The 130,549-nt window shown below is 42.8% G+C and overlaps 1 protein-coding gene across 1 annotated transcript; it reads right to left on the bottom strand.

The window, feature by feature from the left end:
• Positions 1-53,295: 53,295 nt before the first annotated feature.
• On the bottom strand, positions 53,296-110,631 carry CD101 (CD101 molecule). Its single transcript, XM_030204033.1, has 9 exons — positions 110,222-110,631; positions 101,787-102,170; positions 96,868-97,275; positions 93,116-93,505; positions 91,939-92,331; positions 88,977-89,372; positions 57,977-58,390; positions 55,334-55,741; positions 53,296-53,768 (listed from the first exon to the last, which is right to left on the bottom strand). The coding sequence occupies exons 1-9, from the start codon at positions 110,262-110,264 to the stop codon at positions 53,518-53,520; spliced, it is 3,087 nt and encodes a 1,028-aa protein (XP_030059893.1). The 5' UTR covers positions 110,265-110,631; the 3' UTR covers positions 53,296-53,517.
• Positions 110,632-130,549: the final 19,918 nt, after the last annotated feature.

The following is a 130,549-nucleotide window of genomic DNA, read 5'->3' on the forward strand; positions in this document are numbered from 1 at the left end:
AGGAGATGACATATAGACAGCAGGCCATTGCGGCTACTGCTTTATGGGTTTGTATCAGCGTGATTGACTGTGGTAATAACTGCACACGCCGGCAGTCTAATACAAGTCACACTCTGATAATGTAATATCTTCATTCCATTTGTCAGCACGGAGTTTCTTAATAGAGAAGAAAGCCACAGGTACCCAAACAGCAAGACAAGGCCTGGGCATGGGAGGTGTGGTTACAGCCACTAAGCTCTGCTGGTGATCTTTAGCCGGTGGCTAGAATTAGGCAGGGAGGAAGGGAGAGAGAATGTCAACAGGAGGTGAAAAGACTTTCAGTGTGGTGGAGCGTTTCTAAAAGCCACACCAATGCAGCCTTTGATACAAACTTTTTATTCCTGGAAACACAATATAACCAGTTTGGCAAGAGAGAAACAGTTTTGTTTTTGATAGGTTGAATCCAGGTTTGGATTGCAACACTTTTTTTTTTAATCTCCTCTGCCTCCTGGAAAATATTCAGATGGTGTTACTATCTATGGAATTAGAGAAATAATGAGAACAACAACAACAAAAGTCCAGTTAAAATGACCGTGATCAATCTAATGCCCAAAAAATTAATTACAAGGAAATGCAGTGAATGCTGAAACTCAGGCAAGGTATACCGTATCTTTAGAAATGACTGAAAGCAAGAAAATATAGTAACATAGTAAATGGCAGCAGATAAAGACCTGTACGGTCCATCCAGTCTGCCCAACAAGATAAACTCATTTTACATGGTATGTGATACTTTAAACTCAAGTTTGATTTGTCCTTGCCATTCTCAGGGCACAGACCTTGGAAGTCTGCCCAGCACTGTTCTTGAACTAAGTTCTGAAGCTAATGTTGAAGCCCCTTAAAATTTAAACTCCAGCCCATCCATATCTATTCAGCTCTAACTGTTCAGCTAGAGAAGCATACTCAACAGCCAGGAACCAAGGCAGTTACACTTAATTAAAGGGAACATAGGGGAACAATATCACTCTATTATCCAGAAGACATTCCTCATACAGGACAAGATCCAAGTCATGGGTTGTCAGCCTAGTCCTCAGGACACACCCTGTCAGTCAGGTTTTCAGAATATGTACAATGAATATGCATGAGATATATTTGCATGTATTACCTCCATCATATGCAAATATTTCTCATGCATATTCATAGCCTAGTATCCTGAAAACCTAACTAACTTGTTGTGTCTGAGGACTATGTTGAGAACTCCTGATCCAAGTGTAGGGTCTGAGTGCTGAAGTAAGGGCAGTCCCACTCCCTTCTGATCCTTTTTGCCAAGAATGAGAACCATGAGGGAAGAGAAGGAAGGGTTTTAACGCTATGGCATCAATATAAAGGCCATGGCCGACGTGGAAGAATTAAACCTTCTCCTGCTAAAAGTTCCCCCACCATACAAGCATAAATCTTTCCAAATGGGCATTCACTAGATCCTGCTGAAACTTGTTCACAGAAGAGCAAATGTTAGCACCCAGTTCCTTTCTTTGTAGAGAGTAGGAGAAATTGTTCTAGGGAAAAGGGATGGAATTTGCTATACTGACTTTTTGTGATTACAGTCAAAGCAGTTTACACATTATGGACTAGATTCTATATATGGCGCCTGAAAATTCCGTGCAGAAAAAAAAAATACGCCTAGGCATATTCTCTAAAGAACACCTAATTTTTATGGAATAGGCTTAAATTTCAGTGCAGTATATAGAATACAACGAGCGCCTCTCCACATGACCATTTATGCCACGTTTTACTTGGTGTAAATCCTGACACCTAAATTAGGCGCAGAGCAGATGTATTCTATAACTATGCCCATAGATTTTAGAAATGCCCATGCCCAGCCCATGACCACACCCCCTTTCAACTATGCAACTTAGAATTTATATGCACCACGCTACAGAATACGCTTAGCAAGTTCTACACGTAAATCTTAATGCTAATTAGTGCTGATAATTGCTTGTTAACATCCAATTGACAGCTCTCGTTAAACAATTAAGTTACATCCAATTGACAGCTAGTTAAACAATTAAATTATATGCATTGTTATAGAATACGCTTCCATTTCCACGCAGAAATTAAGATGTGATATGTAGAATCTGGCAGTATATACAGGTACTTGTAGAAAGTACCTGTATATCATCTGCTACCTCTAAATCCCTTTTGCTTCTAAACAATGTTGGTGGGAGGTCATCCATGAATATGAAAGAGCTTTTAAGAATAAACATCAAATATATTACTCAAAATTGATTGGTATTCATAGCATCTGTTCCAAATGTCTATTTCAGTTTGTTACTAAGCTTACAGACACATGTTATTGTCAAAATTCATCTTTACATGTGACTCCTACAACATCGCATTTAGCAATCTATCTTCAAGATAAAATAAAAGCCATCAGGGATCAGTTTGCTAATACAAAGAGTATTATTGATACTGATTGTATTCAACTCTACACTAATAATGGATTACTGGTGAATAGGTTTTGGTCTGATTTTGTTTCTCCTACTTGGCAAGAATCTAACTCATTATTTAAGAAATATGCCAAATCCTACTGCCAATTAGACAATTGTCCAGCTAATATTTTGCGACATTCACCATTAAACTTTAGAGCTCAACCTTTTGATTAGATTCTTTTATATCTTCTTTTTGGCACTTTTCCTTCAGAGCTTGTGGAGATCATTGATACACATGTACTGAAAGATATAAAAACATCTGATCAGCTATCCAGTAACTATAAACCAGCTGTATCTATTCCTCTGTTTGCAAAACATATGGAAGGATTAGTTGACGTAACATAACATTAGAATTTCTATTCCGCTTTTACCTACTCAGTTCTAAGCGGATTACATAACAAGAGAACCGGAAAATTTTACTGGGATTTACATAATGAGAAAAAGTATTTATCAACACTGTTTTATATCTAAACTGACAGATTAATTTAGAACATATTTGTGAAACAGTTTAGTATAAACTTTCCTCCTAAAATGTAAATAATTACAAGAGGCCCACAGACCCTTACTTAAAACTTTTCCCAATTTTGCTGCTTGAAAAGGCAAATAGAGATTCAAACATGTTTGTTCTCTTCTTGCTTTTAATAGAAGGAAAACTGAATGGGTTGCATATGCTTTCTCTACACGATCTATTAAAGTTAGGCAATATAAAATGTTCATACATATATGGCAGAGCTATGCCAAACAGAATTTTATAAAGAAGGCTAAGAAATGTAAATTACATTCTGACTTCAATTGGAAGTCGGTGTAAAGATATATAAAAGGAAGAAATGCTATCATATTTCTTAAGAGAGAAGATTAAATAAACTACAGCGTTTTTAATTATTTGCAACCTTTTCATTAGCTGCTTTGAAGAAGCCAAATAAACAACATTACAATAGTCTAGTTGCAATAAGACTAAAGCTTGTGCTAATAATCTAAATTGCTCCAATGTAAAAAATGTGCGTATACTGCAGAATTTTCTCACCAAGCAAAATGTTTTCCTAGTTAAGTGATTCATTTGAATATTAAATACTAAAGTTTGATCTATGAATGCTCCTAAAATCTTAATTGTTGGCAAAAGATATATGTATGATGATTGAGAACAATGTAAAATTAGAATCGGAGAAAATTGTTCTTCACCCAACGTGTAGTTAAACTCTGGAATTTGTTGCCAGAGAATGTGGTAAAGGCTGTTAGCTTAGCATGGTTTAAAAAGGGTCTGGATGGCTTCCTAAAGGAAAAGTCCATAGACTACTATTAAATTGACTTGGGGAAAGTCCACTGTTTATTTCTGGGATAAGCAGCATAAAATGTGTTGAGCTTTTTTGGGATCTTGCCAGGTATTTGTGACCTGGATTGGCCACTGTTGGAAACAGGATGCTGAGATTGATGGCCCCTTGGTCTATCCCAGCGTGGCAATACTTATGTACTTAGAATCAGGATTAGTATCAGTTAAAATAAATTTTGTTTTTTCAGTATTGAGCTTTAATGTATGTCATAGCATCCAATTTTCAATTAATAAAATGCATCTCTGAATAATATACAACCCATCGTGCAATGATGAATGAAGAGGAATTAACACCGTAATATCATCTGTGTAACTATAATTTGAATAATCCACCTGCTCTATTTAGAATCCCAGGGGATATCATTGAGGTCTCCAAAATCCTAAGTGGTGTACAACAGGTTGAAGTGAATCAATTTTTCACTCTTTGAAAAAGTACAAAGACCAGGGGACATTCAATGAAATTACATGGAAATACTTTTAAACACGTAGGAGGACATAGTTTTTTCATTCAAAGAATAGTTAAGCTGTGGAACTCGTTGCCGGAGGATGTGGTAATGGAGGTTAGCATATCTGGGTTTAAAAAAGGTTTGGACAAGTTACTGGAGGAAAAGTCCATGGTCTGCTATTGAGATGGACATGAGGAAGCCACTGCTTGCCCTGGGATTGGTAGCTGGAATGTTGCTACTATTTGGGTTTCTGTCAGGTACTTGTGACCTGAATTAACCACTATTGAATACAGGATTCTGGACTGGATTGACCATTGGTCTGACCCAGTATGGCTGTTCTTATGTTGAATGTAAAAGTATATTGGAATTCCACAAGGTTTTTTCCAAGTGTTAGAAAATGCATTATTCATTATAACTCTGTATGATCTGATTGTCAAAAACCCCCATAACCAAGCTAGAACTCATCCTGAAATCCATTTTGTTCTAAAATCTGCAACAAAATTAAATGATCCACTAAGTCAAAGGCACTTGAAAGATCGAATTGAAGAATAAGTAGTTCCTTACCTTCACTTAGAGCTAACTCTGCAATTGACAAGGTTTCTTGATCTTCATAATATTTTATATTAATTTCAATCAGGTTTTCATTCAACCTTCAGCACAGAAACTGTGATTAGCTCCATATTAGATCACGCTAGGTCAATTAATAGTAAAGGTAATAAAGCATTTTTACTTCAATTTGATCTCTTTAGTGCTTTTGACCTAATGAATCATGATATCTTATTGCAGGAATTGGAATCCCTAGGAATAGTAGGTACTATGTTAAAGTGGTTTCAGGGTTTTTTGAAGCTTAGATCTTACAGGGTTAAAATGAACAACAACCTGTCTAATGCTTGGCAAAACCCATGTGGGGTGCCCCAGGGGTCACCCCATTTCCCACATGGTTTAACGTTTTTCTGAGCTCTTTGGGTTTCAAACTGGAAAAAGTGGCTTTAAAGCCTATATATACGCCGCTATTACAGTTTTAATCCTGATAATGACCACCCCAAATGGAACCACCTAATATACAGAAAAGTGTAATGTTTATAGAATGTTGTATGAGTAATCACAAACTAAAACTCAATACAGATAAAACAAAAGTTTTTATTGATTAGTAACAAATTAGATTCACTGGACTCTATTTAGATCAATTGGATGGAATATAAACTTTCTCCAACCATTAAAATTATGGAAGTTTAGATAGATTGTACTCTATCCCTAGAGCCTCAAATCAATGCTGTAGTGAGGAAATCATTCTTATTGTTAAAAAAGCTAAGGAGGATCCGAAAATTGTTTGCAGAACATTTTCAACACTTAGTGCAGGCTTTATTGCTCTCCCAGTTGAATTACTGTAATATTAGTTATATAGGTTGTACTAAAGTTTTGTTAAATTGCAAACAACACAGAACACGGCAGTTTGACTGATCTTCACCTTAGGTAAATTCGATAGGATCTCACAATACATTACATTGGCTCCCCATAGAAGCAAGAGTTTTATTTAAACTCTCATGTATTTTACAGAAAATTTGATATGGTGAGTTACCATTCTATATGTATGAAGACTTTATTTTTGTTGATTCATCTAGGCCGAGGAGAAGGTGTTCCAATAATTCTTTTCCTTTTGTATCTTTGAAGGGTGTTAAAAGACTGCAAATAGGTGAGATGTTATTCAAGCATCTAAATTTGGGAAGGAGATCTCCAACTTTTTGTGGCAATTCCTTAATTATAATGATTTTAGAAAAATGTTGAAAACTCTGCTCTTTCAGAAGTATGTTTATGTAACTTATCCTAATTGATAGTATTGTGTATTCTCAGAATTATGTTCTGTTTTTCTTTTTTAATTTAACTGCTTGGAACTGCGAGGTTGTAACAGTATATGAAGTGGTTGTTACGTTATGTAAGGAGATGGTGGGGGAAAAGGCATTAGATCATGCTCCCAAGACATCAAAAAATTTTACACTTTACAGTTTTGTGCTTGATAGGAGGGGTTTTAACAACCTGTTATAGCAGGGATCAGAGCTCGGAAGAACTATGGAAGTGGAGGAGTAGCCGAATGGTTAGGGCAGTCGGCTGAGAATCAGGGAAGCCAGACTTCAAATTCCATTGCTGCACCTTAGGCAAGTCAATTAATCCTCAATTGTCACAGGTACAAGCTTAAAAGGCAATTCTATAAGCAGCAGAAGTGCACCTAGTGTGCAAATGTGCATGATTGGTGCCAATAATTGCCAATTAGACACAAAGGGCCAGATTCAGTAAATAGCACCTGGAAAAATCGGCGCTCAGCACTATCCTATAAAAAGTACTCTGGGATGATCACCCTTTATAGAATAGCACCTAGTGAGAATTCTCATGCCTGAGGACTTTGTCAGTTGAAATATGGTGTCTAAATAAGAACAACATTATACATAAATAACCACACAACAATAAATAGACTAGTACATAAATAACATCCACATTTTAAAAACTTATAAAAATGTGTACTTATATATTTGTAAAACATAAAAATAGACTAAGGCCTGTGAAATGGATACATTAAGGAATCAATTATGTTGTTCTTATTTAGACTCCTGAGGAAGGCCTTTTGAGCCGAAACATGGCTTGTGTTGAGTCTTTCTGTTTCCTTGAAGACATTTATTAAAGGACATTAGTGCACCATTGACTTTTTGTTATCTCCACTGTTTTCTGTTTGTTTGGCTCTGATGACAGCCACAGAGTCCTGTCAGAGGAACAGGCTGTCTGCCTCCCTGTCACATGGTAACCAGTAAAGTATTGCAGATCCAGCCTCTTCCTCTTTCAGTCTCATGCCAGAGAGAAGCTGTGGTTTACTTTAGAATGCAAAACACAACGAAGCCCCCCCCCCCCAACTGAGAGGGATAAGAAGGCAGGGTATGTTATGAGCAACAGTAGAAGCAACGCACTGCAGTACACAAATTCTTCCCCTCAGAAAGAGCAAAGAACTAGTATTAAGCAGGTATTTGCAGAATAATGCTTAAGTAGAATTTTTGCATCTTACCTGTGTAACACACATGTGCTTAGATTATATGATTGCTCTGATTGGAGCCTATTCTGTAAATGAAAGTAGGCACTTACCATATTTCCATGCATATAGGGCTAGATTCTATATATGGTGTCTGAAAAATCCACACCGAAAAAAAAATACACCTAGGGGAATTCTCTAAAGTACGCCTAAATTTTATAGAATAGGCTTAAATTTCTGCGCAGTTTATAGAATATGCCGAGTACTTCTCCACGTGACCAAATCTTGTTGTGTCCATTTAGGCCATGTTTTATTTGGCGTAAATCCCAATATCTAAATTAAGCGCAGAGTAGGTGTATTCTATAATAATGTGCATAGAATTTAGAAATGCCCCCACCCCGCCCATAGACATGCCCCCTTTTCAACTATGTGACTTATTTGCGCACACCTCATTACAGAATACACTTATAGAATTGTATGTGTAAATCTTAATGCCAATTAGTGCTGAAAATTGCTTCTTAACATCCAGTTAACAGCGCTGATTAGCCAGTTAACCAATTAAATTACTCACATTGTTATAGAATATGCTTTGATTTCCATGCAGAAATTAAGATGCAAAATATAGAATGTCATGGATAACGTGCATTTTATCCATGTTTTTACAAACTGTACCTATTCCCTGTGCACTATATACTGAGCGCACTATACCAGTGTATTTTTCTATGACGTACTAATTGCAAAATTAGTGCATCTGTTTTTTTAAGGCCTTTTCTTTTTAGCTTTTTTGCAGGTTTTATGTGCTAATAATACCTGTAAAAAATCTAAAAAGAAAAGCCGTTAAAAACAAATGTGTATTTTTGCAATTAGCATACTTTAGGAAAATAAACTGGTATTATATGAGTTTATTTTTACATAAACACACAATTTGTGTGTTTTATGCTTGAGCACATTATGGACTAGATTCTACATATGGCTTCTGAAAAATTGGTGCCGAAAATATTTCTGCCTAGGGGTATTCTCTACACTGTGTCTAGATTTAGAGGTTATGCCTAAGTTGTTAAGTGGCAATTATTGGCACTGATTGTCTTGTTAAATAATTAAATTGCAAGCGCAAATCCAGAGTACGACCAGATTTGTGTGCACACTTTTAGTCAGGCTATATAGAATCCGGGGTATATGTGTAAAGTATGGTATTGTCTTTTATGAATACTACTTGCATTATAACTGGACATATAAGTGCATATGCATAATATTCTATAAGTTATGCATGTAAGGGTGAATCCTGCCCATACTGCACTCAGATGCTGCCCTTGTGAACACCCACCTGTAAAATATGTGCTATAGAAGAGATGCTTGTACTTACGGAAAGGTGCATAGCCAGGTTTTTGGCAGTTATGTGTTTCTGTGCACATATGCATGTGTATGTGCTGATATTTTAATCACTTATGCACATATTTGCCATGTAAATGTTAGTGCCTTCCAGTGGCGTACCTACCTTGGTTGCCACCCAGGGTGGAGCAACCCCCTCCTCCAGTTGCATTCCCCACCCTCCCTTCTCTGAACAAGGGGGTGTGCTGAGCAGCTGTGTGACTGTCAGTTCTGCCGGTCCCCTGCCCTGGAACAGGAAGTTGACATCAGAGGGGACAGGGGACCGGCAGAGCCGACAGCCTCATGACTGTTCAGCGCAACCCCTTGCTGCCTGCACTCAGAGCAGATTGCCCCCACTGCACCGCCCTTGGTACGCTAGAGGTACCTTTTTTAAAAGAATCATCCCCATAATGGCTGTACGTGCATGTCTCCATAACAAATGAGGAGTTTTGTAGCAGTGAGCAGCAGGAGTGTAGCCAGACCTCACGGTGGGAGGGGGCCAGAGCCCGAGGTGGGGGAGCACATTTTAGTCTGCTGCCTCGCCGCCCTGTCACTCCCCCAATTGCTAACTGCAAGCTGCAGCAAATACCTTGGCTGGCAGGGGTCCCCAACCCCTGTCAGTTGAAGCCTTCTCTAGTGTCGGGCTCCGGCTCCGCAGCATTGCATGCCCTGCTTTCTCTTCCCCCTCACGTCCTGCATGTTCCTTTTAGTGAAACTGATTTCACTAAAAGGAGCATGCAGGATGTGAGGGGGATAAGAGAGCAGGGCAGGTAACTCAGTGGCACCAGAGACCGGTGCTGGACAAGGCTTCAGCTGGTAGGGGGTTGGGGACCCCTGCCAGCAAAACCAGGGGCCTGGAGGAAATTGGGGGGGGGGGGCAGGCCCCTGTGGCCCCAAGTAGCTACGCCACTGGTGAGCAGCAAAGTAGCAGAGGGAACAGCTGATAGGAGCTATCAAATAGTTTTATTCAAGGTTGTTTTTTGGTGTCTCCAGATCTGAACATATAACTACATTTTTGAAACAACTACATTGGCTACCTGTGAAATATCGAGTGCAGCATGAAGTTTTGAGTATAATTCATCAAGTAATTTATGGTAAAATGCCTTGTTACTTTGGCCAAGTTTTCACTCTGTCTACATCAGGAAGGTCTTTAAGATCAGACTTCTCAAAATGTCTGAATTTACAATTGGTGTTTTTAGTACATTATCGGTCTCATTTTTGAAAGAGGAGGACGCCCATCTTTCGACACAAATCGGAAGATGAACATCCTTCTCACAGAAATGGCCAAATCGGTATAATCAAAAGCCGATTTTGGACGTCCCCCACTGCACTCCGTCGCAGTGATGAGCAAAGTTCAAGGGGCGTGTTGGAGGCGTAGCGAAGGCGGGACTTGGGCATGCCTAACACTTGGACATCCTTGACCCATTATGGAAAAAAAGAAGGACGTCCCTGATGAACATTTTCACCTGGACCTGTTTTTCTTACGACTAAGGCACAAAAAGGTGCCCAAAATGACCAGATGACCACCGGAGAGAATCGGGGATGACCTCCCATTACTCCCCCCAGTGGTCATTTACCCCCTCCCACCCTCAAAAAACATCTTTCAAAATATTTTGTGCCAGCCCCTATGCCAGCCTCAGATGTGACAGCAGTATGCAAGTCCCAGGAGCAGTTTTAGTGGGTGCAGTGCACTTCAGACATGCGGACCCAGCTCCATCCCCCCCTACCTGTTGCGTTTGTGGGGAGGAAACAGCGAGCCCTCCAAAACTCACCAGAAACCCACTGAACCCACATGTAGGTGCCCCCCTTCACCCATAAGGGCTATGGTAGTTGTGTACAGTTTTGGGGAGTGGGTTTGGAGGGCTCAGCACACAAGGTAAGGAGCAATTTATGAAGTCCACTGCAGTGCCCCCTAGAGTGCCAGGTTGGTGTCCTGGCATGTCAGGGGGACCAGTGCACTACAAATGCTGGCTCTTCCCATGACCAAATGGCTTGCATTTGGTCATTTCTGAGATGGATGTCCTTGGTTTCGAAAATCGCTGAAAATCAGAAACGTCCATGTCTAGGGACGACCAAATTTAAGGATTTGGATGTCCCTGACGATATTTTTGAAATGAAAGATGGACATCCATCTTGTTTTGAAAATACGGGTTTCCCCACCCCTGGATCGGGGTGTTTTGTGAGGACGTCCAAATCAAAACTTGGACGTCCCTTTCGAAAATGCCCCTCTATGTCTTTACTCGGGTTTCTGCTTTTTCTATAGCAAGAATGTTAATGTGAAATGTCTTGCTAGGTCAGCTTCACTTAACTACTAGTTTCCAGCTATTTAAGAAATTATTTAAAAAACACGGCTTTTTGTTCAAGTATACTATTGATATAGTGCAGTTTTGGAAGTTATGACAGCAGCACCTTATGTTTTGGATTATGTTAATTGTATTTTATGTTATATTTTTGTTAATTGATAATGTTTTGTTTTACATTGGTATGTATGTTTTTATGGAAACCACCTAGTTTGTAGGCAGTTTAGAAGTGTTTAAAATAAATAAATAAATAAATAAAGGTAGCAACATCAATAAAAGCAAGTCCAAATGAAGGTGGAAATACCACAGGAAGTCCAATGGAAATGGTAATGAAACTGAGCAGATCAAATGGACGGTAAAATAACATTTATTAAAAACATGCAAAGAAACAATGCCCAAAGTGCCTGACACAGGCCGTGTTTCGCCCACACAAGGGCTGCATCATGAAGTACAGCACAAAAAGAAAACCCAGAAGACAGCAGCCTCCGTCAGAAATCTGTGCTGTGCTGTGTCTATGCACTGACATATCCGGGCATATGTGACCAGCTAACGCTTAGGTGGTTAAGTGTAATATTCAGCACTTAACAGCCTAAGGTGAACCACATAAAGATAGGACTCTGTTTTATGCAGTCCTATTTATGTGGTTACCTTATGCAGTTATGCATGCGATATCAGTTCTTAACCCCATAAGTGCTGATTCTGCTTCTGGACTGCCCACAAATTAGCCCATTTCTGCTTGAGTTAACTGCGGATATTCAATGGCAGTTTCCAGGTAAATGCCACTCAATATTCATGGTTAGCACCAGACAAGTGATTTAAACGGTCAGGAGCCTCTCCTGGCTATTTAAATTGCTTTGAATATCGATTCCCCCCCCCCCTCCGCCTCAGTTTTCAATTACTTACATGAAGAAGACATGGGAGCATAAAATTTTAATTGATAAAAAAGAAAAACAAAACAAAAAACCCAAAGGACTTTTCAGTTTTGTAAGAGGCTAGGTCTGTGCACAAAAGCATTGCTTTACCTCGAGCAATGCCTTTGAAGTTGACCTTTGCTAAATTCAAGTGTTATAACAGGAAAATTCCCACACACTAATCTGTTATTGCCCTCTGAATTTATTTAGGTCATGATACAGTGGTTACAGCATGCGGTGCAAGAATCCACCTTCCAGCAAATTATAAAAAATTGCATGAGAAAGGAAAACCTCATCACCGTTCATCACCCACAGGAGCTACCTGACAGGGGCTTCATGCGGTTAGACTGTGCATTCATCACAGTCCATGCCGTGAGACTATTATTCACCTTCAAGCCCAGCACTTGCTCAATGGTTCAGCCTTTGCATCTGTTCCTGGTCAATAATACAACAGCCCTGCTTACCCCACACTGTGCCAGAAAGCTGATAGGGATGCTAGATGAAAGTGAAAGTAACCAGCATTCTGGATTTTGGGGTTATACCGCTCTCTTGGTTTTCAAATCTAGCCTGCAGTCTACATGTGAGGATCAGACCACTTAGTGGGCCCTGGTGCTTGGTGAAAAGCAACTACCCCAATGCCCTCATAGCAAAAACATACCTTTTTCCACTCCTCTCCAAAATCGCAAGTACACAGGTTGTGTGTTTTAAAATCCCCCCTGCCCAGTGTGCAGCAGCGACAAAGAAAGCACATAGAATGTTAGGAATTATTAGGAAAGGAATGGAGAACAAATCTGAGAATAATATAATGCCTTTGTATTGCTCTATGGTGCAACTGCACCTCGAATATTGCGTGCAATTCTGGTCACACATCTCAAAAAAAGATATATCCAGTGGTGTGCTGGAGCAGGCTCTCACAGGCTCGCAAGAGCCAGTTGTTAAGTTTTTAAGAATTTTGGGAGCCGGTTGTTAAAGTAGGGCCCTCCATGGCTACTTTAACAACTGGCTCCCAAAATGTGGGCTTGGGTCCCCTGCTGAATTATCTTTTAATTTGCTGGTGGGGATGCTGAGCCCTGCCAGCCAAGTAAATAGACTACTGCTGCTCCCCGCTCCTTGTTTCCAGCTCTGGGCAACAGGCTGGGACTTCTCGAGCATGTGAGAGAAGTTCCAGCATGCTGCTCAGAGCAAGACGTTGGGAGTGGTGGCAGTCCATTTATTGGCTGCCAGCAAAGGTATGCCTAGCGTGCCCGCACGAAGGGAGGAAGGAGAGAGAGGCAAGTGTTGCTCCCCCGCTCCCCCCCCCCCCCGTGCCACCCCTGGCCCTTCCAACTGCAGAACTGGCTACGTTCAGAGAAAGAGCCTGTTGTTAAAAATTTACCAGCACACCCCTGGATATATCGGAATTAGAAAAGGTACATAGAAGGGTGATAAACATGATAAAGGAACTGAGACAAGTTCCTTTGAGGAAAGGCTAAAGCAGCTAGGGTTCTTCAGTTTGTAGAAGAGATGGCTGAGGAAAGATGTGATAGAGGTCTATAAAATACTGAGTGGAGTGAACGGGTAGATGTGAATCGCTTGTTTACTTTTTCCAAAAATATAAGGACTAGGGGACAGGCAATGAAGCTACTAAGTAGTAAATTTAAAATAAATCAGAGAAAATTTTCTTCACTCTGAATGTAATTAAACTCTGGAATTTGTTGTCAGAGAATGTGGTAAAAGCAGTTAGCTTAGCAGGGTTAATGCCAGTTTATTCTCTTTTGTTCTTGACTTGCAACTTTCCTCTTACCTTGTAGGAGATGAGTGAAAAAAAATACAACAGAGAGGGATGAGTAGAAGAGGTGATTTTGTTGCTGAAGGTAAAGTTAAGAGGGAGATGCACATATGTTAATGCATTAATGTGTAAATGGCAATATTGCAATATTCCAGCTGTGCGCTATTCTGTAAATGCACATCACTCTTCGAGGGTGCATACTTTACAGGTGGGTATTCACATGGTATTCACAAGCTTATGATGATATTTTTTCTTTAAGGCCTGGTCCATTGGCTGACACAATAATGTGACATTAGGAGGCAGAAAAAAACACTCTAATATCAGAACTTCTCAGTTCGTCCTTGTCAGGATCAGATGGTGCATTATCCATGAGAACAATTGCTTTCCTAGGCAGGTTTATCATTTTCAAGAAGTTTTCTCCTGATTGAACAAATTCCTTGAAAACCCAGTTACAGAAAATGTCTTTGTCCATTCAGGCATTCCTCTGATTCCTACAGGATGCTGGAAGTGCAGCAGGAGCCATGTTTTTAAAGGCCCTAGGATTTTTTAACTTTCCAGTGGTGGTAATTTATGTTTACCAGTTACATTGCTACAAGCCAGAATAGTCGCTCATTCTTTACTCCATTTACAGTGGCGTAGCTAGGGTAGTTGACACCCGGGGCCGGTCATTTTTTAACACCCCCCCCAAATCCAGTACTAGGCATACCGAGAATACAAAACACTCAGGACCTATATATAGAGCAATTATACCATACCATAAGCAGTAATTTGTGAAAAGATGATGAGGAAAGCAGAAACCAGAGACAACAAACTGTAAATAAAATACATATTTTTATTTTTTTGCTTTAACATGTAAATAAGATAATCTTTTTATTGGACTAATTTTAATACATTTTGACTTAATTTTCAGAGAACAAAACCCCCTTCCTCAGGTCAGGATAGGATACTGTAACAGCACTATACTGTATTGACCTGTGGAAGGAGATTTTGGCCTCTGGAAGCTAAATGTATTAGTCCAATAAAATGGTATTTTATTTTCTGTATTTGTTTTATTTCTATTTGTTAATTTGTAAAGTGGTTGGTATTTGTTAGTTTTTTCAAATTTACATCTGCTGTCTTTATATTTTGCACAGTACTAGGGGACATTTTCTGTTTCTGTGGTGTTGCATTGTATGCAGAGTCTGGCATTGGGGGTTCAGTTTAATTTTTGTCTAAATAGAAAGTTTATGATTACTTATTCTATAGTGGATTAGGTGTATCTGTGTTTGTGAAAAAGACAACTAATCTGTCTGTTTTCGTTTTACAATAGGTGAATTGATGTTCTAGTTCTCACTGTAGTGTTTAAGATGCTTTCCTTTTCCTAAATAAATTGTAATTGTATTGTAACCAAAACCTCCATGAGTTTAAGAAAAAATGGAATTGAGGCTACTGATCTATAATTTTGAGAATCTTTTGTATTTGCCATTATAGGGGTAAGAATAATTTTTCCTAGTGAAGTTGAGGAGTGTGGTAGCCGTGTTAGTCCACTCTTAAGGTTATCAATAGAAATCAAACAAAATAAAACATGGAAAAGAAAATAAGATGATACCTTTTTTATTGGACATAACTTAATACATTTCTTGATTAGCTTTCGAAGGTTGCCCTTCTTCGTCAGATCGGAAATAAGCAAATGTGCTAGCTGACAGTGTATATAAGTGAAAACATTCAAGCATTACTATGACAGTCTGACAGGGTGGGAGGATGGGGGTGGGTCGGAGGTATGCATTTCCTACACAAGCACAACCTCACCTGAAGAAACTCATACCAAACCAACCTGCTTTGGGAACATTCTACATGCTACCCAAGATCCACAAACCGGGAAACCCTGGCAGACCAATCATATCAGGTATTGGCACACTCACGGAAGAAATATCTGGATTCATAGAGGGAATTCTGAAACCTCTCATACACAAAACTAACAGCTTCATACAGGACACCACAGACTTTCTGAATAAATTGAAAAATATCAAGCAACTACCACCTAACACCCTTCTGGTCACGATGGATGTAGAATCACTATACAGCAACATTCCACATGCGGATGGCATAGCTGCATGTGGAAGACTCCTAAAAAAATCCACACTGGACCATCAATACTCACCAGAAACTATTACAAAATTAATCAAATTCATTTTAACTCACAACTACTTCGCTTTAACAATGATATCTATCTGCAAATAATGGGCACTGCGATGGGCAGCAGGAGAGCACCCCAATATGCCAACCTTTTTATGGCTGAGCTGGAAGAGACATTTCTGAATACATACCAGACCAAACCTCTAAAATACTACCGGTACATCGATGACATTTTTATGATTTGGACGGAGGGTGAAGAAACTCTGAAACAATTTCATTCTGCCTTCAATACATACCATCCTACAATCAGATTCAAAATTGACTACTCCCCAGAAAAAGTCAATTTTTTGGACACCACGGTCTCAATCAGTGATGGCTGTAGACAAATATCTATATACAAGAAACCCACAGACAGATGCAGCTACCTCCACAACTCCAGCTTCCATCCTTCACATACAAAAAGATCCATCATTTACAGCCAAGCCACAAGATACCACCGTATCTGCTCTGACCCAGGGGACAGAGACAGACACCTTAAAAGCCTGACTGCATCCTTCAAACAGAAAGGCTACAACCCCAAAATAATCTCCAAGAATATTGACTCCTCCCTCAAATCACCCAGGGAGAATCTGCTACAGTACAAGGAGAAAAAATCCACAGACAGAATTCCCCTTGTAGTGACATACAATCCAGAGCTGGAAAAACTGAGGAAAATCATAAGAGATCTACAACCTATACTCCAGGAGGATGAATTACTGAAAGAGATATTCCCATCCCCACCAGTACTGGCCTTCCGACAACCACCCAACTTAAAACACAAGCTAAACAGAAGTAAACTTCCATCACAGACTGAAAAGGAACAGAAGGGCACACGTCCCTGTAATCTATCCAGTTGCAAACTATGCCAAAATATTTCACAGGACCCCACAGTTACCCACAAAGGAAAGATATTCAACATAAAGGGATCTTTCACTTGCTCATCTTCCAATGTGGTATATATCATTCAGTGTAAAAAATGTAACGAAGGATGCTATATTGGAGAAACAGGCCAGATGCTTAAGACAAGATTCAATTTACATAGACATCACATGAACAATACTGGTGCCAGTAGGGTTCTCATGCCTGTTGGTCAACATTATACAGGACCAGGACACTGTACCAGTGACTTCACAGTGAGAATCCTGAAAGGTAACTTTAAACCATACAAGAACGTAAGACCTTTGAAGTCAGAATGATTGAACATTTTAACACCCAACAGAAAGGACTTAACAAGGATCTGGGGTTCCTAGCCCATTATAAACCATAAAGCTGTATTTCTCTGTTGATCACCCCACCCCTCAATTATCCACACCCATCCTGTTAGAATATCAATGATATGCTTTGATGTTCCCATGCATACCTCCGACCCACCCCCATCCTCCCACCCTGTCAGACTGTCATAGTAATGCTTGAATGTTTTCACTTATATACACTGTCAGCTAGCACATTTGCTTATTTCCGATCTGACGAAGAAGGGCAACCTTCGAAAGCTAATCAAGAAATGTATTAAGTTATGTCCAATAAAAAAGGTATCATCTTATTTTCTTTTCCATGTTTTATTTTGTTTGATTTCTATTGATATCCTAGTGAAGTTGGAAACCTACTAATGAGAGAGAGGTTCTTAACTGGTCTAAGACCATGACCTTAAAACTCAAGGGGGCAGTTTTCATACATTCAGTAGGACAACTATTTTACAGTATGACCTTGCAGATTTCCTAATTAACCAATTCATCTCTGTCCATTGAACAGTATGAAAATTATTCCATACCCTATGTTTGATATTGCATCATATCTAAATTTTGTGGCAATTCTATAAGATCTTTGCTTTTTGGTTTGAATTGAATCTGAATAATTTCAATTTTCTCCTTAAAATAGTTGGCCAATTGAGTAGCAGTAGGTGGAGTTTCACCAGACTTACTAAGAGGCTTATTTTCAAAGCACTTAGCCTCCCAAAGTTCCATAGAAACCTATGGAACTTAGCCTCCCAAAGTGCTTTGAAAATATGCCTCAACGTATATCTTTGGTATCGGTTAAGTATTTCACCAAGTGAAAATGTTTTTCGTATTTGGGATCTCTTTGTGTATCGATCTAGTACAAAATTTGTTTTTTTTAGTCTCTCTTAGGGCCTCTTTTACTTTTTTTTTTTTTAAATAGCCTTTTATTATTAACCAAGCATTATACAATCCAACCAAAGCAGAAACAAAATTCGCTTGTACAAGCAATCATCCACATCCCCAACTGTATAAATTCCCTCCCCCTCCCCCCTACTCCAGTGGTGGCTGATCCTGCTCTTTAGATTGTTCGTATAGCATCCATATTTTTGTGAAGGTCTGCATAGTCCCTCTTCGTATTGCCGTTAGCTTTGACATCTGGTAAAGGAAATCCACTTTCTGAGTCACCACCTGCATTTCTGGCAATTCCATCTGTTTCCATGCTCTAGCCAAGGCGATTTTAGCTGCTACAAAGTATTGGCTCGCCAGCCTATGGTGCCAACTAGGTACCGATGCCGGCCTAAAATGTAGCAGGCAGTGTTCTGCGTCCCCTGGGTATGGTTTTTGGATTACTTTATTGACCAGCTCTACCACCTTAGTCCAATATGTTTGTGCTTTCGTACATTCCCACCATATATGGATAAATGTGCCTCTATGGCCACACTCCCGCCAACATTGTCCTGACACTCCTGGGTACATTTTCTGCAATTTGGCTGGAGTATAGTAACACCAATATAGCATTTTAAACCCATTTTCATTTACAGATTGTGCTAGAGATACTTTAAGCAAATACTTATAGTTCCTCCTCCATACTTCTTTAGGATAAGAATGTTGTAACCCCCCTTCCCATCTCGCATGATATATTATCTGGGGGTCTGTGCGGCCTAACAGCGCTAAATAGATACGCGTTATACTCCCCTTACCACCCCCTCTGCACATGGCTAATTCCAGGGCTGTATCAGCTAATTCCAGTTCATCCTGTGCTCACCTCTTAATAAAGTTGCGGAGGCAACAATAATAAGCTAAGTCCCTCTCCGCTAGTCCATATTCCTCCTGTAGGTCAGCAAAGCTAGCCCACTCTCCGTTGTTCCATATTTGTCCCAATGTACACAAGCCCACTTTGGCCCAGGTGTCAAATACTCTTTCTGACCTTCCCAATGGGAATCCCGTCGCCCATCTAATTGCTGTTTGCCGATAATAGGTCCTCTCAGGGAACATAAGTTTCCTAATTTGATACCATGTCGTGAGAGGGTGTTTCAAAGCTAGAGGCATCTTTTTTAGTATATGTGCTAGCTCTTCCCCTGGTATCCATAGTAGGTCCTCAATCTCACGCCTACCCAACCACACCCGTTCCCAGTGCAACCATTTCTTTGAGGCTCCTGGGGTCCATTCCGCCAGTACCCGAAGCTGGGCCGCTTGATAATAAAGAAAAGAATTAGGGACTCCCATTCCTCCCCGCTCATAAGTTTGATACATCATCGTTCGGCGCACCCTCAGTGGGCGTTTCCTCCATATGTATGCAAACATTTTGCGATTTAATGTTCCAAAAAAGGAGGTCGGGATTGGGATAGGCAGCGCTAGGAAGAGATAGAGTACCTTAGAAAGCATCATCATCTTGATAGCATGGATGCGTCCCTTCCAAGATATATTAAGACCTTCCCAGCCATCAAGCTCCTTAAAAAGCTCTTCTATTTTATGAGGAAAATTTGTGAGAAAAAGGTCTTCTACCTTTGGTGTGATCTGTATGCCCAGGTATCTAATAGATTTCTGTGCCCAGACAAACGAGAAGGCTGCTCTGAGGCCCGGCAGGTCTCCTGATGTTACAGTCAGATTAAGAAACACTGATTTAGTTAAATTAGGTTTAAACCCAGACAATTGCCCATAGTGTGTCATATGTTTCTTAGGATCTCTTTTACAAAGACACGTGAGCAATTCCTGTGCGGTAAATGAGAGGAGAAGCCCATTCAATTCCTGTGGGCTTCCTCTCATTTGCCACGTGGGAATCGCTAGCACGGCTTTGTAAAAGAGGCCTTTAGTCTTAATTTATATTCAATTATGGTTCTCCTGCAAGAGTTTCTATTATAGTCATTTATATTATTTTGCTAGCTTCTTTCTAATCTTCTACAAGTTTGTTTTAATAACAATAACTCGGTATGAAACCATTTATTACTCGTTCTGTTCAATTTCCCTTTTTTATATTTTGGGGCTAACACATCTAAGATCTGTTCATTAACTTTCAGTTATCCATCCAAGTTAGAGAGTCTTGTAATTCAGCATTAAAATGTGTTTCCACTCTCTTCCAAAACTAGGTTTGATCTAATTTATCTTTAGTAAAATAGTTATTTATTTATTGGTTCTTACATCTCATGTTATCCAAAAACAATTTCAGTTCAATGTGGCTTACATACATTACAAAAGCTGAATTACAATGATTAAGATTTGAAGATTTCAAAGCGAGAGAACAATGTTACAACCAGTGCAGTGTTATTATGGTCAGTGGAAATACTGAAATTAATTAGTTTCTTAAGATAAAAACTTTATGAACAGGAAAGATTTTAGGGATTTGCAGAAGGGCAGGTAGTTATCATTATGTCTTATTTCTCTTGGAAGAGAGTTCCACCATTTCCCCCCCAGATTCTATATAGTCCGCTTAGAGATCTGTGCCAAAATCCAAGCAGATTCTATAACAATGCATATAACTTAACAAGATTAACAAGCTAATGAGCGCTGATAATAGTACTTAAGCAATAATAAGCACTAATGAGCACTGAGTGGAGGAGTGGCTTAGTGGTTGGAGCACTGGTCTTGCAATCCAGAGGTGGCCAGTTCAAATCCCACTGCTGCTCCTTGTGATCTTGGGCAAGTCACTTAACCCTCCATTGCCTCAGGTACAAACTTAGATTGTGAGCCCTCCTGGGACAGAGAAATATCCAGTGTACCTGAATGTAACTCGCCTTGAACTACTACTGAAAAAGTGTGAGCAAAATCTAAATAAATAAGATAATTGACACTAATTAGACTTTACATACACAACTTGCTAAATGTATTCTTTAACGAAGTGTGCCAAACTTTTAATGTGCAAGGGCGTGGAAATGGGCATTTCGTGGGCATTCTGAAATGTACATGCGTAGTTATAGAATATGGCCCAGTGCACATAAATCTACAAGCAGGGATTTACACCATGTTTTTATTGGTGTAAATGGATGCACGTCATGTTAGGTGCTGAGTTAGCAACTAAGTGTTTTCGATATAGCACAACTAAATTTAGGCACTGATTATAGAATACATTTAGTCGGCACTGATTTCAATGCCGATTTTTTTTAGGCACCATATTTAGAATCTCCCCTTTTGTGCCTAAATATGAAAATATAAATATTGCACTTTAGTTATATTTTTATTTCTAGTTTCCTGTTTAAGCGACATAGAATGTTTCCAATTGAGTTAGAATTCTAACAAGTAATGATCGGATCATAGTGTAGGAGTCCAAACAACATCTGCAATATTTAAACCATGTGGATAACTATCCATGAAAGCAATTAAATCTAGTTGATGGCCTTTGTTATGAGTTATGTGAGAAGGAAACAGATGAAAATCTAGTCATTATAAAAGCATAAAAATCAACTACTATAGGATCAGTATATAATTTTAAATGTAGATTTATAACTCCTAACAATAGGATATAAGATGAATTCAGTGTGTTCGTTGATAAAAACTCAGTTTTGAAACCGAGCATGCGCAAAGTGAGAGAAAAAGCAGTCGCAGGGGCAGGGCAGGCCATGCGGCGGATTGAAGAACAGCGCTGGAGGAAGACTTCTTCTGCTGGCGGGGCCTTGGGATCCCCACTACCCAAGGTATTTGGAGTTCGGCCGGGGGGGGGGCAGCGGCGGAGATCCTGGGGGGCAGTGGCCCTGTCCTGGGTCCAGTGGCGGTCCTGCCCCCCCAGGCCCAGTGGCGGCCCTGCCCCGGGCCCAGCTTAGTCTCGGCCCTGGGCCCAGCTCAGTCTCTTAGCAGCCCTGACCTGTGGCACCCAAAATGTTGGGAAATATTCTTGTATCTTTCTGCCACATTTTCTTGGTCTCAGATTGCATTTCTTGGTGCTTGAGGGTCTTCTCTTGCCACACGATTCACTTTGTAATCGCTTGGGACCAACACCTCTATAATTATCAATGCTGTTTTTGGTGGTTTTTTTTCTTTTCACTCTATATCTGTTTTTTTTAAATCATTTTTATCTAGTTTTCAAGAAAATTTAAACCAACATAACATACAACAACAAAACCAAATGCATTACATATAGACAAATCTGACAATATAAGTATAAATATAAAAATTTAATCTCTAGGAGATGCTGATGTTTTGATGTAATGATCAAAAGGAGCCCAATGCTTCTTAAAAGTAGGCAATTGATGAAATTTAAAAGCTGCAGATTCTTCATAGTTTCTAATAGTACAAAGATGACTCCACCATTCACAAAAGTTCAAATGCAAATTATTTTTCCAATTAAATACTATAAGATGCGTGGCTACAGCCATCATTATATCAAAACGTTTTTGATAATGATCCTCAAGTGTAAGTTTAGGGGTTGAAGAACGAAGTATTATCACATCATATGTCAAACCAACAGGCGAGGAGAAAGGAATTATTGAACATATTCTTTTCCATAGTAATTTCCAGTAGGTGGACACATGGGAACATTCAAAGAGTAGATGTTCAGGTGACCGACAGGAGCAGAACAAGACCAACAGTTTGGAGGAGATGTTGATCTGGTTAGTTTAGATACTTTGAAAGGAGTCCAATAAGCTCTATGAAGAACAAAAAAATGATGATTGTGTTATACCAGCAGAGAGAGTGGGTCTATTGGATTTAGCCCAAAAGGTTAGCCAATCAATTTCATCATGACAGAACAATTCCAACTCCCATCTATGTTGGAGCTCAAGACAGGGGTTTGTGAAAGAGTCATGTATACATTTGTATATTCTCGATGCTTTCCTATTACCCATTAGCATAGTACAACAAAAGGTAGTAAGATTAGCAGCATCTGACTGATCCCCCGTGGCTTGCAACAAAGTTTGATAGACATTAGAGAGGGAACGCCAAGAATCAGCATCAAGTGTAGTTAAATTACATTGTAGACAAGCAGATTCAGCAGAAGTCACATCATTACATACAGTAATTTGAGATAATGACCACATACCTTTTTCCTGCCACAGTGACCAGTTTAAAGTAGAATTACTTAATTTAATGGATGAATTAAACCAAATACTAATATCAGAAAAAGGAACATACATTTTAAATATTTTTCTCATAGTGGTGATGAGCTTCGCAGTAGCTTTAATTAAACGCATACCAGTGGGATATGGAAATGCATCCTTCCAAGGAAGAAGATGACGAGGAAAAGGGGAACTTAAATGCTTCTCAAAGTCAAGCCATCTAGGGAGGTTATGATGATTATCCTCATGAAACCAATATATAGTCTCTGACAATCTGAATGCCAGATGATAAGATTTAAAATCTGGGAAGTTGATACTACCATTAGACTTATACAATTTAAGTTTTTGAAGAGCAATTCTAGGGGGTTTACGTTGCCATAAAAACCTAGAAACTTTACTTTCTATTTTCTTATATAGCGAAGAAGGGAATAGAAAAGGTACCATGCTGAAGACATAATTTAAATTTGGAGAAAGAACCAATTTTATTGCCTCAGCCCTACCCCACCACGAAAGATATAATGGATTTCATCTATCTAGAGTAGAGTCTACTATAGATAGTAGAGCTTCAGAATTTAATTGTAAAGAGTGATCTACAGTTTTACCATACCAAATTCCCAGATATTTTATCCTATTAGGCTCCCATTTAAAAGGAAAGGAAGAAATATGATGCTTCTGAACAGAAGGAGATAAGGACAAAACCGCTGATTTATTCCAGTTTATCTTATAACCAGACAGTAAAGAGAAGGATTCTATAGAAATAAGAAGAGTAGGTAGGGATTTTAATGTTGTATACAGAAGGATATCGTCAGCATATAATGATAGTTTAAATTCATCAATACCAATATGTGCACCCAAAATTTCAGAATTATGCCTAATTGCCATTGCCAAAGGTTCTAAAGCAATGTTAAAAAGAAGTGGTGAGAGAGGGCAACCTTGTTTGGTTCCCCTTTTTAGGGGAAATGGTTTAGATACATTGCCATTGACCACTATAGTAGCCAGTGGATTATCATAAAAAAATATTAAGCATGTTTATAAATCTTTCACCAATACCAAACCATCTCGTGGTTAAATCTCATGGTATAAAACAGATAATGCCACTCAATTCTGTCAAATGCTTTTTCTGCATCTAAGGAGACTGTAATTAAAGAGTCATCAAAATGATGAGCATTTGACAAGATATTCCAAAAAAAGTCGAGAATTATAATTTGAGAGACGTTGGAGAGTAAATCCATTTTGATCTTTATGAATAATAATATGGAGAATTTTTTGGAGCCTAGAGGCAAGAATCTTAGCAAATATTTTATTATCAGTGTTAATAAGAGATATGGGCCTATAATTTTCCACTTTATTGTGATCTTTATAAGGTTTAGGAATTACTATAATTGTAGATTCTAGAAAAGAACCTTTAGAAGAGTCTTCCGTTAGAAAAAGATTATATAACTGGAGGAGTTTGGGTACAAGAATGTCTGAAAAAGCTGAATAGAATTCAACATTAAGCCCATCATTTCCTGGAGACTTATTTTTTGGAAATGATTTCAAAGCTGAAAGTATTTCTGCTTCAGTGATATCTTGATCAAAAGAATTCAATAGGTTCTGAGGAATAGTAGGAGGGGTCAAATACTCAGTGAAACTATGAAACGAAGAGGGTGAGAAATTGATTTCAGAACTAAATAAATTCTAATAGAAACTCTGAAACTGAAAGGCTATATCAGGATCTGTGATATGTATAATACCTGATGAATCTATTATCTGAGTAATTCTAGACATATCTTGTTTAAATGTTAAATATTGAGCAAGCAGATGGCTAGATTTGTTACTCTCAGCATAGTAAAGAGATTTTTGAGAATGTATACAAGAAAAAGCTTTCTTAGCAATTAAATTATTATATTCTTTCTTAACCTTTTGGAGTTCAGAATGAAGGGATGAACAGGAGTTTAACACATATCTATCCTCCAAGTCCTTAATGTGAGATCTTTTTTCTTCTCTTTATTCTTCCCTGCTTCCCTATAACCCACTCCCTCAACCAACCAACCCAGGCCTCCTTCTCCTCTTTTCCTGATATCACCGAAGAGGAAACCGCCCATCTCCTCTCCTCGAAATCCACCACCTGTTCCTCTGACCCCATCCCCACCAACTTACTTAACACCATCTCTCCTACCGTCACCCCCCCCATCTGTCATATCCTCAACCTTTCTCTCTCCGCTGCAACTGTCTCTGACACCTTCAAGCATGCTATAGTCACACCACTCCTCAAAAAACCATTACTTGACCCTACCTGTCCCTCCAACTATCGCCCCATTTCCCTCCTACCCATCCTCTCCAAGATACTTGAACGCGCCGTTCACAGCCGTTGCCTTGATTTTCTCTCCTCTCATGCCATCCTCATCTGCTTCAATCCGGCTTTCGCCCCCTACACTCAACAGAAACAGCACTATCTAAAGTCTGTAATGACCTGTTCCTTGCCAAATCCAAAGGTCACTACTCCATCCTCATCCTCCTCGACCTATCCGCCGCTTTTGACACTGTCAATCACAATTTACTTCTTGCCACACTGTCCTCATTTGGGTTCCAGGGCTCTGTCCTCTCCTGGTTCTCCTCTTATCTCTCCCACCGTACCTTCAGAGTACACTCTCATGGTTCTTCCTCCACCCCCATCCCGCTCTCTGTTGGAGTTCCTCAGGGATCTGTTCTTGGACCTCTTCTTTTTTCAATCTACACCTCTTCCCTGGGCTCCCTGATCTCATCTCAGGGTTTCCAATATCATCTTTATGCTGATGACACCCAGCTTTACCTCTCCACACCAGACATCACTGCCGAAACCCAGGCCAAAGTATCGTCTTGCTTATCTGACATTGCTGCCTGGATGTCCAACCGCCACCTGAAACTGAACATGGCCAAGACCGAGCTTATTGTCTTTCCACCCAAACCCACTTCCCCTCTCCCTCCACTCTCTATCTCAGTTGATAACACCCTCATCGTCCCCATCTCATCTGCCCGCAACCTCGGAGTCATCTTTGACTCCTCCCTCTCCTTCTCTGCGCATATCCAGCAGATAGCCAAGACCTGTCGCTTCTTCCTCTATAACATTAGCAAAATTTGCCCTTTCCTCTCTGAGCACACCACCCGAACTCTCATCCACTCTCTCATTACCTTTCGTCTTGACTACTGCAACCTACTCCTCACTGGCCTCCCACTTAGCCATCTATCCCCCCTTCAGTCCGTTCAGAACGCGGCAGCACGTCTTATCTTCCGCCTGAACCGATATACTCATATCATCCCTCTCCTCAAGTCACTTCACTGGCTTCCGATCAGGTACCGTATACAGTTCAAGCTTCTCCTACTAACCTACAAATGCACATGATCTGCAGCCCCTCCTTACCTCTCTACCCTCATCTCCCCTTACGTTCCTACCCGTAACCTCCACTCTCAAGACAAATCCCTCCTCTCAGTACCCTTCTCCACCACCGCCAACTCCAGGCTCCGCCCTTTCTGCCTCACCTCACCCCATGCTTGGAATAAACTCCCTGAGCCCATACGCCAGGCCCCCTCCCTGCCCATCTTCAAATCCTTGCTCAAAGCCCACCTCTTCAATGTCGCCTTCGGCACCTAGCCACTACATCTCTATTCAGGAAATCTTGACTGCCCCAACTTGACATTTCGTCCTTTAGATTGTATGCTCCTGCGAGCAGGGACTGTCCTTCTTTGTTAAACTGTACAGCGCTGCGTAACCCTAGTAGCGCTCTAGAAATCTTTAGTAGTAGTAGTAGTAGTGCTGTGAAGTTGATAATAGCTCCCCGAATACTAGCTTTAAATGCACCCCACCAATAGTTAACAGCATCAGTACATGAATTATTATTAAAGTAATCAGATATAATATGTTTCATATCCTATATAATAATACACACCTCCAACGTTCTAACCTGCCTGTGACCGTGGCTCCCTTAGAGGTGGTCTGCTAGGCAGCTTAGAACGCACTGACGTCAGTGACGTCAGTGACAGTTGATTCCAAGGCAAGGGGAGGAATAGGGAAACACGGGAGCATGTTTCCCTACTCCTCCCCCTGCCTGGGAATCAGCTGTCAGTGCGCTGCTCCCTGCCACTTCGGAGCAATTGGCAGGGAGCGGGGCAACACAGATACCCCCCTCGCCGCATCACCAAACAACCCCCCCCACCCGACGAACATCAACACCCCATGTCCCCTCACGCACCTCCCACTGAGTTCCACACTCCGCCCTCCCTCCGATTTCAACACCCCCTCCCCCCCGTGTTACGGACCCCTGGACCACCCTTCCGCGACCCTGTCGACCCCCCTCTTCCTGCAGAAAACTGTCCCCTGCCGCCGTCAGGTACCTGTGCTGATGGGGGACCCCAATCCCCGGCAACCAAACTCCTGTTCTGGCCTTCGCAGCTTTCCTTCGTCAATGATCTTCTGTTCAAGTTCCTCTGTGTGTGTCTGACGTCAGACGCATGCACAGAAACTTGAACAGAAGATCACTGAGGAAACAACGCCGCGAAGGCCAGAATAGGACTTCGGCTGATGGGGGTTGGGGTCCCTCGTCAGCACAGGTACTCCACGGCGGTGGGGGACAGTTTTCGGCGAGAAGGGGGTTGACAGGGTCATGGAAGGGGGGTACAGGGGTCCGTAAAGCGGAGGGGGGGTGTTGAAAATGGAGGGAGGGCGGAGTCTGCAACGGTGGGAGGGGCGTGAGGGGGCCTTGAACTGGGTGGGTGGCAGGCCTGGGAGGGGACAGAGCGGCACAGCGAGGGAGGGTGGGGGATTGTCTTGCTAGCGCCCGTTTCCTTGCCTTAAGAAACGGGCCTTTTTTTACTAGTAATGTGTAAAGGAATCATCTTGTAAAAGAATAGTTTGAAACCTCCAGGGAGGTCTAGAAAAGTGGGTGTGAGCAGGGGTAAAATAAAGAGAGGTGGCAGAGTGATCTGAAATGACTGAGCCATGTATCTTGGTATTAATAATTTTGGGAAATAAGGAAGAGGAGATTAAAAAATAATCAATTCTAGAAAAGCTTGCATGAGCTGAAGAATAAAAAGTATATTCTCTAAGAGAGGGATTCCTTATTCTCCATGGGTCGCAAAGGCCAAATACGTTTTTAAGGTTATCAATAGCTATTTGAGACTTTGACTTTCTCAAGGGGCAATTTGATTGTCTATCCAGCACTAAATCTTGTACTTGATTAAAGTCACCTCCCAAAATAATATTTGTAGCTTGAAATTGTAAGAGGGTCTGAGATATATTCTGAAAAAATTCAGAAGAGTCAGAAGTTGGGCCATAAATATTAAATATTATATAGGAGATATTACAAATTTGCAATTCCAAAATTACCCACCTTCCAATAACATCAGCAGCTTGTTTTATGATAGTGGCTGAAAGATATTTCCTAAGCAAAACTGCAACACCATTACGTTTATTTAATGCTGGGGAATATGCTGCCAACATATACTGATTATCTTTCAGACTATTACTATCTTTATCTAGCAAATGGGTTTCCTGAATCAAAGCAATATCGGGGTTAACAAATGTAAGATACAAAAACAGCTTTTTTCTTTTAAGTGGGTTATTCAGCCCATTAACATTCAAGGACAAAATGTGCATGAATGTACATGAGAAAGAGACTAACAGTACTCATAAGAAAGGTCATAAGAATACACAGGGCTACAGAAGAACAGCGTTGAAAATGCTTATATAAAAACAGCATCATAAATATCTTAATAGAAAAATGAAAAATATGGTAATATATTTGGTAAATAAAGAAAAACATATATCTACCTGGAAAAACAATCCAGACAGAAAGCTGACAAAAAGAGTGTGGCCAGTAGAGGTCTAGGGAGAAGAACACCTGAAATTTGCCATTAGAATTGTAATAATGTGAAAATAGGCATGATGGGGTTTTTTTTTTTTTTGGCATCCAGCTTTTTATCAGTCAGAATGCAGATATCCCAGGTGATCATGACCCTAAGAGAACTGTGGAAAATGAGGAAGTTTGTTTTCTACAGTTCTCTTAGGGTCATGATCACAATGCTTATGTGACTTTGGAAAGGTTTTTATGATTTTAAATGTTTAAAATTCTAGCTATAATGTCCAACCCCTGGTACTGGCAACAGTCTACTCCTTTTACCTCTATGTCATTGGGATAAGGGTGTGACACACACTAACTCTGGCTTCTCTATCCTGCTCCCCCCCCCCCCCCCAACCCAAGCCCGTTCTCCCTGAAGTTTATAATCCATCCTTAGGCTGTGTGTGGAAAGGAGATTTGGAAGGTGGAGGAAAACAAGGAAGAGGTTGGAAGCAGAGAGAGAGAGCGAGCATGTTGGATGCATGGGTGCTAACTTTTCATAATATTTGAAGTGTTAAACACAACACAAATTACACCTCCTTGGATACCATGAAGGAGATTACTTAATATTGCAGGTGCTCAGCAGACAGCTGGCACATATTGTTGGATGTGTATGAGGAGGACTTTGTATGTTTTTGCCTCCCTCCAATCCTCAGACTCCGAGGGGAATGCTTCTCATTGCTTCCCCTCTCCTTATGTACTAAATTTTGGTGGGTGCCCAGTTACAGTTCATGGAAAAGTGGACAACCCTATTAACAGCAGGGTCTCCAGAAATGTTCTCACTGTAATGATAGTGGAACATCTCTGAGCTCTGCTACACAGTGGAGGAGTGGCCTAGTGGTTAGGGCGGTGGACTTTGGTCCTGGGGAACTGAGGAACTGAGTTTGATTCCCACTTCAGGCACAGGCAGCTCCTTGTGACTCTGGGCAAGTCACTTAACCCTCCATTGCCCCAGGTACAAATAAGTACCTGTATACAATACGTAAGCCGCATTAGGCTGCCATGAGTGGGAAAGCGCGGGGTACAAATGTAACAAAAAAAATGTAACCCCCTTGTCCTCATTGGCATAGTTCAGTGCTGTACAGACTCAGCTTTCAGTAGCTGTGCTGCTCTTCAGTGGGGAGAAGCAATAGCTTTGGGGCCCAACAGGGATGGGACCTAGACAGCACACAAGAAGGAATCTGACATCATCTGTGTTTATGGAGCAATGGCAGAGCCACGAGTGGGCCCAGGTGGGCAGTAGTCTACCCAGTGGCAGAGCGCATGGTCAGTATAGCTGGTGAAGAGTCCTCTCTGGAGTCCCCCCCTAAACTGTCTCAAACCTGGGGCAGTTGACAGCATGCCTCTAGCTGCCGACACTGAAGGCCCCCGTGCATGCTTAGTTCATGCACATGAGCTGAGTATGCAAGGGGGGGGGGGGGGCTGTCGGTGTCAGCAGCAGGAAGCTTGCTGCCAATTGCCTCAGCTTTGAGACAGTTCAAGGGGACTCCGGAGAGGATTTTTCAGCTTGTGGGGCTTCGGGTTCCCCGCCTCCCACCAGTCAAGGTATTTTTTAACCACTTCAGGGGGTGTAGTGGGCAGAGCTCAAATGAGAGGGCTGTGCTCACCCAGATCACCTCCGGGTCCACCCAGACATAGAGCTCTGACTATGCTACTGTTATGGAGACACTAAAGGACAGGGGACTTTAGGACCCCTATACACAAATAAGCCATAGTTTGAGGTTCTTTTGGACTACACAATTAGCTGTTGGTGCAGGACTCCATCACAAGTCTGTATCTTGCCCACTGGAGCCTTTGCCGGCAAGGATCACTGTTCACCTGTAAAGAGAGCAGCGAGTCTTAGCCAAGCAGAAGACAAAGCTAAGGTGCAGTTACTAACATCATAGCCTTTTAGTACCCTGCTTAGAAATTATGGGAATTTATAATCCTTGCTCAGATGTCTGTGCTAATTTAGCTTCAGGTTGTGTGCAAGTAGTACTGAGTAGGTTGGAAGCAGATATTTGGCAGCATTTAATCAGAGAGTGCCACTGAATTTCAGCTCTGACTGTTGCAGCAATCTCTGATTAGTACTGGGGTGGTCTAGGGACGGAGTCATGGTGGACCCAAAGTTATCCGAGCACTGCTGATTTTCAACACTGGAGCTCAGATAACTAATTGCATGAATAGGACCCCATAAAAAACAGTCCTAACTACACCTGGTTAGTTATCGAGGAAGTGGCATATTTAAGGTAGGTGCGTCATGGCGTATGCACCCTGTCAGACTCAGCTTCCCCCTTAACTTCCTTTTGGCATCTTTACCCAGCAGTGGCAACAGCACTCATAGAAAGTCCCAGAGCAGGCCACAGGCAGCCTATGAGTGCTGCCGCTGCTGCTGCTGGGTGAAGACGCCAAGAGGATTTTAAGGTGAAGGTGGCAGCAGCAGGGACTGGTGGTGGCTGTGGCAGCGGTGGGGGTGGCAGCATCATAGGGGGGCGGCAGGGGGAGATGTACCTCCTGTACAAAGTTCCTGCCTATGCCACTTATCGGGGTGCTGGCACTGAACATCAGCCAGACCTGGATAACTTCTGGTGGCTGTGAAAGTCCCCAGCTATTCCATGCTGGAACCCAGATTAGGCCTGGCACTTGAATATCCAGGTCTAATGCAGCCCATAGTAGTCAGCACTTTAAAAACCATTGTTGTCCATGGGCTAAATATCAACCGGTTATTTCCTGGTAGTCTTGTTGAATTCAGAAATATAGGTCCCAGAGCCAGCTATAGTTCCTTACCTAGTGAATGGAAGAATGAAAAACCTCAAAGTCCTGAATCCTGATTGGTGCAGACTGGAGGGTCTTACTGAGGCAGTAAAGCCCTTAGAATATCCCATGTTCTTCAAACCTTTGTTGTAAAATAAAGCAAGAATACTGCCTCAATGAAGAAAAACAAGAAATTTGTGTTTGTTTAGATAGTGAATGACTGCAGTGTTAACTGATCCAGTTCACTCACTGCCTTGGACCCTTTCCTTCCCGACATGACTGATGAATGGGTCTCTATGGCTTACACATCAGAGATGGAATTGCCCCTGCAAATTTGCAAAACCACACACATGACCTTCCTGGAAGGGAAAAGTCCTATTGCAGTGCCATGTCCACCTATAGGCTACTCTCTTGTGAACACAAGAATATGTAGCAGCAATAGCCCAGTAATTGATTCAGTCAAAACCCAGAAAGCATGGTGGCTGAGCTGGGCATCACTTCATCTCACATTGACTGTAAGAAAAAGCTGAATTTCCTGTCACTTTTTAAACCAAAGCACAAATGAAGAGCTGCAGAAATTCAAAGATCATCCTGAACAGTGAGAAGCCAATGTTCTTTTATGATTAGGCACAAATCAAACCATTAACCTGAACTCCACCTCCAGACTGCTGGAAAATTGTCCATTAACAGGTATGGAAGTATTGTTTTTCTTATTTGTTATTTTCAGTGCCAGAACATTTGTAGCGTATTGATGTACTAATGAGTAGAGTATAGGACAGGTGCTCTTAACCACTGGTTCCCGCACCCCCATGGAGTGTGGGAGTCAAATGGGGTGCGGAGATGGATCTTGAAATCTGAGGCAATTTATTGAAACTTTCTAGACAGAGTGAAGGCAGTTATTAGCACAGTTATTGATAGTAAAACTGTATATGACTGTAATTTTAATGACATATTAGAAGTTAGCATTGTTAACGGCATATGTAGCTCTCAGTAGTCACTAGTGGACACGTGGTTTAGGAAGGGGGAGCAAGGGTTTCATTGATCAGTTAAAGGGGTACGGGCACCAAAAAGGTTACAAACCCCGCATCTAGGACATGCATAAGCAGTGAGGTAGGCAACCTTCACAAAGCTAGCTAGTTTCTCTTTGGAAATTTGTTAAAGTTATCTGGGTGAAAATGTACCTGTATATTTTGCCCTGCTACATCTGCACATGTGGCTAGCTGGAGGAAATGATGTACTTTCAACATACATGTGTATTACTTTCTACCCTAAGGTCGATCCCTACAAGTATGCCTACATTTAGATTGGCTGTGCACAGGATCGTTTTCATGTACAGGAGGATCTAACAACCCAAAGCCTAGGCTGGGCAGCAAGATCCCTTTCAAAAACAAAAAATGTTCTAATGTCCAGCCTATTACTGAAGCAGCAGAATTTGTTAACACAGACAGTCTGATGGGTTGCAGTGACTAAAATCTGTGTATATTTTTTTTGACTGAACATAAGCGATTGACGTGAATGTGTTGGTTTGTTGGTCCATCTGGCATATACAGTTGGTTATTGTCTGACTAATGTATGTTTTTCTTATTATGTGTGTTTGTACTCTGCTCTGGATAAGAGTGGACTATAAATTATAATACAATGAAAAAATGAAATGAAAAATTGTCCCCTAAATCAGGGGTAAGCAGCTCTAGTCCTCGAGAGCCCTAGGCAGGTCAGGTTTTCAGGAAACCCACGATGAATATGCATGAGATAAATTTGTATACCAAGGAGGCAGTGCATGCAAATCTATCTCATGCATATTCATTGTGGATATCCTGAAAGCCTAACCTGACCTGCCTGGGGCTCTTAAGGACCAGAGTTGTCTACCCCTGCCCTAAATGATTACAAATGTTACTACCCCATTTCTTGGGTAAAGTGCTCCACAGAACAGCCTCAGTTATTAACTGCTGCTCATAACTGACTTGTTCAATCTGTTGTACCACAAAAACCTGACAATATGATTTTTGCATGCCTTCTATCCTGGAGACAGAGGTGGAAAACACTGATTAAAACAGATGACTAATAAGAAATGTACAACATATGAGGAAAGATAGCTACAGTACTGAACCTGTGTAGGGTACATTACTGCAGCTATCTTTCTCATATGTCGCACATATTTCCTAATGACATTTCTTAATAGTCAACCTGCTTTAATCAGTGTTTTCCACCTCTGTCCTCAAGATACACCTAACTGATGTTGTTTTCAGGAGGTCCATAATGAATGTGCATGAGATACGTTTGCATTCTGTTGTAACCGCTTGTCAGAATAGGCGGTATAACAAGTTTTCAATAAACAGTAAACTTCCTGTGTGGATTGAAAGGACCATCTTCAGGTACTGCAGAATCCAGGAAATCCAGAATATGCATGAGATATAGACAGGACACCCATATGCATGATATATATATATATATATATATATATATATATATATATATATATATATATATATATATATATATATTGTGAGAAGGAAGAGGCTGTCCTACCCTGGTTAGGCCCCTAGAGGGCGATGTTCCACTAAAATGTCCAGGGAGAAGGGCTGGGTGAGTCACTAAAGGGAGCCAGTAAAGGGGAGGTATAGCTGGAGGTCGCTAGGACCGGGGAGAGTCCTGGAGGTGGAAACAGGTGCAGCAGGTTATGGGCTGGGTCCTGTTTGGCCATTAAACACTTAATACCCCACCTGAGTGGTGAGGGAGAGGGGAGAGCTGGCTGCTGCAGAAGAGAGCTGGTAACTGAAGCAGAGGGATCCCCATGAGAAGTACTGGCTGTGCCCTTTGGACTGGGGGTAGAACTGTGTGTTCCCAAGAAGGAAGCTGGCTGGGGTAAGAAGGCCCTAGAGTATCAAGAATAAGAACTGTGTGTTCAAAGAGGTACTGTGTGTCCCCAGCTGAAAAGACTGGGTGTCTAGAACAGTGAAGAGGTACTGTGTGTCCCAGAGGAAAAGACTGTGTGTCTAGAACAGTGAAGAGGGGACTGTGTGTCCAAGATGAAGAGACTGTGTGTCTAGAGCTGTGTGCTACAAGGAGGGACTGTGTGTCCAGGGACTGAGTTAGTACTGAGCCCAAATGCCTGTGTGAGAGGGCTCAGGGGGAAGAAATCTATGGATATTGAACTGTGCAAGAAGAAATGTTTAAAATGGAAGATTGCACTGAGTAGGAAGAAATGAAAGGGTTAAGCTGGAAGAACTGTTTAAGCTTGTGAAAGTGTTTTAAGCTAAAAGAAGTGTGCCCCAGAGGCTGGAATAAAGATGTGTATGAAAATAGCCTGATTGGTGAGACCTGACTATGTTTGCCTTTTGGAGAACCAGCTCACCCTGAGTGAAAGAGGGATCTGGGATCCTGAGGTGGGAGCTTCATCATCACAATAGCCTCATCATTTTCACTATATATATATATATATTTATAACCCTCTGGCATATATATATATATATATATATATATATATATATATATATATATATATATATATATATATATATATATATATATAACCCTCTGGCAAGGGGCACCTCCCATACAAATGAAAGGACCATCTTCAGGTGCTGAGCTGCAAATCCATGAGGATAGAGAAAACTGATATATATAGATTCTGCAAGCATGATCTGGAAATGGTTAGGCATCTCATAACTGGCTGCACAGTTCTCACAGGAGAAGGTTTATATATGGAAAAGCAACGTAAGGTGGCATGTCTTATTCATGAAGTGGAGAAAGAGAAAATCTTCAAATGTCAAGCAATGCAGTCAGAGACCAAGAAAATGTAGTAGAAATAGACAAAAACACTCCCCGTTGTATTGGGTGCTACAGGCTTGATTAAGAGGAATTTTCAAGCACATCTTGAAAAGCTGCCTATACGTGTTAACATCTTCTGAATTCTAGAAGACGCTCTCTTCGGTACGATTCAAATATTACAGCGAGCATTAGCGGTGAAAGGCACACCCAATAATAGAACTGCTTTTCATGTGTTCTTCCATAGATACAACATGGAAAAGTCTTTAATAGACAGACTTCATTTAGGTAATTAAATTCTTCAAGGCTGGCAGTCCGCAAGCAAATTTAATATTTTGATCAAGCAAAAATAGAACTGTTGCAACAAACCCTATAGACAGGCAGAGCAGCTGTGACAGATTAGTTTTTTCAGTTTGCTGTGAAGCTTATTTATCACAGTGTCTGAGCTGAAGGACTAAATAGTGATTTGTTACAGCTGTCGTACCCTTCAAATAAACCCCAGCACTGTAGAACACCCTGCAAAGCCTTATATTCTGTGCGGTGCAGTAAAAAGATTCATTTTGTTTCCACTTAGTCAGAAGGTTTTACAAACATAATACTTGCTCCAGGAGCCCTGAGCATCTGTGCAAGGTAGCTGCCTCCCTTTTTTATTCTGATTTAAAATAAAAAGAGATCAGAAGTGGGGATTATCAAAGAGGCTGTTATGAAAGAGCTTTTTCTTCAGCTACTCCTGCGCAGGAGGGGAGCCCTTTTGCTAAATTGGTCTTCATCTAAGAGCAGTTACTGCCATAGCCGCCAGTCCTGCAATTTATGATGTTAAAGCAAGGCCGTAACATTTTCTACCATGGACGGCAGTCTATGAGGCCCAGATGTTCAGGAAAAGTACAACCAGATCAGCTCGGCAAAGGTACTCTCTAATGCTCATCGCTAATGAGAAGCAAGTTTAGGCCACTCATGGCGTTGAGCATTAGGGACTTCTCCAGGAGGACTGTGTCTGGACATGCACTCAAGAGCTGTGCATTAAGCATCTTGAGCGCATGTCCAGAATGCCAGAGGGGGAGGAGCAAAGGAGGAGGAAGAAGTGCATCCTGTTAAGGAGAAGTGCATCCTGGTAAGGAAGAGGATGGGAGGGAGAGCGGCCAAAGGAGGAGGAAAGGGGAAGATAGAAGGGAAGCTAGTGGGGGAGGGAAAAGAAAAGACAGCCCCCCCTTTTCTGTGACCTGGCCGAAAATGCAGGTATAATGCACTCCCATGGTAGACTGCTCTCTCCCTGCTCAAGTCCAGCAAGTCTGCCACCCTCCAGCTAAGGTCCAGTTTCTACCCTTCCCAGTCTCCCTATTCCTCCCCACGGCTCAGCACAACCCTCATACTAGTTCAGAGCTGGCATAGAGTTTGCCACGAGAGGAGCACCCTTATTTGGCGCACTGCCTGCTGAGCATTAAGGAGGAATATGGAATGACTTCCTTAGCATGCATTTGTATGCTTGTTGCACTCAGAGCCAGTGAGCTCGTTGTTTCAGATGCTCGTCAGCTCTGAACATTTGGCACCAGCACATGTGGGCACTAGACCGGCGCTAAAGGCCTCTAGCACCCGCATTTGCTTCTAAGCATCGGGGCCTGAGATAGAAGAGCACCACAGTCCCTCCATCCTCTGATACTTCTTATGAAAAGTCAGTCATTCTCTTCTCCATAATAATAAGCGCATAATAATACGTGCACCCACATCATTTAATGGTATCATTTTTCTATGTCTAGGGCTGATCTGGATGTGAACCCACTGCATCTTTGAAGCTGCAGTTCTGACCTCTCCAAGAAAGGCAGGACTGCGAGTCTGTAGCAGGTAAATCCAGGACAGGATCAGCCTTCCCCTTCCAATATTGGCCAAAATCTTACACTAGAAAACTATGCGAAAAACATAACAAAGAAAATGTTTCACTCAATGTGGAAACTCAAAAGGATAAAATCTTTTTTCCCAAGGGTAATATTCTGCAAACTGATAATCAATTGTATTAAGCCAACTAGATTACTGCAATGCAATTTATGCTGGTTGCAAAGAAGAAATTAAGAAACTCCAAACTGCACAAAACACTGCAGCCAGACTCATATTTGGCATATTCTTTGGTATGGGAGTCAAAATAATTTTGCCATTTTGAGGGGGGAATAGGCCATGAATAGGCATTACAGTTATGTTAGAGTGCAAATAGCTTATGAATAAATTAGGGGCTGATTTGAGAAGGTAACTAGGGCAGTTATTTATTTATTTGTATCCCACATTTTCCCACCTATTTGCAGGCTCAATGTGGCTTACGTGGAGGGGCATAATTGAACGAAAACGTCTATCTCCATGGGCGTTTATCTCCGAGAACGGGTCCGTGAAGGGGCGGACCGAACCGTATTTTCGAAAAAAATAGACGTCCATGTTTTATTCGACAATTTGTGAGCTGGGCGTTTTTGTTTTTCAGCGATAATGGAAAATGAAAGCGCCCAGCTCAAAAACGAATAAATCCAAGGCATTTGTTCGTGGGAGGGGCCAGGATTTGTAGTGCACTGTCCCCCCTCACATGCCAGGACACCAACCGGGCACCCTAGGGGGCACTTTTACAAAAAAAAAAAAAAAAAGGTAAAAGAGCTCCCAGGTGCATAGCACCCTTCCCTTGTGTGTTGAGCCCCCCAAATCCCCCTCAAAACCCACTGCCCACAAGTCTACACCATTACTATAGCCCTAAGGGGTGAAGGGGGGCACCTACATGTGGGTACAGTGGGTTTGGGGGGTTGGACGACTAATAAGCATTAAGCAGCACAATTGTAACAGGTAGGGGAGGGATGGGCCTGGGTCCACCTGCCTCAAGTCCACTGCACCCCCTAATAACTGCTCCAGTGACCTGCATACTGCTGCCAGGGAGGTGGGTATGACATTTGAGGGTGAAAATAAACAGTTGTGAAACGGCATATTTTGTGGTGGGAGGGGGTTTGTGACCACTGGGGGAGTCAGGGGAGGTCATCCCCGATTCCCTCCAGTGGTTATCTGGTCATTTAGGGCACTTTTGGGGGCCTTATTCGTGGAAAAACAGGGTCCAGGAAAAGTGCCCTAAATTCTCGCTAAAAACGCATATTTTTTTTCCATTATCGGCGAAAGGCGCCCATCTCTGATCGGCCGATAACCACGCCCCAGTTCCGCCTTCACCACGCCTTCGACATGCCCCCGTCAACTTTGTACGCTTCCGCGATGGAGTGCAGTTGAAAACGTCCAAGTTCGGCTTTCGATTATACCACGTTATTCGTTTTTGGGAGATAAACGCCTATCTCCCGATTTAGGTCGCAATATAGGCATTTTTGTCTTTCGATTATAAGCTGGATAGTAGCGTAAGGCGTTCGCCATGCCGGTAAGGAACAAATACAAATTGGTATTGTGGTGGAAAAAGGTTCATGTGTTCCAGACACATTTGGGAATCATGTCCATTACTAGCTTAAGTTTCCTTGTGTAGCAGGGTACAGGCATTTAAGTTGGGTCAGTAGGAAATGCCTTTTTAAATAAGTTAGTTTTTAGTGATTTCCTGAAGTTTAGGTGGTTGTATGTTGTTTTCATGGCTTTTGATAGTGCATTCCACAGTTGTGTGCTTATATAGGAGAAGCTAGTTGCATAAGTTGATTTGTATTTGAGTCCTTTGCAGCTTGGGTAGTGGAGATTTAGGTATGTTCTTGTTGAACTGATTGAATTTCTCAGTGGTAGGTCTGTGAGTTCTGTCATGTATCCCGATGCTTTGCCGTTTATGATTTTGTGGGCCATGGTGCAGATTTTGAAGGCAATACGTTCTTTGATTGGGAGCCAGTGCAGTTTTTCTTGGAGGGGTTTGGCACTTTCGAAACGCGTTTTTCCAAATATTAGCCTGGCTACCGTATTTTGTGCGGTTTGCAGTTTCTTTATGAGTTGTTCTTTACAGCCTGCATAGATGCCATTGCAGTAGTCTACATGGCTTAATACCATTGATTGTATGAGGTTATGATATATTTCTTGCAGGAAGAATGGTTTCACGCGTTTGAGTTTCCACATTGTGTGGAACATTTTCTTTGTTGTAGATTTCACTTGGCTCTCTAGGGTCAGGCTTCGGTCGATAGTAACGCCGAGGATTTTCAGGCTGTCTGAGATAGGGAGGGTGTAGTCTGGGGTGTTTATGTTTGTGGGTTTGTACGCATTGTATTGGGATGAGAGGATGAGACAGTGTTTTTTCTGTATTGAGTTTTAATTGAAATGCATTTGCCCATGAGTTCATGATATTCAGGCTTAGATTGACTTTGTTGGTGATTTCTTTTGGGTCGTGTTTATAAGGAATGTATATTGTGACATCATTGGCATAGATGAAAGGGTTAAGGCCTTGGTTGGCCAAGGCCTTGGCTAGTGGAGTTATAATTAGGTTGAAGAGGATCGGCGATAGTGGTGATCCTTGAGGTACTTGGCAGTCTGCTTTCCATGGTGAGGATCTGTTTGTATTCGATTTCACTTGGTATGTTCTGGTGGTTAAAAAGCCCTTGATCCAATTAATTATTTTTCCATCATTCCCGTAATAATCCAAGAGTCTTAGTAGTATGTTGTGGTTTACCATATCGAATGCACTAGACGTCAAATTGGAGAAGTATGTTTTTTCCTATTGCTATTTCCTGTTTGAATTTGGCTAGGAGAGTAATTAATACAGTTTCAGTGCTGTGGAGGGGGCGAAATCCTGATTGTGATTCATGCAGTATTGAGAATTTATTTATGTAATCAGTGAGTTGTTTGGTTACAATGCTTTTCATCAGCTTGACTACCAGTGGAATGGATGCTACTGGGCGGTAGTTTGAGATTTCGTTTGTTTTCTTCTTGGTGTCTTTTGGTATTGGGGTGAGTAAGATATTGCCATTTTCCTTGGGGAAGAGTCCTTGTTGAAGAATGTGGTTTAGTTGGGATGTGAGGTCGGCTGTGAAGCGTTTATGGGCGGATTTTAATAGGTAGCTGGGGCAGGTGTCTAGTTTGCAGTGAGTGTTGGAGAACCTACTAATCGCCTGGGTAACTGTTTTGTCAGTGAGGAGGGTGAAATTTGTCCAGGTTCGGTCCGCTGGGTATTCTCCAGGGGTGGGGTCAAGACCATTGATGAAGTATTCAATATTAGTGGTGTTCTGGGCTAACGTGTGGCCATTTGAGGTCCCATAGGTGGAGGAATTCCCTACATTCACGTGCATTGGTTGAGGTAGGGTCTTCTAGATGAAGATTAATATCTCCTAGTAATAGTATATTGGAGTTGGCTATGCAAGTGTTAGAAACAAAGTCCATGAAGTTTGACTGGCTTTCATTCCAGTTGCATGGTGGTCTATAAAACAGGACACAGTTCAGGTGGTCAGCTAGGGTTTTGTTGTGAATTCTTATAGAGGCGATTTCAAGTTCGTTTTTTCTTGATTCGGCAGTGGTATCAGTGGAAAATTGAGATCGGTGGATTAGTGCTATGCCTCCACCTCTTTTTTTTCTTTTCTAGTCCACTGAGTGATTTTGTATCCTGAGGGGCATTGGTCTAGGATTATGGGGTCCTTTTGATCATGGATCCAGGTTTTGGTAATGAAAAGTAGATCGAGATTGTCTGACGTGATCCAGTCTGTTGTTGTTTTATTCACTACTGATCTGGCGTTGATGTAACCCACTAGAATTGATGGAGGTCTTGGTGTTATCAAGTAAGCATTGTGATTGGCGTATTTGTTAAGAGTGCATTTGACTTGATCAGTTGTAAGTGGGTGAAAGGCTGACCAGATTCTATCTGCTTGAGAGCATAGTGATGAAGGATCATATAGATTAAGAAAATGTTAGGGAGTTATTTAGTTCTTGTCTGATTTTAGATTTTCTGCTTGAAATATGACACCAATTGATCAGCTGTTGGAGTGGGTTCATTTGTAATAGTTACAGGTTGAGTATTCAATAGCTTATTTACTAGTGTGTAAAGGTTTCATGGATTAACTGATTTTTGCCTATAAGTTTTGAATAGAAAGTAGTTTTTGCTTTGATAATCATGCTCGTATGATTTTAGGAGGTTTTTTGTTTCAATTAGTCCATTGTTCATTGGATTTGTTTTTGATCCAAATTCTTTCTTGTCTTCTACGTTTATGTTTCATTAGTAGGAGGTCTTTATTAAACCATGGAGATAACTTCTTTTTTGGTCGGAATTTATTTGTAATTGGTGCAAGATCATCTAGAACAGTTTTGCAAGTGTCGTTCCATTGTTGAATGAAATTAGTAGATGGATTAGAGGAAAGTAAGTTACCAAATTGTTCATTTGACCAAAACTTTGAGGGGTCAATTTTACCTCTGGTTTTGAAGGTATGTGATGTGTTAGTAGGCTTAGATGAATGGGTGGATTCTTTCTAGTTTAGCTTGAAAGAAAGGCTGCTATGGTATTGGGGAACATTGTGGTTCAGATATGTGAAAGTTAATAGGGTCTGTAAATTTGGTTGCTAATAAATCTAGCTGATGTCCTTTGATGTGGGAGGACATTCCATTGAAGAGAATTGCCAGACATTAAGGAAATCAAGGAATTGTTTAGTATGCAGATTAGTAGCATTTTCAAGATATAATTTGATATCGTCAATCAAAATGATATTGTCATTATTGACACATATGTTGGATATAAATTTAGTAAGTTCAGCCTCAGCCAGGTTCCAGCTATTGGGAGGAAGATACAGTAATAGGACGCAGATAGATTTGGATAGGGAATTATCTTTTATAGAGCAGGCAACAATTTCTAGGTTAGGGGATTGAAATTCAGTAATGGTTTTTACCTGGAGGAATGATTTATAAATAATAGCTAAGCCACCTCCTCTCTTTTTGGCTCTGAGGAAATGAAGAATGGAGTATCCGGGTGGATATATGTCTAGGATTGCTGGATCATCTTTTGCATGTAGCCAAGTTTCGGATATAAGGGCTAGAACGAATTGAGCTTTGGTTATCCATTCTTTAATGATTTCGGTTTTGTTGACAACCGAGTGAGCATTGGCCTATGGGTAGGGGCAGGTAGGAATGCTTATCAGTAATTAAAGGGACTTTAGTGAGTACGCGTTTGTTGTATGAGGTTTTTGAAAGTTTTTTGTTATGATACTTAGTGAGAAGTGTGATGTTTGGAGCGTATTGAGATTCTAAAGTAAAAGGATTATTTTTGTATCTGATAGGTAACCCATATGGATAATGCCTAGGGGTGTATATCACAGGGATATTATAGATGAATTTAAAAGTATTGGTGAAATGACTTGTGCATCTTGATAAAAAAAGAGTAGATAAAGTAACCATTATAACAAGATATTTAGCAAATTCATATACAGCACAAAAGATCATCCCGCACATTCCTTAACCTACACTTCCCTAACTGCAAAGATCTGAAATACAAACTAATGCACGCATCAAACTTTACCTACTTGAGCACACAGTTATGGAACGCATTGCCGCGCAACTTAAAAACGATTTACGAACTAACGAACTTTCGCAAACTACTGAAGACCCATCTCTTTAACAAGGCATACCACAAAGATCAACCAATGTGAATATACACAACTCCTCCACATATACTCAGAACTGCCCTAGTATATCTGCTTGTTATACTACTATCATGTTTTATCATTATCATGTTGCCCAAGATCCTTCTGTAACACTAAATGTCTATTTCTAATGTATTTCCACTATTCATGATTTATTGTAAGCCACATTGAGCCTGCAAAGAGGTGGGAAAATGTGGGATACAAGTGCAATAAATAAATAAATAAATTTTATTATTTATTTTTTGGTAATTGTGCATAATGTAATGTGAGGTAAAGATGGTGAAGAAACAATGTTGATTCCTAGTAGTGACAGAAGGTATCTAGCAATTTATTTTTACATTGTAAAACTAATTGTTATTCCATATATTTTACTATTTTAAACCTGCTATTCTCAGTACAGTTAGCACTGTCCCCATACAACAGAGGCCTCATTCCACCGATATTAAATAACCTTATCATAAATCAAAGGAATCTGCATCATATTCTCAAGGCAGCCATTTCAGGTACATGCACCACACATTATAATTTCTTCTGTCATAAATAGCAATTATCAAGGTAACAGTTTCTGGCATGAATAACATTCACTTTCAAGCAATTAATGGAAACCTAAAACAAATTACAGCAAAATGACTGCCTTTGAAAGAAATTAGCTCTGGAAACAAGAGAAAAAAAAAGATTATTTTTAACTGCACGTGTACGGATGATTTGTTCTCTCTTATCGCTATCAATCCTAGTTGCCAGGATCCGAGTGGTGTGAGATCCACTTTTTTGTTCTGCCCAGGGAGCAGAACCTCACTCCCTTCAGTAATGCTCAAGAATGTGAAACAGCCTGACTGCAATGACACTGCTTAGTTCATGGCAAAAGTGGTTTGGTCAGCTCCCCTACAAAAAGGGTGATATATTGACTTGTAACCTTTAAGGCAAGTACAAAGTTGAACATTGCTGCTTTGCAAGGCACAGATTTCGCTGTTTTACCATTTCATTTCGCATAGGGCTGCTACAGGCCTGAAGGATACTGTTTTGTTTCCTTCTGTTCTACAAAAGGAGGCCTGAGGATAGCAGAGGCACCTGGGTCAAAACTTATAGGCAAAAATCAGTTAATCCTTGAAACCTTTACACACTAGTAAATAAGCTATTGAATACTCAACCTACTCCAACAGTTGATCAATTGGTGTCATATTTCAAGCAGAAAATCTAAAATCAGACAAGAACTAAATAACTCACTAAAGCCCTTGCAGTTTAAGATGAAGCTTATATGACATAGAGAATGTCACAAACTTTGTCCCTGTCTCCTTCCCATCCCCGCAAGCTCTGACCCATATCTGCACAAGCCTCAAATAGTTGTGTACTACAATACCAGAGATATATAGAAAGAGATGCATTTACTCCTGTACTGTGCAAAATATAAAGATGGCACATGACAGGGATGGCATTAGGGGAGTGCAACTAGGGCAACTGCCCTTGGCCCCTGACCAGAGAGAGCCCCAAGCCTAATGAAAGCTGAAAAAAGTGCAGCCTGGTAGTGGGCTTTGGGGTCCCCTCCCAAATTTCTGCCCTGGGCTCTGACAAGATGTGCATTTCATTTTAATCACAAAATGGTAAATACATTTTTTTTCTACCTGGTCATGGTATTTTTAAAATTATGTTGGTCTCAGGCTCTGGTTTCTGCTTCCCTCTGTCTTCTCTTAACTCACTCACCAGGCTCTTCTGTCCATATGACATCTCTTCTCTCTCCATGTCCACCATCCATCTTCCATTTCTGTGTCCCTATTGTCCCCCATGTTCAGCATCTCCCTTCTGTGTCCCTATACTTCCCTGTCCAGTATCTCTCCTGTGCTCATAGCCCTGCATCCATCATCACCTCTCTATCGCCCTATCTTCTCCCCCTGCGTTGAACAACATCTTCCTTCAGTGTTTGCCATTTCTCCACTGTGTCCATATACCATTACCACACAGTATCTCCTCTTTGTGTTCCTGTCCCTGTTCCCTCCCATACACATCATTTCTCCTCTGTTTCTGTTACGTCCCTGTGTCCAACTTCTCCCCTCTCTGCCACACCAATGTGTCTCTCGAGTCTCTTCTCTCCAACCCAACCCAGCTTCTCTCCCTTTCTTCCCCCACCCATTCCAGCATCTGGCTCATCTGCCTCATCTCTTTCTTTTTCTCCTTCCTGCTGTGGGTTCAGTATTTGACTCCCTCTTTCTTCATCCCCTTGGTCCAGTATTTTTAAAATGTAGGTTGATTATGTGGATGGGAAAGAAAACTGTGGGGATGGTAAAGGGACAAAAAATAATTGACTGGGGATGGTGAGGGGATGGCAGCAATATTTACATTACATTACCCATTACACTGGGTACTTATAATCTGCACTATCCACCCAAGTTCAGTGAGGTTTACGTAGTAAAAAACCAGGCAGGCCTGGGAATTTACAAATTCAGCAAATTAACATTTAACAGTATATAAATTTCTGAAACAGAAATATCTTCAATAGTTTTTGAAATACTCTAATACAGATCTCATATATTCAGGTAAGGAATTCCACCTCCTTGCTGATTGATACGAGAATGACTTAGATAAACACGACTTCTATACAGCATTTATAATGTAGAAAAATGCAAAATCAAGTGATGTCTAGACTCAATATTACAATTCCTAGGGGATATATTAACAAATCTGACATGTATCCTGGGGCTAGACCGAGCACAGTTTAAAGAAGGAATGAGCTTCAATAGGAAGCCAGTGAAGTTTTAAATACAAAGGTGTCACTCTTTCAAACACTGAAACTCCACAAATCAAGTGTACCCAGGCAAGATCCCCCAGGCCCGGCTTTGTCGCTCAGCAGTCATGAGTGTGCCACATTATTTTGCATTGTCTGGAGCCTCCACCTGAATAAATTCTAGGCAATGTTACAGTAATCAAATTGGGGAAATGTTAATGTTTCTACATTAAGCTGAAATGTATCCAAATCAAAGTACGATCTAACTACCTGTATTTGGCCTTCAAAGGTAAGGAAGCTATCAAAATTCACACCTAAAAATCTTGAGCTGTGACTATAGTGCATAAACTATGCCATCAATTTCTAGCTTCTGCTTTACAAATGGATTAGAAGAAGCACCCAATTCCAGAAATCTGGTCATTTCTCTATTATGTTTTAACTTAAATGCTGTAGCCCAAGTATCTAAAAAATTGAGACCTGATGCAGAAAGCTACCACGGGTTACAGCGCACCCTTAATGAGCAGTTTACTTGCTCATTAATGGCTGCTGTATGCTGAAAGGGCTCCTGCGCAGCCATGGTAGACGTCAGTGTGCAGCATATTAAAATGCATGCTGAAAAGCTGATCAGCTACCCTGCTGCATGCAGAGCTGTGTGCTGTCTACTGCAGGAGCTCAAGGCCAGAAACCTACAGCCAGATCTGAGGCTGGCATTGAGTTCCTGCACCATCATTGGCCCTATCTCCTTTCTCTGCCCTACTCCAGCACTGTTCCATCCCCCCTCCCAATCACCTGATCCCGTTCTCTTCCACCCCTGCAATATCTTTTTTTAAAAATTCCCATTGCACATTCTCTCCCTCCCTCCCTCCCTCCCTCCCTCCGGAAGAAACTATTTCCATGGTGTCTAGTGGCCTGATCAGGATGGGGACTGGACTGGTCAGCCTTTCTCTCTCCCGCCCACCCAGAATTTTAAAGACATGTCCATGGTGTCTAGTAGTACCCTTTCCACCTGCCCCCCCCCCCCCCCCCGATTCGGTGCCTCTTAATGGCAGGCACCATGCCCACTGACTCCTGCCTCCAGTGCATTCATTCTGAAAATGGCAGCTCCTGCCCAGTGCATTCTGGGACACAGTTTTCAGAACTGCTGCGCTGGAGGAAAGGAGCCAGTGGGTCCCTGACATTAAGAGGAACAATGCCAAGACTTGCTTGCCTTTTTTTTTTACTGTCACCCTTCCTGTCAGTGCCTGAGCCAATCACCACATTAATCAATGAGCTGCACATTACTGCCGCAATTTTAACGTGGCAGTAATTTGCAAACACATTGATTATAGCATGCCACGGTATTTTTCTGGCAGTATTTTGAGTAGAGCTGCAGCTCTACTGCGATGCTCTCTCCCTCACTTCTTCTGTGTGTCTCCTGCTCTTGTTCTCACTATGTGTTGAAGGGGGTGAGGGGTCTCTTATCTCAGGCTGCCCTGTTCCTCCCCTTTCCCTTGAGCTCTGGCCTTTTTTTTGCTTGGAGCTACTTTGATCCCTAGCTGCCTATTCTTCTCCTAGCATGTGCCTCCACATGCCCTCGGGTTTCTGTCTGTAGCAGTCATAGGATCAAGGTGCTGGTTGATCTTCTGTGATTCCTTTTATGGTCAGTTCTTTCTATTCCTTCTCCTGGAGGCAGATCCTACCTCCTCTTACAACACATCCTGTTGCCTGAGGGGCATGAAGGTCTTCCTGTTTCCTGCTTGTGTCTGGTCTCCTGGAGTTGCTTTTCTGCTCTTCAATGGTATTGCCACTATCAGGAGGTCCTGGCTTTAGCCACTACTATTCCTGAGATGCCTTGTCTTCCCTCCTAGGGCTCCTCTTCTCTTCCCCATCATTACTGCAGCTTGCTGCTGTGGGGTGGAGGGTCTTGGCTCTGTTTCCCCTCAATCTCAGTCCCATGGTGATATTAAGGCTGCTGTTGGAGGGGAGGGCAGAGCTTAACTCCTGCAACTTTTGCAGCAGCGATGGGCCTAGTCATGTCTCTGCTGTTGCTGATGCCGCCACCTCAGCTGTTCCTTGCCAGGGGAATTCCAATCCCCCTATCACTGGTCATTCTTTGCTCCCTCCTGTAGCAGCAGGGTGGTCTATTTCTAGGTTCAGGGCCAAAAGAACCATTCAGGGAATGTGTTGCATAGCTCCTGGTGAGGTCTGAAGTGCATTGAGGGCTTTGGGATGGCTCCTTCACTTTTCCTGTTTACATGTAAATACCATTTGGCGTTTACTTCAGTGAAGGTTCTAATATCAACTGTTTTATCCAGGTTTGTCTATGTAAAGTGGAATTTGTGGAGTTATTTCCAAGGATCTCTTCAGTGTGAAGTAAAATTGTGGACACTGCGCAGATAGTTGTTTAGGAATTGGAAATAGATTCTGTCCTTCACTCCCTCCAGACCCAACAAATATAAAACTTGTGCTGTAGCCCCCCTCCCAAGAATCCACCTAGCCAATCAGGGAGGTTCAACAGGAGTGATTCTCCAACTGGTATCTAAACAGGGACCCTGAGGAGCATTAGGTGCGCCCAGTGGTGTCCTGGAGCTGGCTTGGTTGTTAAATTTTTTAACATCTTGCGACCCGGTTGTTCTGCAGGGCGAGCCGGTTCCGGTAAACAAGGTAAGCATGGCAGGAGGGCACCACAAGCCATGCTTATCCCATTTACCTCACCTCCCACCACTGCCCTTGTTTGCCTGTGCCACCCAGCGATTCTCCTCGCTCCCCTGCCCCCCCTCCAGCCACCCATACCCAGCGATTCTCCTCGCTCCCCTGATTACCTCCGTCAAAGCGGCCGCGTTATTGAAAGCCCTGCCCATCTCTAGCCTTCCCTTCAAATTTGTTCCCTCAGAGTCCCGCCTTCTGATGTCATTTCCTCTTTCCACGAGGGCAGGACTCTGAGGGAGCGAACTCAAAGGGGAGGCTAGAGACGGGCAGGGCTTTCAATGACGCGGCCACTTCGACGGAGGTAATCAGGGGAGCAAGGAGAATCGCTGGGTATGGGTGGCTGGAGGGGGGGCAAGGGAGCGAGGAGAATCACTGGGCATGGGTGGCTGGAGGGGGGGCAGGGGAGTGAGGAGAATCGCTGGGTATGGGTGGCTGGAGGGGGGCAGGGGAGAGAAGAGAATCACTGGGTATGGGTGGCTGGAGGGGGGCAGGGGAGAGAAGAGAATCGCTGGGTATGGGTGGCTGAGGGGGGGTAGGGGAGAGAAGAGAATCACTGGTTAAGGGTGGCTGGAGGGGGGCAGGGGAGAGAAGAGAATCACTGGGTATGGGTGGCTGGAGGGGGGCAGGGGAGAGAAGAGAATCACTGGGTATGGGTGGCTGGAGGGGGGCAGGGGAGAGAAGAGAATCACTGGGTATGGGTGGCTGGAGGGGGCAGGGGAGAGAAGAGAATTGCTGGGTATGGGTGGCTGGAGGGGGGCAGGGGAGAGAAGAGAATTGCTGGGTATGGGTGGCTGGAGTGGGCGGCAGGGGAGAGAACATAATTGCTGATATGGATGGAGGGGAAGGGAGGGCAGGGGAGAGGAGAGAATTGCTGGACATGGGTGGATGGAGGGGAGGGCAGGGGAGAGGAGGGTTGCTGCTGGACATGGGTGGATGGAGGGGAGGGCAGGGGGGAGAGGAGGGTTGCTGGACATGGGTGGATGGAGGGGAGGGCAGGGGGGAGAGGAGGGTTGCTGGACATGGGTGGATAGAAGGGAGGGCAGGGGGAAGAGGAGGGTTGCTGGACATGGGTGGATGGAGGGGAGGGCAGGGGGAAGAGGAGGGTTGATGGACATGGGTGGATGGAGGGGAGAGCAAGGGAGAGGAGGGTTGCTGGACATGGATGGAGGGGAGGGCAGGGGAGAGGAGGGCTGCTGGATATGGATGAAGGGAAGAGTGAGGAAGGAGGGAGGAGAAAAATTGCACATGGATGAAGAAAATAGGTAGAAGCTGGATCCACTGGACAGTCAAGTCTGCAGAGGACCCAGCTTTTACTTACGGATGTAGGGCAAGAAATGAAGAAGAAAGGCCGAAAGTAAAGAAATAAATGGAAAGGAAGCCCTGGAAATGGAGTTAAGATGACAGATAGCAGCAGAATCGGATACTGGGCCAGCATGATCAGAAAAACAAAGTCACCAGACAACAAAGGTAGAAAAAATCATTTTATTTTCATTATAGTGTTTGGAATATGTCCACTTTGAGAATCAGGTGCTCAACATTCAAAGTTTATATTTATTTACTTATTTATGGCATTTTATCCCACATTAAACATGAATTAGATTGGAACCTGGGATCATTTAAATTTTTTTCCTGGAGTAATGCATTGCCCCCCCCCCCCCAGGCTCTCTCCCCGGCTATAGCCAGCTCTGCAATTTGGGGGGGGGGGGGCGCAGAGGTGGACCGGGGAGAGAGCCTGTTGTTAAACATTTACCAGCACACCACTGGGTGCGCCTGCCCAGATACCAGATCCACATTCATGTGAAACCCACAAAGACAGTCAAAGGAAAATAAAATGTTAGTTTATTTACAAAGTCCACCGATAATTGCACCAATTTTCAAAGTGCAGGTAAGCATGTATTTCCACTATGAAAATTGTGTAACTGTAAGGGAGTCACCATTCTCTCCCTCACTGTGCAATGAGGCTCTTTCACAGGTTCTGAAAGTTGCAAAGTTATTGTGGGGGGAGAAGTTATTCATGACATTTTTTAATGGGAGGAGAAGTTTTATGAAAACTCAGCTGTGGTGTTGATGTTGGCGCTGATTCTCTGTTCTCCAATTTTGCTGGGGTGAGATGGAATTCAAGGAGAACTCAGCCACTAAGAAATGGGTCTAAAAGGGTAAGGAGGACTTGGGGAAGAGACCAGGGCTCAAGGGATAGAGAGTAACAAAAGTTGGAATTTTTTCTAATGTTTGAGGTGCTGGAGAAGAGAAGGCATCTGAAGATCTGGTCAACCGATTGGGTGTCCTAAACCAGGAGAGGAGCATCTGATATACTGGATCATTAGATATTAATCCTCAGCTAACAGGAAGAGGACTTTGTCGTCGTTCCCCCCCCCCAGCAAGAAGATCTCTGAGTTCATCCAAATTTCTAAGTTTTTATCCTTTTTGCCCCATGAGGCCAGAGTTTGAGACTCTACAATGGATAATCCTGAACTACTATTTTCCCCCTCTTTTGTTCTAAACCCATAAATTAAATTGGTAAAAACCTATTTCTTTTTAATCAATCAAATTTATGTGTTGCATAGATGTGTAGAGGACACTCAGATTCTGCTCCAATAAACTGTTCAGCAGTTACTTCTAGTGACTGTACCAGTATAAAGTATATGACCCTTTGACTTAGAATACACTCATAGCTTCTGGAACAGAGGGCAGCTATATTGACAGTGGTAGGAGGAAAACCACGATGTTCAGTGGGTGTAGCCTTGTCTTTGGCTCCTTCCCCCCAGCTACTGTACCATTTGCAAGGCGAGAGGTTTGGTGTTTGCCTCCCACACTGAAATACATCTACTGAAGGGAAAGAGGATCTCTGGTCAGCATGGCTACTGTACCTGAAGCAACATTGAGTGGAGTGCACCTAACAGAGCCTACAAAAAGCTGCTGAATCTGCACTAGGAGGGTTCTGGCACAGGAAAGGAAGAAAGAGTAACAAGATTAAGCCTGGAGAAAGAAGAGCACACCACAGGAAGTTCCCAGAAGAAACCACAGAACACAGAGCCTCAGTGGTGGGGTGTCCATCAGGAAAGGGCCCACCTAATAAGACTTTGTACTTGAAGGCTTAAAGAGCCCTGCTATCTAAAGAGACATACTGGAGCAGTTCATCCCTGGAGGAGGGGCCCAGAAAGAGTTCAGTAGTAAAGGACTTTTACCCAGAACCTCTACCAAGGCTATAAGTTCATACTGAAACCCTAAAGACTGTATTTGAAACTTACTTTATTCCACTAATGACTGTATATAGTTATTACTGAGACTATGTCCTATGTTTTTCTATATCATTCAAGTTTAAGTAAATCTCTTGTTTTAGACCTGCAATTTCTGGTCTGGATTGACAGTGTGGATTACTGTGCCTTTTGGCCTCTCAGCTCCATCTAGTCCCGGCCCTGACCTCACATCACAGTTGAAAAATTAATAAAATTAACCTGTTCTGATGCTCACTGGACTAATCAAGGGTTACACATTCAAAAATCCACAGGTGCATACGTATTTCTAAACCCCACTCCCAGGAATGCCTCCCCTACCATGGGTAGATAAAATTACGCATGCACAGAACTGGCTTTGAAAGGTACCATCAGGGTGTCTAGGCCTCTTGGCCAAAAGACTGTTCTTGCAGTGCCTAGGGCTGTTGTGAAAGACAGTGTTGTAAATGAGGGCTGTGATGGGAGATGATGGTTAGGGCGGGTTTTGTGTGTGTGTGTGTGTGTGGGGGGGGGGGGGGGGTATAACAAATAACATGCATCTATGGGAATTTGATTGGAAGGGGGTACAGAGAGAAATAATGGGTGCATATATTTGGTTTACCATAAATCAAGGCCAGTGGCACCCTAGGATGGTGGTTCTCAAAGCAGTCCTTGGGGCATAACTAGCCATTTAGATTTTCAGGATGTCCACCAATGAATATGCATGAGATAGATCTGCATACAAAGGAGGCAGTGAATGCAAATCTTTCTCATGCATATTCATTGTGGATATCTTGAAAACTCAAATAGCTGGGTGTGTCCTGAGGACCCTAACTCTTCCCCACCTGCACACTATCTTCTCCCATATAGCTAGCAGCAATGATGAAGCAGGTTCTGAGATCCTTTTACAAAGGCACGCTAGTGTTTTTAGTGCACGTTAAAAATAAGCATGCGCTAAATGTTAGAGACACCCATATATTTCTATGGGTGTCTCTAGTGTTTAGTGCGCTAATCATTAGCATGCACTAAAAATGCTAGCACGCCTTTGTAAAAGGACTCCTCTGTTTGGACTAGAAGCTCAAGAGTGGAGAGAGCCTAACCAGGCAAAGACATCCACTCAGAGAAAATAGTAATGTCCCAACAAGCGTTTAGATAGAGGACTCAAAAAAAACAACTTACTTTATTGAGAACTAGGTGTGAGTGAGTTTCCCCTTAACTGGTTTGAATCTATGACTATTTTAACTTAAATTTCTAATCACTCTCAGCTTTGATATGGTTCAATTCTGACTCAAGAGTTAATTAAAAAAAAACACAGATTCTCTAGGTTGGAATATTCTCTGTTGTAAATGCAAGTTTGTGAACAAGTACATTTGAAGAGGCTCAAAAGATCCAGACTACACAAAACATGAACTTGTAGAAGCCAGCTGCAACTGATACAGATTTATCTGAACTACTTCAAGACTTATCCTATATGGTACTTGGATTCCAATTATGTGTTCCCCTCTTCTCCCCCTCCCCCAGCTTGCCATTGCCCATTTACTCAACATTAGATTATCCATGTTTAGGATGTTTTAAGGAAGTGGCTATTCCTTTCCCATTTCTTATCTTGCTTATGATGGCTGAAGTCTAGACTGCCCTACTGAACTCCGGACAATATTCCTCTAATCATCTAGGGTAAAGGGATTTGATATACTGCCTTTCTGTGGGACAACCAAAGCAGTTTTACATTTTTTTATATGCAGGTACTTTCTCTGTCCCTAGTGGGTTCACAATCTAAGTATTGTACCTGGGACAATGTAGGATTAAGTGACTTGCCCCGAATCACAAGGAGCTGCAGTAGGAATCAAACCCAGCTCCCCAGGTTCTCAGCCCACTACACTAACCACTAGGCTACTCCTCCACACATCATCTAGAACACGAATGTGTAACTATGGGAGAGTTTCTAAGATTTACCTAACGAAGAGAGGATTCCTGGCTTTTGCCATTATTTTTAGGCACACTTCTTTGGACAGTTGACAACCACTGATTGGACATATCACAGAAGTTCTAAATGGCATTCAAATGACCTCATCCTCATCTTCTTCGTACCTACTCTTGAGATCAAACTTGGCTGAGTTGACAAGATCTGTCTTTGCCAGTTTCAAACAGTCATCATTCTTTTGATGCATCTCTTCCTTACTGCTACATCTTGACTTTATGCATACGTAAATGAGAATAGCACTCATTAGAAGGAAGATCAGAAGCGGGCAGATCAAAATGAAGTGGAAGAGTGATGGTGAAGAGCAGATTTGGCTGAGGATCGATAATTCTGCAAGAAACAAAACACAGCATCAAATATAATGGATATATATGGATATAACATTGTTCTGTTTATAGATGTTTACTGAAGAGTTTCTGAAGTCTGCTATTGAAGTGTCTATATAGTGGATGAAATACTGTACCCATGAAATAGACACAGGAAGAACGAATGTCTATCATTTTTTTCTTGAAAAATAAATAACTAAGCTGCATGATTAAACATAGAGTTCAAATGTAAATCCATTAAACTTCCTCTGTTACTTCCTAAGAGCTTCAGAGAACCCCCAGTGATAGGAATACATGCAGCTTGAATGGATTCCTAACCTGGAAAAGTAGATAAGGACAAAGTAGAAACAAATGGAATCACTAACAGATTAAGCTGCTTTTACGATGGCCAATCCAAGTATTTGTGACCTGGATTGGCCACTGTTAGAAACAGGATGCTGGGCTTGATGGACCTTTGGTCTGTCCCAGTATGGCAATACTTATGTACTTAATTTAGGTATTATTTGAAAGAATTGGGAGTGGAAGTGACCTTATGGTTAGAGAAATGAGCTCAGAACCAGGGAATCCAGGGTTCAAATTCTGCTTATGACACTAACGATCCTTGTGACCTTAGGCTCAGCAGCAAGATCCCACTGCCTCACATACCCACTTAGCTTGTAAACTGTTTGGGGCAAGATTATATTGAACCCGAGTCCTTATCACCACTATGAAGCGCAGTGTATTTACAGTAGCACTATAAAAATAAGTATTATTAGAATTTACAAAGTGAGAATACTAGAAAGTTGAAGCCCTCCATGAAATCTCACGATAGAAAATGGCAGTGCTGGTTCAAGGAGTTGTTGTCAGCTTTTGCTGTGCACCCCTGATCTGCATCAGCACTCCTCCCCCACCCATCAGCTCTACCTGCTTTATTACAGTGGTAAGAGCATGTCACTTTGCTCATCACAGTGCTCTCCTCCAGGTTCAGCCACTGAAACTGTCCCTGATATAAACACAAGAAGTACCTGCTCTCATGTTTAAATCTGTAGCAGTTCCAGTAGCTGTGCAAAGAACAGCGCACAGCAGCGAGAGCAAAACATGCTCTCTCTCCGCTGTGAAGACTGAACCAGTGAGTCGGCCTTTTGGCGCCCTGAGCCAATCCCTCAACTGGTTCATGCCTTGAGCTGGCCCTGCAACATAGTCAACAACATTCAAGACCCTCATGCCCACAAAACATCAGTACATCTCAGCCTTGCCATGGAGACACAATCTCAAGCGGAGTTCAGTTTTTTTCTCCAAATCTTAGCCTTTCCGCTTGAATACCAACATGGACAATACATGCTAGTTTTGGGGATGCAAACCACCGCCTCCTACGAAAAGACTGAGACTACCCACTTATTTTATACAGACTACGCCATAGTGATGAAATCACTTTTGATTATTGTCATTCTGGGTTAGAGTCTAATTACGGCCTTCTTTAAAAGCAAGGCTCCAGATCAAGTGGTTACTTGATGAATCACCCTAGGATCTGACATTTGCATCTGTTTTATTTATAATGAATTACTCTTTTCTTTATTTTAGTTTCTTTACCTGCTGGTGGGATTATAACGGTGATGTTTCCTGATTGTTTTTCAGCATTTTTGTATAGATCTTCTCTGGGATTTAACCATTCCTCTACATGGCAGAAATAGATGCCACTGTCAGACACCATGGGCTCCTGTATCGTCAACTGATAGTTCAGCTCTGAGGGTCTCTCGAATCTTAGCCTCCTGACCAGCTGTTTGTCCTTACTGTTCATATTCTTGTAATGGAAAACCAAATTAGGATCAGTTTTGAAGACAAGTTGATCTTCACCATAAGCTGACCTCTTCCACCAGCTGACAGAAAAGATGGAATGCTTGCTGGACTTGCTGATAATGTCACAGGCCAGGAGAAGGTGCCCTTGGTTTTCTGGTTGTACAAGAGTTAGTTCAGTGGTGTTCACCCTCAAGTTATCAGCTGAATATAAGAAACAGAAGAACAGCTGTTAATGATTGAATTGGTCTTGTCTGATTTTGGACTATACAGATCTAGCTTTGACCATGCTATTTCCCTTATTTAGACAAAAAAAAAAAAAAAAACAAGTGGCAAAAGCATACAGAGCATGGTTAATGAAATTCTTTGCAGCCCCTCCGTGTGAAAAAGAAAAAAAATAACAATTTGATAATATAAATGTGCTCAGATTTTTTTTTACTTGCCATGGTGATTTTATTTCTTTTCTGCTTTTACTTACAATAAATATTGAATGTTCTAGTATTTATTTCATATTTGCCAACATCCTCTTCTAGGTGAGAGACGGCCTTTGAGACTAAAGATATAACTGTTTCACCACTACTTCCATTCCAACCCATTTCACTCCTTCAAATTCCTTGACCCAAAAACATTTCAATGGAGCAAATCAAGAAAGCTTGGGATAAGTACAAGGGATCTCTATTTGTGAAAAGAAAGTCAGAAAATCCGCTGTGGGTTATGGAATTAACCAGGAATGAAATGGGGCAGACTAGCAGAGCCTTAAGGTCTTTATCTGCCCCCATATGCAGTGTTGCTTTATACAGAGAGGCATTTTTGATACGATGTCTAAGCCAGACTGGATGTTTTACTCAAAACCTCCAGAATCCAACTGGTGAATATAGCGATTTTCGAAACAGCAAAATGTATTTTTTTTTTTAATGGTCACTTGCTAGATGTTTTTATGCTCTGTGCTTTATCTTTTTGGTCCATTTAAAAAAAATATGGCCAAGCAAAAAACATGCAAAATCAAGCCACTGGGATGTAGGAGGAGCCAGCATTCTTAGTCAACTGGTCACACAGACATCCAAGTAGAGCAGTGGGGCAACCTAGGGGGCAATGCAATGGAGTTCACATAAAAGCTCCCAGGTACACATCTCACTGTTACCCCTTTATATACCCCTCCAAAACCTACTATAACTACCTGTACACCACTACATTAGTCCTTATGACTGCAGGTGTGACCTATATGTGAATACAGTAGGTTTTTTTTTGGGGGGGGGGGGGTTGGGGGGAGGCTCACACTTTCCACCACAAGTGTAATAGAGTGGGATATGGGCCTGGGTCCTCTTCTCTACAGTGCACTGTACGGACCTGTAGGCTGCTCCACGGACTTGTTTACTGCTCCAATAGGACTGGCTATACCATCTGAGGCTGTCATAGAGGCTGGTATGTACTGTTTCATTCACATCTTTTTTTTTTTTGGGGGGGGGGAGGTAGGGGATCAGTGACCACAGGGTGAGTAAGGGGGAGGAGGGGGGGGGGGGTCATCTGATCATTTAGGGTACCTTTTTCTGACTTAGCCATGAAAAAAACAGGTCTAGATCAAAACATTGAAATTGTAGCCCTAGACATTTTGGTTTTGTTCCATTATGGCAGAAAAATGTCCAAGTGTTACGCCCTAATCCCACCCCAACACGCCCCCTTGTGATTTGGATGCACTGCAGATGAACTGCAAAATACGTTTTTAAAATAGTGATTTGAACATTTTGTCAAGCAAAATGTCCAAATGCTGCTTTATGACACTTTTTAAACGTTTTTCTCATTCAAACATGAGCCCCATAATATTGCTGTCTGCCATACTGAGCTTTAGGTTGTTCTCTGGAAATGAATAGAAATATACAGCTTTGTTTAGTGATCCTTGCAACATGTCTGGACCCCTGTGCAGTACCTTTATAAGTTGGTGCTCTGCTTATGCAACCTGGTTTGTGGACCTTTAATTCCTCTTATGTGTTGTGCTCACTGATCTGTGTTGTGCCTATGCTCTAAGCAATGTCTGTGAAGTGTGTCTTGTATATTTATCCTGATTGTGCAGCATAAAACTCACCTTTTATTCTGAATGGTAGAGTGGAAAGCAGATAAATTATACGTTTCAGATTCCTATGTGCTTTTTCATGCTGGCTAACTCAAAAAGTTGCTTTTTTTAAGGTCCCAGGATTGTTATACTGAGGGATTCTGTGAGATTGGGCTTCAGTGCTGTTCATATTAGTTATAAAAGAGAACTGTGCAACCAAGTTCTTACACATGTGAGATACGCTTAGATACTCTTACAAATATAGGACAACATCACCTTTCCTCACATTGCACTCCTTTCACTTGGAAAATATGAGGCAACATCTCTTATCAGCATAAGAGGCCACTACCAATTAAAAATAAATCAGCGTTCCAGCAGAGACATTTTTTTACCTGAGGACTTAAATTCTATGGTGGTATTGCCAGACACCTTCTGTCTCAGTTTGTGCCATCCATCCTCCTCTGACCACATCCACTCTTCCACAGTGCAGTGATATGTCCCAAGGTCACTGTGGTCCATCTGCAGAACCCTCAGCTGATACAGTGTCTGGGAGATCCTCTCACTTTGATACTTGGCTCTTGACCCTGGAGAGGTGAAATTTTCCCCATAGGTCACCACATTATTGTAACTGGTGCTGAGGATTTTCAGTGGGTGCTCAGGATCCAAAGGCGGCAGTATATACCAAGCAACAGAAAGCTGACGGTCCTGCTCAGGCACAGCCAGAAGTTCACATCTGATCTCTGCTGCAGAATCGTCTGAACTCACCTCCATGTGCTTATTCTCTGTGCTCACTTGCAGACTGCTCTCTGTGTCAGGGATGAAGGAAAGAGATGGTTAGAGTATCACCAATGTCACTAATTCACAGAGGAGAAACAAGCTGGAAGTGACTTTTCAGAAGCACATAGAGCTGATGAAATACGTGGATGTACACACACCAGCAGTTGCAAAGGAAGTCCAAAATGTCCACAAAATCTACACAATTTTCCCTATAATCAATCTTGGGGGAAAAAATCTATACAACCCTGCCAAAGTTTACAAAATTTAGTGGAATTTCAGGGGATGTGCAGCCAAAATATATTTGTGTCATTTTTCCCCAAATGTTTTTTTTGTTTGTTTCCGAACGCATGTCATCAAGAGTGTGTACTATGTACAAAGAGGATGTCTTCTTCTTAAAGAGGGCGAACTGTTTTCCTGATAGTGTGCGCATGCACGAATCATCACACATGTACGCACTATTGGAAAAGAGTTCACACTGTTTAAAAAACGTGCAATCTAGTTGCAATTAGGGCTACATTCTGTATATGGCACCTGAAAAATCTATGTGGAAAAAAATTATACCTAGGCTTATTCTAAAGTATAAAGAAGAAAATCTGCACCAAAAAACTAAATATTCAACACGTGGATTAATTCTGAACAGGGAACCATTTGACCTGCACACACACCAAAAAGTGGAGAAAAAAAAGACCTCAGTGTTACCACTCACGCCAACCAGAGTTTAAGGCATTGAGCACAGCACACCATCACAGGTCAGAAAAAAAACTCCACTTTCTACAGTGCACACGTTGAGTGAAGAAATATTTTCTCTGATTCATTTTAAATTTACATCGGTGTTGTTAGTCCTTGATATTCAATGCTAGGCCATGTCTGGGCAGCAGCACTGAATATCCGGGTTTATGCGGTCATAAGTGACACTGCATAAAGATAGGACTAACTTTTATGCAGTCCAAACATGCCTAACCTTTTTACTAGGCAGCGCTAAGCGGTAACATGCACTTAATGCAGCAAAAATGGCCTAAATGTGGGATACGCTAAAGTAGTTTGCATTACTTTTGCCATCTGTATGCATTAATTGTGCGGTAATTTTTTTTCATCTTTTGGAGAGGGGCGTGTCATGGGTGGAGAATGGCCACGGATACACTATTCAGCTAGCATGCTGTGCTAAGGTGTCCTTTTAAAAAGGCACACTAGCGTTTTTAGCATACGCTAAATGTTAGAGTCGCCCATATATTTCTATGGGCATCACCAGCATTTAGTACTTACTAATGATTAGCGCGCCCTAAAACCGCTAGCACACCTTTGCAAAAGACCCCCCCCCCCTAATTGAATAACTCAGACTTTACATGGGAGCCCTTATCATCTGCTAAACAAGGGGCAGTGTATGCTTTTCAGCATTTAATTTTTTTAATGGCTGCTCACTAATGCTAACATTAGCACACAGCCAAAAAATATATATCTAATAGAAAAAGGCAGCTTTGTAAAAGGGCCCCTAGGTGGGGTTGGAATCCTCTTGAGGCTGTAGAACTGGGCTTTGATTCTAACACTGGGGAATTCAGAAGCAGGGGGAGAGAGACGGCACCATAACAGTGGCACTGGTTTTTACAAAATTCTGAACCTAACCCTACTCTACCTCTCCTGGAGCTCCTTGAAATCTCATTGGAGACTTCTGCATATGGATATCTTGTAATAAAGATAACACAAAATTATTGCATTGCCACCTGATCTGAAAATAATTTACAATCTAATCAACTTTCGTAAATCACTAAAGACCTATCTCGTTAACAAGACATACCACAATGATCCATAATAGGAACTGGAACACATCATCACTTACTTGATATCCTGAATGTTTTCTCCTTATACCTTATTGCTTAATTCTTTTATATCATCCATATTCTTTATATAATACCAATTGTATCATTTACTCTGATATGGCGATCTATTATGTTATCCATATAATTCTATTATGTCATCCATGTTCTTTATGTAATATCAACTGTACCTTTTTACTCTGGAATGGCGAATGCCATGACGGAACATTGTAAGCCACATTGAACCTGCAAATAGGTGGGAAAATGTGGGATACAAACGCAACAAATAAATAAATAAAATAAATGATTCTCCTATTAAGAGCAAGGCTTGAAGTGACTGAATGGTAAGTGCTCCATAAAGAGGGCATTCCTTTGAAGAGTCCTATAAAAGACAAAATCCCATCAGTGATCTGAAGGCAGAATGTTCCAGAAGTCACAAGGGTGCTCTGAAATTGACTTCCAGCTTCCACAGATGCTTGAGCACAGCTATGAAACTCTTGCTGCCTTCAACTGTAGTTTCCAGCAGCCGATGTATGGAAATCTTCACACTCAGACAGTGCTTTAAGGACTCTTTCCCGTTCTGCGTCTACAACACAAACATTTCTTTGTTGAACATAAAGCTCTTTAGAGAGCTCTGTCTAAAAATGATTTACTGAGAAGCTGCAGGTATAATGAGGGTCTTTCCTAACACTGTCCTCTGTGAAAAAACTGGGAAGCTGCCTACTGAAGGACTTACCACTCTTCCTGAAGGTTCTGACAGAAAATCTGTATTTTTGAAAATTATTATTTTTTTACCAGGGTTGAGTGCCTACATTTTTACTTAAAATGTCACCAAACTTTTAAACTTCGGAGCATAAAAAGAGGGTGGTAACAGGAGTGGATTTAGGGCAGGGAAAAGAAGTTAGGAGCTTAGCACTGATTTTCAGCATTAGGCTCATAAAACTAGGCAGGCTTAAATTTATGTGCATAAACTTCTAAATTAAGTTGAAATTTCAGCTGAAAATAGGGCACAACTTTATGAGCCTAAATTAGGAGCTCAGTGTTTTCTGAATATTGGGCCCTTAGACTCTAAATATCACCAGTATCTGCATAAATTCTGGGTTAGTCCAGGTTCCGCCCCCAGTCCGCCTGCCCATCCACCCGCCCTCCCTGGATCTACCTGGTTGAAAATTAGTTGGCCAAACCTAGGCACAAAGGTAGTCAGCTATCAACTTCTTTCCTTCCTCCCAATTTGGCAAAAAAAAAAAAAAAAAAATCACCAGACAGGCCCCCTGATTTCCTTTTTCCCCCACCATCAAAACCTTGGCCTCTAAACAGCACCTCTCCCCCTTCCCCTGATCCCTCCTCTTTTCCTAAATGCCAGATCAGCATGTGGTAAGGATCACCATTAAGATTGTTGGCAAGGTTGTCAGAGATGAAAAGAGGACCGGGGAACAATTTTTTTTAGGTGACATTGGGGGGAGAGATGGAGAATTGAGGAGGCTGTCTGGCACTTGAGTTTTTTATGACATCATGCAAGAGGAATCATGATGGGGGGTGAAAGAGTTGACCAGCTACGGAGCTATTTTTAAAGTCAGACATTGCTTATATTAGATCATGTAATTGGGAAGGATGGATCATGGCCCATAGGAACCAACTTTTCAAAATGATTGGTGGAGCTAAACATAGCAGCAGTTACACCTCTCTGAACACAATATTTGGGGAGCACTCAGCACCCACAGAATTGGCACCTATGTCATGGACTGCAAGGAGACGAGGGGTGTTTTAATATCAGGATACCAGGGTTTGGAGGGAAGGGGGTCTAATAGTCCATGCTTTTTCAGTAAGCCACTCAGCCATTAGATTGCCAGTTAAAATGCTGCACATTAAGTTGACTCAGGATAATTTTCAGCCTAGTCAGCTAGGCTGTGATTGTAAATTATCCTAAAGCTGGATGGCTAAATACAGCCAGCCACCATGACTACTCAGCAAGTCTTTGAAAATTTACCTCTAAATGTCTTCCATCTTCCTTTTAATTCTCTTTTTGGCCCTCCTCACTTAATTCTGCTCATTTCTTGCTTTGATTTTATTGTCCCTACGAGGCTAACTTTAAAGTGATATTGTACCAGTAAAAAGCAAGCAAGCAAGTTTCTTGGGCTTTTCTTTCTTGCCTCAGTTAAAAATGATTTCACATTTTATCAGATCAAGGTCAATTTTCAAAAGGGTTGGTGGCGGGTCCATGCTCTGCTCTCTCCCTCCCCCCACCCAATTTGGACCTAGTCAGTGACTTTTCACAGAAGTTATCATGCCCCCAGACAGATGAACAAACTGAAACACTGCTATTGTGCTTCCAGACCTAGTTGAAAGCACTGAAAATAAGCATTTTTTGCAGTAGAGGTTCAACTCACAAAATATGACTTCTGCTGTTATTAAACATTTTTATAGTGCTATAAAGCATACAGGGTGCTGTGAGGCACATATGAGGAACAGTTCCTACTCTGTAGAGCTTTGATACAGACAAGGTGTTCCATTGTCCCAGTTACAAAAACTTAAATTGTGAGCCTACTAAGGACAAAGAAGGTACCTGTATATAATATGTAAACCCATTTGGCTGTACCACAGAAAGGTACCATATCAAATACATGGCCCTTACAAGACAAATAAGAGCTTTCAGTGAGGTGGAGTCAACGGGAATTAGGAACCATGTTGATTTAAGTAATCTTATGAATTCTCTAATCTCTCAGAATTCAGCAGCAACCAATAAATGTAACTCTCCTCTCTCCAAAAGTCTCTATAAGAAAAATAGCTGGATGGGTGGATGCTAAGTCCGATAAATCTGTTTCTAAGATTCTTTTAAATTGCAGAAAACCGTAAACTAATTTCCTAGAGACAAAATACACAAATCATTTTCAACAATATTAGAAGAGAAATGCTGTTAATCCAACAAAGACAAACAAAACTAATAGTAATTCCAGCCAATCCTACAGGCTCAAAACCCTGAAGCATGGCAATCCATGGGTGAAGCTATCCTAGTCCATATTTCTAGTCAAGCTCTTTTAAAGAGAGAACCCAGTATGACTTTCTGGGGCAATGAAGTACTCATCAGCTTTGTTATAATCAAACCAGTTGAAAGGGCCCATACAAATGGAAGGCTTACATGATTTCTGCACTTGTACACCCAGGCCCCTGTCCTTCATTGTTTCCCTCTACCCTCTCTTGCCCTACTACTATGCTGTTACCCAGACCCTCATTACAACAGCTGTGTCATCTGTTCCCAGGGTCCTGTCCTCACTCCTGCTAGCCAGGAGAACACTTTGTGATGAAGTGGGGAGGCTCAGCACAACTGTTCTTGTCTGGCCTTCAGGTTATCCAGTGAAGTGCATCAGTGCCTCTCAGGCTTCCCAACATGGCTGTCTCCTTCATTGACAATAAAGCCTGTGCTCACCATTTCCACTCCCTTCAGTTCCTTCACCACCATGATCTCACCTCACCCCCCACTTCCAACTCCATGGCTTTGGTCATTCGGTGACACCACCACTCTGTAACCTGGTGCTCTGCTGCTCCCTGTAGGCTACCTTTTGTTAGACATAGAGGGGGGGAGGGGAAAGGGGGAATAACATGCAGGAGGTAGCAGTTACCACCCTAAACAAAGGCACAGAGGCATAACCGCCGAGGGGGGGGGGGCAAAATTCCCTGGGCCCAGGTCTTCAGGGAGGCCTAGCGCACAGGTCTCTCTCTCTCTCCTGCTCCTGATGGGACCCGGGTGATCACATCCCAACAGGAGCAGGAGAGAGAAAACTCCGGCGCTGGGCCCCCTTTGCATTGCCTGCCTACCAGCTGCTGGGCCTTCAGGCCACGCATGCTCAGTTTTGAGACTAAGCATGTGCGACCTGAGGAAAGCAGCCGCAGGGGCAGGCAATGCTGGGCAGAGGAAGGAGCTGAGCTGCCTGCAGCTGGCAGGGCCAGTCAAGGTACTTCAGGCGGGCGGACGGGAGGGAGGGGGCGGCAGCCACCGTGGCGATGACGATTTGGGGAGAAGGGGTGGCAGTGACAGCGATGATGATTCTGCCCCGGGCCCGGCTCAGTCTCTCGGCTGCCCTGCTTAGAGGAGGGTAACCTCCGTGGATTGACAGTTACCACCCTAGCAACCTTAATGGGTAGACTGGATGGATCATGCTGGTTTTAATCTTGTTATTTACTATGTTACTGTATCTAGCTGACAGGGCCTGGTTTCCTGGCCATCTCCACAAGATAGCATCACCACAACGCATCTGCTTCTCCAATGCAGCTTTGTTCTCACTGAGCGGACAACATGGACAGCTGCACATTACATGCTGTCCACTCATGCACAGATAGACTACAGTCCAGCAGACAACCAAACCGGCTATTAACTAGGATTTAACAAGGGGCTTTTGAAAATCCTCACCGTAAACCCTCTTTGGGAAATCACTGCCACCAATGTATTCCAACCTTTGTATAGAAAAAAAGAGAATGCACAGAGCTGCTCACAAATAGTCGAATCAAGCACTATTCAGACTCTGCTGCTGCCTTTATCGGATGAATACAATACGAGGGGGTGGAAAGGGAGCGCTGCATGAAATGACTCATTGTGCAAACCCACAGTAACTTTCTGCGCTAAGGATGTATTATGTTCTTTGCAAGCAGCATGTGCATATCTCTTTCTGGTTACCTCTCTTGGTCTTTGATGATAGGAAATGATTAAACACAATACTTTTTGTACTTGATTTTCAGTATGAATGTGGCCTTGCACCGTTTCAGCCCTGTAGCTACGTAGCACATTCAGAGTGCAGTAAAATCTGATGTCTCTGAAAATATTTCAACAAGTGACTTGGAAAAGATATGCTTGCCTCACAGAGACGCTGGAAGCACAGAATGACAAACCACCGTCACTTAACAATTCACATTAGTGACCCTAGCAGACAATATCTCACTGATGTTACAAAACAATCCTGATTCAATTCTCCACGTCCTCATCTTCACACATGTTGGGTATTTTAATCTTGACTTTTTTACTGAGGTTATTCAAGTCAGGGATGAAATGTGTAACATAAAGCTATGCACAGCAGCTCTGTGGTTTAGATTTTATTCTTCTGTTTTTATTTATTTGGTATTAAAAGATATTCTATTATTATTATTTGTTACATTTGTATCCCACATTTTCCCACCTTGTGCAGGCTCAATGTGGCCTACATTTAACCATTAACGGCATTAGCCGATTACAGTCTGAACAAATACATGGTATAAATGAATACAAAGTGATATTGTGGTAGAATGAGGTACATGTAAGGTAGGTACAATTGGGGGGAACTTAGGGAGGAAAAGGGGGAAGAAGAGACAGGTAATATTCGTTACAGTCTTTGGTTACATTGTGTCGCAAGTGTCCAGGTATTTTTATGTTGGGTCAGTGGGGTATGCTCTTCTGAACAGGTCTGTCTTTAGTGCTTTCTGAAAATTTAGGTGGTCGAGCGTAGTTTTTACTGCTTTTGGCAATGCGTTCCATAGTTGTGCGCTTAAGTAGGAAAAGCTAGTTGCATAAGTGGATTTGTATTTGAGTCCTTTGCTGCTTGGGTAGTGGAGGTTTAGGTATGATCGTGCAGATTTTGTGGTGTTTCTGGTTGGCAGGTCGATGAGGTCTGTCATGTATCCCGGCGCCTCGCCATAGATAATTTTATGAACAGTCGTGCAGATTTTGAAAGTGATACGTTCTTTGATTGGTAGCTAGTGCAATTTTTCTCTCACTGGTTTGGCCCTGTCAAAACGTGTTTTTCAAAATATAAGCCTGGCTGCAGTGTTTTGGGCGGTCTGAAGTTTCTTTATGATTTATTAGAGAAATTCTAAGGAAATATTTCTTTACAGAAAGGATGGTGTGTGAGAGAAACAGCCTCCCAGTGTATGAGGACTGTATTTGAATTCAAGAAAGCATGAGACAAGCTCAGAAAATATCTAAGGGAATGGCAAATGTATTTACATTGATGTGATATAGAGGCCTCCTTCACAGACAGAAGAAGTGGACAGAGATTTATTTGAAGACATTCCTAATAGAGAATGACCTGAGGACAAAGTTTGTCCCCATGCCCGCAAGCTCTGTCTGATCCCATCCGCACAAGCCTCGAACAGTTACGATTTTGTATTTAAATCATTTTATTAAAGTATAAAAAGAAACAATATTCTGTACGTTGTTTTATAAATCACACACAATACAAAACAAAAATCAACAAAATCCCTATCTCCCCTCACAAATATTCCCTCTATCAGGAAAACTGAACAAGGCAAATTACTAGAAAATGCTAACACAATATTGTAGTCATACACACACAGAACACAAACGACAAATACATAATAGCTGACCAAAAATGATAAATATATATTAAACTAAAACCCTGAGAAGCCACACCAAAAAAAAAAACCAGAAAGAGATGCATTTCCTCTTATACCATGCAAAATATAAAGATCACACATGCCAGGAATGGTGTTAGGGGAATGCAACTAGGACAACTGCCCCATGGATAGAGAGAGCCCTAAGCCTGCTGGAAGCTGAAGAAGGCATGACCTGGTAGTGGGCTTTGGGGTCCCCTCCCAAATTTCTGCCCTGGGCCCTAGCCATGTTTAACACTAGCTCTGGTAGGACACACATTTCAAAACTGACATATTCTAAACACAAAATAGAAAATAAAAATAAAATAATTCTACCTTTTGTTGTCAGCTCATTTTATTTTTCAAATGATGTTCATCCCAGGCTCTAGTTTCTGTTGCCCTCTGTCTTCTCTACTCACTTGCCAGGGTCTCCTGCCCATTTGACATTTCTTCTTTCTCCATGCTCACAATCCATTTTCTTTCTCTGTGTACCTATCTTTCCCCATATTCAGCATCTTCCTTCTCTGTGTCCCCTATACTTCTCTGTCCAGTATCTCCCCTGTGTCATCTCCCTGTATTTATCATCAGCACTTTATGTCCCTATCCCCTTCCCCTGTGTTCAGCATCACTCCTCTGTGTCCTAAGCCCAAGTCCAGCATCTCTCTTCTATGTTTCTATTCTCCTACATGTCTTGCATCGTCCCTCTGTGTCCATATACCTCCTCCCATGTCTGGCATTACCCCCTGTGTATCCATATACCATCTCAATGCAATATCTCACTATCCCTCCCTCCCTTCAGTCCAGCATCTGCCCCCTTCAGCTCCAGCCCTCCCTTCCCTCCAGCACTGCTTGTCCCCTTCAGCTCAAGCCCTCCCTCTCTCCAGCGCTGCCTGTCCCCTTCAGCTCCAGCCCTCCCCTTCCTCCCTCTAGAGTTGCCTCTGTACCCTTCAGCTCCAGCCCTCCAGCACTGCCTGTCCCCTTCAGTGCCAACCTCCTTCTCTCCAGCCCTCCCTTCCTCCCTCTAGCGCTGCCTGTCCGCTGCAGCACTGCCTCTGTCCCCTTCCGCTCCAGCCCTCCCTCCCTCCAGTGCTGCCTCTGTCCCCTTCAGCTCCAGCCCTCCCTCCCCCCAGTGTTGCCTCTGTCCCCTTTAGTTCAGCCAGCCCTCCCTCCCTCCAGTGTTGCTTTTCCCCGCACAGGTCCAGAATTTTATTTGCGCCGTGAAGATAATCCCCTACAGGGCTGCTCCAGGGCCTTCCCTCCTCTGTTGAATTCTGCCTTCTGATGTAACTTCCTGTTTCACAAAACAGGAATTTACATCAGAAGGAAGGAGCTGGCAGAGGAGGAAAGGCCCCGGAGCAGGCCTATGAGGTATCTTCTCACAAATAGGTAGGAAGCAAGAAGATACAGTGGGGTGGGAAGAAGAAAGAAGGAAATGCCGGATCCACGGTAATCACGTTTTTTTTTAACCATGGGAACAAGACTTTTTACCACTCCCATGAGGGCAGTAAAACGTTTTGTTCCCGCACCCGCGGTAAAATGTGGTAATTTTTTAACCACGGTTTACCACAGATTACTGTGGGTCCCCATCCCTGTGCCATTCTCTAATTCAAAATATAGCTGGAAGTACTAATAATAGGTGATTTTAATATGCCAGATTGGGGTATCCCTGTTGTGGGGTCTTTTAGATGCAGGGAGATCCTGGATTCTCTACAGGGGGACTATTTCAACAGTTGGTAATGGAACCCAAGTAGGATTAGTGCTCACTAATGGGGAAAGCGTTTCCGATGTTACAGTAGGTGATCATCTGGCATCCAGTGATCACCAGATGGTGTGGTTTAATATTAAGATAGGTGTGGCGAGGGTTAATTCAAAAGTGAAGGTTCTAGACTTGAAAAAAAACCTAACTTTATTCTGATGGGAGATTACCTCAAGGAATTGCTGTCTTGATGGGAACATCTAGAAGAAGTTGGAAAGCAGTGGGCAAAACTGAAAGGAGATATTGTAAGGCCAACAAACCTTTTTGTAAGGAAAGTAAATAAAAGAGAGAGGAAAAGGAGGCTGAAAAGGAGTGGGACTTGGGTGTGATAGTATGTGATGATCTTAAGGTGGCCAAACAAGTAGAAAAGATGATGGCAAAAGCTATAAGAATGCTTGGGTACATAGGGAATGGAATGGTCAGTAGGAAAAAGATGATGATGCCCCTGTATAAGATTCTGGTGAGACCCCATTTAGAATATTGTGTACACCTTCAAAAAGATATAAACAGGATGGAGTCAGTTCAGAGGGCAGCTACTAAAATGGTCAGTGGTCTTCATCATAAAGCATATGGGGACAGACTTAAAGATCTCAATATATATAATCTGGAAGTAAGGCGGGAGAGGGGAGATATGATAGAAACATGTAAATACTTATACGGCATAAATGTACAGGAGGCGAGTCTGAATTGAAAGGACACTCTGGAATGAGGGTGCATAGGATGAAAGTGAAAGGGGATAGACTCAGAAGTAACTCAGGAAATACTTCTTCACGGAAAGGGTGGTGAATTTGTGGAATGGCCTCCCAGTCGGTGGGGGATACGAAAACAGTATCTGAATTCAAAAGAGCTTGGGACAAGTACATAGGATCTCTAAGGGAATTATAGGGAGAATAGATGGCATGGATGGGCAGCCTGGATAAGCCATACGGTCTTTATCTGCCTACATTTTTCTATGTTTCTAAGGGAGAGGAAGGGTTAAGTAGGAACTAGTAGTTAGTACAATTGGAAAGACTGGATAAACCACATGAGGGCAATATTCAGTGGGACGTATCTGGGCAGAAGCACTTCCTACCCATATAAATCCTGCTAACTAGGCCATACCTAGATGTTCAAGCAGCACTTAGTTAATGCCACTGAGTATCCAGTCAGACCACCTCCGCACTCTCTGGGTAATGCTGGGGCTGTCCAGGGGTGACATTTGGGAGGAGCTGGGTGTTATGTGGTTAGTGGTGATTTTCAATCTACTAACTGGCTAACTATCTGGATAAAGTTATCTGGGTACCAGTCTGAATATCACCAGTATCCGGATATTCATTGTTGGCAGGTACAGCCTGGCACTGAATATATGGGTGTAAAAAGCCCACAGCAACTGACATTTTTTAAAAATGCTGACAGCCACAGGCTGAATTTCAACCCAGTGGTCTTTATTTGACATAATGTTCTCTGTTTCTATTCAAAATAAACCTACAAAGATAACATCTAAATTTGCCAGTTAGTTTCCAAGCTAAGAGACCCTAGCCATTGATTTGGAGCATCCAAAGTACATGTAGACCTGTGACAGACAGCAGAAATGTACAACCCTGGTCTTGAGGGACATGCACGGATCTGATTTGGGGATACCTAGAAAGAGTATTCAATCAGGCCTATCTACATACATTTATTCTGTGAACGAGCTTAATCTGAATTGGCTGGCCACCCAGAAAACCAGACCTGTTTGTGGTTCTGACACACGTGGAGGGCATAATCGAACGGGGCACCCAAGTTTTCCTGAGGGCGTCCTCGCAGGACGTCCCCACGAAGGGGCGGGGAAACCCACATTATCGAAACAAGATGGGTGTCCATCTTTTGTTTCAATAATACGGGGATGCCCAAATCTCAACATTTTGGTCAACCTTAGAGATGGTCGACCTAAATGTTGAGATGGTTGACCTTAGAGATGGTCATCCCTGGTTTTCGGCCATAATGGAAACCGAGGACGCCCATCTCAAAAACGACCAAATCCAACTCATTTGGTCATGGGAGGAGCCAGCATTCGTAGTGCACTGGTCCCCCTGACATGCCACGACACCAACCGGGCACCTTAGGGGTACTGCAGTGGACTAACTGATGCACTAACTGAATGGAAAAAGCCCTTCCCTTACTGATGATCCCTTAGTGATTCGGAAAGGAACGGGCAAGGATGAAGGAAATCACATGCAAATGAGTTCTCACTGTTAGCTCATTTGCACACGATTTCCTTCCTAAGGAGGGGAAGCCACTGCAGAGCAGCCAAGCATTATGCGTGGCTGCTCTGCACATGCGAAAGACGGCTTCATACACGTAGAGAAGCTGTGTGTATAATAGCCGTCTACAACCTTAAATAAATTGCCATCTACAACCTTAGAAAAATACAAGTCCAGGTGAAAACGTCCAAGTGCTCGTCAGGGACGTCTTTTTTTTTTTTTTAATATGGAGTGAAGGATGTCCTTCGCTATGCCTCCGTCCCTGCGACGACAGTTGAGGACGTTCAAAATGTGGATGTTTCTGTGAGAAGGATATCCATGCCTTTGCTATGCCTCTGACACCCAGTGGGATTTGAACCGGCCACCTCTGGATTGCAAGACCAGTGCTCTAACCACTAGGCCACTCCTCCAGTCCACTCCCTTTAAATTTGGCCGTCCCTGTGGGGGAGGGGGGAGGCAGTTCAGGATGTCCAAAATGTTTGAAAGAAGGACGTCCACACCTTCGCTATGCCTCTGCTGACACACACATACCTATCCCCCCCCAGGGACCTGCATACTGCTGCGATGGACCCGAATATGACATTTCAGGCTGGCAAAAAAAGTTTTTAAAGTTGTTTTTATCGGGGTGGGAAATGGTTAGTGACCACTGGGGGAGTTAGGGGAGGTCATCCTCGATTCCCTCCGGTGGTCATCTGGTAAGTTCGGGCACCTTTTTGAGGCTTGGTCGTAACAAAAAATGGGCCAAGTCGCCCAAGTGCTCGTCAGAGACGCCCTTCTTTTTTCCATTATCGCTCGAGGACACCCATCTGTTAGGCACACCCCAGTCCCGTCTTCGTTATGCCTCCGACACGTCCCCAGGAACTTTGGTCGTCCCCACGACGGACAGCAGTTGGGGATGCCCAAAATCAGCTTTCGATTATGCCGATTTGGGCGACTCTGAGAGAAGGACGCCCATCTCCAGATTTGTGTAGAAAGATGGGCGCCCTTCTCTTTTGAAAATAAGCCTGATTGAGGACTTGTGTCCTTGGATTGACTAAAGCATATGCATTTTCATGGGACTTTCTTAATTGCATCCACCTACTTTGCTGCAGTATTTATATTCATGATAATTGTATTAATGTCATTTAGTATTTTTGGATCTTTACTGTATTTTTTTAATATTTCTTTTAAGATGATCTGGGTTCTTTCTGGATATGGATATAATTCTGACATGAAAATGAGATGAAATGAAATGGTATCTTGCAATAAGCACATTACAATTTCACATCCATACTACCAGATAGCATCTGTCTATATTACAAATCTGATTGCTTGTTCTATAGCCACCGTTTTATATTATGTGGTGTCTTGCAACTGATTTTTGTAATCCCTTTGGTCATTGCGGAATCAACAATGGACTTTATTGACAGAGGCAGTAACCAATTTATTGACACACAGTTCTCTTCGTCAGCTGCATGGCTCTTTGTCTTTTGTAGCAAAAGCCCCATCCAATTAGGGGATGAGAGGACCACTGGTTTCTTATGTGGCTTCCAGTTCGTAAGATTTTCTGGTTGATCTTACTCTGTTTCCTGTGTAAGATGCTGATTAGGTGATTGAATAGTTTTCTGGAGAGGGTATAGCATAGTCTGTCTCCATAGGTTCGTATGGTACCTGAACTTTAGAAGATTTTGGTGATCTTGTTCTTTAGGGATGATATCTTGTTTGCACTTTGATACGAAGGCGATGTCCGTCTTTATCTGAGCAAGTTTCTTTATGAGGTTGATGCATTTCAATTTCATAGAGTTGAATTTGGTGTTTTCAATGATAAAGCTTTAGAAGGGGTAGCTGTGTAAGTCTGGTGGCACCTTATAGACTAACCAGTTTATTGAGGCACGAGCTTTTGAGGACCAGTCACATTTTATCAGATCCATCTCGAATGCTCATGTCTCAATAAACTTGTTATGTCTATACAGTGTTGTTTCACAAGCCTCTATCAATTTTGTTACATCAGACCAACATGGCTATTCCTTTTAAAGTTTCTAGCATTGGCCTTTGATACCTGTTCTAAAATAACAGAAAAAAGATTTATTGCCTTTATGATTGTGTTAATAGTTTAGCTGGAAAACTTCAGTTTTCAGTTATTTTTTCCTGTTTGTAGCAGCTTACCTCTCTGGGGCCCTTTTACTAAGCCACTTAGACACCTAAACACGCCCAACGCGTGCCAGTTCAGAACTACAGCATGGCCTGGGAGGTAATTTCATTTTTTATGTGTGTCCACTACGCGAGCTGGAAAATATATTTTAATTTCCAGCATGCGGCGCTAACTGGATAGTAATTAGCACTGTATGCATGCTGACGATTACTGCCCAGTTAACGTGTGAGACCTTACCGCTAAGTGAATCGGTGGCGGTAAGGTCTCAGACCCAAAATGGACACGCGCTAATTTTCATTTTGCTGCACGTCCATTTTTCAACCCCCTAAAAAAGGCCTTTTTTTGCCCTGAAAAATGGACCTGCGTGCATCCAATACATGAGTTTAAACCAGCAGAAGCCACTTCTGGGCGCATTTTAGTAAAAGGACCCCTCAATTAGCAGAATAGTTCAAGCAGGCTTTGAAATGCTAATCAATCCTGTTTAGTTTCTCTTCCAGCTTTGCTGTGCACCCATCCACTCTGCTGTTAGAAAACAAAAACCTATTGCTCACTCAAATCCTGCCCAAAGATCCACCTTTTCAAGGCAGTTTTTAAACCTTAAAAGAGGGTCTTTTAGTTTTAACCAATTTGCTTAATAATGACATTCCTTAAACCTCTGTTTATCTTGTCTTTTCACCAGACTGAAAGCTCCACAGAGCATAGGCTTTCTCATCTCTGTGTCTGTGGGCACAGTGCTATATAAATGTTTACATTTAGCAATAGCAGACATGATTGTGATTATTACACTGTGGCCCCCTCCTTTCCTTCCCACCTATTTAAAAAATGTTTTACTCTCCCTCTCACCTAGCCCACTCTTCGCAGTAAGTCTTCTGGCTGGGAGAGACAAATCATGGCTCCCCTCTGGAATCCAGCACTGATGCACCAACCCACTAGCCAGCAGGTGGTGGTGTTGCGCAACGATTGGGATACCCTCTATCCTTCTGCCTCAACAGTAACTGCTCTGCTCCACTGAGCCCAAGAGCAGGAATTGGAGTCTTGCAATTGAACACAGGATATCCCACATGACAAGGCTGTTTTAGGGGCCTGAGGCTGGGTTTGACCGTTAGCAGGGCCTGATTAAGTAGTAGGCAGACTAGGCAGTAACCTATGGTGCCAGCTTCTTGGGGAATGTTCAGTTCCACATATTTGCAGGATTGTCCTGGGAGCGATGATGTTGGGATCATGATGATTGTTAAGTTTAATTATCAAAATTTTAAGGAGTCTCTAGGGTCTTGAATAGAGGTGAAGCAGGTTCAAAGCTGAAGGTTTTTTTTTAGGGTTTCTAATACCCTTGCCCTGGCCTGACCGTGAGGTAGGAGCTAAACAAGTTGCTCATTTTAAAGATAGTTAGTTGTATTTAACTTTTAAATCTTGCCTTAATAGAATACAAGGCAACACACCATCTCCATACATTGAATAGCATATATAGTACATGTGAAGAACCAGCACAAGGTTAATTGTACCTAAACTTACAAACAAGTAAACCAAGAGGGAAAAATCTAAGTATTTCTCATCAATCATCATATCTCTCTCTACCCAGTTTAATAAGGTATAAGCAGGGCTTATTAAAAGGTGGGAAAAATAATTAGTTACAGATTGCAGATTACTTGTCCAAAAGAGTATTCAGTTACACATTAGGATTTTCATTTGTACGGAAACAACGATGAAAGAAATAAAATGGGGGTGCCAAAGGAAACTGTGTTGTGCCATGATTCCGCTTGGCTTGAATCATGTCACTTTAATCACACGGGTGGAGAAAAGGAATTCAGCCACACTCTTTTTGCATTTAAAAAGTAATCAGATTTCTAATTTCAAGATGGCTTGGTAAAGAAAATTAATCCACCGCTCTCTGGGCTGGCTATGCAACTTGGAGGCATCTCAGATTCCAGTCTCACCTCACCACTTACTGTGAAGTCCTTCAGATGCATTCATGGCAGGATGTGAGGTTTTTCATTAGATACCAACATAAGAATGATCTTCAGCTGAAGAAGGGACTGGTGTGGTCACAAAAAACTCATCTGCAGCATCTTTTCATAGTTGATACTGGTCTGACAACAAACTTTTCTCCAGAGGGATAGACACTGTACCATTGTCAGAACTCTGCATTTTGACTTTTATCTAGTGACTTAAGCCTCTTGTGTGCAGACTTTTGTAAGATAGACCTGGTAAATACATGATTTATTTGGTACAGTACTGTACTATATAAATAATATATGTAGACACGATGAAGTGCATTTTTTGATCAAAATGCATCATAAGGTACCATGGGAAGACAAGGAAAATTCCAAGCAACCAAAGAGAACGATCCTAGTATTCAGGTAAAGCATGATCCCAAGTGTCTTCATGTGGCTTTTCCACTGCATTAGTAGGGAAGTACCCAGAGGGCTCAGGAGTGATAAGCTTCAGTGTGTTTCAAAGTGCAGATGGTATGTGACACCAAGCTAGGAGCTTTAAAAATGCTTTTAATTTAAAAGTTGTCTAAAGATACCACTAGATACAGATCTTTAGTCTACCTAGTGGTAGGGTATCATGACACTACCACTAGGCAGTCTTGGGGCTCACGTGGGGCAGAAGGCCCTGGAGGGATGCACTATGGCCACAGCTGGCAAAGATAGCAGCAGGGAAGAACTTGAAAAAGCCACTGTCACTGGTGGGCCTTTCAGTGTTCTAGCACATGTGTGATCAAGGCCTGCCATGCCTTGCCCCCTCCAATAAAACTAGGCGGGCACAGGATGTGGCAAGCCTTTAGTACATGCATGCACACACTGGAATGCTGAACACCTGCCACTCACAGCAGCTTTTGAAGGGTTTCCCTGCTGCTGTCTTTGTTAGCCATGCTCCTGCTGTGCTGTGGCCCCCTCGCTGAAGCATGTATATTTTTGGGGTTCCCACAGTGTTAGGGTGGTGAGAGTGGCAAGGGAAAGGGAACAGGAGGAAGATGTAGGACACCTGGGGGGGAGGCAAGAAAGGGGAGATGCTAGACACCTAGGGAGAGGGAAAGAGAGTGATACTAGAAGAATTGCCATACTGGGTCAGACCAATGGTCCATCTAGCCCAGTATCCTGTTTCCAACAGTGGCCAATCCAGGTCACAAGTACCTGGCAGAAACCCAATTAGTAGCAACATTCCATGCTACCAATCCTGGGGCAAGCACTGGCTTCCTCATGTCTGTCTTCATAGCAGACAATGGACTTTCCCACAGGAACTTGCCCAAACCTTTTTTAAACCCAGATATGCTAACTGCTGTTACTACTTCTTCCGGCAGAGACCCAGAGCTTAACTATTCGTTGAGAAAAAATATTTCCTCCTATTTGTTTTAAAAGTATTTCCATATAATTTCATCGAGTGGTCCCTGGTCTTTGTATGAGTGAAATCGATTCACTTTTACCCATTCTACACCACTCAGGATTTTATAGACCTCAATCATATCCCCCCCTCAGCTGTCTCTTTTCCAAACTGAAGAGCCCTATCATCTTTAGCCTTTCCTCAAATAGGAGGAGTTCTATCTGTTTATCATTTTTGGTCGCTCTTCTTTGAACCTTTTCTAATTCTGCTATATCTTTTTTGAATTGTGGCAACCAGAATTGAATGCAATACTCAAGGTGAGTTCACACCATGGAATGATACAGAGGCATTATAATATTATTGGTCTTATTTTGCATCCCAAAGAACATTCCTAGCATCCTGTTTGATTTTTTGGCTGCCATCGCACACTAGGTAGAAGATTTCAGTGTATTGTCTACATTACAATGACACCTAGATCTTTTTCTTGAGTGCTGACTCCTAAGGTGAACCCTATCATCAGGTAACTATGATTCAGATTATTCTTCCCAATGTGCATCACTTTGCATTTATCCACATTAAATTTCATCTGCCATTTGGATACCCAGTCTTCCAGTTTCCTAAGGTCTTCCTGCAAGTTTTCATAATCCACATGCTGTGATAAGGCAGGTAAACATGGCCTTAGACAGAAGCATCTAACCCCAGAACTACCATACCCAGAATCCCTTATGAGACTGAAAGAGAGGGGTGGACCCCAAAACACGGAAGGGACTTTTAACATCAGCAGGTATGGGAGTAACTCCAGGAAAAGGGGGCCAGTTACTCCAGCTACCAGCAGAGGGAGCAGCAGTCAAGAAGCCCAATTTCCCTGGTTGAGAAAGCAATATATAATTCCTCCCAGCTGTGAAGAAGGGAGGGCAGATTTCCTGAAAGCTCTCAGAAGTCAGGGTGGGGAGAATATCTGCTCCCAGATAAACAAATCTATGGAGTATGTGGAAGAGGGAAAGGACCTGCCTCCAGAGCTTCCCTGCTTAGAGGAGCAAGCCAACATGGAATGGGAAGATACAAAAGCACTTAAAGGAAGTTGTGAGAGGCCACAGGAGTTTGTTACTATGAAGTGAGAGGTGAACTGCCAGACCTGCTTGCTGCAGGGCCGGAATAAGGAAAGGTGATTTGATCATTGTTTTTTTCTTGTTTGAACTGCACTTTACTTGAGCTTTTGAACTGAATTGAGCCAGAGTTTTGTAACTGGATTTTGATTGTGCTTTGTGGAACTGAGCCTGAATTAAAGCTTTTTGAACTGAGTCTTCATTAAAGTGTTGTACTGCAACGGAACCCTGTGCACTGAACAGGATTTCCGGTTACAACTCCGGAGCGGAAGTGGAGGACCCCTTTACAATGTGTTTTGACAACTTTGAACAGTTTTGTGTCATCTGCAAATTTAATCACCTCACTCGTCGTTCCAATTTCCAGATCACATATAAATATTTTAAATAGCACTGGTCCCAGTACAGATCCTTGCGGCACTCCACTATTCACCCTCCTCCATTGAGAAAAATGGCCATTTAACCCTACTCTCTATTTTCTGTCCAGTAACCAATTCCACATCCAAGGACATTGCCTCCTATACAATGAATTTTTAATTTTCTCAGGAGTCTCTCATGAGGAACTTTGTCAAAAGTTTTCTGAAAATCTAGATAAACTACACCAGCTCACCATTATCCACATGTTTATTCATGCCTTCAAAGAAATGAAGCAAATTGGTTGAGGCAAGACTTCTTTTGGCTAAACCCATCCTGACTCTGTCCCATTAAACCATGTGTGTCTATGTGTTCTGTAATTTTATTCTATATAATAGTTTCCACTATCTTGTCCTGGACTGACATCAGGCTTACCGGTCTGTAATTTCCCCGGATCACCCCTGGAACCCTTTTTAAAAATTGGCATTACATTGGCCACCCTCCAATCTTCAGGTACTATGGACGATTTTAATGACAGGTTACAGATCACTAAGGGGGTCTTTTACTAAAGCTTAGCTTGAGTTATTTGCAGCAGGACCCACAGGAATAAAATGGGCTCTACTGCAGATAACTCAAGCTAAGTTTTAGTAAAAGACTCCCTTAGATCAGCAATTTCATGTTTGAGTTCTTTCAGTACCCTGGGGTGTATACCATCGGGTCCAGAAGATTTATCATTCTTTAACTTGTCGATTTGGCTCAGAGATGCTGGACACCTGGGGCAGTAAGTAGGGAAAGGGAGATACTGACTACAAGGGATGTAGAGGAAGAGGGAAGGAGAGATGCTAGATTAAGGGAAGAGTCGGATGGGGATGGTTGGCCTGGAAGAAGCAAATGGCTGATGGCTTGCTTTGAGCATCCAATACCCTTGGGCCAGCACTGGGTAGTACTTGAAAGCATAACAAGAACAATATGGAGCCAGTCAAAGATGTGAGTCACAGCACAGTAGACTGCCCTCTAGAATATCAGGGTTCAGTTCTTGAGTCCACCTTCATCTATGTGGGCTGGCTAGAGATGGCCAAGGTTGATACTCCCAGTCATTATGTAATAGTGATGACTACTGGCTGACATGTCAGGTCACATCAGAAGAAGACTAAATGATGTAAATAAATAAATACAGATTTAATAAAAACATCATCCAGTCTACTTTTCTTTTGCTGTCACCTTCACTGTGTTTGTTGCTTTTGTGCCTTGCGAGGGACCTTGTTCTTCTGTTTCTCGTTGATGCCAGGTTACCTTACATTATTACATTTGGAGATTTGTAACCCGCAGTAGCCTTCCAAGTTCAGTGCGGTTTACATAATAAAAGAAACCAGGCAATCCCCGAGATATTACACCATCAACATTCTCCAACAATGCTTCTAAATGACAAATTTTTGGAACAGCTAAAATATTTTATAATCCGAAAGTCGTCTAATATAAATGGGCAAAGAGTTCCAACATGCCGTCAACTCATATGTAAACTGCTTTGATAACGTACACTTATATATTATTACATTTATTATAGAGAGGAAGTTGAGAATCAAATAATATCTAGCCATAATGTTACAATTTCTTGTGGATAAGTGAGTAAGATGAGACATATAACTTGGGCCCTGACACTGAAGAATTAGAAAAACCAAAGAATATAGTTTAAAAATAAACTGTGGCTCGACAGGCAACCAATGAAGTGTCCGGTACAATGGTGTTACTCTCTCGAATTTAGGCATCCTATAAATTACCCGTGCAGTAGTGTTTTACACTGTTTGAAGTCTTTTCCGGATTGATTCCAAGCATCCCACATATATAACTTTACAATAATCTATATGAGATAATATCAAATGTCTGAACAATAAGTTGAAAAACCTCTTCTTCAAAGTAAGATCTCATCTGTCTAGGTTTTCAAAGGAGCATAAATATCTTTATGAGGCTCAAAAGTCAGAAAATTATCCACAATGATTTTAAGCTGGGAAATAACTGGATGCCTACAGTATATGCCCTTTGGCTGAACAGTGTTGGATCAATGATTGGGCTACATATATTATTATTTAGGGAGTCTTTTACTAAGGTGAGCTAGCATTTTTAGCTCGCACTAGGAATCAGCTGGCACTAAATGCTGAGATGTCTATAGGACGCCCATTTTGTGAGTACCTGTGTTGCATTTACTTCTAGTTGCAATTTAGTTTTTTATCTTGGATTGTTGGAACTCTTGTTTTCCCCCCGAAGCAGCTTGGATTGCGAAACAGGGACCCCCTGTCGGGATTGAAGAAGACAGTTTCAAGATAAGTGGTGTAGAGATTTGAACATTTGCAATGTATGATCATGTATTGTTGTTAATTTTGATGCTGTATCAGTGAGAGTAATTGCTTACTAAGGATGTTTTTTGATCAAAAAATAAGTGGGAGTTTTTTTATGACTGATGATTGATTATTTATTTGTATCCCACATTTTCCCATCTATTTGCAGGCTCAATGTGGCTAACATAGTACCGTAGGCATGCACCAAGCCAGTAAGGAACAAATACAAAGTGGTATTATGGTAGAATAAGATACAAGTGTACAGACACATTTGGGAATCGTAGAGAGGAGTTGCGTTAAGTCCATTATTAGCATTAGATAATTGTGTAGTAGGGTTCAGACTTTTAGGTTATGTCAGTAAGGTATGTTTTTTTGAATAGGTAGGTTTTTAGTGATTTCCTGAAGTTTAGATTATTGTGAGCCACCTATATATATATATTGAAGGCTTGCCTTACAGATAGGTGTGTCTCCTTTTCTACTGAGGTTTTTCTTTCTCCACTTTTTAAGATTAATGCAATTCTCCTGACAGATCATTTATGTAGAATTTTTTTGAGTTGCATGCTATTGAACTTTCCCCATTTGTCGTTAATTACTCCTCGTGAATTATTTAATTGATTTTTGAAATATTGAAATTTCCCCCCAGTGCACAAATTACACATTTTGCCTAGAAGATTACCTGACCAGAATATGACTATAGAGGCACAGTCTTGTCCAAATGTTTTTTCATATGATAGTTTGGATGATACTGGTTTGCTAGAGTGGCTAGTGGAAGAAGCATTTGTTTTTTTTTTTCCAGGATAAATAATCAGTCTTAAGGCTATACTTTTGCTGTCAGGATACTTCTTTCTTAGGTAGGAAGGTTCAGGTTTTTCCTGATGTATCCCACTGGACTCGGGATACAGAGGAAGCAGTTTTGGGCTCTCTGACAAGATTTTATTTCTCTGGGAGCTACATTTCTTTAAGATTTCCTTGTAAGTGTGGAACTTGGTTTGAGAATCATCGATATATCTTTTATGAACCCTGTCATCTAAGATGTTTCTTGGAAAGGATGAGGGGTTTCTAGGCTAGCCAATGGATGATAGATAATCTGGGCAGAATTTTTCTTCAGTATATTATGTCCGCTTCTTTTAAATTATTTTTCCTGTTTTGCCACGTGAATCTCTCTGTGGCTTAGTTCTCGCGAAATTCAGTTATAATGGGCTAATTGATGTGGCATAGCCCAGGTCCACCCTCTTTGGACTCAAGCCCATCCAGTAGCGGCACAGCAGCGATGTGGCTGGCAGGGATCACCAAACTCTGCCAGCTGAAGACTCCCAGCATCTCTCCCTCCAGGAGATGAGGGGGGGGGGGGTGTCAGAAATGGAGTACTACCTGGCCTCTGGTATCAGCTGCCATTACCTCTGGACTGACCAATTCCTTTCTTCAGAGAATTAGGAGTTTAACTGCTGGCTCGGTATGGATCCTGCTGGAGTCTGCATAGATAGGAGGTCTGGAGCACTCCTTGGGGCAAGTACAGGTAACGCCGAGCCCAGACCGCAGATCAACACCTCCTCAGCTGATGGCAACACGATCTCCAGTACATGAGGCACCCCTTATGGGATATGGCACTGGAAAGGTTGCCAAGCAGAGAAGCAGTGTTTCCAGGAGAGCCTGACTGGTGTTGCCAAGGGTCATCTGAACAGTGAAGGGGTGAGAGTGATGTTGTGGGCTTCAGTTGGTCTGCTCAGTACCCATGAGGATGCTGGAGATGAGGTAGGTGTAGAGGCATCTCGAGGAATGTTAATACTACCAAAGTCATTACTCAATAAACCTCAAGAGCTTACAATGGAAATGATTTGCATTTCAATTTCTGATCTGGCAAAGACTATCACCCCAGTTATACAAACCTTACCTCTTAGATTACTATGTATTTTATTTATTTCATTTCATTTGTATCCCACCTTTCTCCAAAGTGGGTAACAGAAAAACATACATAGTATCAATAAAAACATAAAACATAACTAACAGCAAAAATCAGCAACAATCAGTACATCAACCCAATTAGCTGTAAAACAATTATTTGAATACACTTAATTCTTCTAGAAAGGCCTTTAAAAAATAGTGAGTCTTCAAGAATCATTTAAAATGCTGAACATTATCACACAATCTTAAATGCCCAGGTAAACCATTCCACAATAAAGGACCAGCAATTGAAAATGCTCGCATCTTTGTATCCACATAGTGATACATCGTTGGAGAAGGCATACAGAGCTGTTTAGAAGTCTCAGATCTTATGATTGTCCTGATTCCCGGCTTGTACATTTTAAAAACTTTACAAAAATAATCAGGAACAATCCCATCTACATGCTGATGTATCAACACTAGAACCTTAAAACACAACAAGCAGCCAGTGTAATTTTTTTTAATACTGGAGTAATATGCTCTGACATTCCAGTAATCAAACGTGCTGCCACATTCTGGACAACCTGCAGAACCTGAAACCTAAAGGTAGACATACCCAAATATAAAAAATTACAATAATTCATTTTTTTTAGCACCAGACTCTGCACAATTGTTCAAAAATCATAAGGCAGCACCATCCCCTCAATTTGCTCAATACCCGAAATGAAAGAAAGATGTAGAAATAAGATGATCTACTTGTTTTTGCATAGTCAAATTACTATTCAAAATCTCCAAGACTACAGAAAAGTAGTTTCATGGTAATCTTTTCTCCCCAATTATAAAAAAATCATTGATAAGAATCAAGAGTTCTACCCACACACATTATATCTGTTTTAGAGACATTCAATGTCTGTGTTGTCCCATCCAATTCATAAGCTCATCCAAAAATTTCTTTAACTTCAGTCTCGGATCATAACTACAGTAGAATCTAAGGTGCTTGCCACTGAAGAGGAGCCAGATGAGATCAAAACTGAGACTACACAATGGCAAGATACTGTTGAAAATCAATCTTTAGTACAAATTCAAACAGTTCAGAAAACCTGCATAAATGGAAGAAGGCAAAATTCTTTCACATAAATTTGCTGAACACATGGACTCCCATGAGGAGACGACTGTGGGTCTGAGATCACATCACAATCTGCAAGTCCTGTTTGGAAACCAGCTCTCAGCTGTCCAGAAAGCAGATTTAGAGTGACAGGTTCAATATGGATCTATTTCCAGTCTCTCAGGCCAAACACATCTTGTGCACCATGGCATTATCACAAACCCAGGGGTGGTCATTAGGCAGTGACCTTATCAAACTCTGGATGCTCAACAGGCTGTGGATAAGGAAGTGGAAGAGATATTTGAATGTGGTGTCATAGAAGAATCTACCAGCAACTGGTAATCTGCATCTTACTGGTTCCTAAGCTAGATGGGAACATCTGGTTCTGTACTGACTTCCAGAAGGCTAATGCAGTGTTCAAAGTTGAGGCCTATCTAATGAGCAGCTCAGTTCATTTCAATGTTGGACCTGATCAAGGGGTATTGGCAGGTACCCCTTTCTCAGTTGCCAGGAGAAGACTGCCTTCTCTACACTCTCAGGGATTACTGCAGTTTATGATGCTGCCCTTCAGACTTCATGGGGCTCCTGCTACGTTCCAGCACCTGGTCGATTGCCTGTTGAGGCCACATGAAGCCTATGGGGCAACATACCTAGATGACATTTTGTCATGTGTAGCCCAAAATGGGGGTCCCATTTGTTTCAGGTACAAGCCGTCCTGTCAAGTTTGAGGAAAGTGAGGTTTACAGCAAACCTGAAGAAATGTTTCCTGGGTGGACAAGAAGTCCAGTACCTGGGATAGTTTATTGGGAATGAGCAAGTATGGCCTCAGATCTGGAAGCGGAGGTGATCACCCAAGTCCCCATCCCTCAAACCAAGTAGCAAGTTTGTGCATTCCTTGGACTTGTATGGCCTCAGATCTGGAAGTGGAGGTGATCACCCATCCCTCAAACCAAGTAGCAAGTTTGTGCATTCCTTGGACTGGTATGGCCTCAGATATGGAAGTGGAGGTGATCACCCAGGTCCCCATCCCTCAAACCAAGTAGCAAGTTTGTGCATTCCTTGGACTGGTCAGTTATTACCAATGATTCATTCCCAGCTTTACTGAGAAAGCAGAGCCCATCACTCGCCTTCTTCAGAAGAAAGCTCCAGATAAGGTTTACTGGTTGATGGAGTCGGATACCATTTTCTGAAGCCTGAAGGATGCTCTATGCTCCAAATCTGTCTTGATGAGCCTTGACTTCACTAGATCATTTGTTGTACAATCTGATATGTCTTATGTGGGCCTTGGTGCTGTCATAACCCAAGAACTAGATGGGAAAGAACACCCCGTGGCCTTCATCAACCATAAACTGCTTCCTTGTGAACAGAATTATGCAGTGATTGAAAAAGAGTCCCTGGTAGTCAAGTGAGTACTGGAACTCATATTTTGAGGTACAGCACTAGGCTGGCCAGAAGCACTAGATCAATTCTTCTCTTGGGCAGTGGCCCCCAATTGATGCAGGTGCTCAACAGGGCATGGTTAAGCTAAGGGGGAAGGTATGTGGTAAAGCCTACCAGTCCCCCTTTAAGAAACTTCCTCATAGAGCTACCTTAAGAGGCCAGGTTCACCCATGCACACTAGAGAGAGCGGAGTTCAACCAGGGCAGATTAAAACCCGGTCTAGAAACAGGTCAGGGAGGCTCCAGGAATAGAACAGAACACAGAAGTTCTCCAGCCTATGCCTCAACCATCTATGTGTAAGACAATACAATACTGCCACCCTGAGAACCTGATTCTCTTTTTCCCGGCTAGAGCCAGGCCTGGGTTTGTGTATGATTATTTTAAAAGCTGTTGAATACTGTGTTTTGGCCCAGGCAAGAACCAGTCCTAGAAAGACTTTCCATTGCTTTGCAAGAGACTTTATTACCCAAATACCATGCCTATGAAGCAACAGGCTTCAGTATGCCTGAGTTGAAATAATAATGGGATTAATATTCTGCCTGCAGCAGTAAGTGCTTGTAAGACATGTGGCTCTATGCATTGAATATCTGTTAATGGGGCACCAGCTGATATTTAAACTGGTGCTTAATGCATAAAGTTGGGACATCCTTTTTGCTGTCCTAACTTTATATACTTACTTAACTGGTTAGCGGATTGAATATTGCCGCAACCTAAGTTGTGGCTCTGCCCAAACTCTGTCCCTTGACTGTTAGGGAATGAGGGTTAGCGGAGATATTCAGAAGACTACCCAGTTAAGAACTGCTGAATATCAGTGGCCAGCCAGCTCAATGGGGTTAAACCTCATTATTTTGTTATTTGTACAATTTATCTTACTTCCATTCAAAGATGACCATTAGTTTGTTTTAAAAGTTCAGTTTTACAAGGTTTTCCCCCCCCTGTTTGTAGCATCTTAACTCAGAGCAGTTAAAGCAGTCTTTGAAATGCTAATTTATTCTATTTAGTTTTCCCTCTCACCCTGCCCCACACCTATCCACCTCACTGACGGGCTGCTGCTCAAAACCTAACACTGGCACTAAAGACAATTAGCACAGGCGTTAGTGTGCTGCCCAATGCTCTAATGGTTTCAGAGTGGGCATTTGCACAGAACACATCTAACTGCATTTCAAAGCATTTACATGCTGTCATTTCATACCACGTCAGAATTAAAAAAAAAAAAAAAAAAAGTTTTGAGGCACATTTAGCACCACAAAAATAATGCCAGGTCTGGGGCAGCGTTAGAAGTGCTGGTTGAGAGAAGGGGTGTCTGAAGACACCTCTTCTCACCCACCAATCCGACCATCTTGCTCCGATTGGGCTTCCCTGTTACTGTGTCCCCCCTCCCTTCTTCCTTAGTATCAGCCTGACCTTTAAAAAACATTTCTTGTGCTCCAGTGGACCCCTGCCCCCCCCCCCAAAAACAGTAAAAACTACGGTGGTCCAGTGGACCCCTGATCCCCCCCCCCTTCAAAATCTTTAAAAAAGCTCTGGTGGTCCAGTGGGACCCCAGTTAAGCCAGACCAAGACACCCCTCTTGAAATCTACCCTGCGGCCTAGCGGTGTTCCTCCCCCCCCCCAATCATACCTGGTAGGGGAGAGAAAGGAAGGATGCCTACTCCCTCCTGCTCTGGGTGCGTTATCAAAATGGCAACACCCTGCCCCGTCCAGTGCATTCTGGGATGCACCGATCAGAGCCTAAATACCATATAAGGGAAAAACTCCCAGGATGCACCAGATAGGGCGGGGTGCTGTCATTTTCATGACACGCCCAAAGCAGGAGAGGTTTGGGGGGGAGGGGGTTCTGGCCTGGCTGGGATACCACTGGAACACCAGGCCATTTTCAAAGTGTTTGGAGGGAGGGGGGTCGGGGTCCACTGGACCACCAGGGCCTTTGTAAGAGGGCTGGGAGGGATCCACCGGACCACCAGGGATTTCTTTTTACAGGTCAGGGGAGTTCTGCCCAATGTTGCTCGGCCGGGCCAAGTTTTTTTCTTTAACATATTAATAGGGAAGGGGTTGGGATAAAGGACACTGCAGCATGATTTTTTTTTTTTTTTAAGAAACTTCAACTTTCCTGTCAGTGCCTGACCCAATCAGCACTCAGGCACTGATAGAAAAATTAGAACAGAATAGTAAGCAGCTAATTAATACTGAGATTTTAACGTGGCATTAATTTGCATGCTCATTATTCTGAGCATGCCATGTCAGTTTTGCTGTGCTAGGTTTGTAGTAGAATGTGATTCTACTGAGAACCTTTGAGTATTGGCCCCTGACAGATTTTCTTATATAGACGTTTAGAAAGCAGAGAGACTTATTGTCATTCAGATCCTGCCTTAAAATTCACCTTTTTGAGGCCGCTTTTAAATCTTAAAACATGGCCTTGTGGCTTTAATCAGTTTCTACAATAATGATAATCCTAAAGCCTCTTTTGTCTATCTGGGGCTGTGAATTCATAGTCCATATTAATATCAGTCATCTTAAACCAATAAATATAAGCAACAGACCATAGATACTAACTGAGTACAACTCCCAGAGCTGTTAAATGTGAACTCGTAATCAACACTGAAATGTCAACAAATACTTTGTTGATGTTTCAGCGTTGATTACGAGTTCACATTTAACAGCTTTGAGAGTTGTACTCAGTTGGTATCTATAGTCTATTGCTTAAATTTATTGGTTTTAGGTAATAGAGATTAATATAGACTCCTGATGCAGGCAACGGTGTCAAAACACGGTTTCTGTCGAGCCCTATGAAGAGATTATTTTAAATAAAGACCATTTTATTTTTGGAGCCCCTAGATAGTGTGTTTTGTGTGGTATTCTCCACTGTTTTTCCCATTTGGATTTTCTTGTGGAGATTTTTCTTCCCCCCTTCTTTTGGTGCTGTGATTTGGCATCCTCCGTGGAGTCAGGCCAGCATCTGAAAAGAAGTGATATCATTAGCCCCACAGCTACCTGGTGTTCTTCAGATTCCCACTGGCCTACTGGAGTCTTCAGCCCTCATACCAAATTCACAGCCCCTGAAGGCTCCAGAATCAGTGACCAGCCAAATTGGCGATGGGAGTTTTTGAAGCAGGGGAGATTGCTTGGTGGGGTTGGAGAGGTGGAGTAGAGACCTTGCTAGAATGGGGACGGGGAAGAGGGAGAGTTCTCGCTGGGGTCTGGGGGAAGGGATGAACATGCTTGCTGGGTTCTGGGAATAGAGAAAGAGAATGTTTCCTGGGGTCTGAGATATTTTGAAACCCCCACATTAATGATGTAATTAGTAGAGGCTGAAATACTGGTGTTTCACACTTTTGTGGGGGTTTAAAGATGTATCTACATGGTGGTGGCCCAACATGTTCATTTGTCTAGGGCCCCTAAAGGGTTAATCCGCTCTGGCAATAAAGGCAAGTTTTGGAAGCTTTATACTCATGGTTTGTTCCTTATATCCTATTAATAGGACATATACTGAATAGTATATTTTAATGCCATCTATAGTAGTTTTACAATAACATATTTAAGATCCCTGCCAGCATCATCTATGTATTATCTATTTTAGGAAGGTGAAGTAAGAATGGCAAATTACAGCTATCTAGATTCTGAAACTCTAACATTTACATACATGTTTACTACTTCTATTCTTTGTGTTTTCCTTTCCCATCATTCTCTCTAGAAAAACTGACAGGGCAAACTTTATCCTATTTGGGCACCAAGAACTGGCAAAAAGCCATGCCTTCCAATATTTAACCCTTCACACTCCAATGATGCTAGGGGTTACCCCTGCAGTAGGAATGCTCCTTTCCCCACCCCCATCCTCCATCTCTATGGTCTGAGTGCAGCAGTGGTGTTCCTTGGTCGGCTGCCATCCGGGGCAGATCGACGCCATGTACCCCCCGGGTGCAGCATGACACTCCCTGGGTGTAGCATTGTTCCCCCCCCCCCCCCCCCCCCCCCGGGTGCATTCTTCTTACCTGCTGGGGTACTGGGAGCAGCCACATGGCTGTTGGCTCTGCCGGTTCCCTGCGCCCTCTGCCCTGGAATAGGAAGTAACAGCAGAGGGCGCAGAGAACCGGCACAGCCGACAGCCGAGTGGCTGCTCCCTGCACCCCTCCTGCAGCGTGTACCCAGGGTGGACCACCCCCCACTGCCCCGCCCTCGGTATGCCACTGGAATGTAGCACTGCCACCACCTCTATAGTGTCCAGTTATGTTTAAAATCCATGAGTTGACCAATCTGCTTGCTCAGTTTGTCAGACCTGTTTTCTAAGATACAGTGCCGTAGTGAGGGCGGCTGACACCCGGGGCGGGTTGCCGCTGCGCACCCCCCCCCCCCCCGGGTGCAGCACGGCGCCCCCCCCCCCTCGGAGCGCATTCTTACTTCGTTTAGAAGCGAGGGGCGGGCGGGAGGGCCGATCCGCACCCGAGTCCACGTCGCTGGGAGCTGCGTCGGCTCCATTGGTTCCTTGCTCTCTCTGCCTCGGAACAGGAAGTAACCTGTTCCGGGGCAGAGGGAGCAAGGAACCAACGGAGACTACACCCCCCCCCCCAGCGCCGTGCACCCGGGGCGGACCGCCTCACTGCCCCCCACTTCCTACGCCACTGCTAAGATACATCCTTTTTTTTTTTTTTTTTACTTCAAGATGAGCTATGTATGTGGTTTTACAACTAGATGCATTTCCTGTTGAGCACTGAACAGGAAACCACAGGGAATGAAGATACAGACACGTCTGGCAATTGAACTCATCTCATTTTTGCTTTGTTTCTCTGTCTGAAAATGAGCTTACCTTGTGGTTTAACCTCTATCATCAAAGAACTGGATGTGGCAGTGGCTCCTGTCATCCATTTGTTTTCTGGGTCCTTTCTCAATATTTCCACTTCACACCTATATCTTGCCATCTCCTTCCTGGTGGCTCTGTGGATCCTCAATCTGGATTTTGTCACCATGGTCCTTGTTTGGAAGTGCTGGTACTTCCTACTCCATTCAATGGTGCCATTGTGGGAAATCTGAACCAGTGTTTGGAAATAATCCCCTGCAATCCCACTTGGCAAAAACTGCCAAGTTATGGACATCGGCACCCCATCCAAGCTGTAACTAGCAGATACTAAGCACGTTAGGTCAAAGTGATTTCCGACTAGGACCACTGGTGTGCGGCTTATTAAAGTCACTTGTAGGCCCAAACCTGTCCAAAAGGAGATCATCAATTAGATTTATGTTGGGTATTCTATTGACAACATTTAAAACAGAAACAATTTCTAAGTACTTTTCTGACTCTATTACACAAACGTCTTCATCCTTTGCCTCTTGTATGGGGGTTCAGGCCCTCTATTTTTCCCAAGGTTTTGCTACACATACCCTACTCCTTAAGCTATTCTTATATGTTGTCACAGGAAAGAGGCTGCACAGTTCCACAGGCTCCTGCCTGTATGACAGTAAATCCTGACATTTTTTTCTCTAGTCTCTGTCATGCCTCTCACAAATTATTGACACAATGCAGAACAGTGCAAATGCTCAATGGGGAGACATGATAAATTATTATATGTTTGCTCTGCCAAAGATCTGGGTGTTTGTGTATGTATGAATGTAAGCACATACACAATGGGGAAATTTTATTGCCTGGAGGAATGCATCCATAAAAGTCTATCTGTCTGTCTATCCATCTACATAAAACAAAGTTTAATATTAAAAGTATGGCAGTCAACGTTCAGCTGGCATCACTTGGTATTTTTAAATGCTGGCTGCCGCTGACTGAATCAGACCTGGATATTTGGTGCCAGCCCTTATCTGGGTACCAGCACTATTTGGTTGTTTGGCAGCGCCCAGAAATTAGCTACAGGTGATATCTGAATAACTAAGGGACCCTTTTACAATACCCCGGTAGAGCTACCGAGGCGTTGGTGCACGCCAACAGCACTACCACCAGTACACCACGGGAGCCGGTGGAAGTTCCGCCCCCAAATGCATGCCATTTCTGACACAACTGGAAATATTTTTTATTTTTACCACAGGGTTAGCGCGGGAGCCCTTACTGCCTAAATAGGAGGCCGTAAGGGCTTCCCCAAGAAATGGCCATGTGGCAAGTTTGTGCTTACCACACAGCCATTTCCTTTTTTTTTTTTTTTTTTAAATCTCACTGCAGTAAAAGGGGCCTCGGTGTGTAGAAATCCACACACACCGCAGGGTCCCTTTTGCTGCAGCTTTGCAAAAGGGGCCCTAGTGTGCATAGTTAGGACTGCAAGTTATACAGTCCAACATACCTGATCAGTTATCAGGGGACTGGCATTGAATATCAGTGATGACATGATAACTTCTGGGTTTGCCGTGACTCCCCCTATCTCATCCTTGGACCACCCTGGCACTTACTGGACATTGCCAAAGCAGTCTACCGGACATTCAGGGGCAATCTTCAGGTAAGTGCCACTGAAAATCCAGGTATGGCCCAGTCAGTGGAACTTATCCAGGTAGCAGCCTCTCTTACCTGGTTAAATCCCACTGAATATGGGCCCAGTAATGGTGATGTTCAACTATACATTTTTACAGGATTACTTTGGAAGGTTGGTATTGGGATGATCTTGATTATTGAGTTTAATCTTAGATAGGGTTATTATACATCCGGGAGGTGTTTTCCAGCCAGCCCAAATGTCCGGATTTGCGGGTGGGCTGGCTGACTGGCTAGTGGGCTCACCCCCCCTCCCCCCGAGGCTCAGGGTACCCTCCCTGAACATACCGTAATGCGCCCTGGTTGTCTAGTGGCCTCTTCGGGGCAGGAAAGAGCCCCAATCTTTCCTGCCCGCTGCCAGTGACCTCCTCACTGCCGCTGCTTCTTCAAAATGGCTTCTGTGACTTCCGAGGAAGTCTTTCCAGGCTACTGCTTGAAGTCTCGGCAGCCATGAAGCAACAACAGAAGCGAGGAGGTCAGCGGTCAGTGGGGTTCTTTCCTGCCCCAAAGAGGCCACTAGACCACCAGGGCGCATCAAGGTAGGTTTGGGGAGGTCACCCTGGCCTGACTCAGGGTGGGAGAGGAGGTGGGTGGATGGATGGAGTCATGTGGGTGTGTGAGTGGAGGGAGGGAGGGAGAGAGAGGACTGTGAAAAGGTGGATGGAGTGTGGGTGGAGGGAGGGGGGGCTTGAAAAAAGATTGATGATGATGGAGACATACATGGAGTGGGAGAAGGGAAAAAGGGGAAATACAGCACATGGATAGAAGGGGATGGAGAGGGGGGCATGCTGCTCATGGATGGGAGGGAAAGAGGGACATGCAGCTCTTGGGGGGGGGGGGGGGCAAGTTGACTGTGCGATGGGGTGTGGCGCAGCAGGAACGTAGCGGGGGGCTGGGGAAGGGGGCAGGGCAAATATTATTTGTGCCCTCTTTTTTTTCTCTGCAAACCCTAATCTTGGAGGAATCTAGGGATCTGAAGGTTATTTAAAGGGAGGGGTCACAAAGCTGAAGATTTGCTTAGGGTACCTAATAGTCTTGAACCAGCCTGGAGTATGTCTCCAGGAGAGGGTTGAAAACCAGTGTTCCTGTCAAATCAAGGACTTTGCTATTTAGAGTTTTCAACTTGTTTCCTTTTCTAGCATTACATTCAATACAAAAGTGAAACGAAAAGGGAGGCATTATATCTAGTTTATAAGCTATCAAATGAGTCCTAAACAGAGTATTTTGTGAAGAACCAAACCAGAAGGTTTCTTATATCACAAAGTTCTAATTAAAATGGGGACGAAAAATTTTTTTTTATTCTACTTACTCAGAGGAACAACCCTTATTGACATCTCCTCAAACTGATCATTCACTTTTCTCCAGCTGCCACCTGCCTCTGAGGTCCACTCTGTCACTTGGCATGTGTAGCTTCCTCCATCTGTCAGAAGAGTGTTGTAGATCCCAAGGGTAAATGTTCTTGCGCTCATCTTCTCCACTGCAACATTACCATAGTTACGGCGCTGCTGATAGATGGAGCCCAGCTTCTGCGAGCCATCTTGCTCAATGCTTGCTATCATTTCCCGTTGCTCTTGGCCTCTAGTGCGATACCAGCTCACAGACAGGGTTTTGGAGGTGTCACTTGCATCACATTGAAAAGTTAAAGATTCTCCCTCAATTATTTGCGAGCTGCTGCTGCTAAGCGACACTTTCAAGTTGCTGTCTGTGAATAGAAACAGATTTTTTTAATAGGCTCTACAGAAGTTTCATATCTCCCTTATAGACATCCTTCAACTTTGCCAACATATGCGAGAAAACTGTCACGGTGAAAATACTGTCTATGTATTGCCACACATGAGACAAATATTAGATTCCTAGACATGGCTTATGGCCCTTAGGGTGGCAGAGTTTGGGAAGGCTGCCTAAAAAAGTTAAGTGTTCCCAGCTCCTCCTTCAATCTCACAAGGTGAAGATGGGACACTATATGAGGAGGGATGGAGGGAATCTCAGCTATTGCACAACAGTGTCACCTATAGGTGGGGTTTGGGGGTACCAAGCTCTAAAGAGAAGGTAGGTCAGTGGTCGCTTACCAAGACCTGTCACTACATTGACAACATTATAGAGGTAAGAAAGGGAGGAAACAAAAAGAGAGGGTGAGGAGAGGACAGAGAACATGTGGTAGTTGCGAGAGAAGGTCTGTAATGCTGTAGGCCTAGCTGGGGAATGTTCCTCTTAAGGTGGGGAAATGCAAAGAACCAGGAGAAGCATCCAGGCATGAATAACTAAATAATGGCTAATTAACCACATGAAATACTGCCTTTGAAATGTAAGGCACTAAAGTGATATTTTTTAAGGTTCAGAAGCTTATGGAAAAACTAAGGAGGAAATATTATTTGATTACAAAACTCCTCAGCATAATCCTTCTTTTCAATGCCCAATGAGAATTGTTGTCTAACCAGCAAGATTCCCAGAGCATTTCTGAAATTTACCTTTAGGCAGATACTAACCTAGAAATTTAATATTCAAGGAAACATTCGGTGATCGCTTGCTTTGAACAGCCGTGAATCCCATGTCTGTCCTCGCCATCTCAGACACTTCACAATGGTAAATGCCTTCATCTGAGAGCCCCACGTGCTGGATTTTTAAGACATAATCTTCTTTGCTTTTCCTGGCAACATTAAGTTCTCCCAGGCTCTCTCTCATGCCATATTCAGTGTTGATTAAGATGGGCACCCCGTGAGCATCAACTCGAGCAATTTCAGAGTTATTCCGCTGCCAGGCTACCTGGAAGAAGCGAGCAGCTAGGTTTTGGGCTTTTAGTGAGCAAGTGACATTGAAAGGCTTTCCGATGGTAAGATCATTTTTACCAGCATCAGTGTTCACTTCAAAATCTCTGCCTGGCAACAGAAAATAGAAACAAAGGCAAGGTATGTTTTAGATGGCAAAGCTGGGTGCTCTCCAAATGTTTTATGCTTGGTTAACGAAACAGAACAATTGCTACATTCAGTACACTTTATGTTTCAACATTTTTTATTGATAATATACACATATTATCACAACCATAATCAGGGGTCCACAACATGTTGCCCCAAATACTTCCAATCTTACAAAACAGTGATAACATCCATCATCAAACTTTTAAACATTTTCTCCCCACCTCCCTCCCAACCCCCCCAAGTATCTCCCAATCGAGCCCTGTGTTCTTATAGGTTCGGTTGGTGTCTCTCCCCTTCCCTCCCCCTCCCCCCCCTCCCCCCCCCCAAAAAAGAGGGCAAGACAAGGAAGCTTGATCACCACTCTACATCAAAGAAGAACTATAGGTACAAATATATAACCTTGTGTCTAACATGTCAAATTCAAGAACAGACTGCGGCCTCGCGGGCTCAACGTATCTATGTACCCATTCCAAGTTTGCATAAAGGCCTTTTTCTTCTTAGGGGATCCCCGCGCCTCTCTGGCCTCCCATGTGGCTAGCAAATGAATTTGATTCCTCCATTGCCAGTAGGCCGGGGGATCCGGGGAGACCCAGTGTTGTAATATAGATTTCTTGGCCACTAAACATACTTTTCGACACCAAGTCCTTATCCCCGTATCCTTCATCCGAAACGCTGAATGTGTATCTAGAATATAGTGGTCCCAGGATCCCCTTATTACTCCTCCCACTATTGTGGACATATATGTCTGGATTCATTCAGTACACTTTAATGTGAATAAGTATCACTACACTACATAAGACTTTTTCTTTTTGCCTAATGGCTTCACCCATGGGATTCCCCCTCCCATATCTACCTGTTTAGGGTTCAACCAAGGTGATATTATGGTCTCTCTGATCCATCCTGCTCCCTCTAACTCAACTTCCTATTTCTGCAGGGGCAGGATGGATCAGATAGATTGTTGTGGAGCAGGCCTCAGGCAGCCTAGAAGGATCGCTGCACTGCCGTGGCTTAATAGAAGATACTTTTGAAGGTATACAGCGAGGGGAGTGGAGATTGAGACGCTGAACCTGCAGAATGGTGGGGAAAAAGACATTGGATCATGCTGCTGATGGGGTTTGTGGGGTGCTTAATATTTTCAGCCTCATAGGTAAGATGACCCTGTTTTTTAAAGGCATTTTTTAGTCAAAAAGTCTTGACTTATAGTCAAGTATATAAGGTATCTTGCATATCACATATTTGCAAGAGGAGATTTACACACTGGTGAAGTAAGGGTGGGATATAGGCAGGGCTCCCACTTAATCAAATAACTTACAGAATACTGTGTTACACGTGTCCCTGCCCAGTGGCATATTTATTCAAAGTGCATGTGTTGTGTATGCACCCCCTAGTCAGACCCAGCCCCCCGCTCCCCGGCCCATGCCTTAAAATCATCGCCATCCGGGTAGCAGCACTCATAGGCTGCCTGCGGCCTCCATCAGGACTTTCTCTTTGAACCATCCCGCCCTTCACAAAACAGGAAGCTACTTCAGAAGGGGTGGGATGGTTCAGAGAGAAAGTCCTGGTGTAGGCCGCAAGCAACCTGAGTGCCGCTGCCTAGGCAAAGACTGGAGCGGAGGTGATTTTAAGGTACTGGGGGGGGGGGGGGGGGGACATCTAAATGGAGGCGAAAGCTATAGAGCTGCTCCCAATGCTTTCTGCTCATAGGCAGCGGAATAAGGTGGTACCACAGATATTTTGCTCAACACAGTGTTTTTGTTGATTTTATGTATGTTTCAATTGTAAACCACTGAGAACATTGGGATTATGCGGTATATAAAATTTTAAATAAATAAATAAACAGCATCAGCAGCTACAGAGCTTGGGGGGAGAGGACGAATATTGCCGATTTTGGTTCCTCCTCCCCCGCTGCTGCTAACCCTTAAGTCCATGGTTTTTCTTCAGTTTTCCCACTGCTTTATGATCTTGCTTTCCAGTGAATTGTGCTTTACAGATACACTTCACCACTGAATGCCATCAGACCTAGATTTAAAACATAGGCATTGAGGAGAAAAAGGTCCTCCCTCCTGAAAAGAACAGTGTATGGCAGGCAACACCCCCTCCCCGGAAATCACTACCCCAACGCCAAACTGCATACCCCCCCCCCCCCCCCCATCTGGGCTTATTCTATAACAACATGCGTAACTTAATTGGCTTAATAAGCCAATCAGCGTTTTTAACAGCTCTTAACAATAATGAGCACTAATTGGCAATAATTAGAATTTGCAAGCACAACTCTCTAAGCATATTCTGTGATGAACTGCGCCTAAATTCTAATGTGCGCAGTTCAAAAGGGGCAAGGTTATGGGCAGGGACACGGGCATTTTGTGGGCATTTCCAAATTTACAATCTACACACAGAGATTTATGCCACATTTTCATTGTTGTAAATGGATGTCCATAGTTTTTGGCGCTGGGATATCAACTAAGCATATTCAATATGCCACGCATAAATCTAGGTGCCGTTTATAGAATACGCTTAGACGGAAACGTTTACTGCACCGATTTTTTAGGTGGCTTATATAAAAAATGGTCCTTAAGGGCTAAATATCGGCACAAGCGTCCAAGTGCTAACTCTACCCCCCTCCCCCCCTCCCAACATAGCTGACTTTGAGTTGGGCGCTAACCACAAATTTCAGCGGCACTTAGCCAGTTAAGTGCCACTGAAAATTAATGGCTAGCCCTGACCAAGCAATTTAACCGGTCAACGGACGGCTAAATCATTTTGAATATTGGCTGGTTAGTGCCTAAATTCTATAGTGCGCAACTACAAAAGGGGTGTGTACATGGGCGGATCAGGGGTGTGTCTTACAGTAGCATGCATAAGTTATAGAATGCTATTACACGTGCAATTGCCAACTTCATTAACACCACCCCTTGACAGGGTGTAAGTGCTCATGTCTAAAGTTAAGCATGCACATGCCAACTTATGCTGTACTCTATGACAACAATTTCATGCGCAATTCCTGTTATAAAATTTGCGCTTAGTGCCTGATTTTTGACACACTTTCTTGAATTTATCCCTAAGAGACTTGCTCAGTATCACAAGGAGTACCAGTGATACTGCACTCTGGTTTCTGTGGTTCTCAGCCCTCTGCTCTAACCATTACAATCTAATCAGTAGACCACTCCTCCACTCCTATAAACAATACAGTTTTGCAAATGAACAACAAACAAAGCCAATTTCTATATCGTCTCCTGACATTCTATATGCAGTGGTGCCATGTGAGCCTGTTGAATGGAGGAAATTGTGCAGGATCAGATTGTGTAGAGGTTTTGTCAGCTTACCAATGCTTGTTACTATAACTTCTGCTTTGCTGGTTTCTTTCCTGGCAATGTCTTTCCAGGTCCTGTCTGGATCCTGGATCCACTCCACGGCCTTGCAGTAAAAGTGACCCTGATCTGAGGGCTGCAGCTTGCTGATGGACAGCTTGTAGAATGTCAGCCCAATCTTGTCCAGTTGAACGTCACCTGAAGAAAACCTCTGGGTGTATAAGGCTCCTGGCTTCAGCACCAAATCCTTGGTGAGAGAAAGGATCTCTGTGCTGTTTCCACCTGACTGGAGGTACCACGTCAGAGAGAGATGGGTGTGCTGGAAAGTTGTTGTAGATGCCTCACACGTCAGCTCTAAGGGGTCTCCTTCCATCTTTTGAAAGGTCTGAGGTGCCATGGTGGCCATCAAGGTGTCTGGAATCACTGAGTTAGAAACAAGCCAAGTATAATCAGTCACTAACAGGCTACTTTTAATAATCTACAGTACTGTACTTCCTTTATATGTCAAACCAACTAGAAGGGTGACTTATTTAGGGAGGAAATATAAAACATTAAAGGTCTCTGCTCTCTGGAGAAAGATACTGAACTGGAGCATAAGAACATAAGAATTGTCATTCCAGGTCAGACTAAAGGTCCAGCTATCCCAGTATCCTGCTTACAACAATGGCCAATCCAGGACATAAGAACCTGGCAGATTCCCAAAGATGGCAAGGGATAATTAGTCGCTTCCTCCATGTCTATCTTAATAGCAATTATGGACTTTTTCTTCAGGGACTTGTCCAAACCTTTTTTTAAACCCAGATACACCAACTGCTGTTACCACATCCTCCGGCAACGAGTTTCAGAGCTTTACTATTCATTGACTGAAAAAAACAAAACATTTTCTCTTATTTGTTTTAAAAGTATTACCATGTAAATTTATGGGTGTCCCCTAGTCTTTGTATGCCTAGAAGCAGTGGAATGATTAAAATATTTTATTTCAAAACACAGGGAACATGTCAGAGCACATCAGGTTTTTGTATGCTGAGGTGGCAGGGCTGGTGCAAGGGCATTAGTCACGTTGGTCTACCTCGACTTCATTGAAGAAACTCCAAACTCTGCAAAATACAGCTATTAGGTTACTGTGCCATGCCCACCACATAGAACACACCACGCCTTTACTGAAACAATATCATTGGTTTCCCCATCGAACCACATACAAGATTGCTATTCTCACTTTCAAGGTCCTAAGATTAGGTACTCCGGATTACCTTTCCTCGCTTACTATCCTTTACTGTCCTGTTAGGTCTATATTCTTCCTAAACGACCACCATTTAGTTCTGCCCAGCCGGAGATTTGCCTACATAGTGCATTTTTCTTTCTAGCACCCCATACTTGGAATAATCTCCCTCTAACCCTCCGTAGTAATCTCTCTTTCAGGATTTTAAGATAGAAAAACCTTGGCTTTTTCATATAGCTTATGGACAAACAGTGTGATTGAATTTACCAGCTGTATTTGCGTTGGCTGCCTACCCTCTTTTCTCCTCTCCATTTCTTTCCCTCTCTTATTTTCCCCCTTGGTGCGATTGTTTGCTTTCCTATATTTTAATGGAGTTCATTTCTTGTTTCCTTATGTAGCTTGTACACCGCTCTGCTCTGCCCATCAATTAGAGAAGTATAGAATGGCTTGGAAATAAATAAATAGGCAAACCTTCAGATTTGTATCCTTTCTCAATTACCTTTCAGGGTCCTAGCCTGCCCCTCTCCCCCAAAGATTTAATAATTAAACTCTACATTCATGACTATCTCCAATAATGATCCTGTAAAACCCATAACTGGACATCGTGGGAGCATTTCTATAACTGGGAACCCCCTTCCAGGTACCCTGATGCTGTGTGGCCTATTTTGTAACCATAGCTGTGCACCAAGATGTTGTTAGAGAATACTAACATAACCCAGTATCATCACACTTAAATTTTAAGCACCCGCAATTACATCAGCCATAGACTTGGTGAAACTGTGCGCACCTAAATGCGCTGTGGGCACAGCTCTAAACGCGCTGTGATTGGCTCGGAGACTTCCAGGTCTCTCAACTGAGTGAAGCACGGCCAAAAAGGATGTTTTTATTTTTTGGGTGTGAATAATGGCCAAAATGGAAGGCTATTTTTGTGATGGACGCTTTCAACTGCACTTTCTGATATCAGCCGATTGAAAACCGGCTGAAATGGAAGGCTTTTTTTGTGATGGACGCTTTCAACTGCACTCTCCAATATCAGCTGATTTAAAAACGGCCAAAATGGAAGGCTTTTTTGAAGTGGAGCAATTTTTTGTTGTTGTTGTTACTTTTATATCAGTTTTTCAATCCAGCGCAGCCCCAACAAGAGGTAAGACCTCTCGTTAGATTTTTTGGCATATTCCACCGTTAAGGCAATCGGAAAAGGTTAGTGCATCTCATTACAATAGGGTTTCTGCACAATTTGCTCATCTGCATTCTGTTTTCGTTAGCTGCTACCGTCGTCGGAAAAAAGTCTTTAGTGCATGCTAGGGTTTACTACTTGCTCGTTAATGGCTCGTTAAGTTTAGTTAATCTGGCCCTCATTAAAATCTGCATGCGCATCTAGCTGCGCAATCAGTGCTAAGCACAATTCTATAAAGGGCATGCGCCCTTTACAGAATCACGCTTCGCACTGATTTTTTTCCGGTGTTGAAATCTGAACGCTATTTAGAGAATTCCCCCCATGTGCATAACTAGAAGCGTTGCTCATGTCCCGCCTATGCTCCACCCACATGCATGTGCCCCCCTTGCAGTTAGAAGCCATAACACTCACAGACATCCTTATAGAATAGTGCGTAGGATGCTTACACACACAAGTGCTCATTTTCTTTTCACCTACTCGCACAAGAGACACATAACTGGGATACTCTCAGACACTCTAGTTAGCCCCGTTCTCCCAGGCGTGTCTCACCTGCCATCTGTCGGGGCCACTAGGAGATGCGTGGGAGTGTGTTGTGTGGTTTTTGGAACTGTCCTTTGCAGGAGGCGCAGCCTGCTAAAGAGGTGGTGAAATATGGGAGGATCCTGATGGAGGATCCCACGGAGCTAGAGGAAGAAAAGAAGAGTTGTCCAAACCAGTTGATGAGAATAAAGAAAAAGCTAAATAAAGTACCCCGTGTCACTTTTTGTGTTTTTCTGTGGGTTTCATTTTTGTATATCTGTAAAGCTCAGTAGATGAATACACCCAGGAAATTATGGAGGGGAATATTCAGCCCATAGCAGTCAAGTTTTTTATGCTCAAATATTTAGAGCTAGGGCCATACTCAGATACTGACACTGAATATCTGGGTATAAAGTGGCTGCCAGCACTTATATGAGCACCACTGATATTCAGACCAGTACCACATATCTACTCAGTTAAAGTTAGGACAGCCTTTGTGCTGCTCCCAGTTAGCAGACTGAATATCACCGCTAACCAGGTAACTCCTGGCTCTGTCTAAGTTCAATCCCCAGACTGTCCCAACACTACCCAGACAGTGCCAAGGCACTTAGGATTTTCAACAGAATTATCCAGATAGTGCTGCTGAAAATGTGGGTATGAACCCAGTAAGCGAGACTTACCCAGGTAGAAACTGCTCTTATCCAGATAAGTCCTGCTAAATATCGACCCCTGTGTATTGTCTACTAGTGGAAAGCAGTTGAGTGATGAGTAAATAAATTGTGCATAGAAGTAGTGCCCTGAAGCCAGTCTTCCTCCCCCCCCCCCCCCCCCCCCCCCCCCCCCCCCCCCCCCCCCGATTCAGGACCATCAAAAGAAAGTAGGAAGAGGTCTCCACCTTCAATTCCTGTTGCCTTTGGAACTGTCCAATACACAGGCCATCAAGGGTCCCACTACATCCATAATATAAATCACTGAGATACATAGAGGCATATTTTCAAAGCACTTTGGGAGGCTAAGTTCCATAGGTTTCTATGGAACTTTGGGAGGCTAAGTGCTTTGAAAATGAGCTTGATAGAGAACTAAAACCTTCATCAAAGAGAGGGACAACTCTTTATAACATGTAAATAGTGGCAAATGCCACTACTCTGGTTATACCTAACTTCTTCCCTCTCCAACACAAAAAGCATATAAATACTGGCAAATTCCACTACTCTGGCAGTACCTAAAATTTTCCCTCTCCAACACATGAGATTATTATAGGACTTAAACTCCATGGGGGAAGAGGAAGACAGAAAGAGGATTTCAGTTTGTGGAGGTGAATATAAACCTGCCTTTTAGGACGTTAGACCCAGGAAACTTAGTTTCTAAAAACATGATCCACAAACTGTATCCTAATGACCTAAAACTTGGCCATACTGTGGATTGGGAAGCATAGGGAGCTAAGACTAAGTGACAGTAAGCTTGGGAGTATATGAGGAAAGCCCCAATCGGACAGAATACAAAGAAAACCTGCTGCCAGCCACTCACTAAAAAATCCTAGGTGGAATTCATATTAAGACTTCTATGGTTTATAATAAAACTAGTAAAAAAGGCCCGTTTCTGTTTGAAAGGAAACGGGCGCTAGCAAGGTTTTCCTCTGAGTGTGTATGTTTGAGAGAGTGTATGTGAGAGTGACTGTGTGAGAGAGGCTTCTGTTCCTGCTGCTGTGCATTCCCCATGTTGTGCTGATTCGCTGCTCCCTGTATCATGGCTCCGCCCCTCTCCCTTCTACTGGCCAATCTGGTGTGGGTTGTGTGACGTCACTATTACCTACTCCAACTCCAGACCACCTCCAAGGGATCCACGGTTTCAGGCGGCCTCAGAATGTTGGAGGTGAGAATTATTATATAGGATGACAGAATATCAAGTAAAGCATTTTGAACCATTCATTTCTTTTAAGCATGCAAATTTCCCCTCCACCCCCTTGATGTACCCCAATATACAAATTAACTAGAACTCTGAGATGTAATTTATACTTACCTAAAAGGTTCATTTTGTCATTGTATCTTCCCAACCATCTTCCATCTGTATTGGGAGTATGGCACTCATACTCCCCTGTGTCTTCTTCCAGGAGGCTGGCAATGTGGAATAACACAGAGTCGCCTTTCAGCCTTTCTATATAAATCTCTTTGTTCTTGACCCGAGACTCATACATGAAATAGGTAAAGGTGACATTGGATCCCTGAGTGCTGATGATCTGAATCTCCCTTTGTGGAGCAAAGGGCAGGTAAACGGACCAACGGAAATTCTGCTCAGAGGGCCCCAGGTATCCGCTGACCTTACACCAGATAGTGATATGGTAACCTTTAACCCGGTACAGGGGTCCTTTTTCTATGGTTACTTCTCGCTGACTTGCACACAGTCCTGTTTGACAGAAAATACATAACCACAACAATCATATTAATTTTTGTAATTGGTCAGATTAAGAAGCATGCCCCATTTTTATTCTTAAAACAAACACAAAGGAGAACCAAAAACCTCATGGACACAAGCAAAGCAAAAACAAAAAGTGAGGTATTGAAAAAACGAGGAAGTCCAAGCACAATAACATAAAGCTTCTTTATTGAATCTGAAGTACTGCAATCCTACAGTCAGAGGACTCAATACAGCAATGTTTCGGCTGGTGTGCCTTCGTCAGGAGCCTTGGCATAAACAGTACAAGAAAGAAATAATACCATTCACATTGAAGTGGATGCAGTGGAAAGAAATAATACCATTCACATTGAAGTGGATGCAGTGGAAAGAAATTATACCATTCACATTGAAGTGGATGCAGTGGAAAGAAATAATACCATTCACATTGAAGTGGATGCAGTGGAAAGAAATTATATGTAAGGGGTGGAGAATGTCTGTCTTTCTGTGGACAAAATAAGTTCTGAAATTTAACCAAACTGTACCAATTTTGTTTTTAGGGTTTAAAAAAAAAAACACCTGAAAAACATATCGAGTTTGAAAGTGGGACATATCAGATTGGGATAGGAGTTCCAGAGAAACAAACTCCTCAAGAAACTAGTCCAGTGCATTGTAGTGGGAGAAGCAGTTCCAGCTACTATGGCATTGAAACTTTGATATAGTGAAATATAGCAGTTAAAGGACTGCTCATTTCAAACTGACTCTCTCCTTTCCTCTGCTTGCCTGGTCACAGAGACACACACACACGCACGGGAATCAGAAATAAATTTCATGAAGCATGCTCTACTTGCCTTTCCTACCTCCCCCTCCCATTCCTGCCACACCCCTATTCCCGAGAAGCTGCATCTTAGTGACTCAGATTGTAATTTCTTTCTTTCTTGTAAATTCTACTGTGAAACATAATTGAATCATATAGATTTATTAATCATTGCCCTGTGTACTACCAGCTAATATCTGTTGGTCACCCTATGGTTAAATTGTAAATTTCATCCATCAAAATGTGTTAACAGTGGCATCTATATTATCACACTTAAACTATTTCTAAAACAATGCATCATTCAAAACATCTTCCTCTTCCCCTCCAGTTCAAACACATAGAGACAACACAGAATACACACGCATGCATGCACACACGCACACACACAAACACACAAGAAGATGGGTTGGAAAGGATTCAATGAGCCATGCTTTCTCCATTTATTCCTCATCAAGCCTCGATTCTCTTGGAGTGGCAGAGCCAAATTTTGTGCAACTAAATATTCATATTGTTTAGCATCATATTTTTACACTGTCTGTACTACATGAGTTCACAACCACAACATTTTCCAGCTGTCTCCTAGTAGCACATTAACCCCTTACATTCTGCTGCTGTTCATGGCTCCCAAAGCCTGTAGCTACAATGAGACTGGGTAGACCTGAAGAAACCTCTTTGGGAATTCTCAGGAAATAACTTCCTTTGTAGTGATTTTTTTTTTTTAATAACGGACTTCTAATACAGTTGCTATGTATTTTTGGAATGATAATATCTAAAAATGGGGACTCAACAAGATGGTGTCCTGAACAGATGCTTGAGCAGGAGCTCCATTGCTGGATTTGGTGCCTTAGCTATCTGATGATGGGAAAAAGGAGAGGGAAGACTCGGCAGTTGCCTCCATTGCCAACTGGACCCCAGCCTTTGAGGCAATCTACTCCGGACTCATTTGGAATCCCTGCTCGTTCAGGGGTACAAACCTCTTCAGGTGTGCCGGTTGACGTTTCTCTGGCAGTGATGTAAGTGGGGTTTCTTTGAACCCTGCCCTCAGGCCAGCTCCGCCACGACCTGTAAGCTCTTTGTTTGCGGAGCAGAAGGATGGCCTAAGAGAATGGATATCTTCACCGGAGCCGAACGTGAAGGATCTCCCAGCTATCACTTCCTCCGGGCAGATTCTTGGCACAGACTCACACCAACAGAGTTCGAAACAACTGACTGTAAATACAATGGCTGTTGCAGGGGAAGGGGCTTCCAGGACACTAGTGACTACACTGGTTAGGCCAGAAATGGTTACACTGAATACATACAGTGGGGGAAATAAGTATTTGATCCCTTGCTGATTTTGTAAGTTTGCCCACTGACAAAGACATGAGCAGCCCATAATTGAAGGGTAGGTTATTGGTAACAGTGAGAGATAGCACATCACAAATTAAATCCGGAAAATCACATTGTGGAAAGTATATGAATTTATTTGCATTCTGCAGAGGGAAATAAGTATTTAATCCCTCTGGCAAATAAGACCTAATACTTGGTGGCAAAACCCTTGTTGGCAAGCACAGCGGTCAGACGTCTTCTGTAGTTGATGATGAGGTTTGCACACATGTCAGGAGGAATTTTGGTCCACTCCTCTTTGCAGATCATCTCTAAATCATTAAGAGTTCTGGGCTGTCGCTTGGCAACTCGCAGCTTCAGCTCCCTCCATAAGTTTTCAATGGGATTAAGGTCTGGTGACTGGCTAGGCCACTCCATGACCCTAATGTGCTTCTTCCTGAGCCACTCCTTTGTTGCCTTGGCTGTATGTTTTGGGTCATTGTCGTGCTGGAAGACCCAGCCACGACCCATTTTTAAGGCCCTGGCGGAGGGAAGGAGGTTGTCACTCAGAATTGTACGGTACATGGCCCCATCCATTCTCCCATTGATGCGGTGAAGTAGTCCTGTGCCCTTAGCAGAGAAACACCCCCAAAACATAACATTTCCACCTCCATGCTTGACAGTGGGGACGGTGTTCTTTGGGTCATAGGCAGCATTTCTCTTCCTCCAAACACGGCGAGTTGAGTTCATGCCAAAGAGCTCAATTTTTGTCTCATCTGACCACAGCACCTTCTCCCAATCACTCTCGGCATCATCCAGGTGTTCACTGGCAAACTTCAGACGGGCCGTCACATGTGCCTTCCAGAGCAGGGGGACCTTGCGGGCACTGCAGGATTGCAATCCGTTATGTCGTAATGTGTTACCAATGGTTTTCGTGGTGACAGTGGTCCCAGCTGCCTTGAGATCATTGACAAGTTCCCCCCTTGTAGTTGTAGGCTGATTTCTAACCTTCCTCATGATCAAGGATACCCCACGAGGTGAGATTTTGCGTGGAGCCCCAGATCTTTGTCGATTGACAGTCATTTTGTACTTCTTCCATTTTCTTACTATGGCACCAACAGTTGTCTCCTTCTCGCCCAGCGTCTTACTGATGGTTTTGTAGCCCATTCCAGCCTTGTGCAGGTGTATGATCTTGTCCCTGACATCCTTAGACAGCTCCTTGCTCTTGGCCATTTTGTAGAGGTTAGAGTCTGACTGATTCACTGAGTCTGTGGACAGGTGTCTTTCATACAAGTGACCATTGCCGACAGCTGTCTGTCATGCAGGTAACGAGTTGATTTGGAGCATCTACCTGGTCTGTAGGGGCCAGATCTCTTACTGGTTGGTGGGGGATCAAATACTTATTTCCCTCTGCAGAATGCAAATAAATTCATATACTTTCCACAATGTGATTTTCCGGATTTAATTTGTGATGTGCTATCTCTCACTGTTACCAATAACCTACCCTTCAATTATGGGCTGCTCATGTCTTTGTCAGTGGGCAAACTTACAAAATCAGCAAGGGATCAAATACTTATTTCCCCCACTGTACAAGAGTGTATCAAGTCTGGTGTGCACCACTTTGCAAGAGAAGCCAATGGAAGGGGCATGAGTTTTGCATCCCGGCTTCCCTTACACCTTGTGCAGCCACACCGTCTGTACACAGCTTGCTATGTTCCTGCGTTGTACGTCTAGTAGCTCTACAGAAATGGTAAGTAGTAGTAAGCCATGTATACTCGTCTCAACTCATTCTTAAATCAAGTGGTTTCTAAGCTCTCTTTTGAATTTAATGTGGTTTCTGGAACTCTGGCTGCTCAGTCTCGGGCTGAGTGGAGGAGTGGCCTAGTGGTTAGGGTGGTGGACTTTGGTCCTGGGGAACTGAGGAACTGAGTTCGATTCCCGGCACAGGCAGCTCCTTGTGACTCTGGGCAAGTCGCTTAACCCTCCATTGCCTGCCGCATTGAGCCTGCCATGAGTGGGAAAAAGTGCGGGGTACAAATGTAACAAAAATAAATAAAAATAAACCAGCAATTAGATAGAGTGGCTGCTTTGGAGAAAAAAGTGTCTGAGTTACCGGGAATCTGTGGGACTCTTATAAAGGATAAGAACTATACTACTAAGAAGATGAAATATATGGAAAATCAACTGAAAAAAAAACACACTGAAATTTTTTAACTTTCCAAGGTCACCATTAATTACACCAGTTGAGATAGCTAGAAAACATTTTAGACAAGTGCTTAAGCTCTCCCCGAACCTTTACCACAATTAGTAACAGCAAATTACTTGGCATTGCCAGGTGCTAAAGAGAGTGAAGAGCTTCAGGAAGTAAATTTAACAGATTTTTTTGGCATCATCATCTCTGGAGCTTATAAATCAGGCAAGACCACTCTTTTAGTGGCATTTGCCTTAGAACAGACAGGGACACTGTTATAAAATTGTATTTTCGTTATATGGATTGTGAATTCTTGGGATCAAACTTTAGAATTTACCCTGACTTGTTGAGGAGTATCCCAGAAGAGGTACCAAGAGTTTTTGGCCCTCCACCCTCAGGGTCAAGCTCTGGGAATTACTTTTTTTGCTTTGATTTCCTTGTATTTGTTGTCTTAGTTTTCAGAGTAATTCCTATAGGCTGATATTCAGACCATTGGGAGGGGGGGGGGGGGGGGGTAGCCAGGCTGCCACCCGTGGTCAGCGCTGAGCCCGGATATTCAATCCTGGCCCATTTCTGGTGACTGGCATTGAATATCTAGTTTATTTTTGGCCACTTCCAACTTAACCAGCCAAGTTGATATTCAGCACTGGCCAGTTAAGTTGGAACCGGCCAAAGATATACCACCTATTCACGTGGCCAAATATGGCTGTCAAACTTAGCTGGTGATGTGCCAAAAATTGGAAGATAGTTATATTGCATGATATAATCGGCTGTATGCAAGGTGCTAACTGGGAAAATTCAGTTAACAGCTGGCTCATTGAGGGCTGATGGGAGGACAGCTGAACATCACACTCTCCTTCCAGCTCATGAGGGCTGATACAAGCACCTCTCTACCTTCTACTAGACCTTGTGGGCTAGCACAGGTGTGGCAGAAGGTGTCTTCTTCTGGCCTGAATGTTGAGGGCCTTGTACTATTGGTAGGACTGGTTCCAGGGTATTAGGAACCTTAAGCCTGCCCTTGCATCACTTTTAGGCCCATGTCACCACTCCTGATATTTTGATGATTAAACCCAACAATCATAAGGACCACACTACCAAAGCCCCTGGAACAATACAGTAAAAATGTATAACTGACCATCATGAGAGCAATATTCAGAAGCATCTCGGACCAGATTCAGTAAATGGAGCCCAAACTTAGGTGCTGGGAAAAACACAGCGCGGACCACTATTCTATAATGAATGTTCCAAGTTGACTGCTCTTTATAGAATAGAGCGTAGAGCTATTCGGTATGTACACCAGCTGAGAGCTGGTGTAAATGCCAAATACCAGTGACCAACTCTTGACATTTGGGTGCAGGAATGGCAGTAATCTATAACTCCACATACAAAATTTTGGAACACCTCTACCATGCCCCTAGCCACACCCCCTTTCAAACTGCGTGCTATGGGATTTAGGCAAGAGGGGTTATAGAATAGCACACAGAAAGATCCGCGTGCAAAATGTAATTGTTGCCAATTAACTGCAATAATTGATTACATCAATTTTTGCTAGTTAATGGCTTGTCAGCTAATTAATTTGCGTGTGCATCTTCGATCCGCATGCAAATTTCAGCGCCCATATTTGAGAGCCATATATAGAATCCAGGGTTTATTGTAGCTGATATATTTTTATTTAATGGGATTTATTAACCGTCTTTATGAAGAGATTCACCTAAGGTAGTGTTCAGCAGATACAGCTTAACATAAAACTTACAATTTTGTTAATAGCATAATAATAGTAAAATGCCCAAATATAAGCATAAATACAATAAATGAGGTAAAGTTGGAAACAGCAAATTAAAACCTAATAACAACATTAACATGAAACAGTGTCAGAAACATACATATTTAATCACACAACAGAAATATGGTAAATACCAGTAGAATACAAAAAATACCATAATAGACAACATGAAAGACTATTCAATAATAGATACGCTGTGATGTCAGCATTATACCAATGAAACACCTAATAAGCACACATTAGATGTAGACAAATTCTGTTTCAATGAGACAGATCACAAAATTAATGACACAGGGATAGTTGATAGTCTTAAGGAGCATGTGCAAGGGGTATGATATCGAAAAGGATATGTGCCCTCACTTCCTCAGTCTGATCCCCCAGAGATTTTCAGCTTTCTCTTTTGAGGTCCCTTTAACTTCTTCCCTGGCCGTCATGTAATTGTGGGGGGAAATAAGTGAAGGCTAGCACCTGACTTCAGGACTCCTGTTTCTCTGGGCCTGTCTATATGCTGTTGAAGGGACTTAGCAGCCTTGGTCAATGGGAGAAAGGGAGGGAAGTTGGGTCAGCAGGGACCACTGATGAAAGAGACGAGATTTTCTGAATCTGCACTCCCTGCAATGTGCAGGAGTCTTCTGTGGTGGTTTTAAGTCACTGCCCTCTCAGAGTTAATGTTTTCAGGTGTTTCCAGCCACATAATATTATAAACTTTCATATTCCTTAAAGCAAACTGATCCCAAACCAGTTTGTCACAGAGTCATTATCTCCTCACCAGAGAAGAGATTTGGGGGGTTTCTTTTTAACCTGATCATTTCAGGGTCTGAGACCAGAGAGGCAGCCTGAGCCCTTCACCCCAGCACCTCTGTCAGGCTATGTAGTCAGGATTCTGCGGGCTTCCTGGGTCCTTCACACACTGAAAAGCACATACTAGTTTTAGAAAGGCGGTGCAGCTATCCCTTCTCTGTTCGAGGAAATCATGTATGAAAGGAAAAATTACAGGAACCTTCCATGAAGTGAACCGCGGAGCAGAAGGTGTAGTTCTAACTTCTACTTATTTGTAATTTTAAAAAGTTAATTATCAACTTAATCACACTAACAGAAAGTTTAATCTTAAAAACTGTGATCAACAGAAAAAAAACATTAAAAAAGAAAATAAGGTGATACCTTTTTTTTTTTATTGGACTAAGAATACATTCTCCCTCAGTCCCTCATCTCCTTCCTTCCTTCCTTTCTCCACATCCTCACCTCTCACCATCTTTCACAGTCCTTCTCCTCTTGCCTTCCTTTTTCTTCTTTCCCCTCTACCTTCCCTCCCTCTCCTTCCTCCCCTTTTCAAACTTTCTTCCTCATTCCTTTATCTTTCCTTCTCTTATCTCTTCCCTCTTCCCCTCCATTTTTCCAGCTATCCCCCCCCCCCCCCCCCCTTTATCACTTTCCACCTCAACCTTCCCTCCTCTACCTGAAATTTAGCCTCCTATTTTCCATAACCAACAGCAAAGGCTGCAGTGGCTTGAGCATTGCATAGTGCTACCCCGTGCTCCTCCCTGCCCGCCACGCTTTCTACCCACGGCTCATGCAGGTAAACAGCGGGAGGAAGACGGCAGGGACTGGAAATGCTGTGGCCTGCACTAGTATGGCAACCAGGCACAGTATGACACCCTGCAACTCTTGCCTGTTGGCCACCCACTTGCCCCTCACCTACTGCTGATGGGAGGGGGCCTAGGTACAAGTGCACTGTCTGGCTGCTGCCTCCTTATCTTGTAATTCGCACAGGCTGACTTCCCGCAAGCTGAACTCCCTTCTTCCCACTCTGGCTGGCTATAATAAATTATAACCTCAAACTGCAAGCTTGTGACTTCCAAACTGTTAACCTGAAATCCCTGCTGGTCTCTCTCTTCTGGTAATAGGGATACATGATCTTGCATCCTTTTGCAGGGGTGGATGATAGTTAATTCATTCTTATTACTTACCAATTGTCAGGAGTGAGGTCAAGAGGCGCAAGGTGTCCGCCATTGGAGAGGGAGGCGTTGCTTTTTTCAGTTTCCTACCGATGTATATGTGCTGGGGTAGTTCTTTTTCCTAACTGCAGTTAGTGACAGGCTGAGATCAGAAAAGGAAGTAGATTGCACTTGCAGTCGGTTGTGGTTTCCCTTTTGCAAAGCGGCAATACCCATACATCTATATTAAAAAGGGTTCTGTAAACCTGGGCAAAGTCCTTCCTTGGAGCCATAAAGTAAAAAGAAATAGAAAACCAGAATAGAGACTACCTGACCCACTGCTAAACCAAAGCATCGTCCGAGACATTGTTGTGAAAGGAGAACACGGGAAATCCTAGAAAGAACCTGGGCGTCTCCAGATTGATTTTCTCAGCTCAGGTTTCACCGGCTTTGGGCCCTGAGGAAGTGAAAGCTGCGTGAGTGTTAAAGATTCATTATAGGAGAAAGACGAAAAGGCTGATGGAATTGGAAAGCAAGGCCGTTTTTTTTTATACTGATCATTGTAGAAGTGTTCCTCAATCACCTTGAAAAGAACAAGCAAATGGGGCCCCCCAGGAAGCACAAAGCAAGGGTTTTACATTTCATTTATTTTGTAAGAGCTGTCTAGACCTGATGCTGAAATTTCTGGCCCAAATTTAAAGGCGTTATGGGGCTCTTTTACAAAGCAGTGATAAGGCAGAACTACCTCCGGCCCAACAGGGGCACCAATGGTAGTTCCACCCTCAGCGTGCAGCATGTCCAGCACTAGCGGAGAGTTACCCGACGGTAATCGGGCAGCGTCGCTGGGTTAGTGTGGGAGCAGGGTTGCCAGGTGGAAAATTTTTTTCCAGCCCACTGGAGCCCAAAAAACAGCCCAAAAACCGCCCAAACACAAACCCCGCCCCTGACACCCCCGCCCCCGCGTCATCACCCCCGCCCCCGCCGTCATCAACCCCGCCCCCGCCGTCACCGGCCCCGCCTCCCACGTCACCGGCACCGCCTCCCCGTCATCGGCCCCGCCTCTCACGTCATCGACCCCGCCTCCCCGTCATCGGCCCCGCCTCCCACGTCATCGGCCCGCCTCCCACGTCACTAACCCCGCCCAAAACGTCATTAACCCCACCCAAAAACGTCATTAACCCCGCCCCCCCGCGGCCGAAAAAAACCGCCCGAAGCACAAAAACCAGCCCAAAAAACCGCAACCCGCCGCGGGCAAAAATTTCCCGCGGCGGGTCGCGGAAAACCGCCCAATTGGGCGGTAAAACCGCCCACCTGGCAACACTGTGTGGGAGCCCTACCTTACCACCACCTAAATGGGTGGCTGTAAGTGCTTCTTCCCCCCCCTCCCCCTCCCCTCCCCTAAGTGCTTCCCCCCCCTCCCCTCCCCCTGCCCCTGCACAGCCATTTCTTTTTTCAACCTTTTAACCTGCTATGGTAAAAGAGGCCTCAGCGTGTGGCAAAAACAGCTAGCGCAGGGCCCCTTTTACTGCTGGTTGGTAAAAGGGCCCTTTATACGACTAACCAAATCACATAAGTGATGGCCAATGAAATATTCAGCGGCATTAACTGGCTGGTGCTGCTGAATATTTCTTCTGATCACCAGAGCTTCCCAAATGAGGTCACAAAAAACAATGTTTGATGTCATAACCTGGTTGGGCTCACCGTAGATACATCATTATTCTGCACCCCCTGGAGAGGTCATTTAGCCACTATCATGGGATCACAGCTACAAAAAGATTGAAAAGCATGAATCCAGACAGTGCCAGGGCAGTCTGTGATTGGAGACGGGGTGGAGCCGGAGGTTATCTGGTTAGCAACAATATGCACACTGCTAATTCTACCTTTTTCTTATCTCCTAGTCTCTGGAATGGTCTCCCAATATCAGGAGTGAACTTTCTTTTGCTAAATTCTTTTTTTTTTTTAATCCTTTATTCAAATTTTATAAAATCTCACAAAATAATGAGACATTGCAATCCACATTAAATGTACAGGAAAAAGGAAAATTGTTAAAGAAAAAGAATATAGATCTTTCGTCCACAATTAAAGAAAATCTGGATCCAAGACTTTAGAAATACAATATAAAGGAAAAAAAAAACAAAAAAAAAAGGCACAATTGCTACCTCTGTAAGTCTAACTCCAGCCTGCTTCAGGGAGGGCATACAACATTCACTTCAACTCTTGCATTTAGAAAATCTTTAAGCTGCTTTGTGGTCCATAAACTGATACTGTTTAGACTCTAGCAATACATTGCAATTCTTTTGCTAAATTCAAGATGAAATTAAGTAGAGGAGTATGGTAGCCGTGTTAGTCCACTCTTAAGGTTATCAATAGAAATCAAACAAAATAAAACATGGAAAAGAAAATAAGATGATACCTTTTTTATTGGACATAATCAAGAAATGTATTAAGTTATGTCCAATAAAAAAGGTATCATCTTATTTTCTTTTCCATGTTTTATTTTGTTTGATTTCTATTGATAAGATGAAATTAAAAACTTACTATTTCCAATTAGCATTTAATGTTACCTCAGCTTAGGGGCCCTTTTATCAAACAGTGGCAGGGCTACCGCACAGGTAATGTGCAGCAAACCAGCACTACCGCTGGGCTCGCCTATGCACCCAGTGGTAGTTTTGTTCTTCTCGTGCGCCATAATTTTGAGTTTTCTAGTGCAAGGGACGGGGAGTAGGTGTGCCCAGCGGTAATCGGGCAGTGCCGTGCACTCCCGATTACCAGTGGGTTAGTGTGTGAGCTCTTACTACCAGGGCCTCCGAGAGGGGGGGCAAAATTCCCCAGGGCCCGGCGTTAACATTACTCTCCTGTTCCTGTGCATAGCAGCGCCGCAGAGCAGAGTACTTCCTTCCTGCCGCGTTCAAACAGCCTCTTTGGATGCAGCAGGAAGGAAGGACTCTGCTCTGTGGAGCTGCAGCGCACAGGAACAGGAGAGCAATGCTAGCGCCGGGCCCTGGGGAAGTTTGCTGTGCACAGTGACAGCCTGGAGCAGGAGTGCAGGACAAGTAAGCGGGGCAAGTGGTGGGCCCACCCAGAAAGGGGGGCAGGCCTGCCTGGAGAAGGGTGGGCCCAGGGGGGGTTGCCCCGGGCCCAGCTTTGTCTCTCGGCAGCCCTGCTTACCACCTCCTAAATAGGAGGTGGTAAGGGCTCGGGCAGTAAACGACCAAGCGCCAGTTTTTATATTATCACATGGCCATTAATAATCTCCATTTAAAAATAGCCTTTTTCCCGCCACAGTAAGAAGTGACCACATGCCCATACTACCGCAAGCTAGTTCTTATCTTGGTAAAAGGGCCCCTTAGAGCGGATCCTGTGGGTTACAAAGGAGAAATTGTACCTTTATTGTTCCTTCTTTCCCCTTCCCTCTCCTCTCCCTATCTTTGCTGAGAATGTATGGATTCTAGTCTTTCCTATTTTGTATTGGCGTTCCATTTCTTGAAATTTTACGTAATAATTTTTAGAGCTGTTTACTGCTTTGGCCTCCAGGGCCGCATAGCCAAGCCCGGGGCAGAACTGGCCCGCTGCAAGCCACCCCCCTCCCCCACTTGCATTTCCATGCCCGCTCGCCCCTTACCTTTCTGTCTTTGTCTCCAAAGGGGGAGGGCTGGGTCTGGCACCAGCAAGCTGCTTGCTGCATGCCTGCGCCCGTGGTCTGTCCTCTCCTGCCCCTGTCCGTGCCAGGAGTCAGGACCTGGATGATTGCATGAACGCGATATTGAGCTAAGGCAATCATCTGGGTCCTGGGCAGCACACAGGAGCTGGAGAGGACAGACCCGGAAGCAGGCAGAGCCCGGGGAATTTTGCTCCCCTTGTTCCCTCCCTCTCAGCGGTCCTGTTGGCCTCTATTGAGTAAAGGCAGTATAATCAAGTTTTTAAATAAACATGAACACTAGCCAGATAGCAAACTGGAAAGCAAAAGGATTGGCCTAACTTTGTCCAGTTAGCATTATAAATATCCCCTCCAACCGGATAGCATCGCTAGTCAGTGCTGATTCCGGATATTGAACACTGACCAATATCTGGATACTAGAACCATAGTTTCCTTTAAGCTGCACATGTGCATGCCTGTGCATGCCATCACGCAGGGCCAGTATTAGCAATTGCTGGGTCCTGTTCAGACCAATTGAGTGGACGCTGCTCCTGCCTGCGCCCACCACCATAAGCCATAATTTATCAGAGTGTAAAAGAAGGTTTAGAGCTCTCGGAACCCCACCTCACCCCATACCTTGATGGGCATCCACCACGTTTCAGTAGAGAGTGGCAGTCAGCAGAAGCGATTTTCATATCCCCATCAACTGCCAAGCCCAGAGCCTCCTTGCTGCTGCATCCCACTCTTGCAGAAGCAGGAAGTGACATCAAAAGGGGGCGGGACACAGCAGCGAGCAGGCTCTGGGCTCGGTAGCTGAAGGGATATGAAAATCACTGCCTCTGCCTGATGCTCTCTACTGAAATGTGGATGCACATTAAGGTACAGAGCAGGGAGGTGTTCTGAGACAGGAGGACAGGCGTGCCAGAGATGCAGGGGCCCCTAGGACCGCGGGGCCCTGTGCGACTACCCCTGTCACCCCTGCCTAAGACTGACCCTGCCATCACGCATCCTAGTGCATGCCATTTTGCATTGGCACACAGAAGAGGCCGATTACATCATTCCACCTCTCTAGGCCTGGGAAAAGGCTTTGCTTGGCCTGTGCAGTTTTTTTAGACTTTCTAATCATAAGGAACATCCATTTAGTGTCATGCAAGAGGTAATCGCACAGAGGAGGCCAGTCACTCCACCGTTCCAGCCAGGTCCAGGAAAAGGAGAACAGAAAAAGCTATATTTGGCTTGCACAATTCTTTTCATGCTTGAAATAGGTAATGTTATTTGTGGAACTAGTAAAAAAGGCCCGTTTCTGGAACGAATGAAACGGGCGCTAGCAAGGTTTTCCTGGGAGTGTGTATGTTTGAGAGAGCCAGAGTGAATGTGCGGGTGTGTGACAGAGTGAGACTGTCTGTGTGACAGTGTGTGTGTGAGAATGAGAGTGTGTGACTGGGCCCCCTCCCCTGTTCCTAATGGCCCTCACCCCGTTCCCTCCCCTCCTTTTCCTCCTCCTTCCCACACTTTGGGTTCCTTAAGGCTTTCAAAAGTCTATGTACCCCCGTGGCCCTAACGCCCAGTATCCGGATACCCCACCGCTTTCCTCCTCACCCCTCCCCCAAGATGTAATACTTTCACGTCCTTCATTTTTAAAAAAAAATGTCCTATCTACCCTGTGTACAAATGCCCGGCATTCAGATTGTGTTCCTCTCGTAAATTTTCAATTCTTTCATTCATTCAGAACTTGCCCCCCCCCCCCTGAACACTTTTGGTTCCTTCAGTCTTTTAAAACTCTCCTATCTACCCTGTGTCCTAATGGCCAGCATTCAGATTGTTTTCCTTTCCCAAATGTTCATGTCTTTCAGTCGTTCGGAACTCCCCCCGCTCCCCCCATTTAACACTTTCGGTTCCTTCAGTCTTTTAAAACTCTCCTATCAACCCTGTGTCCTAATGGCCAGCACTCAGATTGTTTTGCTTTGCCAAATTGTCTGTCACTGAGGTCAGTGCATGCCTGCCTAGCAGACCACTTCCGGCAGGCACGGTCCCAAGCACATCCTGTTGGAGGTGAGAATTATTATATAGGATATGCTTATCAATAGAAATCAAACAAAATAAAACATGGAAAAGAAAATAAGATGATACCTTTTTTATTGGTCATAACTTAATACATTTCTTGATTAGCTTTCGAAGGTTGCCTTTCTTCGTCAGATCGGAAAGCAAATGTGCTGACAGTGTATATAAGTGAAAACATTCAAGCATTACTATGACAGTCTGACAGGGTGGGAGGATGGGGGTGGGTAGGAGGTATGCATGGGGACATCAAAGCATATCATTGATATTCTAACAGGATGGGTGTGGATAGGTGAGGGGTGGGGTGATCAACAGAGAAATACAGCTTTATGGTTTATAATGGGCTAGGAACCCCAGATCCTTGTTAAGTCCTTTCTGTTGGGTGTTAAAATATTCAATCATTCTGACTTCAAAGGTCTTACGTTCTTGTATGGTTTTAAAGTTACCTTTCAGGATTCTCACTGTGAAGTCACTGGTACAGTGTCCTGGTCCTGTAAAATGCTGACCAACAGGGGTGGGAGCCCTACTGGCACCAGTATTGTTCATGTGATGTCTATGTAAATTGAATCTTGTCTTAAGCATCTGGCCTGTTTCTCCAATATAGCATCCTTCGTTACATTTTTTACACTGAATGATATATACCACATTGGAAGATGAGCAAGTGAAAGATTCCTTTATGTTGAATATCTTTCCTTTGTGGATGACTGTGGGGTCCTGTGAAATATTTTGGCATAGTTTGCAACTGGATAAATTACAGGGAAGTGTGCCCTTCTGTTCCTTTTCAGTCTGCGATGGAAGTTTACTTCTGATTAGCTTGTGTTTTAAGTTGGGTGGCTGTCGGAAGGCCAGTACTGGTGGGGATGGGAATATCTCTTTCAGTAATTCATCCTCCTTGAGTTTAGGTTGTAGATCTCTTATAATTTTCCTCAGTTTTTCCAGCTCTGGATTGTATGTCACTACAAGGGGGATTCTGTCTGTGGATTTTTTCTCCTTGTACTGTAGCAGATTCTCCCTGGGTGTTTTGAGGGAGGAGGCAATATTCTTGGAGATTATTTTGGGGTTGTAGCCTTTCTGTTTGAAGGATGCAGTCAGGCTTTTAAGGTGTCTGTCTCTGTCCCCTGGGTCAGAGCAGATACGGTGGTATCTTGTGGCTTGGCTGTAAATGATGGATCTTTTTGTATGTGAAGGATGGAAGCTGGAGTTGTGGAGGTAGCTGCATCTGTCTGCATCTGCATCCGTCTGCATCTGCTTGAAAGCAGGAATTAATGGGGAGTGGAGTTTAGGCAAAAAATGGAGTGAATGGAAACTGGATTAACTACAATGTTATGTCAGTCATAAAACCCACATGGATGTGGTCACCAAGCTTCAAAAATCTGAACTGAGGAATCTATTGACCCAATTGTCCAAAATTCCAAACAACAGGAAGACTTTGTGCAACAGAATAAATTAACTGTGGATAAGATAAAGGTTTTAATTAATAATGTCCTTTCAGAAGGGAGTGAATTCTGTACCAACTACCATGCAAGACCTGAGGCTATGAAAACTGTTATCACACCTGAAGGGCCTGTAGCCACAACCCTTCGACCTAGTCCTATGGGTAGGAGCTTTGGTGGAGAGACATAAAGGGGGTGTGTCTTACAGGAGATGGCAGCAGAGAATCCCAAACCGCATTGAGGCCTAGTTACTGTGTGGAGGGGGCATGTAGCTGGGGAAGGGCCATGATTCAGTGAATAAATGAGGAAAGTCTGAAGGGGGGGAAAAAACCATCTGGCCTGACCAAGACCACCTTGCCCATGTCATAGCCATCCTAGTATGATAGAGTAGAGGCCTGGAAGATCAGCAGTACAGTCCCCTCAGAGGCCACATCCATTATTAGTGGATGTCTCCAGAGGATACAGAAGAATTTCAGCATGGGTTCCCTGTATTGAGCACAGTGATGGACTTTGTGTGCTTGGCCTTGAGGTTCCTGGTAGACAAGGCCTTGTCAGAGATATTTCTTGGCTGGTCCATCTCTAGCCCAGAGATGGAGAGATCATTACCAAAAAGCAGCAGGACATTGGAAGGGAGCCACAGTGGCTGAGGTCAAGGAGCATTGCAAAGTCCTTCAATGGGCCAATTCACCCTAAGCTCTGCACCCCCTAGGATCACCCTGGCCTATGTAATAAAGATTCTTCCTCTTTTCGTATCTATTAGAAAAATGCTTAAGACCTAGGGTCCTAAGGGTGCACAAGCCAGATGACCAAAAGGTTCTGAAAAAATCCTGGATTGCAATATTCTAACTCAGTTGTTCTCAGTCTCACCCTTTCTTCTGTTATGACCCATCTGATAGACAGTATTCATGTGTGACACATTGAATATTACAATTCATAGCTGAACCAAAAAAGTCCTAAATATAAAAATAAATATTTTTTTTAATGATGCAAAGGAAATATTAAAAAAACGGAGGAGTCCTTTTACAAAGGTGCATTAGTGTTTTTAGTGTGTGCTAAAAATAAGCACACGCTAAATGTTAGGGATGCCCATGGGCATCTCTAGCGTTTAGCGCGTGCTAATCAGCGTGCACTAAACCAGCTAGCGCGCCTTTGTAAAAGACCCCCAGAATTTATTTTATTTGTTTAGTAAACTTGTGTGTTTTTTAAAAACTTTTTATTTATCGAGAAGTTTTTAAGTACAACCAAGGAATAGTCACTTGTACATAAAATAAAGAAAATTAGATGTTAACACATCCACTTAATATTTAGAGTATTAATAAAGCAAGTTATAATAATACTAATTATGTCCACGACACTGTGAGGAGGATTATCAAGTAGAAATTGAAAGGAAAAAGGTAATTAAACCAATACTTGCTAAACTAAACCAACAGCAGAATATCACTTCAGTGTAAATCATACTGTGGACCTTTAAATTGCCTCTCTTCCCAGAGAACTAGAGATCACTCTCCTGCTATTAACAAAAGCTGAAAGCTGTGAGGGCTCAAAGAAGATATACTTCAATTTTACAATACATTTGCCAGGATACTTTAAGAAGAAAAGAGCACTTAGCTGTAATACAGCGGGCCTTAATAAAAGCAAACCAAGTTCATAAATTTATACTCCTAAGTTTGTGCCTTATTTTCAGCCAAACTTAAGGGAAATGGGACTTGATATACTGCCTTTCTGAGGTTTTTGCAATCACATTCAAAGTGGTTTACATATATTCAGGTACTTATTTTGTATCAGGGGCAATGGAGGGTTAAGTGACTTGCCCAGAGTCACAAGGAGCTGCAGTGGGAATTGAACTCAGTTCCCCAGGATCAAAGTCCACTGCACTAACCACTAGGCTACTCCTCTGCTTGGGGTCCTTTATCGAAGCTACAGCAAAACGTCTTAGCATGCCTTTTTGCAGGTTATTCCCACTCGTTTTTTGCAGGTTATTCCCACTCGTTAAGGCCATTTTTACCACAGTCAGAAAATGGCCGATTTTCTGTTTTCCTTTTTAATAACCACATGCTAGTGTTACCATTAGCGCAGGCCAAGAAAAAGAATTACTTTGTGAGCACTTCCCAACACCTATTTTGTAGGAGATAAGGGCTCACGTCACGTGGTAATTGTGCACTAACCAGTTAGCCTGCAGTAATGTAGCTGCGCTGAGTAGTGCAAGAATGCCAACTCTCTGCCCCCCCAGACACGCCCCTCCAACAAAAAGTTAAAAATGTGTAGTTAGCACATGCAGATTTGGAACTTACCACAGGATGCCTGAGCGTGTTCTGCGGTAAGCCATTTTAAACTGCAGGCCCTTAAGTTTTTAGCTGAAAATTAATATTAATTTAGAAGCTTTACAGTTATGGGGTCAATATTCAAAACCAGTTAATCAAGTAAGAGAGCCTCTTGAACTATGTGACAAGCTGGTTGGTTAACTGGTGCTGAGCAGGCCCTGACAGAATGTTCAACGGCACTTACCCAGTACTGCTGCTGAGCATCCCCTCTCTAACCACTAAAGCCAAAACTGGTATTGTGTGGGCAGTCCTAAGGCAGATTTGGGCAGTCGGCACCTAACTGGATAAGTGCCATATCCAGCCCTTAACTGCTTAAGTTAACCAGCCAAATAGGAATGCATAAATAGCACATGGCCTGACATTGGATAGGCATAATTTCAGTGGTCAGCTTCAAATAGCAGGCCCAAAGTTATTTTTTCTCAAGTTTTTATCTCTACTTATTTTATCAGTGAGACTATGGGACTGATGTGCTTGCATCACTCATGTGCTGCAAACAGTTTTGGATATGGGGTTAAATGGTAGGCAAATTTACACTAAAAACGTCCTGTCAACATCAAAAAAATTGTACTCATTCTAGAGTCTATTTGCAGATCACACTTGACCAACTGCCTGCCACTTCTTTCTACAAAGGACAGATTATAGCTGCAATGGGGTCTGTCTTTGAAAAGAAGTTTGACAGCATTACTCTCAAGTAATCTTGTTCCCTCACTAATTATAGCCATTCTACACTCCTCTTTTTAAAGAATATTTTTAGCAGATAATTATTTGAATAATATATTGTCTGAACTTTTTAAAAAGAAGAAGTTGCTGGTAGTTGGTTGAATCTGAAGGGCTTTTATATAGGGAGTTGCAGGCAGGATTGAAATTTCACATTTGTACGTTCAGAATAAGCATTCTCTCATATGTTATAGTGACAGTAATCTGGAAATTTGTTCTGAGAAATGTTTCCTGACAGAGGAGTCACCTCATTAATTTCTTTTAATTTCAGTGGATTATTTTAATGATTCATGGTTTATTGATCTTGTTATACTGCATTTCCTGAGCACATAGCAATGCAATGAACAAACTAAACTAAATGAATAGGGAAGAGGAAAGAAAGGTAAGATACTGCAATCAGTCAACGTAAGACATTGAGACATATTTTCAAAGCACTTAGGGGCCCTTGTACTAAGCCGTATAAGCGTCTATGCACACCCAACGTGCGCCAAAATGGAGTTACCGCCCGACTGCCCCGTGGCTCTTGCGGTAGTTTCATTTTTGGCGCGCGTCCGATACATGCGTCTGAAAAATATTTTTTATTTTTGGTCGCGCGTAACAGACGTGCGCCAAGTGGCATTTGACATGCGTAGTTCATTACCGCCTGGATTCTTTACCGCTAGGTCAATGGCTGGTGGTAAGGTCCCAGACTCAAAATGGACGCGCAGCAAATTTTGATTTTGCCACGCATCCATTCTGGGCAAAAAAAGGCCTTTTTTTTACAGGCGCGCTAAAAAATGGATTGGTGTGCGCCCAAAACCCGTGCCTACACTACCGCAAGCCATTTTTTCAGCGCACCTTAGTAAAAGGACCCCATAGATTTTACATAGTAATCTATGGAACTTTGTAAGTGTAGGAGTCACTTTTACAAAGCTGCAGTAAAAGGGGCCCTGTGGTAGCATTGGTGTGTGGATTTGCCATGCACCAAGGACCCCTTTTACCTCAGTGAGTAAAAGGACATTTTACAAATGGAAATGACGGTGTAGAAAGTGTAACATTTGCCATGTGGCCATTTCCAGAGGAGCCCTTACTGCCTCCTATTTAAGAGGCTGTAAGGGCTACCACACTAACCCAGCAGTAACCGGGTAGCACACGGGGTGGCCCAATTACTGCCAGATGAGCCCCCCACGCTAAAAAAAAAATAAAACTATTTTTTCAGTGTTGAAAATGGCACACATTGGGGCAGGCACTCTTCCAGGCTCCTGTGGTAACCTGGCATTAGTGCCGGATTGGCATGCAACAAAGCGGAAATACACGTACCACTGCTTTGTAAAAGAGGCCCTAAGTACTTTCAAAATGAGCCCCGTTGTCAGATAGTCACATAGAACCAAACAGGACGAGGTCATCTCCAAGCGAATCGGTCATATTCCAGCAACCGCATCACGATCAGCATCAATACCAAAGGTTTTGGAAAACAGTTATGTCTTTAATAAAATTCTGAATTTAACTAGGGACAGTTCCAGCCTAAGATTGGCAAGGAGTAAGTTCCAAAGGGATGGAGCTACACAATAGAAAGCACAGTGGACTCAAGTCATGCAGCACGAATTGAAAGAATATGTAATCTGCGATCAGAAAGAGATTGCTGAAGTCAGGGAGGAACAATGGTGCAAACTTTAATAGAAGAGACCTGACACGGGCTGTGTTTCGACGCAACAGGCTCCTGCCTCAGGGGTCAGAGATTAATATCCTGGATAGAGAGCAATTGTCTCAAAGGTGTCCTTCCCGTGTCGGGTCTCTTCTATTAAAGTTTGCACCATTGTTCCTACCTCAGAGGCCCTTTGTGCTTTGTTTTGTTGCTTGGATTCGTGTACTTTTGGACCGCTTCTGCTGCTTTGAAGTCGAGGAGGGGCATGGGGAACAACAGCAGAAGAATAAATATGAGGTGGTATTCTTACAAAAATTTTGTAAGAGTTTTGAATTTTGATTCAGAATGTTGTGATAAGAAATGGAATTGTGTATGCTATCAATAATATGATTTTACTGGTTATCCCCTGGATAGCGCTATACAAATGCTAATAATAATAATAATAATTCTATATATGGCGCCTGAAAATCCGCACAGAAACCAAAGTGTATTCTGTAACAATGTGCATAACTTAACTGGTTAACTAGCTAATCAGCACTGTTAATTAGATGTTAACAACCAATTATGAGCACTAATCGGCATTAATTGAGATTTAACTGCACAACTCGCTAAGTGTATTCTAACATGGTGTGCCTAAACTCTAAGTTGCATAGTTGAAAAGGGGCCGTGGCCATGGGCAGCCGTGGGCATTTCTAAAATCTATGCGCATTATTATAGAATACACCTGATCTGCGCCTAATTTAGGCATCGGGATTTACATCAAGTAAAACACGGCGTAAATGGATGTGACCAAATTTGGTCGCATGGCAAGCTTCTCAGTGTATTCTATATACCGCGCAGAAATTTAAGTCTATTCTAGAAAATTTAGGCGTACTTTAGAGAATACACGTAGGTGTAATTTTTTTTCCACACGGATCTTTCAGGTACCATATATATAGAATCTAGCCGTATTCGTGTAGTGTAGTGATAAATCCCTGTGGGAAATAGCATTTGTGTCTTCAGGCCCTGTTTACTAAGGTGTGCTAGCATTTTTAGTGCATGCTAAAAATTAGCATGCACTAGCACTACAGACACCCATAGGAATATATTGGTGTCTCTAGCATTAGCATGCGCTAAAAAAGCTAGCATGCCTACAGCGCAGCTTAGTAAACAGGGCCCTTAGTTTTGTTGCTGATTTGTTTTGTGTTTTTTAATAAGACAAAGTGATGCCATGCTTTTAGATTTTTTACATAAAGGATATTATTGTCTGACCTATGTGACAAGCTGTATATGATTTCTGTGTGTATGTTTTAGATTTGTGGTTTTCATTTTCTTATGTAAGTTTACATATGTTTTTCTGTATTTGTTATAGATATTATATGACCCCTGATGGAGTGAACTTGGGCGAAAAACATGCCATGTCATGTGTAATTTCTAAGTTCATTAAACTTTGTTCAGGTTACCTGTTTCTTGGTGTGGATCTCCTTTTTTTATTAGCCCTTGCAGTGTTATACAATGGCCAGGGACAAAGAGATCAAAGGCAAGTGTTTCAAAATTGGGCTGGCGTTTTATACCAGTCCATTTCTCTGGTCAGGAGAGCCCTCTCCTTGTTTTGAGACCTTCAGGGGTATACACAGATCACAGTGTCTACCATCCACCTAAAGCTAAACCTTAGAGGTCTTAACACTTCTCACCTCATGAGTGCCCTTGATTTTACCTGTAAAATTATTCTTATTTTACAACAATTTAAGGGGTCCTTTTACTAAGCCACGCGTGTACGTGCGCCCAACGTGCACCAAAATGGAGTTACTGCACGACTACCGTATGGCACTTGCGGTAATTCCATTTTTGGCGCCTGTCCGAAATATTTTGGGTGCGCGTAGGTCATTACCGCCCGGTTACTGCATGAGTCTTTACCACTAGGTCAATAACTGATGGTAAGGTCTCAGATCCAAAATGGATGTGTGGCAATTTTCATTTTGCCTTACGTCCATTTTCGGCAAAAATGTTTAAAAAAGGCCTTTTTACAGGCATGCTAAAAAATGGATCAGCGTGCGTCCAAAACCCGCACCTACACTACCGCAAGCCATATTTCAGCGTGCCTTTGTAAAAGGACCCCTAATGAGCTCCTTTTAAAAGTCTTTTTTATTTGCCCTGGCCACTTGGGGAAGGCTGTGCGACCCAAGAAAGACAGATGTGCTACCAAGCTTTGCATGCTAAAGATGAGCTATATTTTAATTTGCAAAGTGCAATGGCTGTACAGTCAGTGTGAGACCCTGCTGTGGAAAAAGACATTACAAAACCCCCAAATTATTATAATAAGCATTTTATGGAGCAATTTACCACCAAATTGATTGATGTCAGCAACTCTCAGGATGAGAGAGGTAAGAAATTGTATGTTCAACAGGTTTATTACTGTATGGGGCTTTTCGGTGGCCCATTAATCTTTCCACTAAAAGTGTTTTATTTCTTTGTGTTCTTGTATTGTTTGAGAAAGCAGGTTCTGCGTGAGTTCTCCTGGCATGTACTAGCACAGAACAAGCTCCCAGTGGAGGCAATGGGTACAGACACAGTAATGGAATTCACAAATGTCTAGGAAAAAATCCAGGGGATCTTTAGAAGTAGGAAAAAAAGGGTAAAACTAAAAATGGAGGGTATGTGGGTTTGTACTAGGAACAGAGAATGAACAGGATTGATGGGCTTTGTGTTGCTACCTGCTGTCAATCCCTAGCATACTATAAGCAAGCCATCTGGTTGATTGTTAAATCTTTAAATGGGATCCATATGCTATACTTATTAGTAACCAGCAGAAATATGCAACAAAATATAAAGTGGCAAACAATTTGGGAAAAAAAATATACAAGAGAAGAGAGACAGAAAAGAATGGAAGGCAGTCGTAGATTCAAAATGAAGCAGAGAGGCAAACTGAATAAAGAGATGAAAATGATGATGATGGTAAACAGGTAACAAGCACAGTGAAATAAACAAACCTGATAATTCAGCTAAAGTGGAAAATAAGACAAAACCAAACCCAAAGTTTGGCACCAAATACTTGCATGGGTTAGATAATGGCAGATACAAATCAAAGTCAGGTATACACATAAAGCAGCACTTGTTGGGCAGACTGGATGGACCGACCGCACAGGTCTTTCTCTGCCGTCATCTACTATGTTTAGAATAACTCACATTGGCACCAAAAATTGGCATTCATGCACAAGTTAGGCATTATTCTATAAAGTATGTTCCAAATTCATTTACCCCCTAATTCTATAAAAGATGCCAAAAATTGTGCTCGCAAATTTGGGTATACAGCCAATTTACATGCGCAATTTAATTGAATAACAAACTAATTAGCGCCAATAATTAGCTTTTTAACAAGAAATTATTGGACTAATTAGATTTAATTGGAATGTATGTGCATAAATTTAGGGGCAGCATCCACACCTAAATTTTACATTTGAGTAAAAAAAAGGGACACAGAGATGGGAGGGTCATGGGTGGAACGGGAGCGTTCCTAGCATTTACTTGCATTGTTATAGGCACATATATTTGCATGACATTTCAGTTGGTGCAAGTCCCAGGCATAAGCACTATTCTATAAACCGCACCTAATTTTAAGTGTGGCTTATAGAATAGTGCTTTTTTGGTGCCATGTATAAAATTCATCCTTTACTGTTTATCTGCAAAGGGAGGTGTTCACTTGGGTGGAGCATGGGCAGACCATGGGTGTTGCACAAGATGTGTGCAACTTATAGAATACTCTCAGAGAGAGTAGAGAGAGACAGAGAGAGCAATAGTGAATAGGACATGGGGGAGAGAAACAGGCAATGGTGAGTGGACTGGAGAGACAGCAGAAAGAGAAAATAGTGCATCACAAGAGAGAGAAAGAGATAGGCAATGCTGGATGGGGAAAGAGATAGGCAGGGGCAATGCTGAATGGTGCAGTGGAGGGGGTGGAGACTGGAAAGACAGAGGCAGTGCTGCCTGCTGGGAGAAAGACAGAGAGAGGCGATGCTGGATATTGTGGGAGGGGAGAGAAGGAGAGACAGAGTTGATGGATGGGGATAGAGAGGAGATACTGGATGGCAGGGGGAGAGAGACGGGGCAGTGCATGATATGGGGGAGAGAAAGAGAGAGACGGGCAATGCTGGACTTGGGGAGAGAGAAGGAAAAAGACGGGTGTTGCAGGGGGAGAAGAGAGAGGAGAGACAGGGTAATGCTGCATGTCAGGTGCACAGAGAGAGAGAGAGAGACAGACAGACAGACAAGGCCAACACAATTAGAAAAAATTAAATGGCTAGACAGCAAAGGTAGAATAAAGTATTTTATTTTTAATTCAGGATGAAGAGACATGGTAGCTGTGTTAATCTATGTTGAAAGTTAATAAATTTAAAGAAAAGAAAAAATATGACTAAATAAAGTTTTTGACTAGCTTTTGGAGATGTATAGTAGATGTTTGTCCTGACTTAAGGGAGGCTTTGTCCTCCAAAAACTTGTTAACAATGTAATAAGTTAGTTCAATTAAAAGGTACAGCCTTGTTTTCCAGACAGCGCGAGTGTATGCGCGAACGTGTTTTGGCCCTCCAAGTGTTACAAACTATACAATGTGGCCCCTGATAGAAAAAGGTTGGACAAGCTTGCCTTAGACAAACCTTCAATCTTAATCTCTCCCCTGCCCACTCCACACTCATATGCAATTAATTTTCAAAAGTTCATATTTTTCCTTAGGACAATTAAAAATTCTACCTTTATACTGACACAATTATTATTATTATGATTTTACAAATAACTTAATTTTTTAGGTCATATTACAATAACATGAATTACAATGTAATGAAAAAATACAAGTGTTTAAGCTATAAAATACACTAAATAAAAAAAAGGCAACAGTACCACTGAGAAGAAGGGTACTTCATAACAATAGCAGTAAAACACAATAACAGTAACTAGTAATCTTGTAAAGCAATTAACAATGTTAAGCAAAAAGCAGAACAATAGATACAATTATTTTAATGTTAAAAAGATAATGTAGCCCTTTTACTAAGCTGCACTAAAAGGTGGTCTGCACTATGATTAGCACGTGGATTTCCCCACATGCTGAGGCCACTTTTACCTGCATTTCCATTTTTCCTATTAATGTACCAGGAATCAGAGTACAATATTTGTAGGTTGGAACCAGAGACAGGGCCAGAATCCTCCTGGAGGCTGTAAGAAGCTACATTCTTCCTCCCCATTTTCAGGGGTCCTTTTACTAAGCTATGGGAAAAAGGGTCCTGCGGTAGCAGCGGGAGTCATTTTTCCCGTGCACCAGGCCCCCATTTTACCGCACCAGGGAAAATGCCCCCAAATATATGGCCATGCGGTAACTCTTACTACATGGCCATGCAGCGGGGAGCACTTACCACCACCCACTGAGGTGGCGGTAAGGCTCCCATGGTAACCCACACTTTTGCTCACACTCGGAATAAACAGAAATTAAGTGGTAGCCAGTCACCTGGGAACTTTTCCTTTCTGGGTCTATCCAAGATTATAATGTGAAAGGGGAAACCATTCTCAACACTCTGGGTCCTTGGGGAGAGAGAGCTTTATGTAAGTTCAGGCTTTTTCTTTCCATGCCCTTCTCACTCATCCAGATTAGATAAGGTCCACTCCAGACTCTAGCTGTATATATAAAAATAGACTTTACTGGATGATTAAAAATAGAATTAAAAAAAGGTAAAGAAAAAAGGATCATGAATTTGATATACCACCTTGCTGTGGGTACAACCAAAGCAGTTTACATATACTATATGCAGGAACCTGTTACATTCACAGGTAAAAATGAAAATTCAAAAATATCTAGAAATGCTGATAACTACTTATTTTCTCCTGTCTCCTCAACTAGGGACTCCTTCTTCCAGGCTATCTATTCCAGAACTCTTCTTGCTCCACATGGCAGGAAATTTCTTCTTCCTATATGTCACTGTCAGAGTCGGGAGCCCACTCTTCTGACCTACAAGACACCTCAGAGCATCTCCTAACTCCAACTCAGGGGTTCTCAACCCAGAACTCAGGACACATCCAGCCAGTCAAGTTTCCAAGAGATCCAGAGTGAATATGCATAAAATAGACCTGCGTATAATGAAAGCAGTGCATGCAACTTTATCTGATGCATATTCATTTTGGGTACCCTAAAACATGACTGACTAGGTGTGTCTCAAAGATAGGGTTGAGAACCACTGCTACATCTCTATCACCATAAGGTTCCAACAGGATCTCCAAATAGACACTTTCCCAATTTCATCACTCTTAGGCTCCCTGAATCTCCTGGATAATTGGTTTACTTCCTCCCAGAGTCTATCCCAGCTTCTTCAGCCTATCAGGCAACCCCACCACAACAAAATCCTAGTTGGGTAGTCCAGTCACTTTGATCCTTGTATGTTGATCCTACCAAAGCATGTATTCAGAAGTGGAACTCTTCATTTCCCAAGTTCCAGGGACTTCTTTCCTCTAGACATATCCCAGCTGTGGATGAAGACACCCACATCCTTTCCTGCAGTGGACTCAACCCACCATCAATTGTAAGATATCCCTTTCAACTTAGATACCCTTCAACTTTGCCTATGGCGAAAAGGAGACAAAGCAGCGATGCATGTATTATCCTACATTGAAAATGAAGTTGAAAGCATGATTTTATACCAAAGAAATTCATGAGGTATCATTAAAAAAGGTTCTGTTGCAATAAGTTGGAGGATAAGTTAGGTATATTTACTGTAAAGTGAGGTGAGGAAGGGGATATTTAGTTGTAATTGTTTGTAACATGCTTCAGGCTTTTTGATGAGGTGTGCTATCAAGTTCAGTAAGTTATCCTTGATCCCTACCAAGTTGATAGATAGGGCCCAAGTTCTGAAGGCCTAGATGAGCTCACTCCCTGTATAAGGATGGAAGAAATAAGGCAAAATAAAAGACCATTTTTTCTCCCAATATGCCTTTGTGTGACTTCATCATATCTCTATAACCACCCCATGTCTGTTTCCCAGTGGGGAAGCCATCAACCTGCACTCTTCCACATTATTCTCCTCACAGCTACCAGGGCTAGTGGAATCCCTACAGCACATAAATACACATTACCATCAGCTCTAAGTTAACAACAGTGGCACAGAGCACTCAAATCACTAGGGCATTTTAGTGACCCTGTCATAAAGGTTAATAACTTAATTCATTTCTGAACTAGCTCTTGGGTCCTAACAGCCTTTCTTCCTTTCAGAACAGATATGAGCAAAAGAAAGCAATATTAGAAATTACAACTGAATCATAAAAATCATTACAGTGATAGTGTGAAGGGGAAAGAGGTGTGTGTGTGGGGGGAGGGGGGTAGGAGGCCAGATGTTCGCTAAATCCTTTCTTGTGATCTTTAAAGCATCTGATCATTTTAACTTCACAAGTCTTAGGTTGCTGGATTGTTTTACCTATTTTGAATATCCTGATTATAAGGTTTGCTTTATCTACTTTACCTACCTCCTGTGTCTTCCACCCACTTTGAGTCTATTTGCTCCTCTGCAGTGTTCTATTTAGCAACATCCCTCTGTAACTCTCTCCCAAAACAACTTTGTCTAGAACCATCTTACCCACGATTCGAGTCTAGCTTGAAGACTCACCTGTTTTCAGCCGCTTTTGACTCATGACACCACTGAGCACCCTGCTCCTCCTCACCTGAATCAACAGTGGTTTGCTTTGTTTCCCCTTTTTCCACATTTTTCTTTATCTTTCCTGACTTTAATGTAGTTCTTTTCCAAATTTCTTTATACTCTGTTTGTTTGATTATTGTTCACCACTTTGACATTGCTCACAAAAGGCGGGATATTAAACCCAATAAACCATAAACCATTTATGTAGTGCTTTGATCACAAAAAGTGTCACCTTGGTCTACTTTGTAGCATCTGATTTTATCAGAATTGATTCTAGCATTACATCAAGCCTCTTTGACCATTTTATATATTGAGTAATATATACTACATTAGAGGTGTAGTGTGAGTAGTCATATCCCATTAGGCATAATTCCTTTCTTATGTAGTAATTGTGGGATCTGTAGGTATTCAGAGGTACTTAGCTGTCAGAACACTACTAAATAGCAATTATTCTGGACTCATGTCTAGGGGAAGCGTACCTCTTTAGCCCAATGACTAGCTAGTTGTGCTGGAAAAAGGAACAATGCCACGGATGGAATATATATTATTTACTAGCCGTTGAGCCCGTAAAAACAGGCTTGTAAAGGAAGGGGGGGGGGTTTGAAAGCCCCCCCCCCCGGATAGGTCACCACCGCCACCCCCCCCCCCCTCCCGGAGTCCCCTCCACCACCCCTCTACGCGGGCCGGGTACCTGGCTTCACTATTCAAACCGCCGGAACGCAGCACACAGCTCATCTGAGCTGCTGTCGGCCTTCCTTCTTCTCTGCGTGTGTTCCGCCCTCATGTGACGTAATGTCGGCGAGGGCGGGACACAGGCAGGTAAGGAAGGCCAACAGCAGCTCAGATGAGCTGTGTGCTGCGTTCCGGCGGTTTGAATAGTGAAGCCAGGTACCTGCGGTGCGTGGCGACGGCGGTTCCCTCACTC

Source organism: Microcaecilia unicolor, chromosome 5 (genome assembly GCF_901765095.1).
Source record: "Microcaecilia unicolor chromosome 5, aMicUni1.1, whole genome shotgun sequence".
In the NCBI taxonomy this organism is placed as follows: Eukaryota; Metazoa; Chordata; class Amphibia; order Gymnophiona; family Siphonopidae; genus Microcaecilia; species Microcaecilia unicolor.

Bases quoted from the DNA above. Each gene is read 5' to 3' on its own strand.
- CD101 (XM_030204033.1), bottom strand. From the start codon at position 110,264: ATGGCGGACACCTTGCGCCTCTTGACCTCACTCCTGACAATTG. The intron at 97,276-101,786 runs GTAAGTATAAAT...TTTCTAACTCAG, and splicing joins TGACAAAATGAACCTTTTAG to TGATTCCAGACACCTTGATG. The intron at 89,373-91,938 runs GTAAGTAGAATA...CCTTTTGGACAG, and splicing joins AATAAGGGTTGTTCCTCTGA to GTTTGGGCCTACAAGTGACT.